Source organism: Melospiza melodia, unplaced genomic scaffold (assembly GCF_035770615.1).
Source record: "Melospiza melodia melodia isolate bMelMel2 unplaced genomic scaffold, bMelMel2.pri scaffold_47, whole genome shotgun sequence".
NCBI lineage: Eukaryota > Metazoa > Chordata > Aves > Passeriformes > Passerellidae > Melospiza > Melospiza melodia.
Genome location: NW_026948793.1, coordinates 1,169,749 through 1,313,055, shown reverse-complemented (window position 1 = coordinate 1,313,055; position 143,307 = coordinate 1,169,749).

Sequence of the window (143,307 nt, the reverse complement as noted above, 5' to 3'; positions counted from 1 at the left end):
GACGATTGGAAACAAGACCATTGTGACACTGCAAACCCCCTGTGCCCAAAGGTCCATTGTGACATTGCAGGGCTCATGGAATAGAGGAGTCACGTGACACTGTGGGGCCTGGGGAACCACGGAGACCATTGTGACGCTGCAAGGGCTGATGGAATCCTTGGCACCATTGTGACACTGCAAGGCCTCATGGAATCCTTGGGACCATTGTGACACTGCAAGGCCTCATGGAATCCTTGGCACCATTGTGACACTGCAAGGCCTAATGGAATCCTTGGCACCATTGTGACACTGCAAGGGCTCATGGAATGCAGTGCCCCTTGGTGCCAAGATCATCAAGAATTCAGTTGTCTCTTCTGCTAATAAAACACTGGGGCTCCGTGCTTTCCTTCCTATAGAAAAAGAACTCTTCCTTCTTCTCCAAGCATCCATGGCCAAAACTGGGATTTTACCTCCAAATTTCCTTATGTCCAGGTATTGTTCCAATAGGAATGTTGCCAGGACAAGTCTGGCTGGCAGTGGTTTCACAAGGGTCAGCTCTCATCTGTCCCCAAAACAGTGGGGAAGGCTCCGTACTCTCTTTCCTATGGGAAAAAAATGTCCTGATTCTCCAGGTGCCCATGGCTGAGATCGAGCTTCCACCTCCAAAATTCCCTAAATCCAAAGACTGCTCCCAGACAAAATCTGCCATTCCAGTCTGATTGGCCTTGGCCTAGTGAGGCTCTCACCTGCCTTCTAAACACTGGGGCTCTGTGCTTTCCTTCCTATGGAAAAGAACTGTCCTTCTCCGCCACGTGCCCATGGCTAGAATTGGGATTTCACTTCCAGCATTCCCTGTTGTGACAGACTGGAGGAGATTGTTGGCTGGAAACATTTTGTGTGTGGGGAGGAAGGGGCAGGTCCAGCCTTGTCCTGCCCTGGAACCCCAATCCCACCAGAGCCTCTATCCCAGCCCAGCAGTGTCTGCCAGTCCCTGGCACAGCACAGGCAATGCTCCACAGCCACCTCTGGAGCCCCCAGCCCAGCTCCTGAGGGACCAAATGAGCCCAAGGCCCACCTGGGGGAAGGGCCAGGAAGACCAAGGGTATTGAAGGCTGACCACAAGGCAGGCACACATCTTGACTCTACCTCTTCTTGGAATTTCCATCTGAACATAGCTGGACTCCAGGGACTGGCAGCTGTGTGTGTGCTTCTCTAATATTTTTTTGTTTCTTTCTCTCTTTCTGTGTCTTCTTCTAATTTCCTCTTCTTGCAAATTTTGATTAACTTAAAATTGAATAGGCTTAGAGTTCATGAAGTTGAATGGGCCAAGTCAATGTAATGAGAAGTGTTTCTTTTTCATTGAATGTCATATTAAAGATTTTGCCAAAGTTTCTGTGATTTTCTAAAGTTCCCAGTAAAGACTGTTTTGTTGTTTTGAGCTCCTGAGTATCTCTTGTTGGTATTTCTCCAGGAAGTCCAATTCAGAATACAGAAACAATTGTAATTCCTTTTAAATATCTCCTTGACAGAGTTTTCTACTGGATGGAAGTCAGGGCTTGTGTGTCCTGCTCGGCACAGCCCAGGCAGGGCTTTCCCAGCCCCATTCCACACTCCATTTCCCAGCTGGAGCCGCTGCTGCCTCTGAGTTGTGCTGCCCCAGCCCCAGGGACGCTCTCCTTGTCTGCCCATTCCCCCACGGTATCTGGGCAGGGATGGCCTCACTGGGGGCTGCTGACATCCTCAGCACCTTGGAGGCTGCGGTTGAATTTTCCTGCTCCAGAGGCTTGTTCAGCCTTCAGCTCTTCAGTGCAGGAATCCAGTGTCCCAGGGCTCATTGACATTCAGAACAGCTAAACAAGCCAAGCCTCTGGGAATATTTTGATTTAATTAATAATTTGTTCAAATCAAACGAGTGGTTAATTAGTCAGATTTCAGAAGCCAATTCAATGTGAATACCCTGAATTTAAAAAAACAGCAAGAAAATATATTTTTAGGTCCTGTAATTTTTTTTTACTAGTAATTCATTGAAATGTGCAATCTCCAATTGATATTGAATCCAAGTACCTCCTCGTGCAGTTTGAATGGATATGAAAATCAAAACCTTTCATGGCTGACAATCAATCAGACTCTGTCCCTACCCCCACCCCACCATTTTCCCCATCCAAGGCTGGCACTCAGAGCAGCCTTGTGCAAATCTGAGCTCCCTCCAGCCCACACGTGACCTAGCCAACAGACCACAGTTGAACAGGATATAACTCAGTAAAAATTACACCATTAAAATAACAATTACACAATTACAAACTCTTCTCTGAGCTATGTGCAATGTCCCAGCATGTCTGATGAGTCCACTGTTCACAACTGATTGGCATACTAAAATTAATTTTTGACTAATGTGGTTCTGTGATAGATATAAACACAATTGAGTTCTTTTATCAGGATTCTTGTCCTGGACTGAGGACAGAACAGCTCAAACAATTCCTGATTTGCAAATCTATCAGTGGTGGATGGAGAAGCGGGTCAGGCTGCTCTTGGTGTTGAGGAAATGCTGAAAGCAGCCTGACTCATTTCATCTGCTCATGCCCTGGCTGATCTCCCCTCTTTCCCCTTCCACCCATTGGCTTTTGTCTCCCCCCAGGCCTCCTGTGAAGAGCCTGGCTCTGTGTTCTCCATCCCCTCCTGGCTGGCACTGCCAGGCTGGCATGAGGAGCCCCTCAGCCTTCCCTGCTATGGGCTGGACAAGCCCAGCTCCCTCAGCCTCTGCTCACAGCCCAAGGGCTCCAGCCCCACCTTGGAGGCCCTTCCCAGACCCTGCTCCAGCTTCCAGACATCTTTCCTGCCCTGGGCAACCCAAACCAGGCCACAGTGACCTGGATAATCCCAGTCCTTGCTGTCCTGGTCACACAGCCCTGGCCCCTTGTCCCCATGTCAGGCTCTGGGGTGGATCCTGTGGAACATCCTTTGGTGGAGGCTGTGGCTCCAGGTGGGCCGGGGGGATCCCGGGGGACAGGGACCCTGCTGGGCATGGACAGCATTGGAGTTGTTGGGAGAAACTGTGAGGGGGAGCTGGGGCAGTGACCAACCCAGTGACCTGACACAGCCCTGCTGGGATGTCACACAGCCCCTCTGGGATGTCACAGCCTGCTCTGTGATGTCACAGCCCATTCTCCAATGTCACACAGCTGGTCTCTGTTGTCACAAAGGCAGACTATGATGCCATGGCTGCTCGATGACCTCACCTAACCCACTCTGTGATGTCATAGCCCACTCTGTGACCACATGGTACCAGATGATAAATTGTCTTCACCAGGTGAGCTCACACCTGGAGCTTGTTCTCCACAACCCCAGGCCTGTGGAAGCCACACAGTGCCCATTGTGTGAGAAGGGGAACTGGAAGTTCAGCAGCCTCAGTGTCCTGCCAGCTCAGCCAGGCCCACGGGAACATTGGGGTCCACGACCACCAGGGACCACCAGGGAGACCCCCAGGACAGGAGAATGCATGGGTAAAGGGGAGGGGAAATATGTTAATGATTTTGGGGAAATGATTATCATATGTATTTTTAGTCCAGGACAATCAATGAATATGTATGCAAAATACAGAATATAAACAGAAACTTTCCTGTACTCAGCATGCACATCTTTTGGAGGAGCTCTCCCCCATGCATCCAGCTGAATAAAGAATGCTGCTTCTTAATGCTACACTGGGGTTAAGGAATTTTCTGTTTTACTAAATTTTTCGTAGCACTCCTACTGCCAAGGAAAGCTCTGTCTGCTGCTGTTCACAAACAGAGAAGGGCTGGTGGCAGATGTGGGGCTCGGAGGCTGCCTGGGGCAAAGTGACCATGAAATAATGAAGTGTTCAATGTTCTGTGAAAGAGGGAGGGGCAGTAACAAAACTTCTGCACTGGAAATAGGAAGGGCAGACTTTGGCCTGTTTAGGCTGCAGATTTGGGGAATACCTAATCAGGTACTGATTGCTTTAAGGGAAACAGCCCTTAACAACAAAGGGATCCAGGAAGGACGGACACATTTCAAGAAAGTAATCATAAGGGGGAAGAAGCAGCCTGTCCCAGTGCGGCAGAAGATGAGCTAGTGAGGAAAATGACTGGCCTGGCTGCCCATGGAGCTTTTCTGGAGACTCAGGGTTGGAAAAAGGACCAGCAACTCAGGAAGTCTTTCAGGATGTTGCTGGGTCATACAGAAAGAAAAGCTGAGAGTTGAAAACTCTATTAAAACTTAACCTGGAGGGTTCTGCAAAAAGAATAAAAATGTTTTTATAAAAAAGTAATAGCAAAAAGGAGGAGTAGGAGAACCTCTACTCTTTATTGGTTGCAGAGGAGAATATAGTAACACAAGATAAGGAAAAGGCTGAGCTACTTTACCCCTAGTTTGTTTCAATTTTCAGTATTAGGGGAGGATATCCTCAGGAAAAGTGTTCTCCTGAGCTGGTAGATGGGCACAGGCAGCAGAACAGCTCCTGGAACCCAGGAGGAAGCAGTGGGTGACCTGCTGAGCCACTCAGATGCTCACAGGTGAATGGGATCAGACAGGATCCATCCAAGGGCAATGTGGGAGCTGTGGATGATCTCCCCAAGCTGCTCTCCATCATTTACCATCAGTGCTGGCTCAGCAGGGAGGTCCCAGAGGACTGGAGGTGCCAGTGTGAGCCCATCCTCAAGAAGGGCTGGAAGGAGGATCTGGGGACCTCCAGGCCTGTCAGCCTGACCTGGGTGCCCAGCAAGGTTATGGAACAGATCACCCTGAGTGCCATCACAGGGCACCCACAGGATGGCACTCGCAGGGCACTCCCAGCTGATGGGAACAAACTTTCAGGCTGCCTGCAGAGGCCAGGACAAACCTGGGTGGTTTCCCTGTCATCCCCCAGCCCTTGCTGGCCCCAGGGGCTGATGGCATTTGTGCTCCCTCAGGTCATGTCCCCACACCAACAGCATGGGGGTGCTCCCCCTGCTGTGTGCAATGCAAACAGGGGCTGCTGAGCCAGTGCTGCCACGTCTGTGCCTGCAAGGATGGGGCACCTGTGTGAGCTGGGGGAGAGGCCAGGGCTGCAGAGGGGGGATGTTGTTGGCAGCTCCATGAGGACGCTCTGGGACGCTGCCATGGGCTGTGCAGCGCACTGGGGATGGATCAGCCCCTGCTCTGCTGTTCCTTCCCATCTGCCCCAGGGCCCTTGCAGAGCCCCAGCCATGCTGTCCCCAGCTGCCATGGCAACCCTGGGACACAGCGCTTCCAGGGCTGTTCCAGGTACAATGGCAGTGACACTCCTTGGTGCCACCAGGTGCCATGGCAATGGCCACATGGACCTGTTCCTTGGTTTGGTGCCATGGCAACCAGTGCCCGGCCTCGTTGTGATGGTTGGTGGCCATGGAAAGCTGCCCTGGGCCCTTACTCAGGGCTGGTGTCAGTGCCCAGAGCCAGAGGGGATCCCTTGCTGGGGGCTGTGCCATGGCCGCCTGCCCTGTGCCGCGCTGGCCGCTCTGGCACCAGGAACCAGCAGCCACCGGCACTGCCAGGGCCAAAGGCCAGGTCAGCCAGACAGAAAGGGGCAGGGCTGGGCACTGTTTCCATGGCAACCGGCACTGGGGGGACACCTGGGTCACCTGGCCTGGCAGTTGCCATGGAAACCCCTGGCAGGGACTGAGGGCACAGCCCCTGGCACTGAGACACTGCTGGGCCGGGTGCTGAGCACAGGGCTGAGCACGCAGAGATGGTTTTGTTCTTGCTGAGCTGCAGCACAGCCAAGGCCTGTCCTGCCCCTCGTCCAGCCACGCTGGGGAGGGGCTGGGGCTGTGGGGGAGCTGGGCAGGGGACACAGCCGGGACAGGGGACACCAACTGACCCCGGGCATAGCCCAGACCAGAGCACATCATGCTCAGGGTGTGAAGGGGGGAACAGGGAGGAAGGGGGGAATTTTGGAGGGAGGGTTTTTTCCTTTCCGGGTAACACTTAGGCAAGAGGGGGCCCTGTTTCACCAGTGAGCAGGGTCACTACCAAAGACACAGACACCAGCTGAAGGAATTGTGTCATTTATATCATGCACAGCTGCAAAGAATTACAAAAGGATAAGCTCAGCAAAACACATCAACATTAACAAAGAATTACAAAAGAAACTCAGCAATCCATCATAACCCATCATTACATTTTGATGACCAATCCCTTGGTGAAACACTGGAGGTGTTTGTGGCAGACAAAGATTCTGGCTGACTATCAAGGTACACCTTACAAACATCAGGAGTACTTTAGTGACACCGTTCTTCATTCTTTTTTCTCAATCTCATTCCAATTAGGAACAAGAATTCTGTTGTCCACGGAGCCTGCACCTTTTTAATTCCAGAATAATGCCCCCAGGCCCTTTGCTGTTCAGCTTTCCCATGCTGCTGGTGGCTAACAAGGCTTGGGGGGGGCCCTTTCCCCTCTGGCTGGAAGGGGCCGGGTCCCAGTGCCTGAGAGACACCCAGGCTCCTGGATGGAATTCCTGTGCAAGTCCCTCAGTGTCACAGCAGCCTTCCCATGGAGCCCCGTGGATCAGAGCATTTCCCAAAGGGGCCCTTGGGGCAAACAGGGAGATCTTGTCTGGCAGGATGTGTAAAACCATATCCTGGCAGATCTACTTGTTCTCACACAGAATCCTTGGCTGCAGGGACACATTCCCATTTTTCCTGCCCAGGGTTCAGGACTCAGAGTTGTCTTTCCTAGGAGCTGCTCCTTCAGCTGCCTTGGGAGGGCCTTTTGGCCTCTGGACCCACACTCCGGCTCCATTATTAGGGCTGCTGCATCCAAACCCTTTATCTCCACAAACGGTGGTGACTGGAGCTGGATCTCCTGTTTTCACAATCGTTCTTAATATTGCAAGATCAATAATTGTGCTACTCTGTCACGGGGTTGAATAATCCAATCCTGGTCACTATTCTTTAACAGAATTATTGTAATTTCTCCTGGATATTCTGCATCACTTCCTCCTGCCATGACAGGAACACTTTGCAAGGCCAAGCTCCAAGGGAGCAGTTACCAAAGCAAAGTGTCCTGGAGGAATCTGAATTCCTGTTTCAGTATTGATAGCTCTCATTTGCTTTGAATTTCTCCACATTAATTCCAATGCATGAAGGCCCAGCCCTGCAGCCTCTGGGCTGGCCCTGCCAGGGGCCATCACAGCCAGAACAATTTCCCAGGCAGCCCAAGTCTCACTGCCCATGGTTGGATTTGCAAACTGGGGGCAGCCCTGCACAGCCAGGGGGTTTCCATTTCCCCAGTGGGCCATTGTGAAGGACATGGAGCACATCTGGGACATGGGCTCTCCATGGGCAAAGATTCCATCTCCTCATTTTTTACACTGCTCTTTTAACAACCCGTTCAACCAGTCCTGCAGCTTGTGCATAGTCTGGTACATGAAAAACCCTGCAGGCAAAATCACTGTATTTTTCACAGGAACAGACAAAGCACTCTGCATCACAGACTCAGCATACCCTGTAAAAATAGCCAATTTCCTCCCTTCCTCCTTTTTCCATTGTACACAATCTCACAAAGTTGGCCACTAACATTAAGGTCCTGGCCAATCCTGTTCTGTAGGGTATTTAGTGTTACATCCTTGAGCAGCCAAAGATACCAAATTAGTATTGTCAGCACTATTTCACATTATTCTTATTTTATATGTACATATTGCTATAGAAATATAGATATAGATATGTAGATATAGACACATATATATATAAATCTATAAATATTAACATGAAGGTCTTATTATCCTATAAATATGTATATACTTATTTATTATATTATTATTTCACTTGCACATGTGCATATGAGCTCAAGATTAAAACCTTCTGTTGCTCCATGTGGGAGCATTCCAACAATAATTGTTCCTTCTGAAGGTGCTGTTTCCTATGTACTCTTAACAAATTCATCTTTGTCTGCCTAAACCCACAAGGTCTTTTCCTTTTCCATTTGCAATTTTTGAATGCATTTGAAGCCATCCAGGGGTTCAGCCTCTTTTACTCAACTGCCCCACTGCTCCCACGGGACTCCGACCTCAGCTCACTCCAGAGCCAGGGAACTCCAGGGAAGGGCTTCCCAGCTGGGAATTTCTGATGGGACTGATTCCTCACATTTACACTGAACAAGTGACATTTTGTTGGGATCTGGCCAGACTGTGCCAGTTTAGTTTTACCAGTGGGCAGGGTCAGCACCAAAGACACAGACACCAGCTGAAGGAATCAGTGTCATTTCCTGCAGTTCAGGGAAGCAAAGAATCACAAAAGGAGCAGCTCAGCAATGCACCCAACCATCCCCACCACACATTGCCTGCAGTGATTAAGAAAGATCCAGCAGCATTTACCCTCAGCCTTTACCATCCCCCAGACCCACACAGCAGCTGGGGAAGCTGCCACAGCCAAGGGCTGCAGAGCCACTCCTGGGCACTGGGAATTCCTGCAGGCGCCTCCAGCCCCAGGTGAGGCTCCAACCCCGCTGGGAGAGGGCCCAGCTCTGACAGTGCTGAATGAACAAACTGACAGCACTGCTAGGGTGGCAACATCTGCTTTCATCCTCCTCTTGGGTCCCTCCCAAAACCTGGCAAGGGCTCAAGGGGGAACCAAGGGAGCTGACTTTGACCATTCAGCCCCAAACAAGGCCAGATGTCAGATTTCATGGCCTTGTCTGGCTTCTAAATACACAAAGGTCAATACATGTCTCACTAATGAGTGGCTACATCTATTACAGGGCCTAATGACCATGCATATTTCATTAGGGAGCAGATACAAAGACAACCTTTGGTTGGAAGGTTCATCCAGAGGCCACCTTTGGCTCAGGGCCTGCTGTCCAGGCCTCACTCAGGACTGGTGTCCAGGCCTTGGCACTTCAGGGACGCAGTTTAGTGCTGGGCTTGGCACTGCTGGGTGACTGGCTGCACTGGGTGAGCTCAGAGGGCTTTTCCAACAGAAAGGATTCTGTGATTCCATGATTATATCCACTGCATTCAGCTGGGGCTATTTTAGCAGCATTACTTTGCTCCAAAAGTTCCCTCTTGCCCAGCTCCTGTGGCCTGAGGCTTCAGCTCCTTCAGCTCCTGGTGCTGAGCTGCTCATGCTGAACGAGACGGCTCGGAGAGAAGAACACAGTCCATGCAATTCCTTCTGGGATACGGAGAGGGGAGGCTGTGCAAACAGGAGCATTGTTTGCTGTGGCCTCCTCTCTGCCCTTCACGCCTTTCAGCGCTTTGAACCAGCCAAGAGCTTTCTCCAAGAGCGCAATGGAGCAGCTGCTCCTGCTCCCAGGCCTGGCTCTCTCCAGTCTCTGCCCTTGCCTGGTTCTGTCCCTCTTGCTGTGCCCTCTGTTGCCCCAGGGCTCGCTGGCTGCTGCCCAGGACTGTGGCACTGGCACAGATCCAGTGCTCCAGAGCCTCCTTTCTGTGCCCTTGCAGCTGCCTGGGCACAGCAGCCTTTTCCATCTGGAAGCTCCCCATGGACAGGGAGTGCCCAGCTCCGTTCCTTGCACAGCCTCCAGGAGCCCAGGGCTGCCATCTCCAGTCCCTGCTGGCACTGGGGGCTCCCAGGTGCCTCAGGCTGCTGTGACACCGCTGCACACGGGAGGCAAGAGGGGCAGGGTCTGTGCTCAAAGTCAGCTCCATCTGCTGCTGCTGCTGCTGCTGTGGGGTCATTTGTGCAGCCCTGGCCCAGAGTCAGGGATCAGATCCTGCCAGTCTCTTCCAGCCCTGGCTGCTCAGAGTTTGGGCCTTGGAGCCTCAGGTGGCCAAAGGCAGCTGCTGCTGGTGCCTCTGTGTGCCCGTGTTCAGCAGTGCTGCTCCATCAGTCTGTGCCCAGCAACGGGGAAAAGCCTCAGCCCTGCAGGGCCAGGAGCTGCCGGGCTGTGCCTGAGCAGCTCAGCCAGCAGGAAGGGAGCTGCTCCACACGGGAACCAGGAGCAAAGGACATTCCTTTTATAGGACATGTTTTTTATTGAAAGGAAAAAAAAGGAAGAAGGAAAAAAATAGGTTAATTGTAAAAGATAAGAATAAAATCCAAGTTTTAGTGAAAAAATATAACATAATGTTAGTGAAAAAACCAAAACATAAGTGCAAAGTTACATTCTTTGCATTAAGAAGTAAATGATCTTTTGAAAAAGAGAACTCAGTTATTTCCATTGAAAATGTGCTGATGGCATGGATCCATCTTACTGACCTCAGCAACCTCTTAAAAGATTTTGGGCTTTGTTTCCAACATTGGTATTTGAAACTGTGGTCGAAGCAAGAGGAAATTGCTTTGTGCCCTTCCAGCTCCAAGCAGGACTGGGAATGGAAACTCTGTCAAAGCCCAAATCCCTTAGAATATGACCTTCCTTCTCAGCCTGGGAATGAGCTGCACATTCCTTTTGAAACTGTCAGGGATTTCAAAGAGAAACTAAGTCCCACTTACGGCTTTTTGCTCTGGTTTGGAAGTGCAGAAGGGCAATTCTCCATCCACCAGCTCCAGACTGCACTGCCTCAGGAGCACGGCCCACTCGCCAGCTTTGGCCCACTCGTGGCACTGCTAGAGGAGGAACAAAGTGCAGTTGCACAATTCCAGCCAATCAAGAAGGAAGAATGGGACAGACAAAACATCCTGGGGAGATCCAGGTGTTCAGCCGGGACTGTGGAGAGTTTGGGTCCTTGCCAATTGGATGTGTGTCCCCAGCTGCAATCTCTGGGCCTGCAGCAGAGTCTCACTCACCTGCCAAAGCACAAAGCTCAGGCGCTGTGCTCACAATGGGCTCATCTGATGCAGAGCTGTCAGAGCAATGTGAGGGCAGAGCCAGCCCAGCTGGGCCCAGGGCTGAGCCCAGCAGAGCCCTGGCAGAGCCCAGAGCAGCCTCAGCACCCGCAGAGCCCGGCTGCAAGGAGAGAAACCAGAAAGTGCCCGTCAGCTGAGGGCTCCTGTGCCCTTGTGCCAAGGCCTGCGGTGCCCAGGCCATGCTGATTGTGCCCAGAGCTGTGCCCAGAGCTGCCCATCCCTGCTGCCTTTGGCAGCAGAGCAGGAGAGCAGCACATGTGCCCAGCCTGCAGCCAGCCACGGCACATCCAGCCCTCAGCAGCTGCCCAGAGCAGGATGCTCCTGTGCTCGCTGCCAGCTCCCAAAAGCTCTGATCCCACCCTGTCAAGCACACAGGGACCCACCTCACACCAGCCACATCTGCAAGAAAAGTTGCTCCCAAACCATGGCCCCAGCCTTCTCCAAGGGCACGGCCCATCCACGCCACAGCTGCTCCCCAGCACTTCCCCATCCACACTGGACCACCTGGAACGCTTCCTCTGGAAAAACAAACAACACATTATTGAAAAGAGATTAGATGCAAAAAGGGAAAACAAGGAAAAATGGAAAAACTCTTATCTCTGTCAGGGCCTTGAGGAAGGCCCAACTCCTACATGGTAGGGAAAAACCCAGCCATGGCTGAGGAAAGCCCACATTTTCTCTCTTCCCCCCTGCACTGCCCCCCAAAATCACGGTGATCCCAAAGCAAACAAGGGCTGCTTGTGGCCTCTGACAGCCCATTGCTCAGGGCTTGACAGCGCCCCAGCCCCTCAGGGGCTGCCCCAGCCCGGCCAAGCTGCCCGGCAGCAGCGCCGCAGCCCCACAGCAGCTCCAGAGCAGCCCCATCCAGAGGCACCTGGGAGCCCTCAGCAAGGCAGCCAGCAGCACACGGGCAGGAGGATACAGAGGGTGGTTCCTGCCTGGCACAGGGCTTGTGGCCATCTCCGGGCACCGCTCTGGCAGGGATCCCCGCAGCCCCGGCCCCTGCCCACCCGCTCTGGCGGCAGCACAAAGGCTTCAGCAGAACCACCACAGGACAAGGGGCTTCTGGCCATTTTCCCTTGACCACTGCACGCCTGGGCAGCTGGCTGAGCGCAAGCACCCTTTCCCCTCTTCGGGGCCTCACCACCCCTCAGCCGGCTGTGCTGCTGAGCACAAGCTTCCTTTTCACCCTTTCCTGCCTCTTGCCCTGCAGACCCTGGGCAGCAAAGAAAAGCTCCTGGCAGTCTGTGTATCATAACACATTCTAGAATTGAGTTATTTACAATAATCTATAATATATACAAATGTATATATAATGACATATACTCTATATTATTTATTTACAATCTAGATAAAAAATGGAAAAGAAGAAAAGAAAAATCTTCAAGAAAAGGAAAATTACGCCTGGCTCAGGTTGCCCCAGCAAAGACAGCCTCCCAGATCAGCTCTCCTCCTCAGTTATCTGGCAGTGCAGCAGCCAAGCCCCGGCAGGCGAGGCCGACTCCGCCATGCCCTGCGCAGCTGATTGTGCAGCCTCCAGATGGTGGAATATCGCCCACGCTGTATTGCCCGGAGGACATGCAGTGTTTCAAGTGCCAGCTGTGACACGGCAATGCTCCTGTCCTCTGTCAGGGGTTCCAGGGCTGCAAGAGAGAGGAAGAGAGGCACGGTCAGAGCCGGATCTGCGGGGAGCCCAGGAGAGCCCCCTGCCAAGGCCATCCCAGCCGGGTCTTGCCATGGCCAGGAGGGAGCAGGGAGCAAGGGGATCAGCCCGAAGCTGCTGGCCACCAATGACCCACGTGCCCTGAAAGCTCCGTGTGCTCTGCCCATGGGAGCAGAGCCCTCCGCAGCCGGAGCAGGGCTTGCAGCTGCCCCGGCAGCCCCCGCTGTCAGCCCGCTGCCCTCACTCACCAGTGCAGATCAGCTGCAGCTCTTGCTGCTGCCCCCTCAGGCGCCGCCCAGCCATGCCTGTGAACACAGAGCCTGTCACGGCCCCAGCGGCACAGCTCCCTGCCAGCGGCGCTGTGGCCACACGGGCTGCTGGCCCAGCAGGGCTCAGCCCGGCCCTTGCCGCACGCTGCCGCCCCAGGGCACGGCTGCCAGAGGGCGGCAGCAGCAATGCCCAGGCCAGGTGGGGCTCCACGCCGCCCCAGGGCATGGCTGGCGCTGCCGGGGCAGCAGGCGGGGCTGGGGCCGAGCTGCGGCGGGCCGGGGAAGGGAAGGGCAGCCCGGGTTCGGGACTCACCCATGAACCTGATGGCCGCCTCTCGCAGGGGCTCCTGTGGGCTCTCCAGGTAGTGCAGGGCCCGGCGCAGGTGCTCGGCCGCTCGGCTCCTGTCCTCTGCCAGCTGCAGAGAGAGGCAGGAAGGAAGGGTTGGCGCGGGCTCAGCCCCTGGGCCGGGCGCTGCCTGCGCCCCGCCCCGGCCCCCTCTGCCCGCACAGCCCCTGAGGCGCAGCCAGCAGCCGCTGGCCAAGGGCTCCCGAGGGGAAGGGGCAGAGGGCCGGCTGCTGCCCGGGGAGCCACGGTGCCGCCCTGCAGCCCCGCCGGGCCAGGGCTCCGTGGGCACCTGGCTCGGGCCCACGGGAGCCTGGAGAAGAGCCCGCGCGGCCTCTGCGTGCAGCACCGGGCCGGGGCACAGCTGCCAGCCCCGCACACTGAGCACCGCGCTCGGGGGGCTTCTCCGGCTGAGGCTGGGGCTTGCAGGCCATCCTTACCAGGAGCTCAGCGAACTTGGAGTGTTTCTCTTTCTTCACAGTTTTTTCAAGATCTTTCCTTTTCAGGAACTTGACCGCACAAAGCAGCGTTTCCCGAGAAGTCTGGAGAACAGCAGAGATGCGGACATGGCCCCAGAGCCCAGGGCACAGGAGCCGCAGCCTGGAAGAGGCTGCGGTCCAACAGGCGCAGGGCAGGAGGCAGCCGAGCCCCCTGCCAGGGGGACAGCAGCAGCCCACGAGTCCTCACCTCTGCCACACGCTGATTCTCATTATGGCAATGGAAGAGCAGTGGCAGCAGGCTCTCACACACTTGTGTCATCAGGAGTGTTTTTCCTTCTTCTTCTACAGCAGACATCAAGTTTTGAAAGACGGTCATGGAGAGCTGCTGCACCTGGCTGTCACCCTGTAGAACAGGAAGGCAGCAAGAGCTCTGCAGCAGCTGATTCTGGACCACATTGGCACAGGCCTGCATCTGCACAGGGCACCAAGTGTCCGGGCAGCAGCCAGTGGCCGTGGCTGGGGGCACAGAGCCTTACGTTGTCAAAGAGTGGCAGGAACACCTTAGCCAGATGCAGGGCCATGGGGCTGGGTATTGGGGCACCGTTATCCAGGAACAGATAGTCCAGTAGCATGGTGGTCACCCTGACCTGCGGGAGCTCCACGAGCCCTTCAGTCAGGCCCCGCATTCTTTCGGCCTGCGTGGAAGGCAAGTTTGTGAAAGGCCACCCTGCTGCCGCAGGGCCCAGAGGCCAAAGGCCTGTCCTGAAGCACTGGGGCAGCTGAAGCGGGAGGCAGGAGAGCTGGGGGCAGCTGCCCCAGCGCACAAAGCCCAGGCAGGGCCAAGCGACTGCGTTGCCCAGCCCCACGCTGCCTGCACGGCTTCTGCCACTGCCCCCTTCTCACCAGTGGGGAATGGTCCCTGCGCGGGAGGAGGACCCTGAGCAGCTGGCTGCCAATGTCTGCACGCTCCCTCCGCAGCTCCCATGACAAGACATCCATGATGCTGTCCCTGCAGTCCCTCAAGTCCAGGCACTCGAGGACCTGCAAGGCACAGGGCAGTGACGGGGGAGCCGGCCGGCAGGAGCCCGGAGCCGCATGGGGCTGGGCCCAGGCAGCAGCGCAGGACATGGGCACCGTCCCAGGCATCTGAGAGGGCAGAGAGCTGGGAGGCAGCTCAGCCAGGTCATGCTGGCCTTCAGGCTCACCTCCGCAAGGAATGCCAGGGCAGGGAAATCCCAGTATGGCATCTCTTCACTGAGCATGTCAAGGAGGCAGCATAAGATGCTTTTACACAAGGGCCTGGATGCATGGCGCATCTCCCTGCAAGGCAGAAAATGGCATTAAGATCCTGAGCCAGGGGGCAGGGGGGGGAAGCCTCTCCCAGCACTGACTCACATGGTTCTTGTCTTTCCCCACCACCCACTGCCAGGGGACCTGGGCCCTTTGAGGTGTGGCCGCTCCTGGGCACCCCCTTTCCCAGCCTTTTCCAGTCTGCTTGGCTGTCGCTCGTCCCTTTGGCCCCAGCCACGGGGACTGTGTGGGACAGGCCGGGCACAGGGCACAAATGCCAGGAGCAATGGGGAGAAGGGGGGTCTCACCCGGCCAGCAGAGCCACGGCAGAGTGGTGGGTATCGACGCAGAGCAGCGTGTCCCAGCCACACTTGCCTTCCATTGAAACCACCACCTGCTCACACTGGAGAAGGCAGAGCAGGGACTGCAGGGTCTGCACTGCAAACCTGTGGGCAGAGAGCAAAGCCCAGGTCACACTGGCAGCACTGGCTCCTTTGCAGGCCACATGGCAGGGACAGGAGGAGTGGGATGGAGCACCTGTTGGGGCTGGTGGCAAGGCCGTGCTCTTCCTGGCATTTCTTCCAGAAGGTATCCACCTCCTCTGGCATCTCTTCTGTGCTGAAGAACACTTGGAAGAGCAGATGCACAAACAGGTGGGGGAAATACAGCGTCACTACACGTGGGACACGGGGCTCCTGGAGGATCTTCCACATCACCACGGTTGCCTGCAATGGACAAAGCCCCACGAGACAGCGCTCAGTGCCCAGGTGTCTGTGTGGCAGAGCCTGAGCAGGGCAGGGAGAGACCCGGAGAGACCTTGGCAGGGGGAGCACGGGGCCTGGTGGGCCTGAAGCTGCCACTGGGGCAGGTTTCAGGCCAGCGCCTGAGGCAGGGAGATGCAGTGGGGGAAGGAGGAAGGAGAGCTGCTGGAGAGGCAGCCTTGGGGCCAGCAAAGGCCAGTGTCAGAAACTCACAGCAAGGCCAAAGACACCCGTTTCGTCCCCATCGGAGGTGCACGTGCTGCGCTCTGGCCAGCTCCCCAGCACATCCAGGAGTATCAGCTGCACTGGCTCTGCAGTCCTGGGCGAGCACAGGATGGTCTTCCACATGGTGATGGCAGCTCTGCAGGGTTAGAGCTCTGTCTCAGGGCGGGTCTCAGACACAGCACCGTGGCCTGGGCATCCCCAGGGGCCCGGGCTGACCACCGGCTCTGCCTCTGCCCACTGGCCCTTGCCAGCAGCAGCCAGGCAGCCCAGCCCTGTGGGGACAGAGCCCTGAGGGGCGTGAAAGGCAGCATGGCAGCAGGCTTGGGGGCTGACATGCCAGGGCTGGGAAAGGCAGCAGCCAGAGGGCCCTGGAACTCTCTGTTGGTCACACACCTGGGCCAGGCGGTACAGGGTGATGGGCTGGGGAGGCCTGAGCCCTGTGGGCAGGTGGGCCCCATACCTGTCACAGGACGGGGCCACACGCAGGAGCGTCACCACTGCGTCATCCGGGTGTGCTCTGGTGAGATTCAGCAGGGCCTTGTCCAGCCTGTGCTCGGCAGAATCATTGGCCACAAGCCACTGGTGGATGTACCTCACCATGGCGGGCACCTGGAGAAGGCAGGGGAGACTTGGAAAGCTGCCAGAGGGAGTCATGTGCCCAGCTGCCCCAGAAAAGTACTTCCCTTGCCTCCACACTGCCATGGCCTCAAGGCTTACAGTAAGCAGCAGGCGTGGCTTGGGAGGCCAAGCAATTGTTGGGAGGATGGAAGTCAGGCCACAGGCTGCTTACTTGCTTTGCACTGGAAGGACCCTCCTCCACAAGCATATCCAGCAGGGCAGCACTGGTGTTGGTTTTGAAGATGGGAGGGTATGCTCTGAGCTCAGTGCCCATGACGCTGGTCTCTTCCTCCCGAATCCTCTTCATGAATTTGCCAACAATCTGTAGCAGAAGGGCAAGAAGCCGGGGATGTTGCATGGAGTGCTGCACACACGGTGCTGGGCTGAGCAGGGACAACAAGCCCAGCCCAGGTGGGGGTGGCTGCAGGTACCTGCGCTGTGCTGCGGAAGAGGCCACGGGTGCGTTCCTGCTCCCGTGTGCGCTCCAGGGCTGCATCTGGCAAAGAGCGAGCGCAGCCAGAACTGAGGGGCTGCAGGAGAGGCCAGAGAATACAGCCCAGCACTGTGCTACCCCGGCAGGGAGAGCTCCGGGATGCTCCAGGGCGATGGAGCACGGCCCCTGCAGGGTGTATGCCCGCCCCTCTTCTGTCCTGTCCGTGGGCATTTGCCCAGGGGATGGGATCGGATGGGATGGGATGGGATTGGATGGGGCCAAGTTGGCTGCAGGCTCCAGCCCTGCAGCCCAGCTCTGCCACTCACCCTCCTGCGGTGGAATGAACGGCACCACCTCTTCAATCTCCTGCGCTGGGGTAGCTCCAGGGCCTTCTTCCTCCTCCTCCACCCAGGCCAGCTTGGGCGCTCTCGGGGCTCTCTGCTCCATGGCTGTGCCTGGAGCGCGCCCCAGCAGCGAGCCCAGCCGGTGCCGCTCCTGCCGGGCCTCCTGCGCCTTCCCTGCGGGCGGGACGCGGCGGTCAGCGCTCGGCCCGGGGCCAGCAACGGCCCCCGAGCGGCCCTCACCCGCCCCGGGCCGGCCATGCCCCGGCGTTCCATCTTCGGAACGCGGCACGGGAGGCTCGGGGCCGGCGGCCGCGCTGCCGAGCGGCGGAGCTCGGGCCGGGGAAGCCGCAGCGGAGGCGGCGGGAGCGGCCGCGCCGCCTGTGTCCTCCGCGGGCCCCGGGAGGAGCCGGGGCCGGGACCGGGGCCGGGACTGGAGCCTGCCTCGGGGCCGGAGCCGGGCTCGGGCCAGGCGGAGCCGAAGGGCGGCGGTGCTGCCCCGGCCCCCGGCACCGATGCCCGCCCGGCAGCGCCACCGCCCGCACGGCCAGAGCCGGACGGAGGCGAGACCGCGGCGGGACGGCCGGGGCCGGGCACGGGGCAGCCCCGCCCGGGGCCGGGGGCGGGCCGGGGGCATGGCCCGGCCCGGCAGGGGAGAGGGAGGCGGGGAGAGGGGAGGGACGCCGGGCAAGGGAGCCCGAGGGAAGGGTGCCCGACAGAGGGAAAGGGAGAGAGAGAGAAAGAAAGAGAATAAGAGAAAGAAAGAGAGAAAACGAATCTGTTTTTGCTGCTTCTTCCGCTGCTGCTGCCGCCGCTGCTGCCACCGCTGCTGCTGCCGCTGCTGCAACTGAGGCACCGGGGCCGTTCGTCCCCGTGTCCGTTCCCCGCTCGCCCCACGAGCCCCACGTTCGAGCCCCGCGCGCCCCGGGGACAGCCCCTCCGTCTGCCCAAACACGGGAACTTTGCAGCCTTGAGCCCGGATGCAGAGCCCTGACTCCTGCACACTGGCACAGTGATCCCCTCGCTTGCTGCTGTGCATTGTCCTTGCTGAGGGGCAAACACTGTCGGGCCACCTTCCCTTGGGGTAGGATTCCTACCGGAGCCCAGCACTGCACTTACACCTCCAGTGTTGCTTTCCAGTAAAAACAGGGGAAGGAAAACTGTGTGTGGCTCATGGTATTTTAGAGCGTCTAAAAATCACTAAGTCACAGTTCTTAGAGGTGCTATGCATCTGGAATTACTGGGATGGAGAAGTAGTGCAACATGGAAAAGGGGAGCATAGAAATTAATAGAGGAAAACATCTTGGATTGTTTGTTTCATTTTCATTTCCCTTCTGGAAAGCTGTTTCAGTTTTCCAGGAATCTTCTCCTGTCTGCTCTTCCTAAGAATCTCTCATGGAGAGCAAGGTCGAGCTTCGGTCACAAGACTTTCCATCAGGAAATTATGCCACTGGTGAAATTTTCATTGTGACTGTTTGTGCTGGTTTAGGGCAAATTTTGGGAGGAAACCTCCAAAAGGGGTCCGTCTAGAAAGCAAGTTCAAGCGGCCTCTCCCCCTACTAGTTCAGGAAAAGACTTCCCTTGAGAAAAGTGAAAAAACCCCAGTTTATTTAACAAGTAAAGTATTCACAAGCATGAAAAATGAATAATATTAAATAAAACCTCTGACAGTGCTGAAGAGATGGCAAATTCAGAAAGTCCTTTTTGTGGGTTGTAGTTGGCTCACTCGGTCTCTCCTGAGTCCCTCTGGTGCTGGAATGCAGCGTCCCAGAGCTCGGTGGGCCACAGGTGTGAGCTGCTGCCGGTGTTTGTCTGGGTTTTCAGTCCAGAGCAGGTTTAAACAATTCCAAGAGAAAGGAAAGTCACAGTCCAAAGGAACTTCTCTGCCTAAGCTAGCTAAAACCAAATTGCTAGACCTGGGCTGTGAAGGCATCGGGAAATTTCCAAATCTGAGCACTGGTGGTCCCAGCAAACACCAGAGCTGGATGGTGCTGGAGCCAGAACCTGCAAATTTCAAAATTATGGCTTTCTGTGCCAGCAAATCACTGGACTTGGGCTGTGCTGGCACCAGGTATTTTCCAAATCTGGGTACTGGGGCAGCAAACACAAGATGTGGTCGGTGCCAGAGCCAGTAGCAGAAAGTTGGCGGGTTTTGGCTTTCTGTGCCAGCAAATTGCTGCACTTGGGCAATTTCCCAGCACTGGGAAATTTCCAGATCTGGGCACTTGCACAGAAAACACCAGATCTGGGTGGTGCTGGTGGCAGCACGGGGAAGCTGCTGGGTTCTGGCTTTCTTTGCCAGAAAATTGCTGCATTTGGGTTGTGCTGGCACTGAGAAATTGCCAAATATTAACTTACTGTTCCAGGAAATTGCTGGAATTATGTTGTGCAGCCATCTGAAAAATTCCGGATCTGGGCACTGACGGTGTCAGCAAACACAAGATCGGAGTAGTGTAGGCACCAGGTATTTGCCTGGTTTTGCTTTCTTTGCCAGCAAATTGCTGCACTTGGGCTGTGGCAGCACAGGGAAATATCCAGATCTGGGCATGGGCGGTGCCATCAAACACCAGGTCTGGGTGGTGACAGTCTTGGCACCAGGAAATTGCTGCCTTTTGTCTTCTTTTTCCAAAAAATTGCTGCACTTGGGCTGTGTTGGAATAAGAAATGTCCAGACTGGGGTACGGGCAGTGGCAGCAAACACCAGATCTTGGCATTGCCAGTGCCGGCAGCAGAAATTGCCAGATTTTGGCTTTCTTTACCAGAAAATTGCTGGACTTGGCTCTGCCAGAACAAGGGAATTTCCAGATCTGGGCACTGGTGGTGGCAGCAAACACCAGATCTGGGTGGTGCCAGGCCCAGTAATGTTGGAAATGAATTTGTAGAGAATTTTTAAGGTTTGATAGAAGGTTTCTATAGTATGTATACAAGTGTCACGATCCATCCTTACAAACGGTTTTTGTGGTAGTTTGTGGGTTGATCTCAGAGTGCAAAAACCACCGACACGGTACAGGAAGTTGCTGCTATAACCAAAACAAATGTACCTGTATTGAATAACCACAGCAAAATGCATTGAGGAGGAACTGGGGGAAAAGGGAAAAATAAGGAAAAAGAGGGAGGAAGAGAAAGGAAGGTATAGAGCTACCAACTGTTTTACTAGACCAGGACTAGACCCAGAGCTAAGCAAACTCATTCAGCCAGGTGACATTGTGCGACATCAGAAGCTGGCAACCCTGAGGACTTGGCTGCCAAAAGGTTACAGTTTGTACTGGGCCCAGAAGTGTTTTTCCCTAAGGCAAAGCAAATTGAAATGTGAAGTTTAAAAGCTTCAAATGACTATGAAAGGAAACTGCAGAATAATTTCTGGAAGGGCATCATTGTCAATGATCATGCAGCCCACCAAGAGCTGGAGCTGAATCCAGAATTGCTTCTTCCAGCTGTGCAGGAATTCATTCCACTGGCAAGCACTGGTCCATGGGAACAAATGATCCCCTATCTCTGGGCTGAATGGTGCCCAGGCTGCAGTGCAGATTGGAGGAACCCTTGTCACTTGTTATTGGCCTCCCAGTGCACTCATCCTTCTGCAAACAAGGTGCAAACAACGCAGCTGCACTGCTGTCCTGGATAAATATACATACAGGTGACTTTGCCAAAGCAGTGCATCATTTCCCAGTGAAATCCATGACCTCTTCTTACCTATGGAATTGTGATTGAAGACACCTGTGAGCCAGATCTGTGGGAGATTGCAAAGGAGCAAAGCTTTGGGATTTGGGCACACTGCTCTTGGTTTCTTTGCTCAGGCCTTTGGTGAGCACAGAACACACCTAGGTAGAAAACCTTTGACTAGATAGGATCTTTTGGATCCATTGTCCCTCAAACATGTCAATGTGTGGCCCTGTTACAATGACAAGTTGAAAACAGCAGCACAAATGACACAAAGAAACCATGGCCAAAGAGGAAGAGGAGAGGCCCAATGAGGAAAGGATGTGGTGAGACACTGGCACACGGAGTGAGCTGCACTCCCATAATCTCTAGGCTAGCAGGTCATGGTCTCACATTCTCCTCCTGGTTTATTTAAATGTTATTTATTTATTTTTGTTTTTCATCATCAAAATAAGATATATACCATTAAAAGTATGTCATCGAAACTTAAAGACAGAATCAAAAGACATTAATTCAAAACTACATCCAAAGATCAGAACATATGTATAGCTGTAACTATCAAGCCTAACACATCAATCCTATTCTTCAAACACTCTTCACACAGGCGGCAGCTTCTTCCTGAGCTTGGAGGAAAGAGAGCTCTTCTGGATGGGAGGCGAGGACTTTGTGGGTGAGGGAACATGGGAAGTGTCCGGAGAAAACTTCTCAGTAGGACTTTAACCAGCCAGATCTGCAAAATGGAGACACAAAGTTTAACAGAGAGGCAAAGTTTTACAGAGGCCACCATGAAACCCTAAAGCATCTGAAGCTCCATAATTCCTGGGACACATTTCCTGGAAATGTCCAAACAGCTGCACAGGGAAACATGCTCCTGCTGGCAGACACTGAGGCAGGCCAGGGCAAACCCTGAGCCACTTGCCCAGAGCTGGCACAGGCCCAGCCTGGCCTCTGGGCTGCCCTGGGACAGCAGGGAGCCCAGAGCCCTGTGCTCTCCAGGAATGGCTCAGCTGCACATGCACCCTCCTGCTCCTCTGCCTGCCCCACAGCTCAGCAGCCCCACAGCTCCAGGGGCACTGGCAGCAGCACAGCTCATTGCAGGGGCACATGCAGGGCACAGCTGTTCCCTGGCAATGTGCACAGCCTCTCTGGGCTGCCACCAGACCCTTCCTGCAAGCAGAGATTGGCCCAGCTCCCCCCTCACCTCTGTGTGAGGCTGAGCCATGACTGCCCTTCATCTTGTCCTCAACCTGGAGCTGCTTCAGGCCCCCCATGCCATGACTAGGAAACGTGATGGAGAGAGCGGGGGCAGATGCACATCCTTCCTTAGGATTCTGTCATTTTTGGCACAGCTCAAAAGGCAAATCCAGAGGTGTCCAACTCAGTGCTTCCTCAGCCTTCTGGAGAACATCTCGCCTTCACCAGCCCAGCATTCTGGAGAGGTTTTCCCGCACGTGTGGAGGCTTGCTGGCAGCACATTCCTTCAGCTGGGTGCCCATCCCCTTGCAGAGGGCAGAGGCGAGCTTGGTGGCCACGGTGCGGACGTTGGCGCTCCGCACAGGCAGCGCCTTGTTCCCCAGGCAGGGCCAGAGCACGGGCAGGGCGTCGCGCTGGGCGACTCCAGGGCTCCTGGCATGAACCCCCTGCACAAGCACTGCTGGGACAGAGACACAGCTCCTTACCCACCAGCCTCACTGCAAACAAGGATCTGCCTCTGCTTCTGCTTCTTGCCAGCCTCTCTGGCCAAGAGCAGCAAAATAGCACCCAGAGCCCCTTGGTCCAGAAACGGGCAAAGCAGCTGAGCATCCTGGAAACAGAACCACCCACCCCTCAGCACTAATTGCTCCAACCAGAGCCTTGTCCCTGCGGCAGACTTCCTACCTTTACTAAATTATTTCACAATCTCTGCATGAACAATGAATGAAATGTCCAGTTGCCTTTGATTTCCATTAAGAAGTTGTCTAAACCCACACTGAAGATTTGGAAATGTACCATAGAGAGGAAATGGAGAGATTTCTAATAAAAGGGATGATTCCATTTTTGTAACTTTGATGTCAAGTGCCAGATGCCTAATCTGGCTCTTCCCTTTGCTCAGTGGCACACAGCAAAGGGCAGGATTAGAACACACCTCAAAACTCCAGCCCACCAGAGATGGCTGCTGCCTGACAGCTGGATGAGAAACATCAGTGACCAGCTGGGGTCTTTGGCAGAATGCTTTTGGGGCTTCCAACAAAGAGCTGTTTCAAACCTCAGGGCATCTCTAGAGAATTACCCAGACCCCATTGCCTTGGCATTTGTGCATCTCCACATTTTAATGCCACTTGCCCTCCCAATGGTAATGGCACTTTTTCTTATATGTCCACTGAAATAGGGGCATGGAGAAAGAAAAATGCTACACAGGGGACTGAAATGTAACCAAAACACGAGTGTTTTCTCATATTGTCTCTGAAATCTCTCTGCCCATTTTCTGAACTGAACTGTATCAAACATGGACAAATGTTTACTAGCAACAGGCTCCTTGCAACAGGCAGATTTGGCTAAGAGATGAAAACCTGAAATGCTCTGGAGACCATTCTTATTTTCTGATCGGACAAAATGTTATTCAGCAGCAATTTAATATTCTGCGGCGGAAGAGACTTGATTTTCTCTATGCTGTTAATCCACCAGCAGACATCAACATTGAAAGAGCTCCTGCAAGTACCCAAAACCAATTCTGCTAAGCAAGAAAGGGTTATGGTACCCATTTTAAAATGGGAATTCATTTGAATTTAAATGCAATTAAAGACATCAGTGACTACTGAATGTGAGGAACAGCTGTCTTGTCCTGCTAAATCTCAGAGAGAACATCTGCTTTTTCTAAAGTAGTCCTAATTTATGGTTAATTCCTTTATTTGAAAAAGAGATCAAAAGAAGTGCTAAACTAAATGCCCTATTGCTGGATATCTATATTTTTCAAATGCTCTTTAAAGGGCCTTTGACATTCCCAATCGCTGAACATGCCCTTTTGAGATTCCTAATGAAGATACAAAGTGTATTAAACCTTGCATTTAAAGATGTTGGCATAATTAGCAGTGGATTTAGCCCCAGCTGAAGCATGGCTATCGGTCATCTTCTCTGCTATATATTGAGATTATCCTTTTTCCATTCCTTGGCTCTTGCTGACACAGCAAGCTCCTCTGAGGAATCAATTAGCAGCTGCATTTGTAGCATTTCAGACAGCGCTGACACGGGCAGACACTGTTTGCACACCCTGAAAGGCTCAGTCCAAGGCCCCTCTGACAGCACAGGCAGGGAGCCTCAGCACTCTGCTTCTGTCCCTGTGCCCCAGAGGTGCCTTGCACTAAACCCGTGCCTCTGGTACCTCTGTTGAGTTCTGACCTAAGCTGTGACCCCCAGGCTCTGCACGGTTCAGCCTCAAAACATTCCAAGAGAAAAACAAGAATTCTGTGAGGACAAAACAAACTGATGCCCTGAAACAGCATTTGCCACCATTTCCCCTTAAAGATCACAGATGTCCCTGAGCTCCCCAGAGAGGAGCCAGCTGGGGCATTTTTAGCCCTCCCTTTGCTGGAGGTGGTTCTGAGATGCCCCAGTGAGAGCTCAGCCCCAGGCCGAGCGCTGCCCCCATCTCAGGTGCTGCCCAGCTCTGCAGCAGCCAGGGAAAACGTGCCAAACCCACCTGCCTTGGCTATGGGGTAGCAGGGACAAGCTCAGCACCTCCTGGTTTGGAGGAGCTGCTCTGCTGTCTGCTCACAGGCATTCCCTGTAAATGCTCCCTGGGAAGAGCTCTGGGCTCAGAAGGGGAGGCCATGCCTGTGATACGCTCGGTGACATCCAGCAGGGCTTGGCCACTCAGGTGATTCCATTGGTAGCTGAACTCTTTCAGCAGGGACACTTTATCTACAAGGGAAACACACGTTTCTGCTCACTTTTCTCAGGTCATAGGAGAAAGGGCAGGGCCAACCCCATTTTATAAAATCAAGCACATTTCTGCAGATGTTTGAATCCTATTCTTCTTTCCTTCCAGCATACTTGGCAGGGTTTTAAATTCCAAAAGGAAAGCTCTCCTTTCACATTTGTAAATCCAAACTTGCCTGCTGTAGCAGGAGCTGTGTTAAAACATTTCACATCAGGGACCTCAAGAGTTCAGTCACATGGAAGCAGTGAAAAGGTTTTGCATCCCAGAGCAAAAAGGAAGAGCCCCATACTTGGGTCACAGAAAGGCACTGAGTCAGGCCGTTCCTGAGTTCACAGGGCAGCTGGGGAGGAGAAAGTGGAAACTCCTCTTGAAGACCTGCCTCTTCAACACACCTTTTTTCAGGCATATTCCCCCAGTATGGAATTTTCAGAGCTGACATAAATGTGTGTGGCAAAGGAATTTAGAGCAGCCCTTGCCTATGTAGTTAATTGCTGTGGCCATCTTGCCCCATGCAAAACAACAGGTGGAACAAGGCATCATTGACAGCTGGGTTTATACCTGTTTGATATAAAGAAATGAACTTGGTGAATCACAAGTTCCCCTTTGAAAATAGAAGACAAAGAAGAAAAGTGGAAAATAGGCAGCTAATGCCTCTAATGTAGAGCCTCCCAGGTGGCTGCCCTGCAGAAGCTCTGATGGGTCAGTGTCCCTTCATGCCAACAGCAAAGCTGTTCATTTGGGAAGTCAGACGGGGCCCAAGCAAACTCCAAACCCCCTTTGCCTCTGAACTGTAGCAGAGCTGTAGCCCAGGACTTGTTCTGCAGACAAGCAGCACAGAGCCAAGGGCTCCTGGGACTGTTGGGAAATGCTGATCCCATTCCAGCCTGTTGGGGATGGTGCATAAGGACTGCACCTGCACAGCCTCTGGTGGGTGTCAGCTGGAGTGTTCCACAGACAAGAGCAGCTGTCGAGGCACTCAGCGCTCTCTTGTGCAGGAGAGACAGAGACGAAGCTGAGGAGAGTCCCTGCCAGGGCTCAGCCTTACCCAAATGAGCAATGGATTCTCCCAGTGCTTCCACAGCTGCCCCACCAACCCTGGGATCCTTTGAGTTCAGGTTCTTTGTTATTCCCTCCACCAAACCAATGATCACCGGGTTCAAGGCATCTTTCAGGGCTCGTGTGATTTCAGCCAGCATGTCCAGCGCCCTCTGCTTCACTTTCTTGTGGCTGTCAGATATTCTCAGGACAAAATATTCAAAAATCTGTGAAGAGAACAAGCAACGTGAAGGCTGGATTCAAATGTCCTTGTTTGAAGAGTGGATGTAGCAGTCAGCAATGTCAAAGATGAAAGTGATTCTTTCTGCCAGGTCAGCACTCGCTTGCACAATGTCACTGTTTTCCTGGGGGCAACTCACTGGAATGGTGGCACAACCTCATGCTGGTTGAAAGATTTCTTCTGTTTTTAAGAGGTTTGGCTGGGGACAGAATAGTTCCTATGGTATTTCTCTCCATCTATAAATCATTAAATTAATTCCATTTATTAATGCTAAAGAGTACCTTTGCTTTGAATGGAAGCAGATGTTTACAATGCCCGGTTTTCTATACAGTTGCCTCAAGTACTGAGGGCAATTATGATTTTGCCAAAACTATGGCTGGAGGAGATCTAAGTTTTTTTTGTTTCTGAGCCAGGGTCTGGAGAAGTGCAGGGCTATGATCAACTCTTCCAGGATACGGAGCATTTCTCTAAGTAACAAGTAGACTTCTGAAATGTAATGTGCTGTACAGCTCTCATTAGAGCAGGTTCAGTCCCTTGACAGCCTCATTATCAGGCACCTTTTGCTGGAAAAAGGGAAAAAGCAGTTACTGGGAGGAGATAGCAGAGATGGGTCCTTAGCTGTTTTCCTCCTTTTCCAAAGAGAAAAATAGACCCCCAAGAAGGGTGAGCACTGTCTTTACCAAGAGGAATAGGAACAAGGAGGGAAATGAGTAGCCAGAGCTGTGCCTGTGTAAGACAAGATGGAGTATATAGAAGTGTTCTTAAAAAAAGCAGCTGGGTTTAAACCAACCCAGCCTGATACTTCTCTTCCCTATGCAAACCCATTTTTGGTCTAGAGAACAATTGCCATGCTTTCAGGGGCTGGATTCCCTTCACTTCACCCAGCTGGGAGTAGGAGAGAGCAGCAGTTACACCAGCAGAAAATTCTGCCATCATCTGATGAACAGCATCAATAGGCACCTGCCAGACAAATACAGCTGGACTGAAATAACTTGTCCTGAAGCCTGGACCTGAATTACATTTGTCTGGGTAAGAGGGACCAGAGTGTCCCAAACAGCCAGGACAGAGTGCCAAGACACACTGAATTAACTTTGCTGCTACAGGCTTAGGAAAGGAGCTAAAGGAAAGGAGCAGTGAAGATACCCTACATACTTGGGCACTGTTAGTGGAGATGAGCTGGGGGCTGTTTTTGCACAGGTCTAGGAGGAGTTCCACTCCTTCCATCCTTGTCTGAAACCCCTTGGCTTCCAGGAGATGGTAAAGCTTCTGGAGCAGCTCCGTTTCTTCCACAGCTGGAGGTGATGTGACCTGAGCTTTTGCACAGTGGAGGAGGTGTCCATCAGAGGGAGATTTCACCCTGGAAAATAAAACCAAATGAGGACCTGTTGGTTATAATTATCGTAGCACGGCATCCCCGTTGAGGAAATAATTAGCATTGACTCCATGATTCCAGAAGGCTGATCAATCGCTATGCCATGCTATGCTATGCTAAAATTCATTGCCCTTAGAGACAGTCTGATACAGACAGACCAGGTTGGTCAATTGAATCCAAAACACCATCACCAGTGGCCAATTAAGAAATTACCATTTGATAAACAAATCTCCATATCACATTCCACATGTTCACAACAACGGGTGCAGCAAGTGAAGATAAGAATTGTTTCTCATCCTTTTCTCTGATCTTCTAACATCCTTCCCCAGGACAATGCCTGGCAAAGTTGTGCCTGCTGCTCTCTATGGAGAGAGCTGCAGCCACAGACAATACCTTCAGTTGACTGTGAGCAAAACATCTTGAGCAGCTTTCCTAATCATGTCATTTCAAGCTGGAAAATCATGAGGCTCTGATGAACAACATGGACCTCAAGATAATCATTACAGCAGACAATCTGCAAGTGACATTCTCACCAGTGCTCACTCAGGAAAACCAAGGATGAGATGCATCTGATCTATCTTCAGATGGCTGCCAGGGCACACAGGTCACATTGCTTTGTGGAGAAAGAGAGACACTACTGCCAAGTTTAAATGCCTCCTCATATGGGACATGTGTGTCTTAGAATAAGGGAACTCATCACTCTGGAGAAGTGTCTCTACAACCAGGTATGACAATCTGGAAAAGCAGCTCAGATGCATCTGAACAGATAAACAGGGCCATATTTGAAGGATTCAGAAAATCAGTAACAGAGATAAAAACAAAAGCCACACATCCCAGAACTACACTCACATTTCAATTGCTTCCCTGGAGACTAGATGCACAGCTTCACAACCCCACTGGGAACAATTCTCCTGATCAACCTGTCTCTTCCATGAGCACAGGAAGATGGTAGCTATGCTACTGAGGCATGTGGTCACTTTCCTGCCACTGCTGAGCAGGACAGAGCTAAATAAATCCCCTCTGCTATCAGAGGAGAACAGGTACAAGTAGCTCTGCAACTGCCATGAAGAGACAGCAAGGAGCAAATTCCTGTCTTAAATGCTGATTGCAGCACAGGGGGAAATAAACCAAACATGCTGTCCATCAAGCAAATTACACGAAGGACAGGAATATCAAGGCAAAAAGTCCACATTCAGACACCCGTTAACTGAAGTTGCTCAGGAATTGCCTTGCTCCTTACTACTCAAAATTGGTACTGTTTGAGGGAAAGAACCATGATTCAGCCAGGCCAAACCTCACAGATGAGAACTGCATCTTTGTGGAATGGCATCTTGCTTCCAGACTGAGATTTCTCATCAAAACACCCATCTGAAAATGACTTCACTCAGATGAAAAAAAAGCGCTGTTTTATAGGGGCCTGAGTAAATACATGTATGGCAGTAAAAGATCTCTGTATTGTATAAGTGACCCTGCCCTGATTCTAGTTATTGTAAATGGGCTGCAGCTGTGATGCCCTTGATTGGGCAGCAGCTTTGGCCTGTGGAGGTAGCTGGGATAAAAGGGGGTGAGGCATTCAGGGAGGGCTGCAGAGGAGCCCTGGCTGAGAAGCAACAACAACACTGCTGTGAAGAGCTGCTCTGGGAAAACCACCCAGAAGGTATGAGACTCTGCAAATATGATATACAACAATATGATTACAACAGTGTTTGAATTTACTTGTCCCAAGTCAGGCAGCAGAAACTTGGCCCTCTCCCAGCCTCCACAACACTGCCCTTTCCACTGCACTGGATCGTCTGAGCTGCAGCCAATGGGTGTCTTTTTGTCTCTCCATTTTTGTGGAAACCCATCCAGGGAAGTTGTGTTCAGCACAATGCAGAAGTAGACATTTTTTATCCTAGAGCCTATCCTAGAGTAGGGAAAGGAAATAATCTGTGGCAATGGTCATCTCTACCAGAAAGTTTTTCCTGAGGAAGAGACACGTAAAGATTGTCATGTGCTTTGCCTCATCTAAGAAAAATTCTCAGTACCGTTTGCTAGCAGACAATGTGGCCTGGGGCTTCTTTGAGCCATCGTTCTTCTCCTTCACTGGCTCCCTGACAGATGGGCCTTGAGCCTTCTGGTTTTCCATCCCCTACAAAGACATAGAGAAACCTCATCAATCTTTAGAATATAAAACAGGAAATTCCCTGTTTAAAACACAAGTTAGAACCAGGATCACTGCTACCAAGGCTTAGGGAAACATTTCCTAACTTACAGATGGAAACAGACCAGAGATTCAGTGATGCCAACTCTTTGTTTTCAATAGCCCAAGGCAGGTTATGGGTGCTACCAGAGTGAGCAGCAATCTAAAATCTCAAATTCCTTAGTCTTGACCATAAATGGGAATAATGCAAACTGGTAGGCAACAAGTGTTTGTAAAGGAATCAACAGAAAAAATTGGACTCTTTTGGGGGTTGGCCCGTTGTGTTGGAAGTCAATTTGGTTCAACACTCACTCTCCCTGTGCCTGCACAAAGGCAGGCTCACTTCTGAAATGTCAATAACAAAATATAAAATCCTCCCCCAAACAAACAAAGGATTTTTCACTCGATGCTGCTTCTTCCAGCAAGCTTCTTCCAGCTCCACAGGGCTGGACAGCAGGGCAGTATTCCCAAAAGACAGACAGTCATTGTAGTAACTAGGATTGACTTGGATATCTTTTGTAAATATGGGAATTTTCTTGGCACTACTACTTCCAGTGTCCTTTGCAAAGACTCTGTTACCTTCAGAAGCACAATTCTCACTTAATTGCTTTACAGGGGGCAGGGTAGGGAGAGCATGGTGGGGGCTTACGCTTAAATGTAAATCCATTTTCTCCTCTTTCCCTTTCCTTTTTGTGACCGATATTGAAAATATTCAAAACCCCACTTTTTCCCTAATAATATCAGTTAGGTCTGCAGATGAACAGGCTGAGGATTAACAGCTCATTCCCAGGAGCAAAATGATTCAGCAGAAGAGGAATGAGCTAAAGACATTGGGTACGTTTGATCTCCTAGTAGCAGTGGCAATACTTGCACAAAGGAGACATTTCTCCTGCCAAGCACTTACTTTCTTCTTAATTCTTGTCAGAATATCTTCCAGGTCATGGGGGGAAAGAGATTGTTCCAAAAGCATTTTAAATTGTTGATGATTGAGCAACATCTTCACCATCTCCTGTCCATAATGCCTAAGGAAGGAAGGCAGGAAGGAAACAAACCAAAAGTGAACAAACACAGGAAGAGTGTTAACAGAAGGGGCTGATCCCTTAAACTCATCAGGTGCAATCCCTGCATGAGAAGGCATTACCTACTCAGCAAAGAGGGAGATTTACCTCACTGGACACTGCACAGTGCTGTCAGATGAACACAAGAGGCAAGAGGAGAATGTGGGGCCACAGAAAAATACCATTTCACTCTGAAACTGGGGTGTGCTTCTGTGGCTTCAAAGGATCCCAGGGAACAAGCAAAACACATCTACTTTGTTGTCAAAGCCTATTAGCAGTGTCTTGCTGCCATTGCACAGTAATTTGCCTTTCTTTAACAGGCAGGGAAGCCAGGACAAAACACCTCATGCATCCTATTGATTATTCTATATTATGTGTATGCACAGGGACAGCTATTTGCTCTGCTAGTTACTCTTGGCAGCTATTAATTTGGATTTCATCACCAAAGGAAGGGGATTTTTGTGGTTTGGGTTGCTTCTGCTACTAGGAAACCACAGTTTTCTTCAAGAAGAAATGTGGAACTCACTGAGCCACAGATAAGAGCATTTTAGAAATCTGCAGAACAGGTTTAGAAAGACTGAATATGTTGGCTAAAGACCCCTGAAATATTTTTAGGCAAGTCTGAAGTGAATGAGAAATGGATGTTTGGGATCCTTCAGTGATGAACATCAGCCAACACTTTGTCTTTTTCTTGTGCATCTAAGGCCAAACAAAAGTGTTGGACTGGCTGATCTGAGATCTTTTGATCTCAGTAAAGAATCCTTCAAGCCACAGCAAAAAGGTGGCAATGGTCCTTTTTGCTGGCCAACCCAAGGTTTCCCAGTACAGCCATTTGCCCAGGCAGCCCAGAGCAGTGGTCACTGTGCCAAGGCTGACAGAGCTCAAGAAGAGTTTGGACAATGCTCTCGAGCACATGGAGTGACTCTTGGGGTCACTGCACATGGCCAGGAGATGGACTCGATGACCCTGATGGGCCCCTTCCAACTCAGCATATTCCATGATTCTATGACCCTTATTCACACGATGAGGTAACTTCATATTCCCTTTAGTTTCCACTCTTGTGTGGTTTCACCTTTATAGCCAGACACAAAGCGGTTTTCCTGTTCTGGGAGGTGAAATGAAGATCATTACCTTGTGTCCTTGTGGCAGTCCTGAGCAAGCTTCCCTGCCACGTGTGGCAGCCTCTCAGCCCTGGGGGTGCCTGCGAGCTGGGTGACTCCAATTCTCTCCACCAGGGACAGGAGCAGTTGGGCCGCACACTCGCGCACCGGGGCGGGGCGGCTGCTGGGGAGGAGAGAGCAAACCCTGGGCACAGGGACAAGGAGCAGCGGCAGCGCCGGCCTTGGCCAGAGCCGCTCCCTGCCCTTGCTGGGGGAAGGAGCCTGGGCTCTCCCTGCACCTTCAGACACCTGCACAAGGCTCTGTCCTCAGCTAAACACAAAGGTAGCATTGCACACTAGGCCTGCCTGCATGGAAGAGGGAGGAATTCAGTCTCCCTGCACTGTCTGATACTCAATTTCTTTCACAGTATTTACTCTGAGAAAGATTAAAGAAATAGATGACATATGAATAATTTAGAAATTAGGAACAATTGATGCTGACCCATCAAAGGGCACCCACTACACAGAGCTGCAGCAGGATTGAGGCTCGTTCCACCCATTTATCCCGAAATCTGCAGAACTTTGGAAAATAACAAATGCAGGGAAAACACGTGGTGGGCCATGAAGCTGCAGAATATCCAGCAATGCAGCCTGTTTCTTCTGTGAGGCTTGGCAATGGATCCATCTGAATGTTTTACCCCATTCCAAAGCTGAGGAAAGGGTGGCAGGCAGTTTAGCCAGGCTGTCCTGTTCTAGAGAGTGTCTCTTGGGAACTATCAGGCTCAGCACCAACATTTAAGGCAGCATTTGCTCCAACTGTCCCATGGCAGTCAGCCTGTGAAGGTGCCTGTAAAGTGATTCATCATCTCAAGGCTAACATGAAACATCACTTTGAATAGAAAGTAGAGCTCTAAGGCCATGACAGTCATACCAGACTCCTTTGGCAGGAGCTGCACCTGCTGTGCAGGCTGTGCCACATCCAGCAGATTGTCCCCCTTGTGCTCCACGCCCCAGCAAGGACCCTCCTCATTTCTCAAGTTAATGGCATCATGAGGAGACATGGTTTTCCCAGGGCCTCTATGGTTAGAGCTGTGAAATACCAAACACTTCTCACAGCTGCAATTGCAATTGTCCCTCTTCCCACAAAAGCACAAGGCTCTATCCTTGGCCTTTGCAGGCACTTTCCCTTCCCCACTGATCACCACATCTAGGAAAATCTGACAGACTGGGAGAACTCCAGGAAGCAGCAGGAAGCTGAATCAGAGGAGCTTTAGTTTGGATATCAGGAAAAAGGGTTTTTCACCCAGAGGGTGATTGGGCACTGGAACAGGCTCCCCAGGGCAGTGGTCACAGCACCAAGCCTGACAGGGCTGAAGGAGCATTTGGACAGCAATCTCAGGCACTTGGTGTGACCCTTGGGCTGTTCTGGGCAAGGCCAGGAGCTGGACTCGATGGTCCTGATGGGCCCATCCAACTCCCCATATTCTACACTTCTGTGATTCTGAGAACTGATGGGCTGCAGGAGGGCAGAAATAGGTGACAAGAGGAAAGAAGTGAGGTTGGTTGGAGAATCAAGTCACTGAGTTCACAGAAGATGCAGGATACAGGACCCTTCCCTCCCAGCATTCCCATTCTCTCTCTCATCCCTTCTCCCTCCCACACACACGAAGGTGAAGAACATCACTAAAAGAAGAAGAACCTACTTGACTCCCATGTCCATGAGAGCAGTCATTGCTCATGCAGGAGTCACATTCTCCACCAGGATCCCCAGGGTCTGACTGCCTGCTTTCTGAACAAATTCTGGGCAGCTGGACACCATCTGGAGAAGGACCCGAGCAACCTCATCCACCTCAGAGTGCATGTCCTTCTTCAAGGTCACAGAGAGCTCTCCCAGAGCGACAATGGCAGAGCAGGACACCTTGGAACGGAGGTTGGTCACCTGGGGAAGTCAAGAGGGGAAACATAAGAATCACCTTGAAAAGAAAACCAGTTGCCTTCAACAGAAGTCCCAGGAAATGACAACACTTCCCACTGTGTCCACAGGAACATAAAATTACAAGAAGAGCAGAAGAGCACAAGCACAGAAAGGCACTTACTCTGGCACCAATTTCTGGCCTCAGACCTTCTCACTGCAGGCCTAAATAAAAATTTCATTAAGTGTTCTACTTAACCCTACTAAAATGTCCACAGCTTTGATTTTAGGCCCTTTTACTAGAAAATTAAAGCAAGGGCTGCTTTCAAATCATAAATGCACAAGTGATAAAGATAAAAGAGTCAGGTGCTCCTGTTCAAAAAAGCAACACGAGCAGTTGAAGCACTCAGCCAGGAAACAGAAAACACAGGCTCAGGTCTACAGAATAATTTGCAGTGTTGAATTACAGCTTGGGCAGAAACTGGGACTCTGGCAAATACCATGATCAGTGTCTCAGTTTCTGCATTTGCACATTGCATTATAAAGGCTCCACAGTCAAAGATGAGTGTCAGATACCCGACCTGCCAGTAAATACAGCTGCATGTGCCCACAGATCCTACAGATAGCTGACAGACATTGGAAATCTCAGGCAGAAATGAAGGCAGACCCTGAGCACACATGGGGATGAACAAGCACATACCTACTCTACACACTGTGTATGAAGTATGGGGGACAATTCAGAACAATGTTCTCACCTCGCTGGTAACTGCCAAGCAAACCTCACCAAGTCTACAAAGCAGGACCTCTGAATGGGACCCAGCCAGGTGTCTGATGGTGAAGAGTCCCTTCTCCTTCAGCTCCCTGAAAGGCAGAAGATTGATTTTTCTCTCCACCAAGGCAGCACCCTCTGGAATGACCAGGCTGGCAGCTCAGTTGAACAATGGGAGGAGCTTTTCAAGGAGTGCTTAATGAAATTGTGGAACGCATTGCTCCAGGATGCGGTGGCTGTCAAAAGCACACACAAACCCAAGAGGCAAAGAGAGGGGTTTCAGAGTGGCCATTTAAGAAGACAGCCTTTCTGAAATCTCTGGCACATGAGGCCCCTCTGTCACTGCTTCCTAGAAGCTGTGAGACCGGGCCATGCTGCTGTTTGTTGTCACCTCCCTGTACCTGTCCCTGAGACACAGTTGCACGGGGCTGTTATTGGGGCATTTTCCTTCTTTGCCAGCCCCAGCAGGCATTCAGCAGGGAGAGTCTGCACTGGCTCTCTGGAGCTGAGTTTCCACTCTGTGATCTTGGCCTCTCTGTCACCCCCTCCACTCCCCCTCACACATTCCCCAAAAAAGCAGCAGGATGTCTGCTGGGACCCCCTCAGCCTGCAGGAAGGCCAAGTGGGTCCTTGCCTCTCCTGACCCACAGCACAGCTTTCTTTCATCCCAGCATGGAAATATAAAAACTGTATTATCACATCACACAGAGGGCCAGGAGCTTTTTATTTTGGCTGCAAGTGTCCAGAGGGCATTGGGGAAGAGGAGAAAAAGAGTGTTTTGCAGTAAGCAACCCGGCTACTCACGCAGAGTGGTAGGAAAAGTGTCTGGAAGCTGCTTTTTAGGACTTTGGTTGTTCTGCTGAAGCTTCTGACAGAGCTTATGGGCAGATCCCAGAGCTGTGGAGAGTTCCTGGGAAATTTGTCCTTGGATATGTCTAAGAATGCTCTCCCAGCCATGAACTGCCATCTGTGTCCTGTCCATATGTTACTGCCTTGACTGTTGAGTGTCTGAGTTGCCTCTTGGTGCTGCTATGGACCTCCTTCACCAAGGAATGGATTGTGATACAACATCCCTTCCTGCTCATGTTTGGGCACTGACAGAGCCTGGACCAAGCTCTGGCCAAGCAAGACTGCGAATGAGAGCAGCTTATGGTCCTCAGCTCTTCCCTCCTGCTGGGACAGACAGACATGGCCATGGGGACAGAATGGAGCTGCCCCATCTGCCAGGTCACTAAGAAGGATGTGAATTTTTCTCTGCCCTGTCACCACCAGTTCTGCCTGGGTTGCATCCTGCAGTGGGCAAAGAGAAATCCAGCGTGCCCACTCTGCATTAGAATGATAGAAGCTGTCAGGTTTTCTGAGTAGGATGAACAGGACTACATAAAATTTGCCATCAGCTCCCCCAAACAATTGCTGGAGTCCAGCAGGGAGAGAGCCTGGCCACCTTGCTGAAAGCAGCCCCCCAGACCCTGTGATGGCTGCTCTATCTTCCCCACAGGGAGCACTGTCCCCAGCTGAGCAGGGGCTGCAGGACCAGAGCCTGTGGATGGCCTCCTGCCCAAGGAGTGGGCCGAATTTTTCAAATAACAATGTCATCTACTGGACCAAAGGTGGCCCTGGCTGCACCAGAAGCTGGAGGGAATATGTCAGCACCAGAGATGGCTGGTTAAGGAATTCATAGAGCAGCATCCTGCACGTCCTCTGTGCCTATGGTCAGGTTGCCCAAATCTTGGTGCCAGTACTGCAGCTTCTCCTCTGGAGCAGTCTGAATTGCTGCTAGCACAGTCCAGGGTAAAGAAGCAAAAAGGACCTTTGCATGATCTCCACAGATGTTTCATTCAGCTGTGCAGGGAAATGTTCAGGTCCCAGCACCCACACACAGAGGGTCTCACTTTGTCTCCACGGGGGCCTGGGGGCTGACCCTCATCTCGGGGCAGTACAAAGATAAGGGGGCCGATCAGGGAATAGGGAAGGTGTGGCCCAGGAACACAGGAACAGACATAGGAACAGGGGAAGGAGCCAATGGGGTCTAACAGCTTTTTGGGGGAAGCTTCTTGTGTCTCCCTAGACCAGGGAATGCCCCCCCAGGGTCTCCACAATTCCCTATGTTTTATATTATTAGGAAAGCTTCTCTGAAGGGTCAACTGAATCAACACAAAATGACAAAAACAATCAAAAGCACTCATAAGACAATTGTTCAAAATGCAAACAATTCTGAGTTCCCAAAGTGCCAGCAGATTTCTTGGAGTGTCTTAGATCTGGCAGGAGGGATGCAGGGTTTTCTTAGCACAGTTTATCAGGAAACTGAATCACACATAGTGAACCTCTGGTCCATGGCCTCCTCACTGCCATCGTGCAGCAAGGAGGCCCAGAGGCTGCTGTGCTCTGGGCCTGTCAGGGATGAACACAGCGGCTCTGTGGCCAGCTCCAGCTCCAGCTCCAGCAGCTCACAAGAGGAGACTCCTTCCAGAAGCTCTGCTGGCTCCAGTGTGGCAGACCAGCAGAGCCCACTGGAAGCCCCCCTCCATTGCAGCCACCCCCAGCTGCGCCCATCATCGCTGCAGAGCAGGAGCTGCCCCAGAGGAGCCGCGGCAGGAGCTCATGGCAGTGGCAGGTCCCTGTGCCCGGGCAGAGCCACAGAACCTCTGCTCAGGCTGGGACAGGGGCTGCTCACCCTGGTGTCCCACCGAGAGGAGGGATCCTGGGCCCCAAACTCTGCCCAGCCCTGCAAAAGACCACCCCGCCAGCAGTGCCAGCAAGGTTCCTGCAGCCATTCAGTCAAATCAGAGGAAACAAATGTCTCTGTAGCTGACACAGCCTCTGCACACAGCTTTCTCCCCCTTCTCCTGGTGCCTTTCCCTGGCTCCAGCAAGAGCTGCAGGAAATGCTGTGTGAGCCATGATGATGGAAGAGTTACTGATAAAAACACTGGGGTGATGCTTTCAGAGGAGTCATGAATGGAAGATTGACCAACCTTCCAGCCAATGGTATGCCAAAAGTTTCCATTCTTTAAATAATTGACTGCAAAAAATTAGTAAAAAGAAAGATATGGAAAAAAAAATCTCCCACAGCTGCTGGCTTTCCTCAGGCTCCATGGTCTATGTATTGCTAGACTTACTTCATCTAGGCAGAATATGAACTGTCCTGACTTGCTGGAGACTGACCACAAGGTCTCATCTGTGGTGGGCAGTCACTAAAATTAGCTCAGCAGAGGCATCTTCAGCTGTCCTAGTGTAGCAGAAATACATATTCTCTGCTTCATGGCTGTGTGGCAGCAGCTGCTGGTGTGGGTTTGTCAGCGTTGCTTCATGGATTACTCCTGGGAAGGAATTGTGTGCACAGGCACAGTATGATGGCTTCGATCTCCTCTAATTACTCCAATCGGATGATGGCCAGAACTTGTAGGCAAAATGCATCATGACAGAATAATTTACAATATTCTCCAAACTACTCCTGTGGTTTTGATTTTCTTACTGATTAGGTTCAGTGTCTGGCCTCAAGAAATCAGTCCAGAAAGAACAGGCAAACCTCAGCTTGCAAGTTGGAGTGCAAGTCTTTAATCTGCCGTTTTTGCAGCATGTACAAACATCTTTTCAACATATTTGCAAAAAACTCTCTTAGTTCTTGCTATACCTATCCAGAACCTGACTCTCTCCTCATTTTATTTTGATTTGAGATCCAAGCATGATTTATTTCTGGACAGGGAAGTAAGAACGAGCTGAAAATACAGACTACAAGTGTGAATCTATACTGCAGGAACTGAGCTGTAGCTTGAAATTAAAGGCAAGAAGTGATGCCACGGTAAATGTGAACGTTTAGTGCTGGCATAGGAGCCTTCTGCAATGCTCCACCAACCCATGATTCACATTGCTACAAACTCTCATTCTGATGTTACAAAGAGTGTTGAAGAGCTGACTGTAAGTAAAAAAAATAGCCAGAATGATAATTTTTCTTCATATGGCAGACAATGGCTATCTAATAATTCAGAGCTCATAGAAGTGAGTATTCAGATTTCCACTTAGTATGTGCTGGCAGTTTTAATTTGAAATCAACAAGTTTATCCAAATCAAGTTATCCACAGGAATTAATTGGCTCTATGATCTGACTGAAAATGCCTCATTGTCTGATAAGTTTAGTAGAAATTTGCAAAGTCAATAGTCCACAGGTTTTCATTTCTTGTTTAGTGGCTATTCTGCCGGAAAGCTTTTACAGACTAATCAGTTTGGGTGTAATTAAAATGCCAGTACATTTCATCCAGCCATTTTGGTATTAGAACAAAACCATATGACTGCACAGCCTTTTAAAAATATTTTAAAATAAACTTTCAAAACAGTCTGAGTAGGACTCAGAATAAAAACTCTACTAAACTTCAACTCCATTGGAAGATTCCCTTGTCACCCTGTGAATCAACTCTACATTCAGAAGATTAACACTCCCAATGATGGTGGTTTTGGTATGGTTAGGAATTAGGGAAGGATCTTCCTTCTCAGCTCCATGCTGCAGTGCCTTTGGGATGTGGCCTGCTGGCCGTTGTTTGTGCACCCTGGTATTTCTCCATGAGGCAGAAAATGCAATTGCATTTCCAGCCCAGAGCCCGTGAGGAGTGGGGCGTGCAGAGCTGTTCCAGACCCAGGCCAGCAGCTGTGCCGCCAGAGGGTTTTGGTTCCTGCCCAGTGCAGCTGGTGCATCTCTGCCGTGAGTGCCTCCCCTTCCAGGTGCCCATGGACAGCAAGTGCAGGGTTCTGCAAGGGGCATGGAGCAGGGTGGGGATGTCTGCTGGCAACAGAATGCAGCGGAGAGCAAACAGTCCAGGATGGTCCTGCAGTGTGTGACAGAGAACTCCTGACACAGCTGGTGACTGAGCCAGTGAGGGAAGGCACTGCTGGGCCTGCTGTTTGTGAGGAGAGAAGGGCTGCTGGGTGACAGGAGGGTTGGAGGCGGCCTTGGGCTCAGGGATCACAAAATGCATGTGTTTGATTCCCAGAGAAGGAACGAGATATGTTGGGGAAGTGTTGACCTGCAACAAATTGTGAATTTGTTAAGCTTTAACAGGCAATGCTTAGTCGTACCTTCCCTCACAGCAGTGGTTAATGTGTGCAAGTGGATGTCTTAGCCTTGAGAATAAAGACAGTGGGCCTGCTGAGGAGGTAGCTGCAATGCATTCAAGCAGAAGAAGGCTCTTAACCATGGAAGGAGAATTTGAGGAACGGGATGTTCACCACATGACCACCAGAGACCCGCAAGAGACCCCTACTCTAAATGTCAGTAATTTTGGGGAAGTGATTTAAACATGTCAAACACTTTGTGAGAATATTTAGCCTGTGAGTTTGAGCAAAGTAATGAATAAAAGCAATGAAAGTAATGTCTTAGTTCCATGGATACTAACACGTGGGTGTGCATGTTTCAGGGAAGTGATTCCTCACGCACCCAGCACTGAAATAAAGTAATGCCTCTTTTCTCACACTGAGCTGGCAGTGTGGATTGGGCCCTGCTCGGTAACCTTCATTTTGGTCATTTCTATTGAAGCATAAGGAATGGTTGAAATGAAATCTTTTCCAGCTGTTTCCCTTTGGTTTACCTGTTTGAGGAATAAAATTGTGTGCTGCAGGTGTGCTGGGTGTGTGCAGAGCAGTGCAGCCCCAGAAACCCCTTGGCTTGCCCACAGGTTGTCATGCCTTGTTGCCAGGTGTGCCCAGCTGTGGCAGGAGAAGGAGCCCGCAGCGCAGTGGGCACCGTGCCCTGCCCAGCCGGGGCTCTCTGGCACAGAGCAGCAGCAGCGCCAGCACCGTTCAACCCGCTCCTGCCTTGGCTTCCCCTGGCACACAGAAGCCTCTGGAAATCAGCACCGCCAGCGGCGTTCCCAGCTTGGAGCAGCTGCTGCTGGCGGGCAAATGCTGCCATTTCAACTGCTGCCAAAGGGGAAGAAAGGCAGAGATGTACATGCACCAGAGCCCTGGCTTGTGACCAGCAGGCAGGGTGTAACAACACCTGACCTCCAGTCAGGATGCAGGAATGTAATCTCCACCAATGGACAGCAGAGAAAGAGTTGACTGACAAAACTTTTGGAGGAGCTGAGAGTATGAAAGGCAGAGCGTCCTTTTTGTAAATGACCAGGTGGCTGCTAGTCACAGAGTCTCCCATTGCCATAATTTTTCTTATTCAGTCCTTTGTTAAGGTTTACTAAACCTTTAAAATGTTAAAAGTGAGAGTCATTTCTCACATGTGCAATGCTGTGGCCCATTGTCTTGGTCTGGTTTCCTTTGCTTGTGTCCCATCTGAGTGCTCAGCTGGGGTACAGGCTGTAGGTGCTTGAGACACTCTTGGAGTTCCTCTTGGATCCCCTGAACAATAGGGTTTGGCTCATGAGGGGAATTTGTGCTGCTTTGTGACAGAGAAGAACTTCCCAGGCTATTTTGTGTTTGCTGTAGGGAAGGTTAGTTATTGCTGTGCATAAACTCACAGACCAACAAAGAGCTGTCCCTTTGTGATGTCAGGCCATGGTTGCCACGTTGTCATAGTGGCATCAGAAGGTTGCCTTGGTGCACGGAAGGCCTGAGTGTCAGAGCAGCCCAAGGCCTGCTGAGAGCAGGAGTCCCCTCCTGGTCTGGGTGTTTGTCAGTGGGAAGCTGCCCACTGACAAGAGGCTTGTTCTTTTAGTGTTGGGGCAAACTTGCACAACACTAATAGCATGATTCACCACCTTGCCAAAGCAGCTTTTGCTGCTTATGGCGTTTCCTTTTCTATTTATTATATAACGCACTTTGCACGTAAGTAGAGGTTTCCCTTCTGCTTGGTTAGGGTGTAAACTAACCTGGCTTTTGTATGTCTTCCTGCTCTTTCTTAGTGACTGAGTTTCTGATTTTGAAACAGAAAGAGCATCAGGATGCCACTGCTTTGGTAAAGCTCCTGTCAAGAGGTTCAGCTAAGAAGGGGGTGTCTGTAGCCACAGGGGCAGCATTTGCAGGGGAACCTGCAGGGCTTCCGTTCCCTGCACGGGAGAGTCTGTTGAAGCACAGTCTGTCATTTCCTCAGTTTGCTGGGACAAGCAAGACACCTTTGAAAATGCAGACTGGCAGACCTTCTTGGAATGCCTTTTAAAATCTCTGCAGTTGTTCCCAGAATTCAGGGAAAGCTTATTTCTGTTTAAATTTTGTCATGAAAGGATTTAACTGTCTAACTTGACCCTTTACCAAGTGCTTAACTAGTGATTCTCTTTGCAAGGAAATGCAAACTCTAAAGCAGTGAGTGTCTGCCACAGCTCAGGGGGATTTTGGGGAAGCATTTCTGGGCAAGCATTTCCAGCAAATAAAAGAGAATTAGTGCATGCAGTTGATTTAAAAAAACCAAAAACACAAAAACAACAAAAAAAAAGACCTGAAGGAGTGGATTTAAAAAGCTGTTTTATGTGTTTTCTAGAACAGGAGCATTGAGTGTTAAAGAACAATTTGGATTTTCTTGGTCATGTTTGTATTCATTTACTGGCTAAACAGGTTGAAGTATAGGCAAAAGCAAGAATACTGTCCTGATTCCTTGCTGGCTGTGTGAATGAAATATACCTCCTGGAGGGATGTTACAAAATGGGAAATCTTCTCTGTTTGGGTTGACTTTTCTGTTGGATTCAGCAGCCCAAGCAGTTTTCACACACCATCTGGTTCATTTTCCCTGCCCACTACAGGTCACCTGAAGCGTGTATTCAGCAGTGCTGAAGATCCTGAGGTGAGTGAGAAAGGAACATTTCATGCTCCTGGTGTTTAAGAATTGTGGAGCAAGCTGAGAGCTTGGCCAGTAGCAACAGAGTGTAGAGAGCCAGCTAGGAAGGCTGAAAGAAAATCCATTTTCATGCCTGCAACAAAAATAACAAAGGCATAAGTGGATATTTTAAAATTTCCATCTCAGAGCTTTGAAGAACTACAAATCCAGTTTTGCAGAGAGAACCTTGCTTGCTGACGGCAGATAGAGTGGAATATTTACTTAAGAGCAATTTCCTGTACAGTTGAGTTAGACCATTTTGATTTAGTCAGAGTGCCTTACAATTCTATTCTTATCAAACTTTATGATATCTACTTAGAAGATGTGGTTATAGAACAGGAAGGCCATCTTGCAATGGTGCCTGCAGTATCTGAAGTGCAGTGGGCACCTTTGTGGCTGGGGAGCTGCGTGGGCCCAAAGGACGCAGGGCTGGCGGCCGTGAGCAGCTGAAGATGAGGCAGCGTGGGGCCAGGGGGCCCAGAAGGCCAAGGGCACAGTGGCTGTGCCAGCAGCAGTGGGGCAGCAGGAGCAGGGCAGGGAGCGTGGCCTGTGCTGGGCAGCGCTGCGGCCACAGCTGGAGTGCTGTGTGCAGCTGTGGGCCCTGGGAAGCAGAAAGTCATGGAGGGGCTGCAGCGTGGGCACAGAGGGACAGGGGAGCTGGGCAAGGGGTGCAGCACAAGGCCAGGGAGGAGGGGCTGAGGGAGCTTTAGCCTGGAAAATGGGGGCTCTTGAGGGACCTTCAGGCAGACTTCCATAGATCCCTGCCTTAGATCCATAGAGCCAATGCTCAGCACAAGGGCTGTTTCCCTGCCAAACATCCCTTCACTGCATCCAAGTGCTTTAGACACTGGAGTAGGTAACACTTTCATATTTTGTTTATTTGTTTGTTTGCTAGAAGGACAAGCCTTGGGTAATTTCTCCTTCTCCAGGGAGCAAGGGAGCTTTTTCTCAATCTTTCCTGCCCTTTTCCAGCACTGACAGAAACACATCACTTTCAGGTTAATGACTCCTGTGTCTTTTGGCAGCCCAGGGAATCAGTGTGTGTTGTGTTTGGGAATTGAGCAGGAAATCAATGCCCTGGCATTCCAGCTGGTGCTCAGAGATTAGAGGAGCTGGGAGGGGCTGGGCTGCATTTTTGATTCCAGCCACTTTAGCACCATCAGTGTGGCCGAGTCCAAGAGAAGAACTTGCCCAAGCACAGATGCACAAAGAGTGCAGTTCCCAGTGCAATGCTCTGGGTCTGGTTGCATTCCATAAGGATCCACATGCTCCAGATTCCCCAAGAGTGTGGGTTACTGAAGCAACATGAGAGCAAGTTCAGGATGGCTGCTGATCGGGGCACTGCTACCGAGTGCTGATGTGTGTAGCGACAGAAAGGACAGAATTGATTCAGGGTGACCCTCACGTGGGGAATAATGTGCTTTGACTCTATGATTTAGAAGGTTAAAGAAATGCTTTCTTAAGCTATGTTATATTACACTAGTACTATATTAAAACTATACTAAAGAGATACTATACTAAAAAGCTGCTAAAGAAAAACTCGTGACTGTCTCCAGAAAGTCATGACACAGCTTTTATCTAATTAGCTAATCAAGCTAAACAACTATCACTAAAATCCAATTAACAAATCACTTTCAGTAAACAATCACTGTGACACATTCTACATGTACTAAACAAAAAGAACAGCCAGTAGAGATAATAATTGTTTTCGCTTCTTCTCTAAGTTTCTCACTACCTTCCCTTAAAAAAAACCTAGGAGAGGGAATTATATCTCTCTGTGTTCAAAGAATGTAAATACCACAGCACAGTAAAGAGAGATTATAAAAGTGAGATCTGTCTGTCTATCTATTTGAATCTTTCTGGCTCTGCTCCAAAGCAGTGGAAGATGCAAAGCTCACCTAAAGCCATCCCTTCAGGAGAGGAGTAGTGACATGTTCCACTGACTGATCCTGAGCAGGCAGAGATGTTTCCCCCTCCAGAGATGGTTGTTTTTTCCCCTAAAGCTTTCCTGCTCCAGCCTTTTCTGACCTGAAGCCTTCATTTGTCCTTTAAATTTTTGCATGTCCTAAGGGAACTATCCCATGCTGTAGCTGGGGTCTGGTGACTTTGCTCATACACGCATTACATGACACATGGTTTCCTTCACTGGCATCCCCAGGGCTGTGTGAGTGCATTCATTAATGGGGCCTTATGAGAAACTCTGTTAGTGCTGGTCAGAATTCTCAGTTGACAAAAGAGGGAGAAGAAACACCTTGGTCCTCCTCCATATACTGAGATGGCCATAGAGGTTCTCTGACTTCCATCAGAGATCTTTGCATGCATCCTCATCTCCTGGATGACCCGGTTTTCTAACAAGAGTGTGGATGTCAGGAAGGAGGAATGCTGGCGCAGGCCTGAAGAGAAGGTGAACTCCAGAAGTGTCTCTCACAAGGAGTGAGCTCACCCAGGAAGCCCCTGCAGAGCCAGGATGGAGCTGTGGGACAGGGCGGGGTGTCAGTCACTACTGAGAGACAAACAGGACATGGCAGAAGCAGAGGGAGGCCCTCACCAGACCCTTGAGAAATGCCACCCCTTCCCTGTCAGCTGCCTGAGAGGCTGCTGGAGCTTCAGTCCTAGATGGCCCCTGATTGTAGGGCCAGGGTCACTGTGGAATCTGTGCCTCCCCTTGGGCAGAGAACGACCCAGGAGAGCAGCAGCACAGTGCTTTGGGAACGTGTGAGCCCAGCAGTCTGTGAGTCTTGGCCCACAAAGGGCGTATGGGAAGCTGAAACCCATCTTCTCTTGCTTTCTGTGCAGGTGCTTCTAGAGAAAGAGCAGGAGCACACTGCCTTATCTGAGATGCCATGCCAGACTCAGGGAGAGCTGTTCCCTGCCCGAGAGCAGGAAGAGCAGCTCAGGCAGCAGGTGGAAGAGCCACAGGAGAATGGCCAGGTGAGCCTGACTGGCCAGGGCACAGAGGGAAGGGCAGGAAGAGGGGCATAAACCAGAGCTCCTGGGACTGAGGAGGCCAGGAGTCCCACAGACACTGGAAGCACAGAGCCTTGGAATCTGCAGAGATCAGCACCAGGACAGGATGGTTACAGTGGAAACAGAGCTGGGTAGGGAAGCAGAAAGAAGGGGCTGAATAAATGTGATTTTGAGGCTAAAAGAGGGAAAAGCTGAGCCTGATGGCAGCTCTCAGTCACTTGCTCTGCATTTGTGTGCACAGAACATCAAGGCAGAGCCACAAACAGAGCTGCCTGAAGCTCAGAGTGCCATCATGGCAGCGAAGAGGAGGAATGAAGACATCCAAGAGGAGAAGAATCTCCCTATGCAGAGGGGCAATCAACAAAAACAGGTGAATGAAGGAATGGCAGCCACTCCACTCATCAAAGAGAGTCCTTTCCGTTGTTGTTTACAGAAAATTGCTGAACAGCTGGAGGCCCAGCTGCAGGAAACTGAGGCTAGGATCAAGGTAAGGAAGACGAGGCTAGACGAAAAAATTAAAATCATCAAAGAGAAAATGAATCACCTCCTTCAGGAGCAAAAGGCTCTAGAAAAGCGAGTGAAATAACAATAGGCACTGCAGTCACCCAAGGGGTGGTTTCTGCCTGCCCTGCCTTTCCAGTGCAGAGCAGCAGGGGTGGGTGATGCCTCTGAGTGCCATCCTGATGAGGCCTCTATCAGAGCTGCTCTCAGGGACACTTCCTGCTCTGCTGGATCTCAGCTGATGCTCTAGGCAGTGGCATTACTCCTCTGGCCATTTAGCCAGCAGTCATCTGAATGAACTCCTTCTGGCTTCTTCCAGGTGACCTTGTTTCTTGAGGTGTTTTTGCAGATGAACATGGTCACTCACATAGATTTGGAATACGAGCTACAAGCTGTCTGTATCCCTTGTGAATGCTCCTGTCCTTTTCTTTACTTTCTTCCCAGTCGATGACTCCTGGCTGACGGGGACAAGCTGTAGTCTCTGACTGCTTTGTTCTGTTTGACTTGAGGTGGAAGTGTCGCCATCCTACCCGGCAGCCTGCAGAGAGTTCCAGCAAATGACGGGCAACCAAGAGCCCCGAGGCTGGCATGAGGCCCAGGAACTGAACCATCCAGAGATGCTGCAGGATAAGCTCGTCCCGAGGAAGGTGCAGAAAAAGAGAATTTCATGGCAGGAGGTAGAACATTAGAATGAGGAGCTGCAAATGTATCTGCAGACCTAGGAGGGGGAAAGGAGTCTTTGGGAGGAAGTGGAGCAGTCATTGCTGCAGTCATCCTTCAGTACAAGAAACTGGCTATGAACTCGAGTAAAAGCAGCCTTTGCTTTTGACCATTTGGTTTCACAAGTGGACATCCAAAGCAATCCAGTTGAGGAGCTCTGCATGTGGCTGACAGCAGCTTCCTAAGGGCTTGCATTTCAAATGGCAATCTCTCTTGCATTTCAGGGCAATCTCTGCCACACCTTTCTGACATCAACTCATTTCTTGTCTCAGATCTACATCGACTCTGACACTGAAGCTGCTGCAGAAGCAGCAGTGCCATCCAAAGGAGCCTTTGCTCTCCAGCTGAAGAAGTGGAGCCTGAGCCCTTGGTTCACCTGCCGTGCTGACCCAGCTGCTGCTCAGCAACAGGAGACGGCGGGTGACTCCCTGGAGCAGCAGAGTACGTCTGGTATCTTTCTCATCTGAGGGACAGTGTGTTGTGTGCATGTGTCAGCATAGCTGTACCAAGGGTTCTGCTCAGTTTAGTGTCACAGAAGTGCTGGCATTGCTCCGAGGCAGCAAGAGAGAGCTCTGGGTGTTCCTGCTGCCTCTGAGGGCAGCTTAGACTGGCTGGAGTTTGCCTGGGCTTCCCTCTCTGCCGAAGGCAGAAGCAGGGATTGTTCCTGGATCAGCAGAAGGCTGTGACTGCTTGAGTCCTAGCCACTGGCAGAAGCCCTGCTGAGATCAGTCTCTAGGAGAACACATCAAGCCCTTTGTGATTCTGCAGCACAACCCAATGAATCTGCTTCTTGCCCTGAACAGCTGCCAGTGCTGTGCTCTCAGATAAGTTCTGGTAGGGTTGAGAAGGGAGCCCAGTGGATTCTGTGTCTACCATCACCAGTTGGGACAAAAAGGCACTGATCTGCGCCTCGGCGTAGCTGATCTCAAAGCCCATCCTGTTGTGTCCTGAATGGGGGCAACAGCTTGTCCGGGGCTAAGGCTCACTCTGGCTTCTTCCCATCAGTGCCTGTCAGTGCTAATGCTTGGGCTTTGCCAGCCTTGTTGTGGTCGCTGCCCTGCCCCTGAGGGCTGTGGGAATGCAGAGGCTGGAGCCTTCCTTAGCTGGGAGGGTCCCGCTGCTGCCCGGCTGCTGCAGTGCGGAGCTGCCTGAGGCTGCAGCCCCTTCTCTGGGCGGGCTTCTGCCTCGCACGGCCTGGACTCACAAGAGGTTAAGCATCTCCTCTGGGCAGCTCTCTGTGTCACAGGGACGCCTGAGGAGCACTGCTGTCCTCTGTGCCCGTGCCCGCCGTGCCGGGTTGGGAAGATGGGGACGTTTGCGGTGCCGAGAGGGCGAGTGCAATGGGAGCGACTGATCCGCGCTGTCAGGGTGAAGAGAAGCGGCGCGGTTCTTCACGCAGGGCACGGGCAAGGGCGTCTTTGGGCTCAGCCTGCTCATAAAGGGTGAGGGTCCTGATGCTGAAAGCCCCGTGGGGATTGGTTCTAGCATGAGCTGCTCTGGTTTACAAACGCAGAGGCATTCTTCTGGCAAACTGCTGCAAGGTGGAAAAGATGGGAACACTTGGCAATATTCTGAACTTGGCATCTGTTCAGAGGAATTGATTCTAGATGTCCAGGTGCATTTAATCTTAGCAAGTAGGAAACCTTTTCTAAATCTCACAGTGTTTATTCCCAAGAAAACAAAGGCACTGTTAGTTCCAGCTCTCCTTAATATTTCTAGGTGACAAACTTACTTGCCTTGGTAGGTATTCTCTTCTGGTCTCAGTGTCCTCTGAATGTATCTCCCTGTGCTTCCCTGTGTGCCTGCTTTCAAGAGGTCTCTCAATTCAAAGGATGCTGGAAATCAGTCTCTGTGTCAGCTACTTGTGCTGTGGGCCTGCTGTTCTTTTCTTGTTGTTCCAGTTGCTGTTCCTGTTGTTGTTAGCCAGCTGTCCACAAAGGGAGGGCTCAGAGCCCCAGACAGTGGGGCTGCCTTTTGTATCTCCTAGAAGGTGTGTTCTCTGCTTTAAAGCGAACATCTTGCATTTTGTTTCCCTCAGGGAGAATGGTGAAGATGGAAAATCCCATTCTAAAATACATTGAACTGGAAAATATTGGCAGTGGGTGAGTCCAAGCAATGTTAATTGTACAAAACTATGCATCAGGTGTTTTGCTGGTGGAATAGGTATCCAGTGTGAAGTCAGACAAGCTGCAAATGTGTTCAGGCACTGAGCTTAGATTGTCAATGCTGATCAGAATTTCTAAGTGTGCTTAGAAGTCATTGTCAAAGACATCTCCATGCTTCCAGTATCCTGCAGGTCTTAGGCATTGGCAGCACAGATCTCCTGTGTGGGCTGGCTTTCACTGCAAGATCTAAATGGCTTCTCCTTTCTCTGCTTCTGTTTTGGTCCTAGGACTTTTGGAGATGTTTGTAAAGCACTCGACACTGCCACAGGAGGAGAGGTAAATGTGAACAGCCCCTGCAGACTCTGCTGCACTTGAGGGCTTTCCCCTCTGGTGTGAGCTGTGGCTGGAGCTCTGGGCAGAGCTGTGCTGAAAAGGCACAAGAAGCACAGACTGGTGCCAGCCCACAAAACACATTTGGGACTTTGTCCTCCTCAGCTGCCGGAAGGAAGGCACGGAGGGCAGCGGTTCCTTTCAGAGAAGGACGCGCTCACTCGCTCTCCATTGCTAAAACAAAGGTGGTGCCTTCGAGCACCTCACTGCTCTTTGGGGCTACAGCTTCAGAGTCCTGAATTCTCATTTCTGGCTGCCAGCAAATCCATCTGAAAGTTACTGGCAGATCCTTAGCCACCTGCAGTGCTGCACTTGGGAACTGCACATAGGGAGAGATCTCCAAGGCGTCCCTGAAAGCCCTAAGCCCTGCCCATAGCCCAGGATGTATCCACAGAGTATTAAGGCATGGATTACTTCTTCTGAGTCCCAAACAAAGCAGCAGAGAGTGTGGTCAGAGGTTTGTGGGTGATAACTGAGACACTGCTGTTACCAAGTGGTCAAGGCAAAATGTCAGTGGCCCCACATGTCCTGTAACTGGCTCTCAAGGGAGCAGAGAAATGGGCTGTTGGAATGTCAGTTCCTAATTACTGCAGTGGCTGATCACAAGGCAGTTTGGCACAGCTCAGCTGTGTCATTGCAAAATCACTCGCTCCACGTGCCTTGTGGTCTCGTGCCACCAACCTCTCAAGTTACTGATTTTCAATGTCATTTTAGGTGGCCATCAAGAAAATACGTCTTCAAGGACTGAGGAAGAAGGAACTAAAAGTCAATGAACTCATGGTCTTGAAGGTGAACAGAAATTCCAACCTGGTCAACTGTTTAGACAGGTGAGTTGTGCTTTTGTCCAATGAATGTTTGTTCACATATTGCAAACATGCAAGGTAAAATCCCACTTTGGTCACTGGCAGAAAATAGAGCTGTAATTATTGGCTAATTATTATTGCTCTTTTCATCTCAAGTGGGTGGTAAGAGATTGCATTTTGTCTGCATGAGTCTTTGCTGGCAAATGGCATTTGAAAATTGTTCAAAAAATTGTTGTGAATATAGAGATCATTGATTTAGTAAGACACGATGAGTCGTGTCTTACTAAATCAATGATGTCTATATTCACAGCCACCACTTTGTTTTGGAGCTTGATTTTATTCAAGTGTCTTCTTACATCCAGGTAAACTAACAAGGATTTCCCTTGGATTGTTGCCACTGTTTTCCATTGCTATGCCTGCCAGGAAGACTAGGTGCTTTTTTCCAGATACACCATGCGTGACAGGATTTTTATCTGGGCTGTTACTAAACTGCACATTTTGCTTGCTGCCCATCTAAGACATCTCCTTTTTTGCAGCTGCACCTTTCTCTTTGAGACTGCACAGATGGCAAACAATGCACAGCCAAGAGGGGATGTATATTCCTTTATTTTGTCTTTGTCTCAAAGGGATCTGAAAAAAGAGTCAACCTGTCTTTTCCAAACAGCAACCCAGCAATGTACATTCATCTCCACGCCCTTGTTTCCTTCTTTCAGCTACTTTGTGGGTGAGGAATTGTCCCTGGTTATGGAGTACATGGATGGAGGCACTCTGAGCAATGTCATCAGCCAGACCTACCTGTCGGAAGATGAGATGGCAGCCATCAGTAGGGAGGTCTGCAATCCCATCTGTGTTTCCAAGGGCTTGGGCAGCATTGTCTGGGAAACAGGGCCTCAGAGCTGGAGTGATTTCCTGTGCCAAGCTTTGTTTCTGTGTTGCTGCTATTCTATGGGCAAGTAAAAGCATCTCAAGGGAAAGGCCTGCCAGTGCCTCTGCACTCCCTGTACTCACTGCCAGTATTCTTATCTCCTGCTGTTGTATTCTCGCTCTGTCTCATGTATTTGTATTTGCTGTTCTCCACCTTGCCTCTCTAAATGTTTGCCTGGAGTCTGTCTTCACTGCATTCCTTGCCTGTGAAAGCAAAGGTGCTGGTGGAAGGGTTTGAAATGATCAGCAAAGAAAAAAGACTCATTTCTCACAGTCCTCAGCTGAAAAAGATAGTAGTGCAGCCAAAATGCTCTTTGCTTCTGGAAAGTGACTGGTGTGATACATCCAAGCCTGTGCTGAGGCCAGCAAGAAAATCTTTGTCATGCAGCCTCCCACCCAAAAGTGATCCACTAAACACCAAAGGGAGAGACTTTTCCTTTCAAAACCCCTCCTTTGTCCTCTGCATGGGAAAAGCACGTCCACTGCAGCAGGAGTCACCCTGGCTGGTTTGCAGGGGACAGCCTACAACAGCAGGTGCTGTTGCTCTTTCAAAAGCTGACGTGCCTTTCCTCAGAAAGGTCCTGCTCTGCAAGTGTTGGAGCAGCAAGCTCTTCCTCTCAGTGGCCATTACTGTTCTGCCATTGCTCCCCATTCCCCTGGAGAGGGAATCTTTTAGATTCTTTGTTTCCTTTCTTTTGTGATGAAATCACATCACTCATTTTTGCCCTCCTCTTTCTGTTTTCTCTCTCAGTGCCTGCAAGGACTGGATTTTCTTCATTCAAACCACATCATCCACCAAGATGTGAAAAGCAGCAACATCCTTCTCAGAACTGACGGTTCTGTCAAGCTGGGTCAGTATATTCTTGGTCAGGTGCAGCGTTCCAGGGATGTGGGTGTGGGGCTGCTTGGAGTGACTGCCAGCTCCCCAAAAATGGTGCTGGTGGCAGTGCAGGGACCCCTGCTGCGAGCTGAGGGCACAGTTGCAACGTGCACAGAGGTATAAGGAACTACAAGCAGTCAAGAGTGGCCTTGCTCTGTGTGTGTCCCTTCTAGACAGAGGGAGCTACAATCTAAAGCTTCAGGGGAATGAAGTCCACTGCTGTGAGGAGCGTTAAGAAACGTGGGTTTTTTTGGAAAGCCCCAAGGAAATCGAGCATGGACAGTTCTCCAGGAGATCCAACAGCACATTCTTAGCCTGAGAGTGGGGAATTCAGTTGCTTGGTTTCCAAATTGGAGCTGGTTTCATGGTTTGTTGTTTTCTCCACAGCTGACTTTGGCCTCTTTGCTCAGCTCAGCCCTGAGCAGGACAGACGGAGCTCCGTGGCCGGCGCTGCTGGGTGGCTGGCACCTGAAGTGGTGACAGGTCAACCATGTGGCCCCAAAGTGGACATATGGTCTTTGGAAATCGTGGGCATTGAAATGGTGGAACGAGAAGTTCCTTCCTGGAATGCAACTCCTGTCTTGGTAAGGTGCAAATACTCACTGATCCCACTGTCTTTCTCACCTGTCCCATGTTCTGTGTGCCATAGGACAAAATCCCATTGCCATCTGCTGGCACCACTTCCACCAAGGTCCCCTTCTAAAAATGCCCCTGCAGCACAGCAGCATCTGCTGTAGCTTTGGTTGTATCAGAAAGGGAAGTGGCAGTTCAGAAACCTAACCAGTTCAGAAACCTGTCATTTTGGCCTCCAGCCATGCCTGACATTTCCCACTTGTTTTTTGAACAATGTTGGAACTCTGTTTCTGAAGGACAAGAATTTTTCAGTGGACAAGGTAGACATGCGATAAATATCCCGAGAAATAGAGGTTAGACCTTTCCAGTTTAAATTTCATAGAAAACATAGGAAAAAAGGAAAAAGAAAACTAAACAAAAAAGGAAAAGAGAAAAAAACCTACTACCAAAGCAATGCCCAAGCAGTTCTGCTTGCTTTTTCATTTTTTAAACACAGCTCTTCTCTTCCATTCTGTAGCATCTTTTCCAAATCCTGTGGTCGTTGAAACTTTCAGGCTTTCAAGTCATCTGTACATTGTTCAGTCACGTGTGTGGGTGGCCTGGATAAGTGTAGGATGTGTTTTTCTCCGACTGTAGTTAGAATTGTTTGCCAAACCCTTGGCTGTTTCTTGGTACTTTAACAAGTTGATGAGCTCGCAGGCAGGTGCCTGGGCAGGGATTCAGCGTGGGCAGTTGACACCGGTGCTGTGTTTCTTTACCACAGGAGCAGGGCCATCCCTGGCCTGCACAGTTCTAATGACAGGGAGGGCTCCAGCTCCCCACCATGGCCAGTGGCTGAGCTCAGCTGAGAGTCAGGATAAAACCCTCTTTGTCACCTCTGGTGATGTGGGAAAAGGACAGATAGCCGCATCAATTATTTGTACACAAGGGGAGTGCATTGCCATTTCTGGCTTTGAAATTCTCCTTTGGCTTAAAGAGGATAATAGCAAAGTCACTTTGGTCACCATCTATTTCAGCGCCACGAGCACAGAGTTATCATTACAGTGGTGGTCATTTTTATGGAGACTCCAAGGCCTCTTGCCATTGTTATTTTTGTCTATTTGAGATGGATTCTGCAAGTTGAGGTTTGAATAGTTCCAAGTCGGTGTCTTATGTTTCTAAATACCATCTTGCAAAAGCAGAATGAGCTCTCTCCTTCTGACTTGTCAGCGTGTTAGAGCTTGGTTCCACATGAACCACACTGGATAATGATCAGTCGATGTCTTGCCAATCTACACTGTAATTCCTTGGCCTGAGGAGTATCAGAAAGACCTGCTGAGCTCCATGGACACTGTCAGCTGCATGGAAGTGAGCATCCTTGGCCTTGCTGAAGAAACTGGAGCTCAGTTTACGTTAGATGCTCTTGAGCAGGAGAAAGGCTGGAATCATCAGGTGTTTCCAGAGGCCTGCGTGCCCAGAGGGACTGAGTTCTGGGGAGCAGCTGGATGTTTCTGCACATCATGGAAGGGGACTGACAGACAGCTCAAGCCTCACCACAGGCAAACACTCCCCAGCTCTTCTCAGGCAACATTTGCTTTGGGTTTCAAGTTGTTCCCACTTATCTGGCTGCGAAGATGCCCCTAAAACCACAAGGCAAGCCTCTCAGAAGTGGTGTTACATTTCCAGAAATGAAGAAAAGAAGCCCAAACACAAGAAAGTTGATAAGGCACTGGTTTTTAGGGAGGAACTTAACCCCCTGTGCAGTTTCTTCTCACTGGGAAACGTGCCTGAAACCTGGGCATGAGGGTGTAAAGGCCACAGAGTCTCTTCTGCTTCTTGTGCAGTGCTGCTGAAACACTCAGTGACCGTGTTTCTCTCCTAGCCCAAGCCACATTCTGCCCGTCACCAAGCCAGAGCCTGGTGATGTGGAGAGCCTGTCAGAACCCCCCATTTGTTTCCTGGCACTTTCTGGGATGGGCCTAGCATTCATGCATTCACTTGAGTAGCCAATTGAGCAGAGGGTGACTGTAGGGATGGAACCTCTCCTTCTGATTTGACCATGAAAGGTTTTTCTTTTCCATGTAAGGAAAGCAGAAGTTTTCAGACTGCTGAGAGTTAGAGTTGCAGGTGGCTCCTGTATGTCCAAGCAGGTGTTTTCATGCCAGTACATTTGTGTATGCATCTTAATGTGTCTGTGTTGAAGATGAGATTCCCAATGTTTGTTTCCTTACCTGAGGAATACCTGGTGCATTTCCTTTCTTTCCTTCCAATTCCCATTGTTTTCAAGAACAAAGCAAAAAGCTTGATTCATTTTGTTTTATGGCAGCTGTGCTTAAGGGACCAAGAAGCACTGCAGAAATACTTTTCGTATACTAACCCTTGGATAGAGTAGAGTTAGTATAGCAAAGTCCTTCTTCCAAAAAGCCTCTCAAGTTGATATGAATCCTCAGGGAAGGAAATGTGATTGTGGTGATGTAGTTCCCACTAACTAGGTCAGTCAACGAAATCAGCTGCCAAGGCAAGATCTGTGGGATGTTGGAGAGGCTGTGGTGCATCGGGGTTTGGGGTTTTGGTTGGTAAAGAAAAGTCATCTCTGGGTCTCTGCCAGGGCAGAAACTGCCACTGCAGAGTGGAGCTTAATCAATGGGATCTGGGAAAGCAGTGACAGATGGGAAAGAAGCAGGTGGAGCCTGGTGTCTCCTTTTCCCCCACCCCAACTCCTGATAGCCACAGGAGGAAGACAAAAGCTGCAGCAGCCCAACCTATTTTCATCCTGCCTGCGTGACTTCCTCAGCTGCTGCCTGCAGAGAGACGAGGCGCGGCGCTGGTCTGCCAAGGAGCTCCTGCAGGTAAAATGTGAAGGGGCTGCAGGTGAAACAGGCTCTGAGGGATGGGCTCCTCCTCCACTCAAGCCCAAGGCATCAGATGAGCCCCCTTCCTCCTCACCTCCACTCTTGCTGCTCTTCAAATGAAAATGGTGAGGAATCCTAGACTGGGCTGGGCTGGCAGGGTCCTGTAAAGGTCCTCTGGTGCAAGTGTCCTGCAATGAGCAGGGACATCTTTAAATAGAGATCAGGTTGCTCAGAGCCCTTTGCCACCGGAGCTGGAATGGTTGCAGGGATGGGGCTCCTACAAGCTCTTGGGGCAAGCTGTGCCAGGGTCACACCATGCTCCGAGTAAACAAGTTCTGATTAGATCCTATTTGTGTTTAAAAATATTCACCCCCATCCTATTGTGTCTGGCCCTGTTAAAAAAGGTGTCGCCCACTTTCTTCAAAGCCACTCTGAAGTCTTGGAAAGTGGCAATAAAGTCTCCCTGGGGCCCATTCTTCACAAAACTGAATAACTCCAGCTCCCTCTGCATTTCCTGAGTCAGAGAGGTCCTCTGGCTGTTTCTGTCACCTTCTTTTGTAATTTTGTGGGGTGTTCAGTTTTATCTAATGGCAAAAGAATTGAAGTAGAGCAATGCAGGGTTCAGAGACATGAAATGGTGGTGAAGGAACCCAAGGAAGCCAGTCCCAGCCTAGGGGTCAGAGATTTGGCTGTGGGCAGGAGGGGCTGTGGGGGGCTCACTGTGAGCCTCTGAGGGGCCCTGGTTGGTGCCCCCCAGCCCACCCTCAGAGGTTTCTGCCACGCAAACAGGGACAGCTGGGAGGGACTTGGCCCAGCCCCATCTGCTGCCTGGCACGCTCAAGCAGACGGGAACTGTGCCAGGGTTACTGCCAGGTTGTGTGGCAGAGAGGGAACTGCAGGGCCCAGTGCCACTGGGCTGGCCCTGCTGGGAAGGAAGGTGCCATCCAGCACACGAGGGGCAGGGCATGGAATGGTAGACACTGCTCTGTCTCCCTGTGGAAATCAGCACAGTGCCTGTCTTTCAAAGAGAGGGACCAGTGTGAGGCTTTGGAGTTTCCTGAAAAGTAGAAACTCCAAGGACAAAGAAAGCACCATTTCTAGAGCACTGGCAAGGCAAAAATCTCAGCAAGATGAAGACACCTGGATAAATGGATGAGTGGGATTCTGGACCAGGTTTGCCTGTGATGGCAAATTCCTGCACATAAAGTTGGAGGTGTAGATGGTCCCATTGGTCCTCCTCCTGTATCCTTCTAGGAGCCAGAGGAATCCTGTGAAGCACTGATCTTGGAAAGTCATGGTCCATTGTTTTTTGTTGATTTGTTTTTTTTCCCTTTGGGCAGCATCCATTTGTAACATTTGCTGAGCCTGCGTCCAGCCTGGTGCCGCTGATTGTTTCAGTGAAGAAGAGGAGGGAGACAAGAACGTGACAATGCCATCAGGACCATTTATTCCTCAACCAGTTTAGAGTAGGATTGTAGGTTAGGATTAGGATTAGGATTAGGATTAGGATTAGGATTAGGATTAGGATTAGGATTAGGATTAGGATTTGGGATAGGTTTAGGGTTAGGGTTAGAGTAGGATTGTCTAATAGGACTGCAGAGTAGGATTGGAAATGAATAAAGTTTCTGAAACCACACCTCACCTTGAAGATTCCCTTCCTTCTCACTCTGCGAATAAACTCAAAAATTCCTTCTGAATTGTCTGTTGTTTCTTAAAGGTGGAAAGTGACACAGTGTCTTTGGCATGGTGTGAAAGTGGGGAAGGATGTTCTTCATTCATCCTCTCCAGACCACACTGCCTTTGGAATATGGACCACTGGTCTGTTTTTGGCCAGCTTTGGTACTTCTATTTGAGGCAGAAAGGGCAATGGCATTTGAAAGCAAAACCAAAAGAAGAATGAGGCATCCCAAACACCCTGTGCAGATGCAGGCCTTCAGCTGTGACTGGAGAGCATTTGGGCTCCTGCCACTTGGATTTGGATCCCTAAATGCAATAATCTCTTTGGCTGGAGGAGAGCCTTGCTCAAGTGAGAAAGCAGAAAGATCAGAGAGGGTGCTCGGGAAGGTCTCCTGTGGTGCAGAGCTGTCAGCGCCTGTGAGGTGAGAGCGGGCCCAGCCTTGCCCGGGCTGGAGCCCCAGCAGAGCCCCGGCAGAGGCTGGAGCAGCCTGAGCCCCGGCAGAGGCAGGCTGGAAGGAGGCCCTTGGAGCTGCAAGAGGCAGCAGCCGGGCCCTGGGTGCCTCTTGCTGGGAGCGGGTGAATCCTCCGCTCTCAGAGCCCAGGTGGCAGCTGGCTGCTGCCGAGGGGAAGCGCAGCCGTGCTGGGCACAGCCCGGCCTGGAGGCCATGGCCGTCTGGAGTGTGCCCAGGAGCAGAGAAAGGCCAAGGGCAGCCGCGGGCCGCTGGGCTGGCTGAGGATTCCTCCTCTTCTGCCGGCTGCCCTGCAACTCCTGGCAAAGGCCAGCAGTGTGTGCAGCACTCTGGGCACCGGGGCAGGGAGCCGGGCTGCTCGGCAGGCTGGAGCACAGGGCAGCTCCTTCAGGCCCAGCACTTGTGCCAGGGAAGCGAGGCCAGCGTGAGGCAGGGACAGCTTGGCAGGGCCCATCTGCAGGAGCCAGCGCCTCACGCAGCTCTGGGAGGAATCACTTGCAATCCTGCAGTTCTGCACTGAGACAGAGCAAAGGTGTGAGATGCAGAGTGTTTGGCAGAAATATTCAGGCCCACCAGGCCAGCCTGCTTTGTGCTCTGTGGTGCACAGCAAGCGCTGTGCAATGCAGCTCTGAGCTGCTGGGAGAGAGGCAGTCGGGGATGGGCCTGAGGTGAGTCAAGGGGTTAGCTGAAAGTGTAATGAGGACAATTGAAAAGTGCAGATGGGTCGAGGGCCCAGCTGGGAATAGAATTGGGATAGTAGAAGATTGCATATTTTAGTTAAGATTTTAAAATGAGGTAAGAAGCTAAGTTAGTAATACAGCTAGCAGAAATCATGTGCCTTAGTTAAAGAGTACCAAATATATTAGGAACATAAAGCTAGGCGTGACAGGGATAGAGGAAGCAATTGTGAAGAAGCAGAGACCATAGAAAGACCTTGCCTTAAGAATAATTGAACAGTTAGGAGAGGCTTGGACCATGAGCAGCAGGTCAAAAGGCCTTGCCAACTGGCCATGGGAGGAGAGTTCACCATGAGGAAGACTTCTTTCTTCCTCCCATACAACCACTCCCTCATTTCAAAATCCCACCAATCCAGTTAAGGGAATACAATTGCGCAGCTGTAATATATATTCAGCTGATAAAAATGTGAAGCAGGCAGGTAATAATTATGTATTATGGGTCCTTAGAAACCTAATGTAAAACCTTTTCTGTAGAAATAGAGAGCAGGAGTCTGCAACTCCTTGCACATGTCTTTGGAAACTAGTTCACATGTGACCAGGGCTGCAATAAATACCCTTCTTTTCTACTATAATTTGTTGAAGAGTTGTCTGTCCATGCTTCAAGGGTTATGCTGGAGTAGTGAACTGATTTGGATGGGAGAAAAAGAGTTTCAGCAGGCAATTTTTGGAAGAGATGGAAGGCTCTTGTGACTGAAGGGAAAGCCATTTGGAATGGAGAAATGATCCCAAAGTCCATCCAATTGTATCTTTGTGTCTGAATTTAAATCAGAATGATTATAGATAGCTTCATGCAATTTGTCTAAAAATTTATCAAAGTCTTCATTCTTCTTTGGTGAATTTGTGTAAAAGACATGGGGTGTAACTTATCTGGAAGTGCAAGGATAGCATTATATGCTAGTTGTTGGCTCATCTGTAAGACTTGATCAATGCTCCTAGCCTGGGCAGGGGCAGTAGCCCAGGGTCACTTGACAAGTAACTGTTGTGCTGTTAAACCATACAGAGGATCACCCTGCACTCTAGGTCTTGCTGCTTCTTGAGCACACTTTTCCTCCCAGCTTTTATGAAACATCACCTGCTGATGGGGTGGCATTCTAAGTCTTATTAGGGTATGCACATCAGCTGGAATTAATGTGATAGTTGTAAAAATATACTGCAGAAGTGACTGTGCACATTGGGATTTTCAAGCAAATTGTGAAATTGCAGCTCTCAATTTTTCTAAAATCTTCCAGTTGAAAGGTTCTCAAACTCTACTTGCAGCATTAGTTACTACAGGAAAAGCCTCTACATCATTGGAGAGAAAAGTCCCTTCTACAATAGCTTCTGTAATAACTCCCTTTCACTTTTGTTTATGAGCTGCTTCAATTTCAGGGTCACATTCCAACTCTAATTCCACATTCTTTACAGCATGACAAGGAGGATTTCGTTTAACCGGTAAGAACGCTGGCTCAGAGACAAACTGAGAGGGTGGTAACCACTTTCCTGGTTGTCTGTCTGAACCCACTGTCATTGACAAGTCCATTTTCTCAAAAGAATAGTCTCTTTTGGAGACAACTGAATCCTTTTGTTGAATTACCATTTTTTGCAAATTGTCCACTAAAGATTTTAAATCCTCTTCAATAGAAGCACTATTCATAATAACATCTCCTTCCTTATCCTTTTCCCTTACAGCATGTTTCGTTTCTGTGGTCAACAGCTGTTAAACTCTAAATACAACTGTCCTTTGGTCTGCAGGCTAACCCCCCCAAAGAGGCAGCAGCTTCCTTATTCCTGCTCTGAGCTGGAGGCGCAGTCGGTGTAATGCTCGATGCTGAGCTGAGGGGTTGTGGGCTGTGTAAGGGAGTATCTAAGGTGGTAGAAAACAGTTGCTGAACTGAAGTTATGGAAATGTCTGAGGCTGTTCTGGCTCGGAGGCAAGGGCTCCGCAAGCCACAGCAGCAGCTTTCCTCTCTGCCTTTAAGGCTTGCAACACCTCTATGATAATTTTCCCCAAAATAGCATATTTAGACCCCTCTTTTGCCTCACTCCTGCCAGATGCAATGCTATCCCACAACATCCGCCCCACAGCTTCCCATGTCGAAATCTCAAAAGAAACTTGTGCTCCTGCTATGAGATTATGGTCCCAATCCCAGTGCAGTAGTCCCTTCAAATTGGAAGCATCATACTTTTGTTCTCTCTTAGAGAGGATATGTTGGAGGAGTTTCTGAACACCTTCCCTTTCATGTTCAGACCCCATCTCCTCCCCGGCCGCTCACCTTGATCAGAGTGAGATTCAAGTCATCTACGACCGGAGCTCCAGTAACCTTTCCCTCTCCCTGGGACAGTGAGGATACTTTCGACCAGCTTCTCCACTCCTCGAGCGTTGGCTCCGATCCTCTGCACATCAGCAAAATTGCCGACCTTGAGTCCCTTTAGTGCTGTGACATTGGGCCTGCCTGCATTCTCACTAGAAATGTGCGGTGTGGAGGTTCAGGGACATCACACCATAACCAATATGATCCAGTGAAGCCAAATTTATTATCCCTAAAAAGACTATATTTATAATAAATCTCTACTGTCCATGCGTCTCTAGCTAATACATGATTGGTTAATCCTAGCTGCTCACGCATCTAAATTAGAATGCTGTTTGGATCACCTAATTTTTCATGTGTCTTGCTGTGGTCATCTGGCCCAACCATGGCTCACTTTCTTCTTTCTTTCCCAAGCTCACTGACAAACCTTCTGAGTCTTAACAACTCTTCTTCTTGTATCTTCTTCAAGGATGTACCGGCCCCATTTCTGAATATGTCCATTATTCATTGTTTGTGGATGTGTCCATTGTCCATTAGTACAAGCCGGCTGGATTGTGCATCGGCTGAATATGGCCATTGTCTAGCAAGAACTCCTCAATCTGCAAAAAACTCTCAACAGTCCCCCATACTCAGTCTGATGCTGCACATGGAGCCACTGCCCACAAGTGCCCGGCTGCGTCCATCTGGCCAATGGCTCGTGCCCACTCTGCCAAGGCAGGGCTCTGAGGGTGCAGGTCAGGCTGTCAAGTAGGACCATGACACAGTGGGTGCACAGTGGGACTGTGGGAAGGGCCTGGGCACAGCAAGGGCTGCAAGTGCCCAAGGCCAGGGGCTTCTCCATGCAGCTTCCAGTGGGCTCAGCCGCTGAAGGGTTGCTGGGTGTGGCCCTTTGTCACACAGGGCCCTTGATGATGTAGGACATGGTAGTGCCCAGAGACCATTGTGACATCAGAGAGCCCCACCGTGACTGAGGGTGTATATAAGGGGCGCAGAGCCCTGGGGTGCCCAGTCCCGTGACAGCTGCTCTCTTGGAAGGAAGCAGCTCCCGGGATCTGTCCGTGCTACAGGAGCTCCAAGATGGAAGAGAGCAAGACAAAGCTCAACTCCTTCCAGTCACCCAGCCCCCTGCCCAGCTGGGGGCAAGACCAGGCCCTCAGCGGGCACTTGGTGGGGGCAGTGGGTGCCTCAGCGTGGCCACGGTCAGACACTGAGGAGGAGGAGGAAGAGAAGAAACCTGAGAGAGATAACAAGTGGGGAGATGTTGGGGCCCGAGAGCTTGGCCTGAGGGAAGAGGCCACAAGCTATGAATTCTCCCAGTCGGTGCCAGCAATGGCAGCCAAGAAAGCGTCCCCATGCAGAGCAATGAGTGCCCATGAGTTGCAGCAGTGGAAGGTGGCTGTGAGGGTGCTGTGGGGAGATCGGGCACAGCAACAGCCCCGCCAGTGGCAACAAAGGGCAACAGTCCAGGAGCTGCCCCCAATGGAAAAGGAGGTGACTGAGCCAAAGCTGAGCCAGTGAGGGGAAGGAAGTGTGAACAGCCAGGAGAACCAGGCACATTCTCCTGCCCCCAGGGAGGAGGTGCCATCAGCAGGGACACAGAGCCCAGTTGCTCCTCCAGACAGCCCCTGCTGCCCTCCAGCCCCTCACCCAGTCCACTGGGAGTCCAAACCCCCAGGGAGCAGCTGGAAGAGGCAGAGCAGAGCTCAGTGCTGGCAGAGAAGGAGAGTGAGGAGGGCACCTCAGCTGGCAATGATGAAGACTGGGAATCCCACAGCCAGACTGAGCTGTCCCAAGACTGCCAAGGTGAGGCAGAGCCAGAGCTGTCCCAAGGAGAGTTCAGCAGCTCCCAAGACCTCTCCAGCTGGGAAGACTGCAGTGAACCAGAGCTCAGAGAACTCCGAGATGATTCCACGGAGGAAGAAAGCAGCAGCACAGACCTGCCACAGGACTGCTGTGAAGGTAACAGCATCTTCAGCTTCGGGCCCACTCCCTTGCTGTAGGAGGAGGAGGACAGTGACTGGGATGAAGTCAGCATCCACGAACTGTCCAAAGGAGAAGGCAGGGCCCAAAGGCTGGCAGATCTTGTGGCAGATGGGCTACCACTACCCATCCCTCAGGAGGTCTGGGTTGAGGAGCAGGCAGCGGAGTCCCTGTGTGCCTCACTTCCCTCCCTGTGCAGCGAAGGCTCCGTGGGCCAGCAGGGGCCCAAGGCAGGGCCACAGAGCCAGGGACCTGCCCCGCAGAGCCCTGGCGGCGCCTCAGCTGGCCAGCTGGGAGCGCAGGCCCACAGGCAGCAGCGCTGCCCCGAGCAAACGGCCCGGCCGCCTCAGGCGGGCACTGTGGGCGCTGCTCTGCTGGGCCTGCCTGGCGCGGCAGCTGCAGGAGCAGTGCCCATGGCCCTGCCCAGCCTGGGCCAGCCGATGGCAGCTACTCCCTGCGCGGGGCCCCAGGGAGCCACACGGGCAGCCTCGGCCTGGACATGGCCCCACAGCCTCAGCTGCCCCGGCCCGCCTGGAGCATCTCCCCAGCACCCACAGTCACTGCTGGGGCTGGCCCTAAACAGCACGCGTGGGACACGATTGGTGACAGGGCGCTCAGCAGGGAATCCCAGAGTCATCGAGGTGGGAAGAGACCCTGATGCTCACCTAGTGCCACGGCACCCTGGCAGCACCATCATCACCGCAAAACCACGTCCCCAAGGGCCACCTGGAAGCAAGGGACCGTTGGGACACTGTGGGGCCCCATGGAACCCAGGGAACATGGAACAGGTCTGGCTGGCTTGGCCTCCCAGGGGCCACGTGATGACAGCTCTGGCTGATCTTGGGAAGTCAAGGGCTGCCTCTCATCAGCTCCTGGAGCACTGGGGCTCGTGCTTTCCTTGCTATGGAAAAGAACTATCTCACTTTTCAGATGCCCATTGCCAAAATTGGTACTCTCCCTAAAAAATTTCCTCTATGCAAGGGTATCTTGCAAAACAAAACCTGCCAGCCCTGGCTGGCCTTGGCCTCTGGTGGTCACTTCTCATCTGCCCCTGAAACAGAGGGTCTCTGTTCCTTCATTCCTCTGGAAAAGAACCAGCCTTCTTGTCCAGGGACCATGGCCAAAATTAGAATTTGGCCTCCCAAATTCCATATATCCAAGGATTGCTCCCAGACAAAAGTAGCCAGGACAGACAGGTCAGGCTGGCCCTGTCCTCTGGTGATTTTTTTAGACTATGAACTGAATGTCTTCATTTGGAAACACCTTGGAGAGGGCCCAGAGGTGTCCCAAGGAGGGGTTTGGAGGCCTTGGGCACATGAGCACTGTATAGGGACAATGGAGCTCTGTGCTCAGTGGGTTGGAGACAGAGGACAGTGGAGCAGAGCCATGAGAGTGTTTAAAGAGCAACTTCAGGGATGGTGGATCCTTTTGATATAATGGAAAACACCCAGAGAGACGAAGAATTAATGCTAAGGGCAGCTGGGAAGGCCCAGACTGGCACCAGGAAAAAGGAATTTCCCTGACAGGGCAGGGCTGTGGTGCAGCACGTCCCCAGCAGGAGCCTGGAGCAGCCCAAGGCTCTGTGTGGGCAGGCAGAGGCAGGCAGGAGGCAGAGCTGTCAGCAAAGGAAGGGCCCAGCCAGGTGGGGCAGCCGGGGGATGCCGACAGCCTGCAGGGACAGAGGCGCAGGGCAGGGACACCGTGGGACAGCCTGGGCTGCACAGGGCACAGGGATGGGCAGCAGCTGCAAGACAGCCCTGCCAGAGCCAACTTGGGCAGCACTTTGGCCATGGCTGCTGGGCCTGGGCCTGAGGCCACGAGGGGACAAGTGACCCTTGCAGGCCTGGGGCCTCATTGCCTCCTTGTCCCTGCTCAGCAGCCTGGCAGGGGCCGCCCCATGCTCCTGCCTTTGCCATTTCACATCCCCACATGCCAGTGCCCATCCCGGGAAGAGCCCTGAGCAAGGAGGGAGGGACAGGATCTGCCTGGCCAGGGGCTGGGGCTCAGGCCTGGGCCCTTTGCATTCCTGAAAAACATCCAGGTGTGCTCAGAACAGAGACACGTTTCCCTTGCTTGTCCCCAGCTGTCATCACTGCCTCCAGTGTTCTGCTCGCCCTGGAACCTGGGAACACTTTCTCAGTCCTGTCCCTCAAAGGGATCTCTTTAAAGTACAAGAAACTTCAGTGCTTCAGTCTCACTTTGAGCTCTTGAGAAGTTCTTTGAGCACACTCTGAGGGACTGTGTCTGATGCAAAGAGCACCAAAGCCCCAGAGGGTCATTAAAGTTCCTGTGCTGTGTCTGTGCTGCTGAGCTGGGCCGGGCTCCTGGCCCAGAGGCAGCTCCTGGCAAGGGCAGCCCTGCAGAGAGACAGCTCTGGCCAGGAGCAGCTCCTGTGCACAGCCCAGCAGGGCTGGGGCACTGCCAGGGCCCCTCAGGGACAGCAGCAGGGCACAGACAGAGCTCACAGGGGCTCAGCACTGGCAGGGGCTGTGGCATGTCCCGAGGGGGCTGTCTCACAGCAGCACCTCTGGGACTATGTCATGGGGCAACAGAGCAGCTGGGATGTCAGCAAGGGGCTGTATGACAGCACTGAGGGAGGTGTGACATCACAGAGCTAGCTGTGACATCATAGAAGGCGGCTCTGTGACATCACAGTGTGGGTTGTGACATGGAGTATGATATCACAGAGCAGCTGTGTGATGTTACAGAGAAGGCTGTGACATCACAGGGTGACTGACATCACAAAGCTGCTCTCTGACATCACACAGCAGCTGAATGCCATCATATGGAGACTGTGTGTGACATAACAGAGTGGTTGTGTGACATCACAGGTAGCAGTGTGACATCACAGGAGGCTGTGTGATATCACAGGGGCTGTGTGAGGTCACTGGGGAGGTCGCTCTGCCCCAGCCCCTCTCACAGGTCCCCCCAGAGCAGTCCAACCCTGCTTGTGCACAGCGGGGTCCCCTGTCCCCACGGGTTCCCCCGGCCCCACAGCCTCCCCCAGAGGATGTTCCACAAGACCGACCCCAGAGCCTGACACGGGGACGGGGGGCCGGGGCCCTGGGAGTGGCACAGGGGGACAGGGACCCCCCAGCAGCATCCCCGTGTCCCCCAGGGCCAGAGCCTGGGCCAGGGCTCCTTCACCCTGTTACCAACGAGGGGCTGAGAGTGCTGAAAATATCCCCAGCAAGGGATCATCAAAAAGCAGATTTAATATTAAGGGACAGCACCACAGAGTTCCTTGGCAAGAGTCACTCTGCTCCTGACTGGACACTTCAGGCACACCAAGGAAACAAAGCAACTACAAAACCAAACAAAATTCAGGCAACCAAACCAGAAATGAACCATGAAATGTCCATGTGTGTGTGCATGCATGTGTGTGTGGCTAAAGGACAGTGTGGGCAAGGAAAAAAGGAATGCAGCCAAAAAGCTAAACAGAGCCCAAACTTAACAGATCTTGACTGATACCTTAGACTTCAGCATTTAGCAAAAGAACAGCACTTGACAGTATTTAACCTTACTTATAACCTAGGACTTAATGATTTCACAGTTGAATAACACTTAACAATATTCAGTTTAGCTTATAACTTATACTAAACTTCATTACTTAGTAAAAGAACAACCCTTAGGAGCATTTAACATACCTTACAGCTTGTGACTCACCCTTACAGGCCTGAGTGGCTCAGCTATCAAAGGCACTCAAACCCCTCAGGGAGCAGCATTTCTGCCACATTTCCCCAGCACAGGCACTCCTGTGTGCACACAGACACAAAGAGTCAGTGCAAGGCACCTGTGAGCAATTCCCCTGAGGGCAGAGAATGCTCACTGGGGATCCTTTGGCATCTCTCCAGTGGGTCAAGGATTGAGCCTGGAGGAGTGGGGGGATCGGCCCAGGCTCCGTCGTTGTTCAGGACCCCTGAGTGCAGCAAACGGGAGAGTTCCCAGCTGGGAGAGGCCCCACTCAGAGGGAGTGGCTGGCCCAGGAGAGCTCCAAGGGCTCCTTTTGGAGCGCTGTTTGCAGGGCCCCAAGAGAGGGGCTTCAGTCCCAGCAATGGTTCATCCTGGCCACACTTGACATCAACAGCTTTCTTTGGCAGTGTGAGAACAGGGATGTTGTGCCACTGAGGGAACACAAACACTTCCCAGGGCTGCTGCTAAGGAACCAGGAGCTGGTTGGGCAGCGGCAGTGCCTGGAGCAGACAGTGTTTGTGATGAGCTGCAGAGGAGCTGAGCCCAGGGGCTGTTGGCCAAGGCCCAGACCCAAGGAGCGTTTCTCAGCTGGCAGGGTGGCCTGAGAAGGGGAAGGGGGAATGCAGCAGCACAGGGCAAATAGAACCAAGGGACCATTGTGACACTGTGGGGCCTGTGAGACCAAGGGACCACTGTGACACTGTGGGGCCTCATGGAATCATGGAGAGCACCGTGACATTGCTGGTCCTCATGGATCCAAGGGGATCGTGCTGACTCTGTGTGGCTCCATGGAATGTAGGGATCATTGTGATACAGCAAGACCCCATGGAGCCAAAGGTTCATTGAGACATTGCAAGTCCTTATGTAATCATGGAGAGGCCATTGTGACACTTCACAGCCTCATGGAACCCAGGGGCCATTGTGACACTGTGGGGCACCATGGAGCCAAGAAGATCATTGTTACACTGAGGGGACTCATGGAATCATGGAGATCATTGTGACACTATGAGGATCCATAAGCAAAGCATTGTGACACTGTGAGGCCTCATGGAACCAGTGAGACCATTGTGACCCTGGGGGTCACCACAAAACCAAGAGGACTATTTTGATACTATGGGGCCTGGTGAAACCAAGAGGCCTTTGTGACACTGCACGGCTGCATGGAGCCAAAGGTCTATTGTGACATTGCAGGACCTCCTGTCATCAATGGACCATTGTGAGACTGTGGAACCAAAATGAGACCATTGTGACACTGCAAAACTCCAGGGTCTAAAGCTCCATTGTGACATTGCAGGGCTCATGGAACAGAGGAGTCCTGAGACATTGTGGGGCCTGGGGAACCATGGAGACCATTGTGACACTGCAAGGCCTCATGGAATCATTGGGACAATTTTGAAACCTGGGAGCCACTGTGACACTGTGGGATCCCATCAAACAAGGGGTCCATTGTGACATTTCAGATCTTCTTGTAATCAAGGAGCCATTGTGGCAGTGTGGAGCCCAACAGAACCAAGGCACCATTGTGGCACTTCAGGGCCCCATAAAAACAAAGGAATACAGTGCAGGTCTGGCTGGTTTGACCGCCCAAGAGGTCAGGCTGACCTTGGCATGTTGAGGGTCTCATCCACTATTGAAACAGTGGTGCTCCGTGCTTTCCTTCCTATGGAAAAGATCTGACATGCTGCTCCAGGCACGTATGCCAGAATTGCAGTTTCACCTCCAAATTTCCTTATATCCAGGGATTGTTCCCATAGGAATATTGCCAGGAAAAGTCTGGCTGGCAGTGGTTTCATGAGGGTCACCTCTCATCTTGCAAAACACTTGGCAAGATTCTGTGCTTTCCTTCCTATGGAAAAGAGCTGTCCTTCTCGGCCAGGTGCCCATGACCAGAATAGGGATTTCACGTCCAACATTGCCTTACTGTGGCAGACTGGAGAAGATTTTTTGGCTTGAAACTTTTAGTGTGTGGGGGAGGAAGGGGCAGGTCCAGCCTTGCCCTGCCCTGGAACCCCAGCACTGCCCTGCCCTGTGACCCCAATCCCCCCAGAGCCTCTATCCCAGCCCAGCAGTGTCTGCCAGTCCCTGGCACAGCAGAGGCAATGCTCCACAGCCACCTCTGCAGCCCCAGCCCAGCTCCTGAGGGACCAAATGACCCCAAGACCCACCTGGGGGAAGGGCCCAGCAAGATCAAGGGGTATTTTAGGCTGATGACAAGGCAAGCACACATCTTGATCCCACCTCCTTTTGGAATTTCCATTTGAACAGTGCTGGAATCCAGGAGGTGGTAGCTGTCTGTGTGCTTCTCAGTATCTTTTTGGTCTTTCTCATTCTATGTCTTCTTCTTCTGTTTCTGTGCTCATGCAAATTTTGATTAACATTAAGTTAATCAGGCTTAGAGTGTGAAGTTGAATGGGCCAAGTCAATGCTTTTGAGAAGTGTTTTTTGTTGATCAAATATCTGCCATAGTTTGACATAGAAGAGTTTTAAAAAGTAATAAAAGTAAATTGATAAATAATTAACTGAAACTAAAACCCAGAACGCTCATCAATAAATTAATTAAAAAATCTCAAGGTTAGAAAAATCTTAAATTAACAAACTAAAAACCACTACACTGTCATAATAAATCTTTTGGCAAAGCTTGTCTGATTTTCTAAAGTTGTCAGTAAAGGCTGATTTGTTGTTTTAAGCTCCTGAGAATATCTTGTTGGTATTTCTCACGAGAGTCCATCTCAGAGTACACAAACAATTGTAATTTCTTTTAAATATCTCCTTGAGAGAGTTGTTTTTTAGTGGATGGGAGCAGGGCTTGTCTGTCCTGCTTGGCACAGCCCAGGCAGGGCTTCCCCAGCCACATTCCACACTCCATTTTCCAGCTGGAGCCGCTGGTGCCTCTGAGTTGTGCTGCCCCAGCCCCAGGGACGCTCTCCTTGTCTGCCCATTCCCCCACGGTCTCTGGGCAGGGATGGCCTCAGTGGGGGCTGCTGACATCCTCAGCAACTTGGAGGCTGCGGTTGAATTTTCCTGATGCAGATGCTTGTTCAGCCTTCAGCTCTTCAGTGCAGGAATTCAGTGTCCCAAAGATCATTAACATTCAGAACACCTTAAGAACCCAAGCCTCTGGAGTTTGATTTAAGTGTTGATTTGATTTAAGTGTTCAAATGTTTGTGGTTAATTTGATAGATTTCAGTAGTGTGTTCTAAGTGAATGCCTTATATTTAAAAAGACAGTGAGAAAAGATTTTTAAGGTCCTGTTTGGGACATTTCCTGTTCACAAATCAGTCTGTGCAGTCTCTTATTGACAGTGAATCCAAGTAGTTCCTCATTCAGTTTGAATAGATATGAAAATCAAGACCCTTCATGGCTGACAATCAATCAGACTCTGTCCATACCCCCACCCCACCATTTCCCCCATCCAAGCCCTGGCACTCAGAGCAGCCTTGTGCAAATCTGAGCTCCCTCCAGCCCAGACTGCACCTGCAGCTTTCAGCTCCTTGGCTCCAACTCCCACCTGCTTTCCTTGGAGAAGGAGCTGCCTGAGACACAGAGGGATGTTCATTTATTGTCAGCCAACAAAGCCAAGGCAAGCCACAGCTCCATCAAATGCAAAAGTCATTCCTCTGCTGGGTATTAAATCCACATTCTACAGCAGACAGTCTCAGAGCAATGGAAAACACCTTCTGTGCCCAGCACAGATCCCAAGGTCCCCCCAAACCCTCCCTGCCCCAATTCTGCCCAGATTTGCTCTTTGCACACACGAGTCACAGGCTGAAGTCAGGAGCTCCCTCCATGCCCAGGGGGAGGAAATGAGGGAAAGGAGATGAAGAGCTCTCCTGTGCAGAGCCAAGGTCCAAGTGCCCCTGCAGTGGGAGCCACAACTCAGCAGGTTTGTGTCCTTTGGTGTCAGGGACTGGTGACACTCAGAGGAACAGAAAGGTTTCTTGCAAACAAACACAAATTAAGTATTTGAACAGTTTAATAACCATCACAGCTCTTTCCTCAGCTCTCTGTGATGTCCCAGCGGTATCTGACATGTCCACCATCCCCAAGAGATTTCTGTACAGGAACAGTTTTAGACAAAGACATAAGGTAATTCTGTGATAGATAAAAACACAATTAAGATGATATTTATTATATATTTATTTGAACTTCAGAAATATTGAGCAATTTCATCCAGCTCAAAGCATGAAGCCAGTCATTGAGAGGCACTTGAATGACCAGACAGCATCTAGAGGAGGAAAACAGAGAGCAGTAGAAGTACATAGATCCACCTGCTGTAAAGGAAGAGATGTGCTTAGACATGGCCATTTCAACAGAAGAGCTGAAAACACCTGAAGAAAAATGGAGAGGAAGTAATAGACAAAATATTGGTCACACCAGTAGAAGGCAAGATCAGTATTTTTCCTCCTGCCATCTGTACACCTCCAGGAAATTCCTGTTCCAGATGGGAAAACTGTGCCATTTCTTAACAGTACTTAAATGACCCAGATAATAAAGATTTGCTTGTATATTATGAAACTAACAGGTAATAAAAGCTGTGCCCCTATCCAGGCTGACATCAGTTATGTGCCCATGAACAGCCAGTGCCACTTGTGCCCTGAGATGCCCAGCTGGGATTGGATCTCTCAGAGAGCACTTGAGGGAGAACAGAGCACCTTGTAAGTTGCAGGTCCCTGATGGCCCTGCAGGGCTCTTGACCCATCATCATCTGCTCTGCTCCAGTCTGAAACAGAGCCCAGCATGGTGTCGGGATCATCAGAGAGCTGAGGTGTGTGCTGGAATTCAATGCCCTCCCCATCCTGCAGCAGCCCTGCATTTCCCTCCTGCAGCCTTGGTCTCCAGCACAGCCATGGAGGCTCTTTGGGCTCAGGACTGTTCCTGCAGCACCCAAGGGCAGCTGAGCTCTGCCTTTGGCACAGTCAGGCCTGGCCAGCGCAGGCCATGCTGTAGAAGTCCATCCGAAAATCCTTCATTTTTTGCCTCACAATTGTCATGAGAAAAGACTACCGAAGAGTTAAAAGTGCTGAGCCGGTTGGGAAAGAAAGTCTCCTGCTTATCTAGTGTGTTCACAAGTGATGTTTGCAGAACACGCCGTGCTGTACTCGAAGGGGGCATGCTGCCCTTTTCTGGACAATTGAACTGGACTTTCTTCCAAACTCCTGACCTGGCTGGACTGAGCTCTGGGGTGGTTCCCCTCCGCTCCATAAGAAGACCCCTCTTGTCTGTCTTAAACCACCTTGACAGACCAACAGAGATGCGAATCCCCTCATCAAGGAACCAAGAACCCCTCTGGCACCCTATTGACACCCCCATGGCACCCCCCTGGCAACCTCCTCCCAGAGACTGGGAAGCATTTGGCCATGAAAACAATGGAATTTCAGTTACCTTCCCCCAACCAAGAACAGTATATATATTGGGGTTCGGCCCGACTGTCCTTTGAGATCTCCCCAAGACGTGTACCAGCGAGTTTCGGCGGCGGGACCCCGAAGACATCACGTCTTGGTAGCTATACCCCATTCCCTGACCTTCTTTCCTCCCTTTTTTTTTCCTTGTCTTACCCTTCTCTTCCCCGGATCCCTTAACCAAATGCATATTTAACTGTGGTTATAATCAATAAATTGCACCTTGTTGATTTGTTACTGCAAAACCCCTGTGCCTCTTGTTGGTTATTTTTGCACCCAAAAATCATTCGTCACCCGTTTATTTCGGGCGGACCTTCACATAATTGGCGTCACGGACAAGGATTCCAGCAGCCAGTGAGATTTTGCAGGTTTTGTGTAGTTTGTAACCTCTCACAAACTACACACGCCAAAGCCAAATCTCATGCTCGATTGAGCACACAGGCTCCGGAATTGACACAAAAGATTTTTCGGTGCAAAAGCAGGGGAAATTGTTACTGTCATTTCTGTTACTGATTTTACCGGCACGGACACTGACACTGATACTTCTCCTGATCCTGATATTGATGCTCTTACTGATATTGATACTGATACTGATACCGTTGTTGTTGTTGTTGTATTTGAATTGAATCTGAACCTGTTACTGTTGTTTTTGAGGTGAATTTGAACCTGTTAACTGTTTTTTACTGCTGTATTTTGTGTACCTGGACTGTCTAAAAGGGAAGGGGCAGACTTGAAGTAATTAAGCAGTGCCTTTTAGACAGATATTGTCACTTCACCTACACAGGGAGCGAGGGGTGGCCCAGCGAAGGCTGAGTGGCTTTTTCCCTGTTCTAGGTTCTGGTCCCCTCACAAAGAAAACATTTGTGTGTGCCTGTGTTCATGTGAGTGCGTATCTGTACTGTCTGGGAAGGAAGAGACAAATTTGAAGCAACCTCACAGGGCCTCCCAGACTGATTCTATCTCTTCAACTACCCAGGGAAGCCAGGGGACAGTGGAAAGGCTGTGTGATTTGTGTAACTTAAGTTAACTCCCTGGTGTAGCTTTGTTCCCCTCACAAAATGACTAAAAACTTCAGTGCAAAAGGTAAAGCTGAATTTTATGCTCTGCTTGCTAAATACAATGCCACACCTTCTCCGAGGGGAGAAGAATGGGCAAACTGCAATTGGCTTAACTTAGAAAATGTTATTGATAGAATATCTTCTTTGCAACATGAAACAAAATTTAAACTGGGCAAAAATAAAACCGTCCTCTGCTCAGTCTTGGGTGCCTGTCTCACAGCAGCCATAGAAACTCGCTTTAAGCAAAAAAGTGAGGAAAATGCTATCATAGACTCCCTCCAAAACCTAGTTGAAGTTTTGCAAAAACAATTGGATGAAGAAAGAAATGTAAATAACTTGTTACGGACTGCCCTGAGAGAGGAACATGTTAAAAATTCACAGAACTCTGATTCCTCAAAAGAAACAGAGGAGAAAGAAACTCCTCACACTAGTCAAAATTGTTCTCAAACAGAATTAACCCTGATGAAAAATTGCGGGAAACACTGCTGTAACAACACAAAACCTCTAATTAAAACAGAATACAACTATATCAATAATGAAGATTTTAGCCCGCACAAAACCACTAAAGAAATCCCGTACACTGCTACTGAATTAACAAAACTTGCAAAGCAGTATGGGCTTCGCCCCCAAAAATCTGAAACAGAACACATTTGTCAAGTGTCTCTCACTGGGAGAGATCAGATTCTTTTGTCAGAACAAGAAGCTGGAGGGTGCTGGAGACATGGGGTGTTCCTAACAACAGCAGACAGACGCATCCCATGGTCCCCAAATCAGCACACAGCTCATTGGGCTGAGGGGCTTAACCCCTTGGAAAGGAGAGACCCTTTGGTTGGTATCCTTGACCAACTCCTGGAAAACATTCACAAATCTGGCTGCCTGCAATTGATTCATGAAAAGAAATTAATTCCTGGTTTTGAATCTCCAATCCAATCACCTGTAAAGCCTGAAATTATGACCTCTTTAACTCAAAGGCTTCCGGGAACACTTAAACCTACAGCAATTCTCCTTCAGAAAACCATAGTAGCTCTGTCTCCTATAGAAAGACCAGATAAACTTCTTAGTAACCAGAATGACCCTTTTGTTCCCCTTTATGACTTGCTGAGAAAAAGAATAAAATGGGATTGGACTTCTTCTCAGAAGGAAACATTGCAATTGCTGATTCTTGAAGTGACAGCTCACCAAGCACTGGACCCTATCTATCCTACAGACCCCTTTCAGGTGGAGTGGGGATTTGCCTCCTCACAACTTTCAGTAAACATTTGGCAGCAGGGTCCTGAGGGTCTGACAAAGCCTGTTGGGTTTTATTCCTATGGTTTCAAAGATGCTGAGAAAAGGTACACTACCTGGGAAGGGGTGTTTGTGGTTGGCTTGGCTCCCAGGGAGGTGGAGGAGAACTGGGCAATCCAAGAAACTGGGAGCTTGGGTAGCAGCCAAAATAAACCTGCCTCTGTGACTAAAGCAACCCCTCCTCTCTCCCCCACTTCTGCTAACAGAGAGGAACAGGACAATGCCCAGGTTGGGGAACTGTTAACTGTTTGGAGTATTTTCCAAAGTGAGGGACAGAATTACTTTCTTGTCTGTATTAACACCAAGTCCTATGCTATGTTTATATTTGGGTTGCTCCAGGCTGATGCTTTTAAAAGAGCTACAGGAGATAATACTGTAAAAGCAATGCAGGGATGGTTTGGGATTTTCCTAAACCCACAGGAAATTCAATCTGGTAATGTTTCTCACTTTACTGTCAAAAGTGTGCAGGATAGGGCAGAAGGTGAAAAGATTAAATGGACTTCTCACACCTCTTACTATAGATGGGGGGTAAATCAGTGTTCCAAAATCACTGCTTTTTGCCAGACAGCTCCAAGCACAATTCCTTCACTACAGGGAGCAGATGATTTCAAGAACCCAGGGCATTACCCTGGACAACCTGTTTTTGGTGGACCCCCTGCTGCTGTAGGGGAAGTACCACTGCTGTTCAAAACCTCTCTGGCAATTCCATTGTTCTAACCTTTTCTGCCTCTTCGTGGCAGAGTCTGTTGTGTTTACTTTTTCAGAAGAATTCCAAGGGACATGAAGACCTGACAAACCATGATAACACTAGTGATGAATAACAGAAATAATGTTTTTCCTTCCCCTTATGGTAACACCAGGTGATGATATTATACATAACATGTAAATTAATTGAACTTGAATAAATTGGCTGTCACAATTAGAGATTTGACCAAATTACAGCAACTACTGCAGTCATTCTTATTGGCTTTTGCGAACACACCAGTGGCTGCTATCAAGCATATTACCAAATTGGGAAAGAGTGAATGTGGATGATCACAAATTGGTAATTGATGCACTTAGTGCTACACAGAACAATGTTTCCTTAGCCCTCAGCTGTATCCAGGCACAATTGTAGATGCAATCTGTCTCTGCTGCAATTCGAAGAGAGGGCGAGGAAGGCACCTTCCCCACAGAAATTCGGAAAATAATCTGGGACAGTGCCACTGAATTTGAAAGAGAATTCCAATCCTGGTGGAACCTGGTGAACTTTACCTATGATCCCATTTCAAACATAGCCACTGCTTTTGTCCTAACCATACGCAATGCCTCTGTACATTTGGTCTTCCCTGTTATTGCATTAGGATTAAACCATGACGGAGCTGTTCTCTATCCTACTGAACATAGGGGATGGGCCCGTCAGGTTGATGACAAATGGCAAACTGTTAACCTGGAAACTTGTGTTGTCCGAGAACAACAAGAGTTCATCTGTGAAAGCAATGCAATCATAGATCAAATATTTGTTTAGACGTAGAGCAAAATATCTGTCATTTCAAGATTCGTCCACATGAGGATACCCAGACAGCTCTTATATACATAGGCAATGGCTGTGCATGCTTTAGAACGACATGTGATTCTGTCTTTGTAGAAGATGTTGTGGTAGATGCAAAGAATCATTCAAATTTTTGTGCTTGTAACTTTACTAAGATAGTAGAACGCGATTTCTCTTATGAAGCTCCAGTTACTTCTCACCACCTACTGCAATCCAACTACACGCTGATCCAGAAGCTGATGCCCACTCCTATCGGAATGAACCTCACCCTCGTGAGACAACTATTGCTCCATCAGGACCTGATGGACATCCTCGAGAAAATCAAGGAGAGCGGACAGAAGACTCTGGTGACTGTTCATCACAATGTGAAACAAATACACCGGGTTATGGAGAGGGCAAAGCAGGATGTTGAGCATAGGTGGAGGGATACTCTTTTTGGGTGGTCACCTACTGCCACAGGTGTTCTGAACAGTGTGTGCCATCCAATTGTTGTTCTTTTGATCCTAGTTACGCTTGGCTTTATCTTGTCAGCAGCCCTATTCATTTTGAATTGGAGAATGATGAAAAAGCTTAAGAGACTGTCAGCTGTAGTCAATGCACACCGCTTAGCTGATGTACTCGATACAATAGATGTCCCCAAAACACTTGATACGAAACAGCTATGAATCAAGCATATGTGCCCTAGAACAACTTCTTAAATATCAAGTGTGACTTACAGAAAGTTACTTTACTTCTTAGAAAATAATTTTAAAAGACGATGATAATATTATGATTTGTTTGTTGTGATTTGTTTTAATCATTTTGAAATTGTTAAATGATATTGCTTTAACTGATAAATATTTTTTGAAATTGTTAAAATTATCATAATTTTTGAAATTGTTATAACAAATAACCACGTGTGAAGTTGTTATGATGATCAATATTAATTATGTTTATGTTTATTGGTTCCCCTTTTCCCTCTTTCTTTTCCTTCTCTTCCCCTTTTATCCCCTCTCTCCTGTCATCCCTACTTTTCCGGGGTTATGCTACCGACATGCAACGAGTTTCAAAGACACTCTAGAGCTCTGCTGATGAAGATTCCTCAAGACAATCGTGAGTCACGGGGTCGTGTAGAAGTCCATCCGAAAATCCTTCATTTTTTGCCTCACAATTGTCATGAGAAAAGACTACCGAAGGGTTAAAGCTGCTAAGCCGGTTGGGAAAGAAAGTCTCCTGCTTATCTAGTGTGTTCACAAGTGATGCTTGCAGAACACGCCATGCTGTACTCGAAGGGGGCATGCTGCCCTTTTCTGGACAATTGAACTGGACTTTCTTCCAAACTCCTGAGCTGGCTGGACTGAGCTCTGGGGTGGCTCCTCCCCCGCTCCATGAGAAGACCCCTCTTGCCTGTCTTCAACCACCGTGACAGACCAACAGAGATGCGAATCCCCTCATCAAGGAACCAAGAACCCCTCTGGCACCCTATTGACACCCCCATGGCACCCCCATGGCACCCCCATGGCACCCCCCTGGCAACCTCCTTCCAGAGACTGGGACTGTACTCCCTCCACACTCAGGGAGGGGGAAAACTTAACGTACATGTGAGCATTCGGCCATGAAAACAATGGACTTCTCCCCTCCATGGAAACCTAATTTCAGCTACCTTCCCCCAACCAAGAACAGTATATATATTGGGGTTCGGCCCAACTGTCCTTTGAGATCTCCCCAAGACGTGTACCAGTGAGTTTCGGCGGTGGGACCCCGAAGACATCACGTTTTGGTAGCTATACCCCATTCCCGGACCTCCTTTCCTCCCTTTTTCCTTGTCTTACCCTTCTCTTCCCTGGATCCCTTAACCAAACGCATATTTAGCTGTGGTTATAATCAATAAATTGTACATTGTTGATTTGTTACTGCAAAACCCCTGTGCCTCTTGTTGGTTATTTTTGCACCCAAAAATCATTCGTCACCCGTTCATTTTGGGCGGACCTTCACACCAGTCTATGCCCAGGTGGCTACTAATCTGTTGCACTATCTTGGAAATGAAATGTGATCCTCTATCTGAGGATATTGTGGCTGGAACTCCGAAGTGCGGTATTATTTCTTGTACTAATACTCTGGTCACTTCTCGAGCTTTGACAGTTCTGGTGGGGAACGCTTCCGGCCACCCTGAAAATGTATCTGTCAATACCAGCAAATACCGATACCCCCCTTTCCTTGTGAGTTCTGAAAAGTCAATTTGCCACTGCTGTCCAGGCCCATGGCCTCTCCCACTCTGACCGAGTTTCGGTCTGGGGGTATTTTTGGGATTAGTCTGGAGGCAAAGATCACACTGTCGGGTCACCTGAGTAATAGTGGCATATAAATTCCTAGCAACAATTCTTTCAATCAGGTATGTGTATAGGGCATTTATTCCCCAGTGCGTTTTCTGGTGTTCTTCCCTTACTAGTGACCACAATAAATGGGAAGGGATTACCAGTTTCTTTTCAATGGTAGCCCACCCTTCTTGGTTATACGTCCCTTTTTGATCTTCAATTAATTTCCTATCTCTCTTGTTGTATTCTGGCTTACCTTCAAGGGAGATTTGTCCATCTGGAATAAGGACTCCTTCAGTAGCTACCTCACCTTTTGCTGCTTCTTTTGCCTCTCTATCCACCAGCTCATTTCCTTCTTCCAATTCTGAGCTCACTTTTTGGTGTGCCTTAATGTGCATAATTGCTACCTTTTCAGGCAGCTGAACTGCTTCCAGCAGCTGGATTATCTCTTGTGCATGTTTGATGTTCTTTCCCTGTGAGGTAAGCAGTCCCCTCTCCTTCCAGATGGCCCCATGTGCATGTACAACTCCAAATGCATACCTCGAGTCTGTGTAGATGTTTATTCTCCTCCCTTTTGCCCTTTTCAAGGCACAGGTCAGGGCAATTATCTCAGCCTTCTGCGCGGAGGAACCTGTTGGTAAGGGTCCAGACTCCATTACCTCTCTGCAGATGGTCACTGCATACCCAGCATGTCGCTTCCCATTGGCAACATAGCTGCTCCTGTCAGTGAACCAGGTCTCTGCATCATCCAGAGGGGTATCCTTTAAGTCTGGGTGGCTCGAGTAGGTAGCTTCAATGGTCTCCAGGCAATCATGGTGTACTGCTTCTCCTTGGTTTCCACTGAGAAAGGAAGCTGGGTTGACAATATTAGTCACCACGATCTCTACATCATCTTGCTCTACCATGATGCTCTACCATCATGCTCTACCATGATGGCCTGGTATTTCAGAAACCTCTGTGGTGAAAGCCAGTGGCCACCCTTTACTTCCAGTACTGCGGACACTGTGTGGGACACTAGCACAGTCAATTTTTGTCCCAGAGTAAACTTGCGTGCCTCTTGAATGTTCAGCACAACTGCTGCTACAGCTCTGAGGCAACCTGGCCATCCTTTGGCTGTTGCATCTAGCTGCTTAGAGAGGTAAGCAACTGCCCTCCGGTATGGACCCAAGTCCTGAGCCAGTATTCCCAGGGCAATTCCCTGTTTCTCATGGGAAAATAGGAAGAATGGTTTACTCACATCTGGAAGTCCCAGAGCTGGAGCTGACATGAGAGCATTCTTCAGCTGGTGAAGGGCCCGTGTTGCTTCTTTTGTCCACTGGAGATCTCTGCTTCCATTGGCAATCAGAGCATAGAGGGGTCTGATGAGCAGTCCATAGTTATAAACCCACAGCCGGCACCATCCTGCCATGCCTAAGAAGGTTCGGAGCTCTTTTATTGTCTGGGGTTTTGGGGTTGGGCATATGGCTTCCTTGCGAGCCTGCCCTAAAGTCCGTTGCCCAGCACTCACCTCGTACCCCAGGTAGATAACTTTCTGTTTCACTACCTGTGCCTTTTTCTTGGATACTCTGTATCCTTGGAGTCCTAGGAAATTCAAAAGGCTTACCATCCAGGCCACACATGCTTCCCTCGTCCGAGTGGCCACTAGAAGGTCATCCACATACTGCAAAAGCCTTCCTTCTTCCTGTGGAGCTTCCCAGGACTCCAGATCCTTTGCAAGTTGCTCCCCGAACAAAGTAGGGGAATTTTTCCAGCCTTGGGGTAGTCTGGTCCATGTGAGCTGGGTTTTGTGCCCACTTTTAGGGCTTTCCCATTTGAATGCAAAGATTTTTTGGCTGGCTTCATGGATGGGGAGGCAAAAGAAGGCATCCTTTAAATCTAAAACAGTAAACCAGGTTAGTTCAGGTGTTAGGCAAGTTAATAAAGTGTATGGATTGGCTACCACCGGATACAGATCTTCTGTTATTTTATTGACAGCCCTCAAATCCTGTACTATCCGGTATGACCCATCAGATTTCCAAACAGGTAAAATTGGAGTATTGAAATCAGATTGGCATTCTTTCAGTAATCCTAACTGCAGAAAATTTTTGATTATTGGGCTGATTCCTTTCCTATCCTCTTTCTTTAGGAGGTACTGCTTGATTCTCACTGGTTGCGCCCCCTCCTTGAGTTTGATTACTATGGGGAAGGCATTTTTCACCCTCCCTGGCACATCAGAGGCCCATACCCCAGGAAATACCTGACCTAGTATTTCTTCATCACTTTCTTCCTTAATGCCAATAGCTGTCAGAGTTAAACTTAATACCTCCATGTACTTTTGATCATTCACCTCCAGAGTAATTTCCCCATTTTTGAATGTAATGGTTGCTTGTAATTGTTCCAATAAATCTCTCCCTAAAAGTGCTTAATTCACCAAATTAGACATGTACAAGAATTTATGAATACTCTATTGTTTTCTCAATTTATACTTCAAAGGTTTACAAAAATATGCCCTTTCAGACTGGCTAGTTGCTCTTTGCACTACAACATAATCATTTTCTACAGGTACTAAAGCTTTATTTAAGACTGAATATGTAGCTCTTGTGTCAACTAAAAATCCTACTCTTTTCTTCTCTTAGCTTCATTGTTATGGATCTGCTGGCGTAGAATCCCCCGGTCCTCTTCAGTTGTTTTGTACGTGTGCAGCTATCTGTTGGTCACTCCTTCTTCGTTCTGGGCATTGGCTTTTCTAGTGACTAATTCTTTTGCAGATTGCACACTGGTTCTTGCTCAGCTGTGGTGGTCTTTGTCTTGGCGGTCTCTGGTTGTATTTCTTCTGCTTTTCTTCTTGTACTACTGCCACTAACTTTTTCATTCTTTGTTTATATCTTTCTTCTTGGTTACTAAATACTCTCTAGGCTTCTTCTAACAAGGCTTCAAGATTCTTCTCATCTGGTCTCTGAATTTTCTGAAGTTTACGCCTGATATCTCTAGCAGACTGCTTTAAAAATGAATTAACTAGTTGATTTGTCCCTATCTCAGACTCCAGATCTAATGATGTATGACGACGCATAGTATTCCTTAAACGCTCTAGAAATTCAGATGGAGTCTCAGAATGCTTCTGCTTAAGGGAATATAAGGCAGACCAGTTTATGGTTTTTGGAATAGCTCTTTCTACTCCTGTTGCTATCTACTCTTGATACTCTGCTAATTTCTTTACCTCTGCCGACACATTAGGATCTCATTCTGGGTCTTGGAGGGGGAAATGTTCTTTCACATCTAGCTGTGTGGCTTTACAGTAATCTTCTGCCAAATTCTCTGCTGTCTTTAGGATCAGCTGTTTCTCTGTTTCAGTGAAAGCATCTAGTAGTAGCTGGATGTCAGCCCAGTCTGGATTGTGTTGTTTGATAACATATCATAGGCATTTGGCAGTGAGTATCAGGTCAACACAATAATTCTTCGCAATCTTTTCTCATGCTTCTAAATCAAGGGTGGTAAATGGCACTTTAATCATTAATTTGGCTCCTTCTGGTCCCACTGCCTGTCGCAGAGGGGCCTGTAGCACTACTTGCTTCTTAGTTCTAGATGCAACTGGACTCCCACGGGTGGGGTGGGTTCTAGTAGATGTGCTTTCTCTACTTGAGTCCTCCTCCTTTTTGGGGAAGTACTCTTCCTCTTCATCTTCAGTTTCAGCTTCAACTTCTCTAACCTCCCCCCCTCGGGGAGGAGGTGGAGGAGCTTTCACTCACTCAAATGTGTCTCGTTCTTGCTCCTCAGAACGATAGACCTTATCTGATCTCATACACCGTTGTCCTATACTGCATGCTGAACAACAGCGTTTGATTTGCATTCTCTTTGCCTTGTTATCTTTTTCAAGGGCTAAGACCAGTAAGTCTGAGGGTGATTTAATCTCACAGTCTTTTTGCTACTCTTGGTGATTTCTTAAAAGAAAAACTTATCAGCATACGAGACCTCATGTCATTTACTTTCTCGTCTTAAAAACAACATTAACTGCAGTAAAGTATTATAGTCTAGGGTTCCAGTGGGTGGCCACTTTGCTCTGTCTTCTAACTTGTATAAGGGTTATTAGTGTGTGCAATACTGGATTAGAATTTTTTTATTCTCAGAGCTCCCCCGGCTAGTGACTTCTTTCTAGTGGGCTAAGATGCACCCTAAGGGGTTGGCCTGTGGAACTTTTTTGCTCTGGTTAGTTCTCATTATTTCCTTCTTGCCCTATCTCGCTCCCACCCAAACCTCTTTTCAGAGGACTTCACAGTAGCTTCTCAATCTTCCTCCCACACACTCCAAGTGGCAGGTATCAGATGCGATTTCCCACACACAAGTTTTAAGATCTTAGCCTCTGAATCAGCTTGATCAGTAACTTCTAATCTACACTTGGGGCACGTGCTCTGTCGCTTGTTAGAACAGCAATACCAGTGTTTCTCACAAACTATACACTGTAATAATACTTACGCAGCGTGCCAGCCCCTTGATGTACCAAAGGCTACCCGAAATTTTTCGCAAAGGCAAGCTATTCTATTTATTACAGGGAGCTCTAAATCTTTTATGGCAAGTTGTTCTCAGTCTAGACTTACAAGAGTGTTAGCTGAAGTCTGGTAGAGTTTTTTTAAATGAATTTGTTCATCTCCCCTATCTATCCAATAATCTACCGGATTCACAAACTCTCAGGGGTCGAGTCTAAACCACTGAGGCAGAGGAACCCCTCGGGTTCGTCTAGCGACGGTGAAAGTATGCACAACTTACACTACAATTTACTACTTTTACTCAAGAAACGTCTTCACCTACGCTTTTCTACAGTTTACTCTGTCTTCTCTGTCAGGCGCTCCCCGCCCCCACAGCTTGCCTCGGCCTGTGTTTACTCAGCTTCTTCAGCGGCAGGTAGGACTTCCTCCCCCCGTGCAGTAGAGCACTATGGATCTACTCTCTTTTATACAACATACACTTTATACACTTGCACAATTACAAATACAGCGCGCCGATCACTCAATGCAACATACAGCAACACAGTGTCTGGACACCACTCACACACACACAAAGAAAACATACGCGGGTTCAGCTCTACCCTATCAGAACAATGAACCTTAATACACGCATACACGGGTTCACCCAGCTCACCCCCAGAGCTGCTGGCGGTTCCGCTCTATCCGAACGATGAACCCCGTCTCTAATACAGCTGCTCTATCAGCTGAACCCAGACATCTCTGGGTGGTTTACTCCTTTGCTCTCCTTCCTCTCCCCCAGGGGCCCCTCAGTACATACTGTATCTTCCTCCGCAGGCCAGCAGGTCCTTGTCTGTCCCAGCAGGAGGCAAGTCGAGAGGAGCGGAGCCTCCTCCAGGAAAATCTTGGGGCGGGCCTAGGAGTCCGTCGGTCCCCCCCTGTCCCTGTGGGGGCAGAGATGGAGACGGAAAGTATCTCTTTCTCCTGCCTGGCTCACCAAGAATGTTTTGCAGAGAAAAGAAGAAACCTCACAACTTTGTAAAAGTTGTAAAGCCCGGTATGCTTTAATTACGATGCACGCTGGACGCAAGTCCCCATAAAGGCAAGCGTACCTCTGAAGACCTCGGGTCTTCTTTTATCTCCCTTCTAAATGCATATGCATGCAGTTTCAAAATAAGTTCATACATATTCATTCTGCGTGACATTTAGCACCAGTTCTTCTTTATCAAAAAAATTTCTAAGTCTAAAACAGATTAACTTTGTAGTCATTTCTGTTTTTCTTTCTCTATCTCTTTATTGTCTCTAAAATTCAGCTTTTCTTTCAACTTTAGCCCCACAGACCCCTCACCTCTTCCAAACACTTCACCTAATTCAAAATAAATTCCTACTCTGTCTCAATCTCACACCTTTGCTCTGGCTCAGTGCAGAACTGCAGGATTGCAGGCGCTTCCTCCCAGAGCTGCGTGAGGCACTGGCTCCTGCAGATGTGCCCTGCCAAGCTGTCCCTGCCTCACGCTGGCCTCGCTTCCCTGGCACAATTGCTGGGCCTGAAGGAGCTGCCCTGTGCTCCAGCCTGCCGAGCAGCCCGGCTCCCTGCCCCGGTGCCCAGAGTGCTGCACACACTGCTGGCCTTTGCCAGGAGTTGCAGGGCAGCCGGCAGAAGAGGAGGAATCCTCAGGCAGCCCAGCGGCCTGCGGCTGCCCTTGGCCTTTCTCTGCTCCTGGGTGTAGAAGTCCATCCGAAAATCCTTCATTTTTTGCCTCACAATTGTCATGAGAAAAGACTACCGAAGGGTTAAAGCTGCTGAGCCGGTTGGGAAAGAAAGTCTCCTGCTTATCTAGTGTGTTCACAAGTGATGTTTGCAGAACACGCCATGCTGTACTTGAAGGGGGCATGCTGCCCTTTTCTGGACAATTGAACTGGACTTTCTTCCAAACTCCTGACCTGGCTGGACTGAGCTCTGGGGTGGTTCCCCTCCGCTCCATAAGAAGACCCCTCTTGTCTGTCTTCAACCACCGTGACAGACCAACAGAGATGCGAATCCCCTCATCAAGGAACCAAGAACCCCTCTGGCACCCTATTGACACCCCCATGGCACCCCCATGGCAACCCCATGGCACCCCCATGGCAACCTCCTTCCAGAGACTGGGACTGTTCTCCCTCCACACTCAGGGAGGGGGAAAAACCTAACGTACCTGTGAGCATTCGGCCATGAAAACAATGGACTTCTCCCCTCCATGGAAACCTAATTTCAGCTACCTTCCCCCAACCAAGAACAGTATATATATTGGGGTTCGGCCCGACTGTCCTTTGAGATCTCCCCAAGATGTGTACCAGCGAGTTTCGGCGGCGGGACCCCGAAGACATCACGTTTTGGTAGCTATACCCCATTCCCGGACCTTCTTTCCTCCCTTTTTTCCTTGTCTTACCCTTCTCTTCCCCTGATCCCTCAACCAAACTCATATTTAGCTGTGGTTATAATCAATAAAATTGCACCTTGTTGATTTGTTACTGCAAAACCCCTGTGCCTTGTGTTGGTAATTTTTGCACCCAAAAATCATTCGTCACCCGTTCTTTTCGGTCGGACCTTCACACTGGGCACACTCCAGACGGCCATGGCCTCCAGGCTGGGCTGTGCCCAGCACGGCTGCGCTTCCCCTTGGCAGCAGCCAGCTGCCACCTGGGCTCTGAGGGCGGAGGATTTGCCAGCTCCCAGGAAGAGGCACCCAGGGCCCGGCTGCTGCCTCTTGCAGCTCCAAGGGCCTCCTTCCAGCCTGCCTCTGCCGGGGCTCAGGCTGCTCCGGCCTCTGCCGGGGCTCTGCTGGGGCTCCAGCCCGGGCAAGGCCGGGCCCGCTCTCACCTCACAGGTGCTGACAGCTCTGCACCACAGGAGACCTTTCCGAGCACCCTCTCTGATCTTTCTGCTTTCTCACTTGGGCAAGGCTTTCCTCCAGCCAAAGAGATTATTGCATTTAGGGATCCAAATACAACTGGCAGGAACCCCAATGCTCTCCAGTCACAGCTGAAGGCCTGCATCTGCACAGGGTGTTTGGGCTGCCTCATTCTTCTTTTGGTTTTGCCTTCAAATGCCATTGCCCTTTCTGCCTCAAATAGAAGTACCAAAGCTGGCCAAAAATAGACCAGTGGGCCATATTCCAAAGGCAGTGTGGTCTGGAGAGGATGAATGAAGAACATCCTTCCCCTCTTTGACACGATGCCAAAGACACTGTGTCACTATCCACCTTTAAGAAACAACAGACAATTCAGAAGGAATTTTTGAGCTTATTCACAGAGTGAGAAGGAAGGGAATCTTCAAGGTTAGGTGTGGTTTCAGAAACTTTATTCATTTCCAATCCTACTCTGCAGTCCTATTAGACAATCCTACTCTAACCCTAACCCTAACCCTATCCTGAATCCTAATCCTAATCCTAATCCTAATCCTAATCCTAATCCTAATCCTAATCCTAATCCTAATCCTAATCCTAGTCCTAACCTACAATTCTACTCTAAACTGGTTGAGGAATAAATGGTCCTGATGTGATTGTCACGTTCTTGTCTCCCTCCTCTTCTTCACTGAAACAATCAGTGGCACCAGGCTGGACGCAGGCTCAGCAAATGTTACAAATGGATGCTGCCCAAAGGGAAAATAAACAAATCAACAAAAAACAATGGACCATGACTTTCCAAGCTCAGTGCTTCACAGGATTCCTCTGGCTCCTAGAAGGATACAGGAAGAGGACCATCTACACCTCCAACTTTATGTGCAGGAATTTGCCATCACAGGCAAACCTGGCCCAGAATCCCACTCATCCATTTATCCAGTTGTCTTCATCTTGCTGAGATTTTTGTCCTGCCAGTGCTCTAGAAATGGTGCTTTCTTTGTCCTTGGAGTTTCTACTTTTCAGGAAACTCCAAAGCCTCACACTGGTCCCTGTCTTTGAAAGACAGGCACTGTGCTGATTTCCACAGGGACAGAAAGCAGTGTCTACCATTCCATGCCCTGCCCCTCATGTGCTGGATGGCACCTTCCTTCCCAGCAGGGCCAGCCCAGTGGCACTGGGCCCTGCAGTTCCCTCTCTGCCACACAACCTGGCAGTAACCCTGGCACAGTTCCCATCTGCTTGAACGTGCCAGGCAGCAGATGGGGCTGGGACAAGTCCCTCCCAGCTGTCCCTGTTTGCATGGCAGAAACCTCTGAGGGTGGGCTGGGGGGCACCAACCAGGGCCCCTCAGAGTGAGCCCCCCACAGCCCCTCCTGCCCACAGCCAAATCTCTGACCCCTAGGCCGGGACTGGCTTCCTTGGGTTCCTCCACCACCATTTAATGTCTCTGAACCCTGCATTGCTCTACTTCAATTCTTTTGCCATTACATAAAATTGAACACCCCACCAAATTACAAAAGAAGGTGACAGAAACAGCCAGAGGACCTCTCTGACTCAGGAAATGCAGAGAGAGGTGAGGTTATTCAGTTTTGTGAAGAACAGGCCCCAGGGAGACTTTATTGCCAATTTCCAAGACTTCAGAGTGGCTTTGAGGAAAGTGGAGGATATCTTTTTTAACAGGGCCAGTTACAATAGGATGGGGGTGAATATTTTTATAACACAAATAGGATCTTGTTTACTCGGAGCATGGTGTGACCCTGGCACAGCTTGCCCCAAGAGCTTGTAGGAGCCCCATCCCTGCAACCATTCCAGGTCAGGTGGCAAAGGGCTCTGAGAAACTTAATGTCTTTAAATAGGTCCCTGCTCATTGCAGGACACTTGCACCAGAGGATCTTTACAGGACCCTGCCAGCCCAGCCCAGTCTAGGATTCCTCACTGTTTTCATTTGAAGAGCACCAAGAGTGGAGGTGAGGAGGAAGGGGGCTCATCTGATGCCTTGGGCTTGAGTGGAGGAGGAGCCCATCCCTCAGAGCCTGTTTCACCTGCAGCCCCTTCACATTTTACCTGCAGGAGCTCCTTGGCAGACCAGCGCCGCGCCTCGTCTCTCTGCAGGCAGCAGCTGAGGAAGTCACACAGGCAGGATGAAAATAGGTTGGGCTGCTTCAGCTTTTGTCTTCCTCCTGTGGCTATCAGGAGTTGGGGCTGGGGAAAAAGGAGACACCAGGCTCCACCTGCTTCTTTCCCACCTGTAACCGCTCTCCCAGATCCCATTGATTAAGCTCCACTCTGCAGTGGCAGTTTCTGCCCTGGCAGAGACCCAGAGATTACTTTCCTTTACCAACCAAAAACCCAAACCCTGATGCACAGCCTCTCCAACATCCCACAGATCTTGCCTTGGCAGCTGATTTCATTGACTGACCTAGTTAGTGGGAACTACATCAGCACAAGCACATTTCCTTCCTTGAGGATTCACACCAGCTTGAGAGGCTTTTTGGAAGAAGGACTTTGCTATACTAACTCTACTCTATCCAAGGGTTAATACATGAAAAGTATTTCTGCAGTGCTTCTTGTCCCTTAAGCACAGCTGCCATAAAACAAAACGAAACAATCTTTTTGCTTTGTTCTTGAAAAGAATGGGAATTGGAAAAAAAGAAAGGAAATCCACCAGGTATTCCTCAGGTAAGGAAACAAATCTTTGGAATCTCAGCTTCAATACAGATACATTAAGATCCATGCACAAATGTACTGGGATGAAAATGCCTGCTTGGACACACAGGAGCCACCTGCAGCTCTGTCTCTCAGCAGTCTGAAAATTTCTGCTTTCCTTACATGGAAAAGTAAAACCTTTCATGGTCAAATCAGAAGGAGAGGTTCCATCCCTATGGTCACCCTCTACTCCTTTGGCCACTCAAGTGAATGCATGAATGGTAGGTCCATCCCAGAAAGTGCCAGGAAACAAACGGGAGGTTTTGGCAGGCTCTCCACATCACCAGGCTCTGGCTTGGTGACGTGCAGGGTGTGGCTTGGGCTAGGAGAGAAACGTGGTCACTGAGTGTTTCAGCAGCACTGCACAAGAAGCAGAAGAGACTCTGTGGCCTTTACACCCTCATGCCCAGGTTTCAGGAACGTTTCTTAGTGAGAAGAAACTGCACAGGGGGTTAAGTTCCTCTCTAAAAACCAGTGCCTTATCAACTTTCTTGTGTTTGGGCTTCTTTTCTTCATTTCTGGAAATGTAACACCACTTCTGAGAGGCTTGCCTTGTGTTTGAGGGGCATCTTCACAGACAGACAAGTGGGAACAACTTGAAACCCAAAGCAAATGTTGCCTGAGAAGAGCTGGGGAGTGTTTGCCTGTGGTGAGGCTTGAGCTGTCTGGCAATCCCCTTCCATGATGTGCAGAAACATCCAGCTGCTCCCCAGAACTCAGTCCCTCTGGGCACGCAGGCCTCTGGAAACACCTGACGATTCCAGCCTTTCTCCTGCTCAAGAGCATCTAACCTAAGCTGAGCTCCAGTTAGCAAGGCCAAGGATGCTCACTTCCATGCAGCTGAAAGTGTCCGTGGAGCTCAGCAGGTCTTTCTGATACTCCACAGGCCAAGGAATTACAGTATATATTGGCAAGACATCGACTGATCATTATCCAGTGTGGTTCATGTGGAACCAAGCTCTAACACGCTGACAAGTCAGAGGGAGAGAGCTCATTCTGCTTTTGCAAGATGGTATTTAGAAACATAAGACACTGACTTGGAACTATTCAAACCTCAACTTGCAGAATCCATCTCAAATAGACAAAAATAACAGTGGCAAGAGGTCTTGGAGTCTCCATAAAAATGCCCACCACTGTAATGATAACTCTGTGCTCATGGCACTGAAATAGATGGTGACCAAAGTGACTTTGCTATTATCCTCTTTAAGCCAAAGGAGAATTTCAAAGCCAGAAATGGCAATGCACTCCCCTTGTGTACAAATAATTGATGCGGCTTTCTGTCCTTTTCCCACATCACCAGAGGTGACAAAGAGGGTTTTATCCTGACTCTCAGCTGAGCTCAGCCACTGGCCATGGTGGGGAGCTGGAGCCCTCCCTGTCATTAGAACTGTGCAGGCCAGGGATGGCCCTGCTCCTGAGGTAAAGAAACACAGCACCGGTGTCAACTGCCCATGTTGGATTCCAGCCCAGGCACCTGCCTGCAAGCGCATCAACTTGTTAAAGTACCCAGAAACAGCCAAGGGTTTGGCAAACAATTCTAACTGCAGTCGGAGAAAAACACATCCTAAACTTATCCAGGCCACTCACACACGTGACTGAAGAATGTACAGATGACTTGAAAGCCTGAAAGTTTCAACGACCACGGGATTTGGAAAAGATGCTACAGAATGGAAGAGAAGAGATGCATTTAAAAAATGAAAAAGCAAGCAGAACTGCTTGGGCATTGCTTTGGTAGTAGGTTTTTTTTCTCTTTTCCTTTTTTGTTTAGTTTTCTTTTTCCTTTTTTCCTATGTTTTCTATAAAATTGAAACTGGGAAGGTCTAACCTCCATTTCTCAGGATGTTTATCACATGTCTACCCTGTCCACTGAAAAATTCTTGTCCTTCAGAAACAGAGTTCCAACATTGTTCAAAAAACAAGTGGGAAATGTCAGGCATGGCTGGAGGCCAAAATGGCAGGTTTCTGAACTGGTTAGGTTTCTGAACTGCCACTTCCCTTTCTGATACAACCACAGCTACAGCAGATGCTGCTGTGCTGCAGGGGCATTTTTAGAAGGGGACCTTGGTGGAAGTGGTGCCAGCAGATGGCAATGGGATTTTGTCCAATGGCACACAGAACACGGGACAGGTGAGAAAGACAGTGGGATCAGTGAGTATTTGCACCTTACCAAGACAGGAGTTGCATTCCAGGAAGGAACTTCTCGTTCCACCATTTCGATGCCCACAATTCCCAAAGACCATATGTCCACTTTGGGGCCACATGGTTGACCTGTCACCACTTCAGGCGCCAGCCACCCAGCAGCGCCGGCCACGGAGCTCCGTCTGCCCTGCTCAGGGCTGAGCTGAGCAAAGAGGCCAAAGTCAGCTGTGGAGAAAACAACAAACCATGAAAGCCAGCTCCAGTTAGGAAACCAAGCAACTGAATTCCCCACTCTCAGGCTAAGAATGTGCTGTTGGATCTCCTGGAGAACTGTCCATGCTCGATTTCCTTGGGGCTTTAGCCAAGGGAGTATGGAATTGGCCACTTCCAAAAAATCCCACGTTTCTTAACGCTCCTCACAGCAGTGGACTTCATTCCCCTGAAGCTTTAGATTGTAGCTCCCTCTGTCTAGAAGGGACACACACAGAGCAAGGCCACTCTTGACTGCTTGTGGTTCCTTATACCTCTGTGCACGTTGCAACTGTGCCCTCAGCTCGCAGCAGGGGTCCCTGCACTGCCACCAGCACCATTTCTGGGGAGCTGGCAGTCACTCCAAGCAGCCCCACACCCACATCCCTGGAACGCTGCACCTGACCAAGAATATACTGACCCAACTTGACAGAGCCGTCAGTTCTGAGAAGGATGTTGCTGCTCTTCACATCTTGGTGGATGACATGGTTTGAATGAAGAAAATCCAGTCCTTGCAGGCACTGAGAGAGAAAACAGAAAGAGGAGGGCAAAAATGAGTGATGTGATTTCATCACACAAGAAAGGAAACAAAGAATCTAAAAGATTCCCTCTCCAGGGGAATGGGGAGCAATGGCAGAACAGTAATGGCCACTGAGAGGAAGAGCTTGCTGCTCCAACACTTTCAGAGCAGGACCTTTCTGAGGAAAGGCACGTCAGCTTTTGAAAGAGCAACAGCACCTGTTGTTGTAGGCTGTCCCCTGCAAACCAGCCAGGGTGACTCCTGCTGCAGTGGACGTGCTTTTTCCATGCAGAGGACAAAGGAGGGGTTTGGAAAGGAAAAGTCTCTCCCTTCGGTCTTTAGTGGATCACTTTTGGGTGGGAGGCTGCATGGAAAAGATTTTCTTGCTGGCCTCAGCACAGGCTTGGAAGTATCACACCAGTCACTTTGTGGAAGCAAAGAGCATTTTTGGCTGCACTTTTATTCTTTTCAGCTGAGGACTATGAGAAATGAGTCTTTTTTCTTTGCTGGTCATTTCAAATACTGCCACCAGCACCTTTGCTTTCACAGGCAAGGAATGCAGTGAAGACAGACTCCAGGCAAATGTTTAGAGAGGCAAGGTGGAGAACAGCAAATAAAAATACAAGAGACAGAGCGAGAATATTACAGCAGGAGATAAGAGTACTGGCACTGAGTACAGGGAGTGCAGGGGCACTGGCAGGCCTTTCACTTGAGATGCTTTTACTTGCCCATAGAATAGCAGCAACACAGAAACAAAGCTTGGCACAGGAAATCACTCCAGCTCTGAGCCCCCGTTTCCCAGACAATCCTGCCCAAGCCCTGGAAACACAGATGGGATTGCTGACCTCCCGACTGATGGCTGCCATCTCATCTTCCGACAGGTAGACCTGGCTGATGACATTGCTCAGAGTGCCTCCATCCATGTACTCCATAACCAGGGACAGTTCCTCACCCACAAGGTAGCTGAAAGAGGGAAAACAAGGGCGTGGAGATGAATGTACATGGCTAGGTTGCTGTTTGGAAAACATGGGTTGATTCTTCTTTTCAGGTCCCTTTGAGACAAAGACAAAAAAGAGGAATAGACATTCCCTCTTCGCTGTGCATTGTTTGCCATCTGTGCAGTCTCAAGGAGAAAGGCACAGCTGCAAAAAAGGAGATGTCTTAGATGGGCAGTAAGCAAAATGTGCAGTTTAGTAACAGCCCAGATAAAAAACGTGTCAGGCATGGTGTTTCTGGAAAAAAGCACCTAATCTTCCTGGCATGCATGGCAATGAAAACCAGTGGCAACAATCCAAGGGAAATCCTTGTTAGTTTACCTGGACATAAGAAGACACTTGAAAAAAAATCAAGCTCTAAAACAAAGTGGTGGCTGTGAATATAGAGATCATTGATTTAGTAAGACACGACTCATCCGGGTTTTTGAACAATTTTCAAATACCATGTGCCAGCGAAGACCCATGCAGACAAAATGCAATCTCTTCCCACCCACTGGAGATGAAAAGAGCAATAATAATTAGCCAATAATTACAGCTCTATTTTCTGCCAGTGACCAAAGTGGGATTTTAACTTGCATGTTTGCAATATGTGAACAAACATTCATGGGAAAAAAGCACAACTCACCTGTCTAAACAGTTGACCAGGTTGGGATTTCTATTCACCTTCATGACCATGAGTTCATTTACTTTTAGTTCCTCCTCTCTCAGTCCTTGAAGCTGTATTTTTTTTATGGCCACCTAAAATGACATTGAAAATCAGTAACTTGAGAAGTTGGTGGCACAAGACCACAAGGCACATGGAGCGAGTGATTTTGCAATGACACAGCTGAGCTATGCCAAACTGCCTTGTGATTAGGCACTGCAGTAATCAGGAACTGACATTCCAGCAGCCCATTTCTCTGCTCCCTTGAGAGCCAGTTACAGGACACGTGGGGTCACAGACATTTTGCCTTGACCACTTGGTAACAGCAGTGTCTCAGTTATCACCCACAAACCTCTGACCACACTCTCTGCTGCTTGGCTTGGGATTCAGAAGAAGTAATCCATGCCTTAATACTCTGTGGATACATCCTGGGCTATGGGCAGGGCTTAGGGCTTTCAGGGACGCCTTGCAGATCTCTCCCTATGTGCAGTTCCCAAGTGCAGCACTGCAGGTGGCTAAGGATCTGCCAGTAACTTTCAGATGGATTTGCTGGCAGCCAGAAATGAGAATTCAGGACTCTGAAGCTGTAGCCCCAAAGAGCAGTGAGGTGCTCGAAGGCACCACCTTTGTTTTAGCAATGGAGAGCGAGTGAGCGCGTCCTTCTCTGAAAGGAACCGCTGCCCTCCGTGCCTTCCTTCCGGCAGCTGAGGAGGACAAAGTCCCAAATGTGTTTTGTGGGCTGGCACCAGTCTGTGCTTCTTGTGCCTTTTCAGCACAGCTCTGGCCAAAGCTCCAGCCACAGCTCACACCAGAGGGGAAAGCCCTCAAGTGCAGCAGAGTCTGCAGGGGCTGTTGACATTTACCTCTCCTCCTGTGGCAGTGTCGAGCGCTCTATAAACGTCTCCAAAACTCCTAGAAACAAAACAGAAGCAGAGAAAGGAGAAGCCATTTAGATCTTGCAGTGAAAGCCAGCCCACACAGGAGATCTCTGCTGTAAATGCCTGCAGGACACTGGAAGCATGAAGATGTCTTTGACAATGCCTTCTGAGCACACCTAGAAATTCTGATCAGCACTGACAATCTAAGCCCAGTGCCTGAACACATTTGCAGTTTGTCTGACTTCACACTTGATACCTATTCCACCAGCAAAACACCTGATGCATAGTTTTGTACCATTAACATTGCTTGGACTCACCCACTGCCAATATTTTCCAGTTCAATGTATTTTAGAATAGGACCTTCCATCTTCACCATTCTCCCTGAGGGAAACAAAAGGCAAGATGTTCACTTTAAAGCAGAGATCCCAGCTTCCAGGAGATACAAAAGGCAGCCCCACTGTCTGGAGCTCTGAGCCTCCCTTGGTGGACAGCTGGCTAACAACAACAGGAACAGCAACTGGAACACCAAGAAAAGAACAGCAGGCCCACAGCACAAGTGGCTGTCACAGAGACTGATTTCCAGCATCCTTTGAAGGGAGAGACCTCTTGACAGCAGACACACAGGGAAGCACAGGGAGATACATTCAGAGGAGACTGAGACCAGAAGAGAATACCTACCTAGGCAAGTAAGTTTGTCATCTAGAAACATTAAGGAGAGCTGGAACTAACAGTGCCTTTGTTTTCTTGGGAATAAACACTGTGAGATTTAGAAAAGGTTTCCTACTTGCTAAGATTAAATGCACCTGGACATCTAGAATCAATTCCTCTGAACAGATGCCAAGTTCAGAATATTGCCAAGTGTTCCCATCTTTTCCACCTTGCAGCAGTTTGCCAGAAGAATGCCTCTGCGTTTGTAAACCAGAGCAGCTCATGCTAGAAACAATCCCCACGGGGCTTTCAGCATCAGGACCCTCACCCTTTATGAGCAGGCTGAGCTCACAGACGCCCTTGCCCGTGCCCCGCGTGAAGAACCGCGCCGCTTCTCTTCACCCTGACAGCGCGGCTCAGTCGCTCCCATTGCACTTGCCCTCTCGGCACCGCACACGTCCCCATCTTCCCAACCCGGCACGGCGGGCACGGGCACAGAGGACAGCAGTGCTCCTCAGGTGCCCCTGTGACACAGAGAGCTGCCCAGAGGAGATGCTGACCCTCTTGTGAGTCCAGGCCGTGCGAGGCAGAAGCCGGCCCAGAGAAGGGGCTGCGGCCTCAGGCAGCTCCGCGCTGCAGCAGCCGGGCAGCAGCGGGACCCTCCCAGCTAAGGAAGGCTCCAGCCTCTGCATTCCCACAGCCCTCAGGGGCAGGGCAGCGACCACAACAAGGCTGGCAAAGCCCAAGCATGAGCACTGACAGGCACTGATGGGAAGAAGCCAGAGTGAGTCTGAGCCCCGGACAAGCTGTTGCCCCCATTCAGGATACAACAGGATGGGCTCTGAGATCAGCCACGCCGAGGCGCAGATCAGTGCCCTTTTTGTCCCAACAGGTGATGGTAGACACAGAATCCACTGGGCTGTGTTCTCAACCCTACCAGATCTTATCTGAGAGCACAGCACTGGCAGCTGTTAAGGGCAAGAAGCAGATTCATTGGGTTGTGCTGCAGAATCACAAAGGGCTTGATGTGTTCTCCTAGAGACTGATCTCAGCAGGGCTTCTGCCAATGGCTAGGACTCAAGCAGTCACAGCCTTCTGCTGATCCAGGAACAATCCCTGCTTCTGCCTTCGGGAGAGAGAAGGGAAACCCAGGCAAACTCCAGCCAGTCTAAGCTGCCCTCAGAGGCAGCAGGAACACCCAGAGCTCTCTCTTGCTGCCTCGGAGCACTGCCAGCACTTCTGTGACACTAAACTGAGCAGAACCCTTTGGTACAGCTGTGCTGACACGTGCACACAACACACTGTCCCTCAGATAAGAAAGATACCAGACGTACTCTGCTGCTCCAGGGAGTCACCCGCCATCTCCTGTTGCTGAGCAGCAGCTGGGTCAGCACGGGAGATAAACCAAGGGCTCAGGCTCCACTTCTTCAGCTGGAGAGCAAAAGCTCCTTGGGATGGCACTGCTGCTTCTGCAGCAGCTTCAGTGTCAAAGTCGGTGTAGATCTGAGACAAGAAATGAGTTGATGTCAGGAAGGTGTGGCAGAGATTGCCCTGAAATGCAAGAGAGATTGCTATTTGAAATGCAAGCCCTAAGGAAGCTGCTGTCAGCCACATGCAGAGCTCTTCAACTGGATTGCTTTGGATGTCCACTTGTGAAACCAAATGGTCAAAACCAAAGGCTGGTTTGACTCGAGTTCATAGCCAGTTTCGTGTTCTGAAGGATGACTGCAGCAACGACCGCTCCACTTCTCCCAAAGACTCCTTTCCCCCTCATAGGTCTGCAGATACATTTGCAGCTCCTCATTCCAATATTCTACCTCCTGCCATGAACTTCTCTTTTTCTGCACCTTCCTCGGGATGTGCTTATCCTGCAGCATCTCTGGATGGGTCATATCCTGAGCCTCATGCCAGCCTCGGGGCTCTTGGTTGCCCTTCATTTGCTGGAACTCTCTGCAGGCTGCCAGGTAGGATGGCGACACTTCCACCTCAAGTCAAACAGAACAAAGCAGTCAGAGACTACAGCTTGTGCCCGTCAGCCAGGAGTCATCGACTGGGAAGAAAGTAAAGGACAGGAGCAGATTAGCAAGGAATACAGACAGCTTGTAGCTCGTATTCCAAATCTATGTGAGTGACCATGTTCACCTGCAAAAACACCTCAAGAAACAAGGTCACCTGGAAGAAGCCAGGAGGAGTTCATTCGGGTGACTGCTGGCTAAATGGCCAGAGGAGTAATGCCACTGCCTAGAGCATCAGCTGAGATCCAGCAGAGCAGGAAGTGTCCTTGAGAGCAGCTCTGACAGAGGCCTCATCAGGATGGCACTCAGAGGCATCACCCACCCCTGCTGCTCTGCACTGGAAAGGCAGGGCAGGCAGAAACCACCCCTTGGGTGACTGCAGTGCCTAGTGCTATTTCACTCGCTTTTCTAGAGCCTTTTGCTCCTGAAGGAGGTGATTCATTTTCTCTTTGATGATTTTAATTTTTTCATCTAGCCTCTTCTTCCTTGTCTTTATCCTAGTCTCAGTTTCTTGCAGCTGTGCCTCCATCTGTTCGTCAATTTTCTGTAAACAACAACGGAAAGGACTCTCTTTGATGAGTGGAGTGGCTGCCATTCCTTCATTCACCTGTTTTTGTTGATTGCCCCTCTGCATAGGGAGATTCTTCTCCTCTTGGATGTCTTCATTCCTCCTCTTCACTGCCATGATGGCACTCTGAACTTCAGGCAGCTCTGCTTGTGGCTCTGCTTTGATATTCTGTGCACACAAAAGCAGAGCCAGTGACTGAGAGCTGCCATCAGGCTCAGCTTTTCCCTCTTTTAGCCTCAAAATCACATTTATTCAGCCCCTTCTTTCTGCTTTTCCACTCAGCTCTGCTTCCATTGTAACCTTCCTGTCCTGGTGCTGATCTCTGCAGATTCCAAGGCTCTGTGCTTCCAGTGCCCGTGGGACTCCTGGCCTCCTCAGTCCCAAGAGCTCTGGTTTATGCCCCTCTTCCTGCCCTTCCCTCTGTGCCCTGGCCAGTCAGGCTCACCTGGCCATTCTCCTGTGGCTCTTCCACCTGCTGCCTGAGCTGCTCTTCCTGCTCTCGGGCAGGGAACAGCTCTCCCTGAGTCTGGCATGGCATCTCAGATAAGGCAGTGTGCTCCTGCACTTTCTCTAGAAGCACCTGCACAGAAAGCAAGAGAAGATGGGTTTCAACTTCCCATACGCCCTTTGTGGGCCAAGACTCAAAGGCTGCTGGGCTCACACGTTCCCAGAGCACTGTGCTGCTGCTCTCCTGGGTCGTTCTCTGCCCAAGGGGAGGCACAGATTCCACAGTGACCCTGGCCCTACAATCAGGGGCCATCTGGGACTGAAGCTCCAGCAGCCTCTCAGGCAGCTGACAGGGAAGGGGTGGCATTTCTCAAGGGTCTGGTGAGGGCCTCCCTCTGCTTCTGCCATGTCCTGTTTGTCTCTCAGTAGTGACTGACACCCCGCCCTGTCCCACAGCTCCATCCTGGCTCGGCAGGGGCTTCCTGGGTGAGCTCACTCCTTGTGAGAGACACTTCTGGAGTTCACCTTCTCTTCAGGCCTGCACCAGCATTCCTCCCTCCTGACATCCACACTCTTGTTAGAAAACCGGGTCATCCAGGAGATGAGGATGCATGCAAAGATCTCTGATGGAAGTCAGAGAACCACTATGGCCATCTCAGTATATGGAGGAGGACCAAGGTGTTTCTTCTCCCTCTTTTGTCAACTGAGAATTCTGACCAGCACTAACAGAGTTTCTCATAGGGCCCCATTAATGAATGCACTCACACAGCCCTGGGGATGCCAGCGAAGGAAACCATGTGTCATGTAATGCGTGTATGAGCAAAGTCACCAGACCCCAGCTACAGCAGGGGATAGTTCCCTTAGGACATGCAAAAATTTAAAGGACAAATGAAGGCTTCAGGTCAGAAAAGGCTGGAGCAGGAAAGCTTTAGGGGAAAAAACAACCATCTCTGGAGGGGGAAACATCTCTGCCTGCTCAGGATCAGTCAGTGGAACATGTCACTACTCCTCTCCTGAAGGGATGGCTTTAGGTGAGCTTTGCATCTTCCACTGCTTTGGAGCAGAGCCAGAAAGATTCAAATAGATAGACAGACAGATCTCACTTTTATAATCTCTCTTTACTGTGCTGTGGTATTTACATTCTTTGAACACAGAGAGATATAATTCCCTCTCCTAGGTTTTTTTTAAGGGAAGGTAGTGAGAAACTTAGAGAAGAAGCGAAAACAATTATTATCTCTACTGGCTGTTCTTTTTGTTTAGTACATGTAGAATGTGTCACAGTGATTGTTTACTGAAAGTGATTTGTTAATTGGATTTTAGTGATAGTTGTTTAGCTTGATTAGCTAATTAGATAAAAGCTGTGTCATGACTTTCTGGAGACAGTCACGAGTTTTTCTTTAGTAGCTTTTTAGTATAGTATCTCTTTAGTATAGTTTTAATATAGTACTAGTGTAATATAACATAGCTTAAGAAAGCATTTCTTTAACCTTCTAAATCATAGAGTCAAAGCACATTATTCCCCACGTGAGGGTCACCCTGAATCAATTCTGTCCTTTCTGTCGCTACACACATCAGCACTCGGTAGCAGTGCCCCATTCAGCAGCCATCCTGAACTTGCTCTCATGTTGCTTCAGTAACCCACACTCTTGGGGAATCTGGAGCATGTGGATCCTTATGGAATGCAACCAGACCCAGAGCATTGCACTGGGAACTGCACTCTTTGTGCATCTGTGCTTGGGCAAGTTCTTCTCTTGGACTCGGCCACACTGATGGTGCTAAAGTGGCTGGAATCAAAAATGCAGCCCAGCCCCTCCCAGCTCCTCTAATCTCTGAGCACCAGCTGGAATGCCAGGGCATTGATTTCCTGCTCAATTCCCAAACACAACACACACTGATTCCCTGGGCTGCCAAAAGACACAGGAGTCATTAACCTGAAAGTGATGTGTTTCTGTCAGTGCTGGAAAAGGGCAGGAAAGATTGAGAAAAAGCTCCCTTGCTCCCTGGAGAAGGAGAAATTACCCAAGGCTTGTCCTTCTAGCAAACAAACAAATAAACAAAATATGAAAGTGTTACCTACTCCAGTGTCTAAAGCACTTGGATGCAGTGAAGGGATGTTTGGCAGGGAAACAGCCCTCGTGCTGAGCACTGGCTCTATGGATCCAAGGCAGGGATCTATGGAAGTCTGCCTGAAGGTCCCTCAAGAGCCCCCATTTTCCAGGCTAAAGCTCCCTCAGCCCCTCCTCCCTGGCCTTGTGCTGCACCCCTTGCCCAGCTCCCCTGTCCCTCTGTGCCCACGCTGCAGCCCCTCCATGACTTTCTGCTTCCCAGGGCCCACAGCTGCACACAGCACTCCAGCTGTGGCCGCAGCGCTGCCCAGCACAGGCCACGCTCCCTGCCCTGCTCCTGCTGCCCCACTGCTGCTGGCACAGCCACCGTGCCCTTGGCCTTCTGGGCCCCCTGGCCCCACGCTGCCTCATCTTCAGCTGCTCACGGCCGGCCGCCAGCCCTGCGTCCTTTGGGCCCACGCAGCTCCCCAGCCACAAAGGTGCCCACTGCACTTCAGATACTGCAGGCACCATTGCAAGATGGCCTTCCTGTTCTATAACCACATCTTCTAAGTAGATATCATAAAGTTTGATAAGAATAGAATTGTAAGGCACTCTGACTAAATCAAAATGGTCTAACTCAACTGTACAGGAAATTGCTCTTAAGTAAATATTCCACTCTATCTGCCGTCAGCAAGCAAGGTTCTCTCTGCAAAACTGGATTTGTAGTTCTTCAAAGCTCTGAGATGGAAATTTTAAAATATCCACTTATGCCTTTGTTATTTTTGTTGCAGGCATGAAAATGGATTTTCTTTCAGCCTTCCTAGCTGGCTCTCTACACTCTGTTGCTACTGGCCAAGCTCTCAGCTTGCTCCACAATTCTTAAACACCAGGAGCATGAAATGTTCCTTTCTCACTCACCTCAGGATCTTCAGCACTGCTGAATACACGCTTCAGGTGACCTGTAGTGGGCAGGGAAAATGAACCAGATGGTGTGTGAAAACTGCTTGGGCTGCTGAATCCAACAGAAAAGTCAACCCAAACAGAGAAGATTTCCCATTTTGTAACATCCCTCCAGGAGGTATATTTCATTCACACAGCCAGCAAGGAATCAGGACAGTATTCTTGCTTTTGCCTATACTTCAACCTGTTTAGCCAGTAAATGAATACAAACATGACCAAGAAAATCCAAATTGTTCTTTAACACTCAATGCTCCTGTTCTAGAAAACACATAAAACAGCTTTTTAAATCCACTCCTTCAGGTCTTTTTTTTTGTTGTTTTTGTGTTTTTGGTTTTTTTAAATCAACTGCATGCACTAATTCTCTTTTATTTGCTGGAAATGCTTGCCCAGAAATGCTTCCCCAAAATCCCCCTGAGCTGTGGCAGACACTCACTGCTTTAGAGTTTGCATTTCCTTGCAAAGAGAATCACTAGTTAAGCACTTGGTAAAGGGTCAAGTTAGACAGTTAAATCCTTTCATGACAAAATTTAAACAGAAATAAGCTTTCCCTGAATTCTGGGAACAACTGCAGAGATTTTAAAAGGCATTCCAAGAAGGTCTGCCAGTCTGCATTTTCAAAGGTGTCTTGCTTGTCCCAGCAAACTGAGGAAATGACAGACTGTGCTGCCACAGACTCTCCCGTGCAGGGAACGGAAGCCCTGCAGGTTCCCCTGCAAATGCTGCCCCTGTGGCTACAGACACCCCCTTTTTAGCTGAACCTCTTGACAGGAGCTTTACCAAACCACTGGCATCCTAATGCTCTTTCTGTTTCAAAATCAGAAACTCAGTCACTAAGAAAGAGCAGGAAGACATACAAAAGCCAGGTTAGTTTACACCCTAACCAAGCAGAAGGGAAACCTCTACTTACGTGCAAAGTGCGTTATATAATAAATAGAAAAGGAAACGCCATAAGCAGCAAAAGCTGCTTTGGCAAGGTGGTGAATCATGCTATTAGTGTTGTGCAAGTTTGCCCCAACACTAAAAGAACAAGCCTCTTGTCAGTGGGCAGCTTCCCACTGACAAACACCCAGACCAGGAGGGGACTCCTGCTCTCAGCAGGCCTTGGGCTGCTCTGACACTCAGGCCTTCCGTGCACCAAGGCAACCTTCTGATGCCACTATGACAACGTGGCAACCATGGCCTGACATCACAAAGGGACAGCTCTTTGTTGGTCTGTGAGTTTATGCACAGCAATAACTAACCTTCCCTACAGCAAACACAAAATAGCCTGGGAAGTTCTTCTCTGTCACAAAGCAGCACAAATTCCCCTCATGAGCCAAACCCTATTGTTCAGGGGATCCAAGAGGAACTCCAAGAGTGTCTCAAGCACCTACAGCCTGTACCCCAGCTGAGCACTCAGATGGGACACAAGCAAAGGAAACCAGACCAAGACAATGGGCCACAGCATTGCACATGTGAGAAATGACTCTCACTTTTAACATTTTAAAGGTTTAGTAAACCTTAACAAAGGACTGAATAAGAAAAATTATGGCAATGGGAGACTCTGTGACTAGCAGCCACCTGGTCATTTACAAAAAGGACGCTCTGCCTTTCATACTCTCAGCTCCTCCAAAAGTTTTGTCAGTCAACTCTTTCTCCGCTGTCCATTGGTGGAGATTACATTCCTGCATCCTGACTGGAGGTCAGGTGTTGTTACACCCTGCCTGCTGGTCACAAGCCAGGGCTCTGGTGCATGTACATCTCTGCCTTTCTTCCCCTTTGGCAGCAGTCGAACTGGCAGCATTTGCCCGTCAGCAGCAGCTGCTCCCAGCTGGGAATGCCGCTGGCTGTGCTGATTTCCAGAGGCTTCTGTGTGCCAGGGGAAGCCAAGGCAGGAGCGGGTTGAACGGTGCTGGCGCTGCTGCTGCTCTGTGCCAGAGAGCCCCGGCTGGGCAGGGCACGGTGCCCACTGCGCTGCGGGCTCCTTCTCCTGCCACAGCTGGGCACACCTGGCAACAAGGCATGACAACCTGTGGGCAAGCCAAGGGGTTTCTGGGGCTGCACTGTTCTGCACACACCCAGCACACCTGCAGCACAGAATTTTAACCCTCAAACAGGTAAACCAAAGGGAAACAGCTGGAAAAGATTTCATTTCAACCATTCCTTATGCTTCAATAGAAATGACCAAAATGAAGGTTACCGAGCAGGGCCCAATCCACACTGCCAGCTCAGTGTGAGAAAAGAGGCATTACTTTATTTCAGTGCTGGGTGCATTAGGAATCACTTCCCTGAAACATGCACACCCACGTGTTAGTATCCATGGAACTAAGACATTACTTTCATTGCTTTTATTCATTACTTTGCTCAAACTCACAGGCTAAATATTCTCACAAAGTGTTTGACATGTTTAAATCACTTCCCCAAAATTACTGACATTTAGAGTAGGGGTCTCTTGCGGGTCTCTGGTGGTCATGTGGTGAACATCCCGTTCCTCAAATTCTCCTTCCATGGTTAAGAGCCTTCTTCTGCTTGAATGCATTGCAGCTACCTCCTCAGTAGGCCCACTGTCTTTATTCTCAAGGCTAAGACATCCACTTGCACACATTAACCACTGCTGTGAGGGAAGGTACGACTAAGCATTGCCTGTTAAAGCTTAACAAATTCACAATTTGTTGCAGGTCAACACTTCCCCAACATATCTCGTTCCTTCTCTGGGAATCAAACACATGCATTTTGTGATCCCTGAGCCCAAGGCCGCCTCCAACCCTCCTGTCACCCAGCAGCCCTTCTCTCCTCACAAACAGCAGGCCCAGCAGTGCCTTCCCTCACTGGCTCAGTCACCAGCTGTGTCAGGAGTTCTCTGTCACACACTGCAGGACCATCCTGGACTGTTTGCTCTCCGCTGCACTCTGTTGCCAGCAGACATCCCCACCCTGCTCCATGCCCCTTGCAGAACCCTGCACCTGCTGTCCATGGGCACCTGGAAGGGGAGGCACTCACGGCAGAGATGCACCAGCTGCACTGGGCAGGAACCAAAACCCTCTGGCGGCACAGCTGCTGGTCTGTGTCTGGCACAGCCCTGCATGCCCCACTCCTCACGGGCTCTGGGCTGGAAATGCAATTGCATTTTCTGCCTCATGGAGAAACACCAGGGCTGCACAAACAACGGCCAGCAGGCCACATCCCAAAGGCACTGCAGCATGGAGCTGAGAAGGAAGATCCTTCCCTAATTCCTAACCATACCAAAACCACCATCATTGGGAGTGTTAATCTTCTGAATGTAGAGTTGATTCACAGGGTGACAAGGGAATCTTCCAATGGAGTTGAAGTTTGGTAGAGTTTTTATTCTGAGTCCTACTCAGACTGTTTTGAAAGTTTATTTTAAAATATTTTTAAAAGGCTGTGCAGTCATATGGTTTTGTTCTAATACCAAAATGGCTGGATGAAATGTACTGGCATTTTAATTACATCCAAACTGATTAGTCTGTAAAAGCTTTCCGGCAGAATAGCCACTAAACAAGAAATGAAAACCTGTGGACTATTGACTTTGCAAATTTCTACTAAACTTATCAGACAATGAGGCATTTTCAGTCAGATCATAGAGCCAATTAATTCCTGTGGATAACTTGATTTGGATAAACTTGTTGATTTCAAATTAAAACTGCCAGCACATACTAAGTGGAAATCTGAATACTCACTTCTATGAGCTCTGATGTATTAGATAGCCATTGTCTGCCATATGAAGAAAAATTATCATTCTGGCTATTTTTTTTACTTACAGTCAGCTCTTCAACACTCTTTGTAACATCAGAATGACAGTTTGTAGCAATGTGAATCATGGGTTGGTGGAGCATTGCAGAAGGCTCCTATGCCAGCACTAAACGTTCACATTTACCATGGCATCCCTTCTTGCCTTTAATTCCAAGCTACAGCTCAGTTCCTGCAGTATAGATTCACACTTGTAGTCTGTATTTTCAGCTCGTTCTTACTTCCCTGTCCAGAAATAAATCATGCTTGGATCTCAAATCAAAATAAAATGAGGAGAGAGTCAGGTTCTGGATAGGTATAGCAAGAACTAAGAGAGTTTTTTGCAAATATGTTGAAAAGATGTTTGTACATGCTGCAAAAACGGCAGATTAAAGACTTGCACTCCAACTTGCAAGCTGAGGTTTGCCTGTTCTTTCTGGACTGATTTCTTGAGGCCAGACACTGAACCTAATCAGTAAGAAAATCAAAACCACAGGAGTAGTTTGGAGAATATTGTAAATTATTCTGTCATGATGTTTTTTGCCTACAAGTTCTGGCCATCATCCGATTGGAGTAATTAGAGGAGATCGAAGCCATCATACTGTGCCTGTGCACACAATTCCTTCCCAGGAGTAATCCATGAAGCAACGCTGACAAACCCACACCAGCAGCTGCTGCCACACAGCCATGAAGCAGAGAATATGTATTTCTGCTACACTAGGACAGCTGAAGATGCCTCTGCTGAGCTAATTTTAGTGACTGCCCACCACAGATGAGACCTTGTGGTCAGTCTCCAGCAAGTCAGGACAGTTCATATTCTGCCTAGATGAAGTAAGTCTAGCAATACATAGACCATGGAGCCTGAGGAAAGCCAGCAGCTGTGGGAGATTTTTTTTTCCATATCTTTCTTTTTACTAATTTTTTGCAGTCAATTATTTAAAGAATGGAAACTTTTGGCATACCATTGGCTGGAAGGTTGGTCAATCTTCCATTCATGACTCCTCTGAAAGCATCACCCCAGTGTTTTTATCAGTAACTCTTCCATCATCATGGCTCACACAGCATTTCCTGCAGCTCTTGCTGGAGCCAGGGAAAGGCACCAGGAGAAGGGGGAGAAAGCTGTGTGCAGAGGCTGTGTCAGCTACAGAGACATTTGTTTCCTCTGATTTGACTGAATGGCTGCAGGAACCTTGCTAGCACTGCTGGCGGGGTGGTCTTTTGCAGGGCTGGGCAGAGTTTGGGGCCCAGGATCCCTCCTCTCGGTGGGACACCAGGGTGAGCAGCCCCTGTCCCAGCCTGAGCAGAGGTTCTGTGGCTCTGCCCGGGCACAGGGACCTGCCACTGCCATGAGCTCCTGCCGCGGCTCCTCTGGGGCAGCTCCTGCTCTGCAGTGATGATGGGCGCAGCTGGGGGTGGCTGCAATGGAGGGGGGCTTCCAGTGGGCTCTGCTGGTCTGCCACACTGGAGCCAGCCGAGCTTCTGGAAGGAGTCTCCTCTTGTGAGCTGCTGGAGCTGGCACTGGCCACAGAGCCGCTGTGTTCATCCCTGACAGGCCCAGAGCACAGCAGCCTCTGGGTCTCCTTGCTGCATGATGGCAGCGAGGAGGCCATGGACCAGAGGTTCACTATGTGTGACTCAGTTTCCTGATAAACTGTGCTAAGAAAACCCTGCATCCCTCCTGCCAGATCTAAGACACTCCAAGAAATCTGTTGGCACTTTGGGAACTCAGAATTGTTTGCATTTTGAACAATTGTCTTATGAGTGCTTTTGATTGTTTTTGTCATTTTGTGTTGATTCAGTTGACCCTTCAGAGAAGCTTTCCTAACAATATAAAACACAGGGAATTGTGGAGACCCTGGGGGGGCATTCCCTGGTCTAGGGAGACACCAGAAGCTTCCCTCAAAAAGCTGTTAGACCCCATTGGCTCCTTCCCCTGTTCCTGTGTCTGTTCCTGTGTTCCTGAGCCACACCTTCCCTATTCCCTGATCGGCCTCCTTATCTTTGTACTGCCCTGAGATCAGGGTCAGCCCCCGGGCCCCTGTGGAGACAAAGTGAGACCCTCTGTGTGTGGCTGCTGGGAGCTGAACATCTCCCTGCACAGCTGAATGAAACATCTGTGGAGATCATGCAAAGGTCCTTTTTGCTTCTTTACCCTGGACTGTGCTAGCAGCAATTCAGACTGCTCCAGAGGAGAAGCTGCAGTACTGGCACCAAGATTTGGGCAACTTGACCATAGGCACAGAGGGCGTGCAGGATGCTGCTCTATGAATTCCTTAACCAGCCATCTCTGGTGCTGACATATTCCCTCCAGCTTCTGGTGCAGCCAGGGCCACCTTTGGTCCAGTAGATGACATTGTTATTTGAAAAATTGGGCCCACTCCTTGGGCAGGAGGCCACCCACAGGCTCTGGTCCTGCAGCCCCCTGCTCAGCTGGGGACAGTGTTCCCTGTGGGGAAGATGGAGCAGCCATCACAGGGTCTGGGGGGCTGCTTTCAGCAAGGTGGCCAGGCTCTCTCCCTGCTGGACTCTAGCAATTGTTTGGGGGAGCTTATGGCAAATTTTATGTAGTCCTGTTCATCCTACTCAGAAAACCTGACAGCTTCTATCATTCTTCTGCAGAGTGGGCACGCTGGATTTCTCTTTGCCCACTGCAGGATGCAGCCCAGGCAGAACTGGTGGTGACAGGGCAGAGAAAAATTCACATCCTTCTTAGTGACCTGGCAGATGGGGCAGCTCCATTCTGTCCCCATGGCCATGTCTGTCTGTCCCAGCAGCAGGGAAGAGCTGAGGACCATAAGCTGCTCTCATTCGCAGTCTTGCTTGGCCAGAGCTTGGTCCAGGCTCTGTCAGTGCCCAAACATGAGCAGGAAGGGATGTTGTATCACAATCCATTCCTTGGTGAAGGAGGTCCATAGCAGCACCAAGAGGCACCTCAGACACTCAACAGTCAAGGCAGTAACATATGGACAGGACACAGATGGCAGTTCATGGCTGGGAGAGCATTTGTAGACATATCCAAGGACAAATTTCCCAGGAACTCTCCACAGCTCTGGGATCTGCCCATAAGCTCTGTCAGAAGCTTCAGCAGAACAACCAAAGTCCTAAAAAGCAGCTTCCAGACACTTTTCCTACCACCCTGCGTGAGTAGCCGGGTTGCTTACTGCAAAACACTCTTTTTCTCCTCTTCCCCAATGCCCTCTGGACACTTGCAGCCAAAATAAAAAGCTCCTGGCCCTCTGTGTGATGTGATAATACAGTTTTTATATTTCCATGCTGGGATGAAAGAAAGCTGTGCTGTGGGTCAGGAGAGGCAAGGACCCACTTGGCCTTCCTGCAGGCTGAGGGGGTCCCAGCAGACATCCTGCTGCTTTTTTGGGGAATGTGTGAGGGGGAGTGGAGGGGGTGACAGAGAGGCCGAGATCATAGAGTGGAAACTCAGCCCCAGAGAGCCAGTGCAGACTCTCCCTGCTGAATGCCTGCTGGGGCTGACAAAGAAGGAAAATGCCCCAATAACAGCCCCATGCAACTGTGTCTCAGGGACAGGTACGGGGAGGTGACAACAAACAGCAGCATGGCCCGGTCTCACAGTTTCTAGGAAGCAGTGACAGAGGGGCCTCATGTGCCAGAGATTTCAGAAAGGCTGTCTTCTTAAATGGCCACTCTGAAACCCCTCTCTTTGCCTCTTGGGTTTGTGTGTGCTTTTGACAGCCACCGCATCCTGGAGCAATGCGTTCCACAATTTCATTAAGCACTCCTTGAAAAGCTCCTCCCATTGTTCAACTGAGCTGCCAGCCTGGTCATTTCAGAGGGTGCTGCCTTGGTGGAGAGAAAAATCAATCTTCTGCCTTTCAGGGAGCTGAAGGAGAAGGGACTCTTCACCATCAAACACCTGGCTGGGTCCCATTCAGAGGTCCTGCTTTGTAGACTTGGTGAGGTTTGCTTGGCAGTTACCAGCAAGGTGAGAACATTGTTCTGAATTGTCCCCCATACTTCATACACAGTGTGTAGAGTAGGTATGTGCTTGTTCATCCCCATGTGTGCTCAGGGTCTGCCTTCATTTCTGCCTGAGATTTCCAATGTCTGTCAGCTATCTGTAGGATCTGTGGGCACATGCAGCTGTATTTACTGGCAGGTCGGGTATCTGACACTCATCTTTGACTGTGGAGCCTTTATAATGCAATGTGCAAATGCAGAAACTGAGACACTGATCATGGTATTTGCCAGAGTCCCAGTTTCTGCCCAAGCTGTAATTCAACACTGCAAATTATTCTGTAGACCTGAGCCTGTGTTTTCTGTTTCCTGGCTGGGTGCTTCAACTGCTCGTGTTGCTTTTTTGAACAGGAGCACCTGACTCTTTTATCTTTATCACTTGTGCATTTATGATTTGAAAGCAGCCCTTGCTTTAATTTTCTAGTAAAAGGGCCTAAAATCAAAGCTGTGGACATTTTAGTAGGGTTAAGTAGAACACTTAATGAAATTTTTATTTAGGCCTGCAGTGAGAAGGTCTGAGGCCAGAAATTGGTGCCAGAGTAAGTGCCTTTCTGTGCTTGTGCTCTTCTGCTCTTCTTGTAATTTTATGTTCCTGTGGACACAGTGGGAAGTGTTGTCATTTCCTGGGACTTCTGTTGAAGGCAACTGGTTTTCTTTTCAAGGTGATTCTTATGTTTCCCCTCTTGACTTCCCCAGGTGACCAACCTCCGTTCCAAGGTGTCCTGCTCTGCCATTGTCACTCTGGGAGAGCTCTCTGTGACCTTGAAGAAGGACATGGACTCTGAGGTGGATGAGGTTGCTCGGCTCCTTCTCCAGATGGTGTCCAGCTGCCCAGAATTTGTTCAGAAAGCAGGCAGTCAGAGCCTGGGGATCATGGTGGAGAATGTGACTCCTGCATGAGCAATGACTGCTCTCATGGACATGGGAGTCAAGTAGGTTCTTCTTCTTTTAGTGATATTCTTCACCTTCGTGTGTGTGGGAGGGAGAAGGGATGAGAGAGAGAATGGGAATGGTTGGAGGGAAGGGTCCTGTATCCTGCATCTTCTGTGAACTCAGTGACTTGATTCTCCAACCAACCTCACTTCTTTCCTCTTGTCACCTATTTCTGCCTTCCTGCAGCCCATTAGTTCTCAGAATCACAGAACTGTAGAATATGGGGAGTTGGATGGGCCCATCAGGACCATGGAGTCCAGCTCCTGGCCTTGCCCAGAGCAGCCCAAGGGTCGCACCAAGTGCCTGAGATTGTTGTCCAAATGCTCCTTCAGCCCTGTCAGGCTTGGTGCTGTGACCACTGCCCTGGGGAGCCTGTTCCAGTGCCCAATCACCCCCTGGGTGAAAAACCCTTTTTCCTGATATCCAAACTAAAGCTCCTCTGATTCAGCTTCCTGCTGCTTCCTGGAGTTCTCCCAGTCTGTCAGATTTTCCTAGATGTGGTGACTGATGGGGAAGGGAAAGTGCCTGCAAAGGCCAAGGATAGAGCCTTGTGCTTTTGTGGGCAGAGGGACAATTGCAATTGCAGCTGTGAGAAGTGTTTGGTATTTCACAGTGCTAACCACAGAGGCCCTGGGAAAACCACGTCTCCTCATGATGCCATTAACTTGAGAAATGAGGAGGGTCCTTGCTGGGGCGTGGAGCACAAGGGGGACAATCTGCTGGATGTGGCACAGCCTGCACAGCAGGTGCAGCTCCTGCCAAAGGAGTCTGGTATGACTGTCATGGCCTTAGAGCTCTACTTTCTATTCAAAGTGATGTTTCATGTTAGCCTTGAGATGATGAATCACTTTACAGGCACCTTCACAGGCTGACTGCCATGGGACAGTTGGAGCAAATGCTGCCTTAAATGTTGGTGCTGAGCCTGATAGTTCCCAAGAGACACTCTCTAGAACAGGACAGCCTGGCTAAACTGCCTGCCACCCTTTCCTCAGCTTTGGAATGGGGTAAAACATTCAGATGGATCCATTGCCAAGCCTCACAGAAGAAACAGGCTGCATTGCTGGATATTCTGCAACTTCACGGCCCACCACGTGTTTTCCCTGCATTTGTTATTTTCCAAAGTTCTGCAGATTTTGGGATAAATGGGTGGAACGAGCCTCAATCCTGCTGCAGCTCTGTGTACTGGGTGCCCTCTGATGGGTCAGCATCAATTGTTCCTAATTTCTAAATTATTCATATGTCATCTATTTCTTTAATCTTTCTCAGAGTAAATACTGTGAAAGAAATTGAGTATCAGACAGTGCAGGGAGACTGAATTCCTCCCTCTTCCATGCAGGCAGGCCTAGTGTGCAATGCTGCCTTTGTGTTTAGCTGAGGCCAGAGCCTTGTGCAGGTGTCTGAAGGTGCAGGGAGAGCCCAGGCTCCTTCCCCCAGCAAGGGCAGGGAGCGGCTCTGGCCAAGGCCGGCGCTGCCGCTGCTCCTTGTCCCTGTGCCCAGGGTTTGCTCTCTCCTCCCCAGCAGCCGCCCCGCCCCGGTGCGCGAGTGTGCGGCCCAACTCCTCCTGTCCCTGGTGGAGAGAATTGGAGTCACCCAGCTCGCAGGCACCCCCAGGGCTGAGAGGCTGCCACACGTGGCAGGGAAGCTTGCTCAGGACTGCCACAAGGACACAAGGTAATGATCTTCATTTCACCTTCCAGAACAGGAAAACCGCTTTGTGTCTGGCTATAAAGGTGAAACCACACAAGAGTGGAAACTAAAGGGAATATGAAGTTACCTCATCGTGTGAATAAGGGTCATAGAATCATGGAATATGCTGAGTTGGAAGGGGCCCATCAGGGTCATCGAGTCCATCTCCTGGCCATGTGCAGTGACCCCAAGAGTCACTCCATGTGCTCGAGAGCATTGTCCAAACTCTTCTTGAGCTCTGTCAGCCTTGGCACTGTGATCACTGCTCTGGGCTGCCTGGGCAAATGGCTGTACTGGGAAACCTTGGGTTGGCCAGCAAAAAGGACCATTGCCACCTTTTTGCTGTGGCTTGAAGGATTCTTTACTGAGATCAAAAGATCTCAGATCAGCCAGTCCAACACTTTTGTTTGGCCTTAGATGCACAAGAAAAAGACAAAGTGTTGGCTGATGTTCATCACTGAAGGATCCCAAACATCCATTTCTCATTCACTTCAGACTTGCCTAAAAATATTTCAGGGGTCTTTAGCCAACATATTCAGTCTTTCTAAACCTGTTCTGCAGATTTCTAAAATGCTCTTATCTGTGGCTCAGTGAGTTCCACATTTCTTCTTGAAGAAAACTGTGGTTTCCTAGTAGCAGAAGCAACCCAAACCACAAAAATCCCCTTCCTTTGGTGATGAAATTCAAATTAATAGCTGCCAAGAGTAACTAGCAGAGCAAATAGCTGTCCCTGTGCATACACATAGTATAGAATAATCAATAGGATGCATGAGGTGTTTTGTCCTGGCTTCCCTGCCTGTTAAAGAAAGGCAAATTACTGTGCAATGGCAGCAAGACACTGCTAATAGGCTTTGACAACAAAGTAGATGTGTTTTGCTTGTTCCCTGGGATCCTTTGAAGCCACAGAAGCACACCCCAGTTTCAGAGTGAAATGGTATTTTTCTGTGGCCCCACATTCTCCTCTTGCCTCTTGTGTTCATCTGACAGCACTGTGCAGTGTCCAGTGAGGTAAATCTCCCTCTTTGCTGAGTAGGTAATGCCTTCTCGTGCAGGGATTGCACCTGATGAGTTTAAGGGATCAGCCCCTTCTGTTAACACTCTTCCTGTGTTTGTTCACTTTTGGTTTGTTTCCTTCCTGCCTTCCTTCCTTAGGCATTATGGACAGGAGATGGTGAAGATGTTGCTCAATCATCAACAATTTAAAATGCTTTTGGAACAATCTCTTTCCCCCCATGACCTGGAAGATATTCTGACAAGAATTAAGAAGAAAGTAAGTGCTTGGCAGGAGAAATGTCTCCTTTGTGCAAGTATTGCCACTGCTACTAGGAGATCAAACGTACCCAATGTCTTTAGCTCATTCCTCTTCTGCTGAATCATTTTGCTCCTGGGAATGAGCTGTTAATCCTCAGCCTGTTCATCTGCAGACCTAACTGATATTATTAGGGAAAAAGTGGGGTTTTGAATATTTTCAATATCGGTCACAAAAAGGAAAGGGAAAGAGGAGAAAATGGATTTACATTTAAGCGTAAGCCCCCACCATGCTCTCCCTACCCTGCCCCCTGTAAAGCAATTAAGTGAGAATTGTGCTTCTGAAGGTAACAGAGTCTTTGCAAAGGACACTGGAAGTAGTAGTGCCAAGAAAATTCCCATATTTACAAAAGATATCCAAGTCAATCCTAGTTACTACAATGTCTTTTGGGAATACTGCCCTGCTGTCCAGCCCTGTGGAGCTGGAAGAAGCTTGCTGGAAGAAGCAGCATCGAGTGAAAAATCCTTTGTTTGTTTGGGGGAGGATTTTATATTTTGTTATTGACATTTCAGAAGTGAGCCTGCCTTTGTGCAGGCACAGGGAGAGTGAGTGTTGAACCAAATTGACTTCCAACACAACGGGCCAACCCCCAAAAGAGTCCAATTTATTCTGTTGATTCCTTTACAAACACTTGTTGCCTACCAGTTTGCATTATTCCCATTTATGGTCAAGACTAAGGAATTTGAGATTTTAGATTGCTGCTCAGTCTGGTAGCACCCATAACCTGCCTTGGGCTATTGAAAACAAAGAGTTGGCATCACTGAATCTCTGGTCTGTTTCCATCTGTAAGTTAGGAAATGTTTCCCTAAGCCTTGGTAGCAGTGATCCTGGTTCTAACTTGTGTTTTAAACAGGGAATTTCCTGTTTTATATTCTAAAGATTGATGAGGTTTCTCTATGTCTTTGTACGGGATGGAAAACCAGAAGGCTGAAGGCCCATCTGTCAGGGAGCCAGTGAAGGAGAGGAACGATGGCTCAAAGAAGCCCCAGGCCACATTGTCTGCTAGCAAACGGTACTGAGAATTTTTCTTAGATGAGGCAAAGCACATGACAATCTTTACGTGTCTCTTCCTCAGGAAAAACTTTCTGGTAGAGATGACCATTGCCACAGATTATTTCCTTTCCCTACTCTAGGATAGGCTCTAGGATAAAAAATGTCTACTTCTGCATTGTGCTGAACACAACTTCCCTGGATGGGTTTCCACAAAAATGGAGAGACAAAAAGACATCCATTGGTTGCAGCTCAGACGATCCAGTGCAGCGGCAAGGGCAGTGTTGTGGAGGCTGGGAGAGGGCCAAGTTTCTGCTGCCTGACTTGGGACAAGTAAATTCAAACACTGTTGTAATCATATTGTTGTATATCATATTTCCAGAGTCTCATACCTTCTGGGTGGTTTTCCCAGAGCAGCTCTTCACAGCAGTGTTGTTGTTGCTTCTCAGCCAGGGCTCCTCTGCAGCCCTCCCTGAATGCCTCACCCCCTTTTATCCCAGCTACCTCCACGGGCCAAAGCTGCTGCCCAATCAAGGACATTGCAACTGCAGCCCATTTACAATAACTAGAATCAGGGCAGGGTCACTTATACAATACAGAGATCTTTTACTGCCATACATGTATTTACTCAGGCCCCTATAAAACAGGGCTTTTTTTTCATCTGAGTGAAGTCATTTTCAGATAGGTGTTTTGATGAGAAATCTCAGTCTGGAAGCAAGATGCCATTCCACAAAGATGCAGTTCTCATCTGTGAGGTTTGGCCTGGCTGAATCATGGTTCTTTCCCTCAAACAGTACCAATTTTGAGTAGTAAGGAGCAAGGCAATTCCTGAGCAACTTCAGTTAACGGGTGTCTGAATGTGGACTTTTTGCCTTGATATTCCTGTCCTTCGTGTAATTTGCTTGATGGACAGCATGTTTGGTTTATTTCCCCCTGTGCTGCAATCAGCATTTAAGACAGGAATTTGCTCCTTGCTGTCTCTTCATGGCAGTTGCAGAGCTACTTGTACCTGTTCTCCTCTGATAGCAGAGGGGATTTATTTAGCTCTGTCCTGCTCAGCAGTGGCAGGAAAGTGACCACATGCCTCAGTAGCATAGCTACCATCTTCCTGTGCTCATGGAAGAGACAGGTTGATCAGGAGAATTGTTCCCAGTGGGGTTGTGAAGCTGTGCATCTAGTCTCCAGGGAAGCAATTGAAATGTGAGTGTAGTTCTGGGATGTGTGGCTTTTGTTTTTATCTCTGTTACTGATTTTCTGAATCCTTCAAATATGGCCCTGTTTATCTGTTCAGATGCATCTGAGCTGCTTTTCCAGATTGTCATACCTGGTTGTAGAGACACTTCTCCAGAGTGATGAGTTCCCTTATTCTAAGACACACATGTCCCATATGAGGAGGCATTTAAACTTGGCAGTAGTGTCTCTCTTTCTCCACAAAGCAATGTGACCTGTGTGCCCTGGCAGCCATCTGAAGATAGATCAGATGCATCTCATCCTTGGTTTTCCTGAGTGAGCACTGGTGAGAATGTCACTTGCAGATTGTCTGCTGTAATGATTATCTTGAGGTCCACGTTGTTCATCAGAGCCTCATGATTTTCCAGCTTGAAATGACATGATTAGGAAAGCTGCTCAAGATGTTTTGCTCACAGTCAACTGAAGGTATTGTCTGTGGCTGCAGCTCTCTCCATAGAGAGCAGCAGGCACAACTTTGCCAGGCATTGTCCTGGGGAAGGATGTTAGAAGATCAGAGAAAAGGATGAGAAACAATTCTTATCTTCACTTGCTGCACCCGTTGTTGTGAACATGTGGAATGTGATATGGAGATTTGTTTATCAAATGGTAATTTCTTAATTGGCCACTGGTGATGGTGTTTTGGATTCAATTGACCAACCTGGTCTGTCTGTATCAGACTGTCTCTAAGGGCAATGAATTTTAGCATAGCATAGCATAGCATAGCGATTGATCAGCCTTCTGGAATCATGGAGTCAATGCTAATTATTTCCTCAACGGGGATGCCGTGCTACGATAATTATAACCAACAGGTCCTCATTTGGTTTTATTTTCCAGGGTGAAATCTCCCTCTGATGGACACCTCCTCCACTGTGCAAAAGCTCAGGTCACATCACCTCCAGCTGTGGAAGAAACGGAGCTGCTCCAGAAGCTTTACCATCTCCTGGAAGCCAAGGGGTTTCAGACAAGGATGGAAGGAGTGGAACTCCTCCTAGACCTGTGCAAAAACAGCCCCCAGCTCATCTCCACTAACAGTGCCCAAGTATGTAGGGTATCTTCACTGCTCCTTTCCTTTAGCTCCTTTCCTAAGCCTGTAGCAGCAAAGTTAATTCAGTGTGTCTTGGCACTCTGTCCTGGCTGTTTGGGACACTCTGGTCCCTCTTACCCAGACAAATGTAATTCAGGTCCAGGCTTCAGGACAAGTTATTTCAGTCCAGCTGTATTTGTCTGGCAGGTGCCTATTGCTGCTGTTCATCAGATGATGTCAGAATTTTCTGCTGGTGTAACTGCTGCTCTCTCCTACTCCCAGCTGGGTGAAGTGAAGGGAATCCAGCCCCTGAAAGCATGGCAATTGTTCTCTAGACCAAAAATGGGTTTGCATAGGGAAGAGAAGTATCAGGCTGGGTTGGTTTAAACCCAGCTGCTTTTTTTAAGAACACTTCTATATACTCCATCTTGTCTTACACAGGCACAGCTCTGGCTACTCATTTCCATCCTTGTTCCTATTCCTCTTGGTAAAGACAGTGCTCACCCTTCTTGGGGGTCTGTTTTTCTCTTTGGAAAAGGAGGAAAACAGCTAAGGACCCATCTCTGCTATCTCCTCCCAGTAACTGCTTTTTCCCTTTTTCCAGCAAAAGGTGCCTGATAAAGAGGCTGTCAAGGGACTGAACCTGCTCTAATGAGAGCTGTACAGCACATGACATTTCAGAAGTCTACTTGTTACTTAGAGAAATGCTCCGTATCCTGGAAGAGTTGATCATAGCCCTGCACTTCTCCAGACCCTGGCTCAGAAACAAAAAAAACTTAGATCTCCTCCAGCCATAGTTTTGGCAAAATCATAATTGCCCTCAGTACTTGAGGCAACTGTATAGAAAACCGGGCATTGTAAACATCTGCTTCCATTCAAAGCAAAGGTACTCTTTAGCATTAATAAATGGAATTAATTTAATGATTTATAGATGGAGAGAAATACCATAGGAACTATTCTGTCCCCAGCCAAACCTCTTAAAAACAGAAGAAATCTTTCAACCAGCATGAGGTTGTGCCACCATTCCAGTGAGTGGCCCACAGGAAAACAGTGACATTGTGCAAGCGAGTGCTGACCTGGCAGAAAGAATCACTTTCATCTTTGACATTGCTGACTGCTACATCCACTCTTCAAACAAGGACATTTGAATCCAGCCTTCACGTTGCTTGTTCTCTTCACAGATTTTTGAATATTTTGTCCTGAGAATATCTGACAGCCACAAGAAAGTGAAGCAGAGGGCGCTGGACATGCTGGCTGAAATCACACGAGTCCTGAAAGATGCCTTGAACCCGGTGATCATTGGTTTGGTGGAGGGAATAACAAAGAACCTGAACTCAAAGGATCCCAGAGTTTTTGGGGCAGCTGTGAAAGCACTGGGAGAATCCATTGCTTATTTGGGTAAGGCTGAGCCCTGGCAGGGACTCTCCTCAGCTTCGTCTCTGTCTCTCCTGCACAAGAGAGCGCTGAGTGCCTCGACAGCTGCTCTTGTCTGTGGAACACTCCAGCTGACACCCACCAGAGGCTGTGCAGGTGCAGTCCTTATGCACCATCCCCAACAGGCTGGAATGGGATCAGCATTTCCCAACAGTCCCAGGAGCCCTTGGCTCTGTGCTGCTTGTCTGCAGAACAAGTCCTGGGCTACAGCTCTGCTACAGTTCAGAGGCAAAGGGGGTTTGGAGTTTGCTTGGGCCCCGTCTGACTTCCCAAATGAACAGCTTTGCTGTTGGCATGAAGGGACACTGACCCATCAGAGCTTCTGCAGAGCAGCCACCTGGGAGGCTCTACATTAGAGGCATTAGCTGCCTATTTTCCACTTTTCTTCTTTGTCTTCTATTTTCAAAGGGGAACTTGTGATTCACCAAGTTCATTTCTTTATATCAAACAGGTATAAACCCAGCTGTCAATGATGCCTTGTTCCACCTGTTGTTTTGCATGGGGCAAGATGGCCACAGCAATTAACTACATAGGCAAGGGCTGCTCTAAATTCCTTTGCCACACACATTTATGTCAGCTCTGAAAATTCCATACTGGGGGAATATGCCTGAAAAAAGGTGTGTTGAAGAGGCAGGTCTTCAAGAGGAGTTTCCACTTTCTCCTCCCCAGCTGCTTTGTGATCTCAGGAACTGTCTGACTCAGTGCCTTTCTGTGTCCCAAGTATGGGGCTCTTCCTTTTTGCTCTGGGATGCAAAACCTTTTCACTGCTTCCATGTGACTGAACTCTCAAGGTCCCTGATGTGAAATGTTTTAACACAGCTCCTGCTACAGCAGGCAAGTTTGGATTTACAAATGTGAAAGGAGAGCTTTCCTTTTGGAATTTAAAACCCTGCCAAGTATGCTGGAAGGAAAGAAGAATAGGATTCAAACATCTGCAGAAATGTGCTTGATTTTATAAAATGGGGTTGGCCCTGCCCTTTCTCCTATGACCTGAGAAAAGTGAGCAGAAACATGTGTTTCCCTTGTAGATAAAGTGTCACTGCTGAAGGGTTCAGCTACCAATGGAATCACCTGAGTGGCCAAGCCCTGCTGGATGTCACCGAGTGTATCACAGGTTTGGCCTCCCCTTCTGAGCCCAGAGCTCTTCCCAGGGAACATTTACAGGGAATGCCTGTGAGCAGACAGCAGAGCAGCTCCTCCAAACCAGGAGGTGCTGAGCTTGTCCCTGCTGCCCCATGGCCAAGGCAGGTGGGTTTGGCAGGTTTTCCCTGGCTGCTGCAGAGCTGGGCAGCACCTGAGATGGGGGCAGCGCTCGGCCTGGGGCTGAGCTCTCACTGGGGCATCTCAGAACCACCTCCAGCAAAGGGAGGGCTAAAAATGCCCCAGCTGGCTCCTCTCTGGGGAGCTCAGGGACATCTGTGATCTTTAAGGGGAAATGGTGGCAAATGCTGTTTCAGGGCATCAGTTTGTTTTGTCCTCACAGAATTCTTGTTTTTCTCTTGGAATGTTTTGAGGCTGAACCGTGCAGAGCCTGGGGGTCACAGCTTAGGTCAGAACTCAACAGAGGTACCAGAGGCACAGGTTTAGTGCAAGGCAGCCTCTGGGGCACAGGGACAGAAGCAGAGTGCTGAGGCTCCCTGCCTGTGCTGTCAGAGGGGCCTTGGACTGAGCCTTTCAGGGTGTGCAAACAGTGTCTGCCCGTGTCAGCGCTGTCTGAAATGCTACAAATGCAGCTGCTAATTGATTCCTCAGAGGAGCTTGCTGTGTCAGCAAGAGCCAAGGAATGGAAAAAGGATAATCTCAATATATAGCAGAGAAGATGACTGATAGCCATGCTTCAGCTGGGGCTAAATCCACTGCTAATTATGCCAACATCTTTAAATGCAAGGTTTAATACACTTTGTATCTTCATTAGGAATCTCAAAAGGGCATGTTCAGCAATTGGGAATGTCAAAGGCCCTTTAAAGAGCATTTGAAAAATATAGATATCCAGCAATAGGGCATTTAGTTTAGCACTTCTTTTGATCTCTTTTTCAAATAAAGGAATTAACCATAAATTAGGACTACTTTAGAAAAAGCAGATGTTCTCTCTGAGATTTAGCAGGACCGGACAGCTGTTCCTCACATTCAGTAGTCACTGATGCCTTTAATTGCATTTAAATTCAAATGAATTCCCATTTTAAAATGGGTACCATAACCATTTCTTGCTTAGCAGAATTGGTTTTGGGTACTTGCAGGAGCTCTTTCAATGTTGATGTCTGCTGGTGGATTAACAGCATAGAGAAAATCAAGTCTCTTCCGCCGCAGAATATTAAATTGCTGCTGAATAACATTTTGTCCGATCAGAAAATAAGAATGGTCTCCAGAGCATTTCAGGTTTTCATCTCTTAGCCAAATCTGCCTGTTGCAAGGAGACTGTTGCTAGTAAACATTTGTCCATGTTTGATACAGTTCAGTTCAGAAAATGGGCAGAGAGATTTCAGAGACAATATGAGAAAACACTCGTGTTTTGGTTACATTTCAGTCCCCTGTGTAGCATTTTTCTTTCTCCATGCCCCTATTTCAGTGGACATATAAGAAAAAGTGCCATTACCATTGGGAGGGCAAGTGGCATTAAAATGTGGAGATGCACAAATGCCAAGGCAATGGGGTCTGGGTAATTCTCTAGAGATGCCCTGAGGTTTGAAACAGCTCTTTGTTGGAAGCCCCAAAAGCATTCTGCCAAAGACCCCAGCTGGTCACTGATGTTTCTCATCCAGCTGTCAGGCAGCAGCCATCTCTGGTGGGCTGGAGTTTTGAGGTGTGTTCTAATCCTGCCCTTTGCTGTGTGCCGCTGAGAACAGGGAAGAGCCAGATTAGGCATCTGGCACTTGACATCAAAGTTACAAAAATGGAATCATCCCTTTTATTAGAAATCTCTCCATTTCCTCTCTATGGTACATTTCCAAATCTTCAGTGTGGGTTTAGACAACTTCTTAATGGAAATCAAAGGCAATTGGACATTTCATTCATTGTTCATGCAGAGATTGTGAAATAATTTAGTAAAGGTAGGAAGTCTGCCACAGGGACAAGGGCTCTGGTTGGAGCAATTAGTGCTGAGGGGTTGGTGGTTCTGTTTCCAGGATGATCAGCTGCTTTGCCCGTTTCTGGATCAAGGGGCTCTGGGTGCTATTTTGCTGCTCTTGGCCAGAGAGGCTGGCAAGAAGCAGAAGCAGAGGCAGATCCTTGTTTGCAGTGAGGCTGGTGGGTAAGGAGCTGTGTCTCTGTCCCAGCAGTGCTTGTGCAGGGGGTTCATGCCAGGAGCCCTGAAGTCGCCCAGCGCGACGCCCTGCCCGTGCTCTGGCCCTGCCTGGGGAACAAGGCGCTGCCTGTGCGGAGCGCCAACGTCCGCACCGTGGCCACCAAGCTGGCCTCTGCCCTCTGCAAGGTGATGGGCACCCAGCTGAAGAAATGTGCTGCCAGCAAGCCTCCACACGTGCGGGAAAACCTCTCCAGAATGCTGGGCTGGTGAAGGCAAGATGTTCTCCAGAAGGCTGAGGAAGCACTGAGTTGGACACCTCTGGATTTGCCTTTTGAGCTGTGCCAAAAATGACAAAATCCTAAGGAAGGGTGTGCATCTGCCCCCACTCTCTCCATCACATTTCCTAGTCATGGCATGGGGGGCCTGAAGCAGCTCCAGGTTGAGGACAAGATGAAGGGCAGTCATGGCTCAACCTCACACAGAGGTGAGGGGGGAGCTGGGCCAATCTCTGCTGGGAGGAAGGGTCTTGTGGCAGCCCAGAGAGGCTGTGCACATTGCCAGGGAACAGCTGTGCCCTGCACGTGCCCCTGCAATGAGCTGTGCTGCTGCCAGTGCCCCTGGAGCTGTGGGGCTGCTGAGCTGTGGGGCAGGCAGAGGAGCAGGAGGGTGCGTGTGCAGCTGAGCCATTCCTGGGGAGCACAGGGCTCTGGGCTCCCTGCTGTCCCAGGGCAGCCCAGAGGCCAGGCTGGGCCTGTGCCAGCTCTGGGCAAGTGGCTCAGGGTTTGCCCTGGCCTGCCTCAGTGTCTGCCAGCAGGAGCATGTTTCCCTGTGCAGCTGTTTGGACATTTCCAGGAAATGTGTCCCAGGAATTATGGAGCTTCAGATGCTTTAGGGTTACATGGTGGCCTCTGTAAAACTTTGCCTCTCTGTTAAACTTTGTGTCTCCATTTTGCAGATCTGGCTGGTTAAAGTCCTACTGAGAAGTTTTCTCCGGACACTTCCCATGTTCCCTCACCCACAAAGTCCTCGCCTCCCATCCAGAAGAGCTCTCTTTCCTCCAAGCTCAGGAAGAAGCTGCCGCCTGTGTGAAGAGTGTTTGAAGAATAGGATTGATGTGTTAGGCTTGATAGTTACAGCTATACATATGTTCTGATCTTTGGATGTAGTTTTGAATTAATGTCTTTTGATTCTGTCTTTAAGTTTCGATGACATACTTTTAATGGTATATATCTTATTTTGATGATGAAAAACAAAAATAAATAAATAACATTTAAATAAACCAGGAGGAGAATGTGAGACCATGACCTGCTAGCCTAGAGATTATGGGAGTGCAGCTCACTCCGTGTGCCAGTGTCTCACCACATCCTTTCCTCATTGGGCCTCTCCTCTTCCTCTTTGGCCATGGTTTCTTTGTGTCATTTGTGCTGCTGTTTTCAACTTGTCATTGTAACAGGGCCACACATTGACATGTTTGGGGGACAATGGATCCAAAAGATCCTATCTAGTCAAAGGTTTTCTACCTAGGTGTGTTCTGTGCTCACCAAAGGCCTGAGCAAAGAAACCAAGAGCAGTGTGCCCAAATCCCAAAGCTTTGCTCCTTTGCAATCTCCCACAGATCTGGCTCACAGGTGTCTTCAATCACAATTCCATAGGTAAGAAGAGGTCATGGATTTCACTGGGAAATGATGCACTGCTTTGGCAAAGTCACCTGTATGTATATTTATCCAGGACAGCAGTGCAGCTGCGTTGTTTGCACCTTGTTTGCAGAAGGATGAGTGCACTGGGAGGCCAATAACAAGTGACAAGGGTTCCTCCAATCTGCACTGCAGCCTGGGCACCATTCAGCCCAGAGCTAGGGGATCATTTGTTCCCATGGACCAGTGCTTGCCAGTGGAATGAATTCCTGCACAGCTGGAAGAAGCAATTCTGGATTCAGCTCCAGCTGTTGGTGGGCTGCATGATCATTGACAATGCTGCCCTTCCAGAAATTATTCTGCAGTTTCCTTTCATAGTCATTTGAAGCTTTTAAACTTCACATTTCAATTTGCTTTGCCTTAGGGAAAAACACTTCTGGGCCCAGTACAAACTGTAACCTTTTGGCAGCCAAGTCCTCATGGTTGCCAGCTTCTGATGTCGCACAATGTCACCTGGCTGAATGAGTTTGCTTAGCTCTGGGTCTAGTCCTGGCCTAGTAAAACAGTTGGTAGCTCTATACCTTCCTTTCTCTTCCTCCCTCTTTTTCCTTATTTTTCCCTTTTCCCCCAGTTCCTCCTCAATGCATTTTGCTGTGGTTATTCAATACAGGTACATTTGTTTTGGTTATAGCAGCAACTCCCTGCACCGTGTCGGTGGTTTTTGCACTCTGAGATCAACCCACAAACTACCACAAAAACCGTTTGTAAGGACGGATCGTGACACTTGTATACATACTATAGAAACCTTCTATCAAACCTTAAAAATTCTCTACAAATTCATTTCCAACATTACTGGGCCTGGCACCGCCCAGCTCTGGTGTTTGCTGCCACCAACAGTGCCCAGATCTGGAAATTCCCTTGTTCTGGCAGAGCCAAGTCCAGCAATTTTCTGGTAAAGAAAGCCAAAATCTGGCAATTTCTGCTGCCGGCACTGGCAATGCCATGATCTGGTGTTTGCTGCCACTGCCCGTACCCCAGTCTGGACATTTCTTATTCCAACACAGCCCAAGTGCAGCAATTTTTTGGAAAAAGAAGACAAAAGGCAGCAATTTCCTGGTGCCAAGACTGTCACCACCCAGACCTGGTGTTTGATGGCACCGCCCATGCCCAGATCTGGATATTTCCCTGTGCTGCCACAGCCCAAGTGCAGCAATTTGCTGGCAAAGAAAGCAAAACCAGGCAAATACCTGGTGCCTACACTATTCCAATCTTGTGTTTGCTGACACCGTCAGTGCCCAGATCCGGAATTTTTCAGATGGCTGCACAACATAATTCCAGCAATTTCCTGGAACAGTAAGTTAATATTTGGCAATTTCTCAGTGCCAGCACAACCCAAATGCAGCAATTTTCTGGCAAAGAAAGCCAGAACCCAGCAGCTTCCCCGTGCTGCTACCAGCACCACCCAGATCTGGTGTTTTCTGTGCAAGTGCCCAGATCTGGAAATTTCCCAGTGCTGGGAAATTGCCCAAGTGCAGCAATTTGCTGGCACAGAAAGCCAAAACCCGCCAACTTTCTGCTACTGGCTCTGGCACCGACCACATCTTGTGTTTGCTGCCCCAGTACCCAGATTTGGAAAATACCTGGTGCCAGCACAGCCCAAGTCCAGTGATTTGCTGGCACAGAAAGCCATAATTTTGAAATTTGCAGGTTCTGGCTCCAGCACCATCCAGCTCTGGTGTTTGCTGGGACCACCAGTGCTCAGATTTGGAAATTTCCCGATGCCTTCACAGCCCAGGTCTAGCAATTTGGTTTTAGCTAGCTTAGGCAGAGAAGTTCCTTTGGACTGTGACTTTCCTTTCTCTTGGAATTGTTTAAACCTGCTCTGGACTGAAAACCCAGACAAACACCGGCAGCAGCTCACACCTGTGGCCCACCGAGCTCTGGGACGCTGCATTCCAGCACCAGAGGGACTCAGGAGAGACCGAGTGAGCCAACTACAACCCACAAAAAGGACTTTCTGAATTTGCCATCTCTTCAGCACTGTCAGAGGTTTTATTTAATATTATTCATTTTTCATGCTTGTGAATACTTTACTTGTTAAATAAACTGGGGTTTTTTCACTTTTCTCAAGGGAAGTCTTTTCCTGAACTACTAGGGGGAGAGGCCGCTTGAACTTGCTTTCTAGACGGACCCCTTTTGGAGGTTTCCTCCCAAAATTTGCCCTAAACCAGCACAAACAGTCACAATGAAAATTTCACCAGTGGCATAATTTCCTGATGGAAAGTCTTGTGACCGAAGCTCGACCTTGCTCTCCATGAGAGATTCTTAGGAAGAGCAGACAGGAGAAGATTCCTGGAAAACTGAAACAGCTTTCCAGAAGGGAAATGAAAATGAAACAAACAATCCAAGATGTTTTCCTCTATTAATTTCTATGCTCCCCTTTTCCATGTTGCACTACTTCTCCATCCCAGTAATTCCAGATGCATAGCACCTCTAAGAACTGTGACTTAGTGATTTTTAGACGCTCTAAAATACCATGAGCCACACACAGTTTTCCTTCCCCTGTTTTTACTGGAAAGCAACACTGGAGGTGTAAGTGCAGTGCTGGGCTCCGGTAGGAATCCTACCCCAAGGGAAGGTGGCCCGACAGTGTTTGCCCCTCAGCAAGGACAATGCACAGCAGCAAGCGAGGGGATCACTGTGCCAGTGCGCAGGAGTCAGGGCTCTGCATCCGGGCTCAGCGCTGCAAAGTTCCCGTGGTTGGGCAGACGGAGGGGCTGTCCCCGGGGCGCGCGGGGCTCGAACGTGGGGCTCGTGGGGCGAGCGGGGAACGGACACGGGGACGAACGGCCCCGGTGCTTCAGTTGCAGCAGCGGCAGCAGCAGCGGTGGCAGCAGCGGCGGCAGCAGCAGCGGAAGAAGCAGCAAAAACAGATTCGTTTTCTCTCTTTCTTTCTCTTATTCTCTTTCTTTCTCTCTCTCTCCCTTTCCCTCTGTTGGGCACCCTTCCCTCGGGGTCCCTTGCCCGACGTCCCTCCCCTCTCCCCGCCTCCCTCTCCCCTGCCGGGCCGGGCCATGCCCCCGGCCCGCCCCCGGCCCCGGGCGGGGCTGCCCCGTGCCCGGCCCCGGCCGTCCCGCCGCGGTCTCGCCTCCGTCCGGCTCTGGCCGTGCGGGCGGTGGCGGTGCTGGGCGAGCATCGGTGCCGGGGGCCGGGGCAGCACCGCCGCCCTTCGGCTCCGCCTGGCCCGAGCCCGGCTCCGGCCTCGAGGCAGGCTCCAGTCCCGGCCCCGGTCCCGGCCCCGGCTCCTCCCGGGGCCCGCGGAGGACACAGGCGGCGCGGCCGCTCCCGCCGCCTCCGCTGCGGCTTCCCCGGCCCGAGCTCCGCCGCTCGGCAGCGCGGCCGCCGGCCCCGAGCCTCCCGTGCCGCGTTCCGAAGATGGAACGCCGGGGCATGGCCGGCCCGGGGCGGGTGAGGGGCGCTCGGGGGTCGTTGCTGGCCCCGGGCCGAGCGCTGACCGCCGCGTCCCGCCCGCAGGTGAGGCGCAGGAGGCCCTGCAGGAGCGGCACCGGCTGGGCTCGCTGCTGGGGCGCGCTCCAGGCACAGCCATGGAGCAGAGAGCCCCGAGAGCGCCCAAGCTGGCCTGGGTGGAGGAGGAGGAGGAAGAAGGCCCTGGAGCTGCCCCAGTAGAGGAGATTGAAGAGGTGGTGCCGTTCATTCCACCGCAGGAGGGTGAGTGGCAGAGCTGGGCTGCAGGGCTGGAGCCTGCAGCCAACTTGGCCCCATCCAATCCCATCCCATCCCACCCCATCCCATCCGATCCCATCCCCTGGGCAAATGCCCACGGACAGGACAGAAGAGGGGCCGGGCATACACCCTGCAGGGGCCGTGCTCCATCGCCCTGGAGCATCCCGGAGCTCTCCCTGCCGGGGTAGCACAGTGCTGGGCTGTATTCTCTGGCCTCTCCTGCAGCCCCTCAGTTCTGGCTGCGCTCGCTCTTTGCCAGATGCAGCCCTGGAGCGCACACGGGAGCAGGAACGCACCCGTGGCCTCTTCCGCAGCACAGCGCAGGTACCTGCAGCCACCCCCACCTGGGCTGGGCTTGTTGTCCCTGCTCAGCCCAGCACCGTGTGTGGAGCACTCCATGCAACATCCCCGGCTTCTTGCCCTTCTGCTACAGATTGTTGGCAAATTCATGAAGAGGATTCGGGAGGAAGAGACCAGCGTCATGGGCACTGAGCTCAGAGCATACCCTCCCATCTTCAAAACCAACACCAGTGCTGCCCTGCTGGATATGCTTGTGGAGGAGGGTCCTTCCAGTGCAAAGCAAGTAAGCAGCCTGTGGCCTGACTTCCATCCTCCCAACAATTGCTTGGCCTCCCAAGCCACGCCTGCTGGTTACTGTAAGCCTTGAGGCCATGGCAGTGTGGAGGCAAGGGAAGCACTTCTCTGGGGCAGCTGGGGACATTCCTCCCTCTGGCAGCTTTCCAAGTGTCCCCTGCCTTCTCCAGGTGCCCGCCATGGTGAGGTACATCCACCAGTGGCTTGTGGCCAATGATTCTGCCGAGCAGAGGCTGGACAAGGCCCTGCTGAATCTCACCAGAGCACACCCGGATGACGCAGTGGTGACGCTCCTGCGTGTGGCCCCGTCCTGTGACAGGTATGGGGCCCACCTGCCCACAGGGCTCAGGCCTCCCCAGCCCATCACCCTGTACCGCCTGGCCCAGGTGTGTGACCAACAGAGAGTTCCAGGGCCCTCTGGCTGCTGCCTTTCCCAGCCCTGGCATGTCAGCCCCCAAGCCTGCTGCCATGCTCCCTTGCCGCCTCTCAGGGCTCTGTCCCCACAGGGCTGGGCTGCCTGGCTGCTGCTGGCAAGGGCCAGTGGGCAGAGGCAGAGCCGGTGGTCAGCCCAGGCCCCTGGGGATGCCCAGGCCACGGTGCTGTGTCTGAGACCCGCCCTGAGACAGAGCTCTAACCCTGCAGAGCTGCCATCACCATGTGGAAGACCATTCTGTGCTCGCCCAGGACTGCAGAGCCAGTGCAGCTGATACTCCTGGATGTGCTGGGGAGCTGGCCAGAGCGCAGCACGTGCACCTCCGATGGGGACGAAACGGGTGTCTTTGGCCTTGCTGTGAGTTTCTGACACTGGCCTTTGCTGGCCCCAAGGCTGCCTCTCCAGCAGCTCTCCTTCCTCCTTCCCCCACTGCATCTCCCTGCCTCAGGCGCTGGCCTGAAACCTGCCCCAGTGGCAGCTTCAGGCCCACCAGGCCCCGTGCTCCCCCTGCCAAGGTCTCTCCGGGTCTCTCCCTGCCCTGCTCAGGCTCTGCCACACAGACACCTGGGCACTGAGCGCTGTCTCGTGGGGCTTTGTCCATTGCAGGCAACCGTGGTGATGTGGAAGATCCTCCAGGAGCCCCGTGTCCCACGTGTAGTGACGCTGTATTTCCCCCACCTGTTTGTGCATCTGCTCTTCCAAGTGTTCTTCAGCACAGAAGAGATGCCAGAGGAGGTGGATACCTTCTGGAAGAAATGCCAGGAAGAGCACGGCCTTGCCACCAGCCCCAACAGGTGCTCCATGCCACTCCTCCTGTCCCTGCCATGTGGCCTGTGAAGGAGCCAGTGCTGCCAGTGTGACCTGGGCTTTGCTCTCTGCCCACAGGTTTGCAGTGCAGACCCTGCAGTCCCTGCTCTGCCTTCTCCAGTGTGAGCAGGTGGTGGTGTCAATGGAAGGCAAGCATGGCTGGGACACGCTGCTCTGCGTCGATACCCACCACTCTGCCGTGGCTCTGCTGGCCGGGTGAGACCCCCCTTCTCCCCATTGCTCCTGGCATTTGTGCCCTGTGCCCGGCCTGTCCCACACAGTCCCCGTGGCTGGGGCCAAAGGGACGAGCGACAGCCAAGCAGACTGGAAAAGGCTGGGAAAGGGGGTGCCCAGGAGCGGCCACACCTCAAAGGGCCCAGGTCCCCTGGCAGTGGGTGGTGGGGAAAGACAAGAACCATGTGAGTCAGTGCTGGGAGAGGCTTCCCCCCCCGCCCCCTGGCTCAGGATCTTAATGCCATTTTATGCCTTGCAGGGAGATGCGCCATGCATCCAGGCCCTTGTGTAAAAGCATCTTATGCTGCCTCCTTGACATGCTCAGTGAAGAGATGCCATACTGGGATTTCCCTGCCCTGGCATTCCTTGCGGAGGTGAGCCTGAAGGCCAGCATGAACTGGCTGAGCTGCCTCCCAGCTCTCTGCCCTCTCAGATGCCTGGGACGGTGCCCGTGCCCTGCGCTGCTGCCTGGGCCCAGCCCTGTGCGGCTCCGGGCTCCTGCCGGCCGGCTCCCCTGTCACTGCCCTGTGCCTTGCAGGTCCTCGAGTGCCTGGACTTGAGGGACTGCAGGGACAGCATCATGGATGTCTTGTCATGGCAGCTGCGGAGGGAGCGTGCAGACATTGGCAGCCAGCTGCTCAGGGTCCTCCTCCCGCGCAGGGACCATTCCCCACTGGTGAGAAGGGGGCAATGGCAGAAGCAGTGCAGGCAGCGTGGGGCTGGGCAACGCAGTCACTTGGCCCTGCCTGGGCTTTGTGCGCTGGGGCAGCTGCCCCCAGCTCTCCTGCCTCCCGCTTCAGCTGCCCCAGTGATTCAGGACAGGCCTTTGGCCTCTGGGCCCTGCGGCAGCCGGGTGGCCTTTCACAAACTTGCCTTCCACGCAGGCCGAAAGAATGCGGGGCCTGACTGAAGGGCTCGTGGAGCTCCCACAGGTCAGGGTGACCACCATGCTACTGGACTATCTGTTCCTGGATAACGGTGCCCCAATACCCAGCCCCATGGCCCTGCAGCTGGCTAAGGTGTTCCTGCCACTCTTTGACAACGTAAGGCTCTGTACCCCCAGCCACGGCCACTGGCTGCTGCCCGGACACTTGGTGCCCTGAGCAGATGCAGGCCTGTGCCAATGTGGTCCAGAATCAGCTGCTGCAGAGCTCTTGCTGCCTTCCTGTTCTACAGGGTGACAGCCAGGTGCAGCAGCTCTCCATGACCGTCTTTCAAAACTTGATGTCTGCTGTAGAAGAAGAAGGAAAAACACTCCTGATGACACAAGTGTGTGAGAGCCTGCTGCCACTGCTCTTCCATTGCCATAATGAGAATCTGCGTGTGGCACAGGTGAGGACTCGTGGGCTGCTGCTGTCCCCCTGGCAGGGGGCTCGGCTGCCTTCTGCCCTGCGCCTGTTGGACCGCAGCCTCCTCCAGGCTGCAGCTCCTGTGCCCTGGGCTCTGGGGCCATCTCCGCATCTCTGCTGTTCTCCAGACTTCTCGGGAAACGCTGCTTTGTGCGGTCAAGTTCCTGAAAAGGAAAGATCTTGAAAAAACTGTGAAGAAAGAGAAACTCTCCAAGTTCGCTGAGCTCCTGGTAAGGATGGCCTGCAAGCCCCAGCCTCAGCCGGAGAAGCCCCCCGAGCGCGGTGCTCAGTGTGCGGGGCTGGCAGCTGTGCCCCGGCCCGGTGCTGCACCCAGAGGCCGCGCGGGCTCTTCTCCAGGCTCCCGTGGGCCCGAGCCAGGTGCCCACGGAGCCCTGGCCCGGCGGGGCTGCAGGGCGGCACCGTGGCTCCCCGGGCAGCAGCCGGCCCTCTGCCCCTTCCCCTCGGGAGCCCTTGGCCAGCGGCTGCTGGCCGCGCCTCAGGGCTGTGCAGGCAGGGGGGGCCGGGGCTGGGTGCAGGCAGCGCCCGGCCCAGGGGCTGAGCCCGCGCCAACCCTTCCTTCCTGCCTCTCTCTGCAGCTGGCAGAGGACAGGAGCCGAGCGGCCGAGCACCTGCGCCAGGCCATGCGCTACCTCGAGAGCCCACAGGAGCCCCTGCGAGAGGCGGCCATCAGGTTCATGGGTGAGCCACGTGCCCGGGCTGCCCCTCCCCTCCCCGGCCCACCGCAGCTCGGCCCCAGCCCCGCCTGCTGCCCCGGCAGCGCCAGCCGTGCCCTGGGGCGCCGTGGAGCCCCGCCTGGCCTGGGCATTGCTGCTGCCGCCCTCTGGCAGCCGTGCCCTGGGGCGGCAGCGTGCGGCAAGGGCCGGGCTGAGCCCTGCTGGGCCAGCAGCCCGTGTGGCCACAGCGCCGGCAGCGCCGCTGGCAGGGAGCTGTGCCGCTGGGGCCGTGACAGGCTCTGTGTTAACAGGCATGGCCGGGCGGCGCCTGAGGGGGCAGCAGCAAGAGCTGCAGCTGATCTGCACTGGTGAGTGAGGGCAGCGGGCAGACAGCGGGGGCTGCCGGGGCAGCTGCAAGCCCTGCCCCGGCTGCGGAGGGCTCTGCTCCCATGGGCAGAGCACGCGGAGCTTTCAGGGCACGTGGGCCATTGGTGGCCAGCAGCTTCGGGCTGATCCCCTTCCTCCCTGCTCCCTCCTGGCCATGGCAAGAGCCGGCTGGGATGGCCCTTGCAGGGTGCTCTCCTGGGCTCCCCGCAGATCCGGCTCTGACCGTGCCTCTCTTCCTCTCTCTTGCAGCCCTGGAACCCCTGACAGAGGACAGGAGCAGTGCCGTGTCGCAGCTGGCACTTGAAACACTGCATGTCCTCCGGGCAATACAGCGTGGGCGATATTCCACCATCTGGAGGCTGCACAATCAGCTGCGCAGGGCATGGCGGAGTCGGCCTCGCCTGCCGGGGCTTGGCTGCTGCACTGCCAGATGACTGAGGAGGAGAGCTGATCTGGGAGTCTGGATTTGCTGGGGCAACCTGAGCCAGGGGTAATTTTCCTTTTCTTGAAGATTTTTCTTTTCTTCTTTTCCATTTTTTATCTAGATTGTAAATAAATAATATAGAGTATATGTCATTATATATATATTTGTATATATTATAGATTATTGTAAATAACTCAATTCTAGAATGTGTTATGATACACAGACTGCCAGGAGCTTTTCTTTGCTGCCCAGGGTCTGCAGGGCAAGAGGCAGGAAAGGGTGAAAAGGAAGCTTGTGCTCAGCAGCACAGCCGGCTGAGGGGTGGTGAGGCCCCGAAGAGGGGAAAGGGTGCTTGCGCTCAGCCAGCTGCCCAGGCGTGCAGTGGTCAAGGGAAAATGGCCAGAAGCCCCTTGTCCTGTGGTGATTCTGCTGAAGCCTTTGTGCTGCCGCCAGAGCGGGTGGGCAGGGGCCGGGGCTGCAGGGATCCCTGCCAGAGCGGTGCCCGGAGATGGCCACAAGCCCTGTGCCAGGCAGGAAGCACCATCCGTGTCCTCCTGCCCGTGTGGTGCTGGCTGCCTTGCTGAGGGCTCCCAGGTGCCTCTGGATGGGGCTGCTCTGGAGCTGCTGTGGGGCTGCGGCGCTGCTGCCGGGCAGCTTGGCCGGGCTGGGGCAGCCCCTGAGGGGCTGGGGCGCTGGCAAGCCCTGAGCAATGGGCTGTCAGAGGCCACAAGCAGCCCTTGTTTGCTTTGGGATCACCGTGATTTTGGGGGGCAGTGCAGGGGGTAAGAGAGAAAATGTGGGCTTTCCTCAGCCATGGCTGGGTTTTTCCCTACCATGTAGGAGTTGGGCCTTCCTCAAGGCCCTGACAGAGATAAGAGTTTTTCCATTTTTCCTTGTTTTCCCTTTTTGCATCTAATCTCTTTTCAATAATGTGTTGTTTGTTTTTCCAGAGGAAGCGTTCCAGGTGGTCCAGTGTGGATGGGGAAGTGCTGGGGAACAGCTGTGGCGTGGATGGGCCGTGCCCTTGGAGAAGGCTGGGGCCATGGTTTGGGAGCAACTTTTCTTGCAGATGTGGCTGGTGTGAGGTGGGTCCCTGTGTGCTTGGCAGGGTGGGATCAGAGCTTTTGGGAGCTGGCAGCGAGCACAGGAGCATCCTGCTCTGGGCAGCTGCTGAGGGCTGGATGTGCCGTGGCTGGCTGCAGGCTGGGCACATGTGCTGCCCTCCTGCTCTGTGCCAAAGGCAGCAGGGATGGGCAGCTCTGGGCACAGCCAGCATGGCCTGGGCACTGCAGGCCTTGGCACAAGGGCACAGGAGCCCTCAGCTGACGGGCACTTTCTGCTTTCTCTCCTTGCAGCCGGGCTCTGCGGGTGCTGAGGCTGCTCTGGGCTCTGCCAGGGCTCTGCCGGGCTCAGCCCTGGGCCCAGCTGGGCTGGCTCTGCCCTCACATTGCTCTGACAGCTCTGCATCAGACGAGCCCATTGCGAGCACAGCGCCTGAGCTTTGTGCTTTGGCAGGTGAGTGAGACTCTGCTGCAGGCCCAGAGATTGCAGCTGGGGACACACATCCAATTGGCAAGGACCCAAACTCTCCACAGTCCCGGCTGAACACCTGGATCTCCCCAGGATGTTTTGTCTGTCCCATTCTTCCTTCTTGACTGGCTGGAATTGTGCAACTGCACTTTGTTCCTCCTCTAGCAGTGCCACGAGTGGGCCAAAGCTGGCGAGTGGGCCGTGCTCCTGAGGCAGTGCAGTCTGGAGCTGGTGGATGGAGAATTGCCCTTCTGCACTGCCAAACCAGAGCAAAAAGCCGTAAGTGGGACTTAGTTTCTCTTTGAAATCCCTGACAGTTTCAAAAGGAATGTGCAGCTCATTCCCAGGCTGAGAAGGAAGGTCATATTCTAAGGGATTTGGGCTTTGACAGAGTTTCCATTCCCAGTCCTGCTTGGAGCTGGAAGGGCACAAAGCAATTTCCTCTTGCTTCGACCACAGTTTCAAATACCAATGTTGGAAACAAAGCCCAAAATCTTTTAAGAGGTTGCTGAGGTCAGTAAGATGGATCCATGCCATCAGCACATTTTCAATGGAAATAACTGAGTTCTCTTTTTCAAAAGATCATTTACTTCTTAATGCAAAGAATGTAACTTTGCACTTATGTTTTGGTTTTTTCACTAACATTATGTTATATTTTTTCACTAAAACTTGGATTTTATTCTTATCTTTTACAATTAACCTATTTTTTTCCTTCTTCCTTTTTTTTCCTTTCAATAGAAAACATGTCCTATAAAAGGAATGTCCTTTGCTCCTGGTTCCCGTGTGGAGCAGCTCCCTTCCTGCTGGCTGAGCTGCTCAGGCAGAGCCCGGCAGCTCCTGGCCCTGCAGGGCTGAGGCTTTTCCCCGTTGCTGGGCACAGACTGATGGAGCAGCACTGCTGAACACAGGCACACAGAGGCACCAGCATCAGCTGCCTTTGGCCACTTGAGGCTCCAAGGCCCAAACTCTGAGCAGCCAGGGCTGGAAGAGACTGGCAGGATCTGATCCCTGACTCTGGGCCAGGGCTGCACAAATGACCCCACAGCAGCAGCAGCAGCAGCAGATGGAGCTGACTTTGAGCACAGCCCCTGCCCCTCTTGCCTCCCGTGTGCAGCGGTGTCACAGCAGCCTGAGGCACCTGGGAGCCCCCAGTGCCAGCAGGGACTGGAGATGGCAGCCCTGGGCTCCTGGAAGCTGTGCAAGGAACGGAGCTGGGCACTCCCTGTCCATGGGGAGCTTCCAGATGGAAAAGGCTGCTGTGCCCAGGCAGCTGCAAGGGCACAGAAAGGAGGCTCTGGAGCACTGGATCTGTGCCAGTGCCACAGTCCTGGGCAGCAGCCAGCGAGCCCTGGGGCAACAGAGGGCACAGCACGAGGGACAGAACCAGGCAAGGGCAGAGACTGGAGAGAGCCAGGCCTGGGAGCAGGAGCAGCTGCTCCATTGCGCTCTTGGAGAAAGCTCTTGGCTGGTTCAAAGCGCTGAAAGGCATGAAGGGCAGAGAGGAGGCCACAGCAAACAATGCTCCTGTTTGCACAGCCTCCCCTCTCCGTATCCCAGAAGGAATTGCATGGACTGTGTTCTTCTCTCCAAGCCATCTCGTTCAGCATGAGCAGCTCAGCACCAGGAGCTGAAGGAGCTGAAGCCTCAGGCTAGAGGAGCTGGGCAGGAGGGAACTTTTGGAGCAAAGGAATGCTGCTAAAATAGCCCCAGCTGAATGCAGTGGATATAATCATGGAATCACAGAATCCTTTCTGTTGGAAAAGCCCTCTGAGCTCACCCAGTGCAGCCAGTCACCCAGCAGTGCCAAGCCCAGCACTAAACCGCGTCCCTGAAGTGCCAAGGCCTGGACACCAGCCCTGAGTGAGGCCTGGACAGCAGGCCCTGAGCCAAAGGTGGCCTCTGGATGAACCTTCCAACCAAAGGTTGTCTTTGTATCTGCTCCCTAATGAAATATGCATGGTCATTAGGCCCTGTAATAGATGTAGCCACTCATTAGTGAGACATGTATTGACCTTTGTGTATTTAGAAGCCAGACAAGGCCATGAAATCTGACATCTGGCCTTGTTTGGGGCTGAATGGTCAAAGTCAGCTCCCTTGGTTCCCCCTTGAGCCCTGGCCAGGCTTTGGGAGGGACCCAAGAGGAGGATGAAAGCAGATGTTGCCACCCTAGCAGTGCTGTCAGTTTGTTCATTCAGCACTGTCAGAGCTGGGCCCTCTCCCAGCGGGGTTGGAGCCTCACCTGGGGCTGGAGGCGCCTGCAGGAATTCCCAGTGCCCAGGAGTGGCTCTGCAGCCCTTGGCTGTGACAGCTTCCCCAGCTGCTGTGTGGGTCTGGGGGATGGTAAAGGCTGAGGGTAAATGCTGCTGGATCTTTCTTAATCACTGCAGGCAATGTGTGGTGGGGATGGTTGGGTGCATTGCTGAGCTGCTCCTTTTGTGATTCTTTGCTTCCCTGAACTGCAGGAAATGACACTGATTCCTTCAGCTGGTGTCTGTGTCTTTGGTGCTGACCCTGCCCACTGGTAAAACTAAACTGGCACAGTCTGGCCAGATCCCAACAAAATGTCACTTGTTCAGTGTAAATGTGAGGAATCAGTCCCATCAGAAATTCCCAGCTGGGAAGCCCTTCCCTGGAGTTCCCTGGCTCTGGAGTGGGCTGAGGTTGGATCCCTGTGTGAGCAGTGGGGCAGTCGGGTAAAAGAAGCTGAACCCCTGGATGGCTTCAAATGCATTCAAAAATTGCAAATGGAAAAGGAAAAGACCTTGTGGGTTTAGGCATACAAAGATGAATTTGTTAAGAGTACATAGGAAACAGCACCTTCAGAAGGAACAATTATTGTTGGAATGCTCCCACATGGAGCAACAGAAGAAGGTTTTAATCTTGAGCTCATATGCACATGTGCAAGTGAAATAATAATATAATAAATAAGTATATACATATTTATAGGATAATAAGACCTTCATGTTAATATTTATAGATTTATATATATATGTGTCTATATCTACATATCTATATCTATATTTCTATAGCAATATGTACATATAAAATAAGAATAATGTGAAATAGTGCTGACAATACTAATTTGGTATCTTTGGCTGCTCAAGGATGTAACACTAAATACCCTACAGAACAGGATTGGCCAGGACCTTAATGTTAGTGGCCAACTTTGTGAGATTGTGTACAATGGAAAAAGGAGGAAGGGAGGAAATTGGCTATTTTTACAGGGTATGCTGAGTCTGTGATGCAGAGTGCTTTGTCTGTTCCTGTGAAAAATACAGTGATTAAGCCTGCAGGGTTTTTCAGGTACCAGACTATGCACAAGCTGCAGGACTGGTTGAACGGGTTGTTAAAAGAGCAGTGTAAAAAATGAGGAGATGGAATCTTTGCCCATGGAGAGCCCATGTCCCAGATGTGCTCCATGTCCTTCACAATGGCCCACTGGGGAAATGGAAACCCCCTGGCTGTGCAGGGCTGCCCCCAGTTTGCAAATCCAACCATGGGCAGTGAGACTTGGGCTGCCTGGGAAATTGTTCTGGCTGTGATGGCCCCTGGCAGGGCCAGCCCAGAGGCTGCAGGGCTGGGCCTTCATGCATTGGAATTAATGTGGAGAAATTCAAAGCAAATGAGAGCTATCAATACTGAAACAGGAATTCAGATTCCTCCAGGACACTTTGCTTTGGTAACTGCTCCCTTGGAGCTTGGCCTTGCAAAGTGTTCCTGTCATGGCAGGAGGAAGTGATGCAGAATATCCAGGAGAAATTACAATAATTCTGTTAAAGAATAGTGACCAGGATTGGATTATTCAACCCCGTGACAGAGTAGCACAATTATTGATCTTGCAATTTTAAGAACGATTGTGAAAACAGGAGATCCAGCTCCAGTCACCACTCTTTGGGGAGATAAAGGGTTTGGATGCAGCAGCCCTAATAATGGAGCCAGAGTGTGGGTCCGGAGGACAAAAGGCCCTTCCGAGGCAGCTGAAGGAGCAGCTCCTGGGAAAGACAACTCTGAGTCCTGAACCCTGGGCAGGAACAATGGGAATGTGTCCCTGCAGCCAGGGATTCTGTGTGAGAACAAGTAGATCTGACAGGATATTGTTTTACATCCTGCCAGACCAGATCTCCCTGTTTGCCCCAAGGGCCCCTTTGGAACATGCTCTGATCCACGGGGCTCCGTGTGAACGCTGCTGTGACACTGAGGGAACTTGCACAGGAATTCCATCCAGGAGCCTGGGTGCCCCTCAGGGACTGGGACCCGGCCCCTTCCAGCCAGAGGGGAAAGGGCCCCCCAAGCCTTGTTAGCCACAGGCAGCATGGTAAAGCTGAACAGCAAAGGGCCTTGGGGCATTATTCTGGAATTAAAAAGGTGCCAGCTCCAGGCACAACAGAATTCTTGTTCCTAACTCAAATGAGATTGAGAAAAAAGAATGAGGAACTATGTCACTAAAGTACTCCTGATGTCTGTAAGGTGTACCTTGAAAGTCAGCCAGAATCGTTGTCTGCCACAAACACCTCCAGTGTTTCACCAAGGGATTGGTCATCAAAATGTAATGATGGCTTATGATGGATTGCTGAGCTTCTTTTGTAATTCTTTGCTAATGATGATGTGCTTTGCTGAGCTTATCCTTTTGTAAATCTTTGCAGCTGTGCATGATATAAATGACACAATTCCTTAAGTTGGTGTCTGTGTTTTTGGTAGTGACCCCGGGCCCTGGTGAAACAGGGCCCCCTCTTGCCTAAGTGTTACCTGGCAAGGCAAAAGCCCTCACTCCAAAATTCCCCCCTTCCTCCCTGTTCCCCCCTTCACACCCTGAGCATGATGTGCTCTGGTCTGGGCTATGCCCGGGCTCAGTTGGGGTCCCCTGTCCTGGCTGTGTCCCCTGCCCAGCTCCCCCGCAGCCCCAGCCCCTCCCCAGCGTGGCTGGACGAGGGGCAGGACAGGCCTTGGCTGTGCTGCAGCTCAGCAAGAACAAAACCATCTCTGCGTGCCCAGCCCTGTGCTCATCACCCGGCCCAGCAGTGTCTCAGTGCCAGGGGCTGTGCCCTCAGTCCCTGCCAGGGGTTTCCATGGCAACTGCCAGGCCAGGTGACCCAGGTGTCCCCCCAGTGCCGGTTGCCATGGAAACAGTGCCCAGCCCTGCCCCTTTCTGTCTGGCTGACCTGGCCTTTGGCCCTGGCAGTGCCGGTGGCTGCTGGTTCCTGGTGCCTGAGTGGCCAGCGCGGCACAGGGCAGGTGGCCATGGCACAGCCCCCAGCAAGGGATCCCCTCTGGCTCTGGGCACTGACACCAGCCCTGAGCAAGGGCCAGGGCAGCTTCCCATGGCCACCAACCATCACAACAGCGCCGGGCATTGGTTGCCATGGCACCAAACCAAGGAAGGGGTCCCCATGGCCATTGCCATGGCACCTGGTGGCACCAATGAGTGTCACTGCAATTGTACCTGGAACAGCCCTGGCACCGCTTTGTCCCAGGGTTGCCATGGCAGCCGATGACAGCAACAGCTTTGCAGGCAAATGGCCATGGAACCTGGCTTCAGAAATGGCTCCTTGGGCTGGTTTCCAAGGAAACCTGAACTGATGGGGGTTGCCATGGCACCCAAACCCAGCAGTGGGGTCATTGCAGTGTCCATGGCAACAGTCCCTTGCAATGGCACCACTGCATGTTGGGATGATGATCCACCCTCAGAGCTGGCCCAGGGCAGGTCTGGAGTGTTCCTGGTGGCAGCTTGGGCTTGGCACACACTTAAGGAGGATGTCTGTTTGCAGTGGGGAAACTCAGGAGTTTTATATTGCTTCAAAAATCAAAGAAGGCAAATCCCTCTTTGGCTGTGTGCAGCCACTTCTCCAAGCAAAGCAGGTTCCAGGTGAGTGAGGAGAGACATGATGGGCTTTTGGAATGTGGAGCGAGGTTGTCTACACTGGCTCAGAGCTCAAGGCACCGCTTCTCTGAGCAGGCCAGGGCTCCTTAGGAGAGTCCCTGGATCAATATCAGTCACTGAATGCTGCAATCACCTCTTGTGTAATAGGACCAGCAATAAAAGACACCCTTTAAAATAGGACTACATATTTCCTGGAAGCTCTTTGAACTATTTCTCCATAACTGTCAAAGGAAAACCTCCTAATGAACTACACTGGTGCAGAGGGAAATCAAGGCAGAGCCAGGGTTTGTCAGGACTTGCTTGATCCTCATGAGCCTCACTGTGCATGTGGAGCTGAGCCCTTGAACATCAGGGCCTGGGAGGAGATTGCACAAACCTTGCCAGGAGTCAAAGGCAGAGGAAACACCCCAAGTGTCTCCAGGCATTCATGGCTCCCTTGAGGTCCCTCTCCAAAACAGGCTCCTCATGGACTCCTTGGAGGAGAGAATTGGTGGCCAGTATGGCACAAATACCTCTCAGACAGTGTGGAAAGGAAAATCCAAAGCACCTTCAACACCTTGAGTCTCAAAGCATTAATGAGCCCCATTGTGTGTCAGTACAAAGCTCTCCAGGGACTAATTAACGCAGATAATTGGGGCCATGATTGCACAAACCTCTCCCAGAGTCTGTATCCAAAGGGAAACACCAAGTACCTTAAAAGAACTGAAGTACCTTGAAGCATTAATGAGCCCCACTGAGTGGTGTTACTGAGAAGGCCTCTGCAGGGACTAATTACAACACATAATTGGAGGCCATGACTGCACAAAGCTCTCAGAGTTTCCAAGGCAAAAGCAAAACCCAAAGTCCTTTGAAAAACCTGCAGGCCCTGGGAGCATTCAGGAGCCCCCAGGGCCATTGCTGAGCAAGGCTCCCCAGGGACTCCTTCCAGCAGATCCTTGAGGCCACTGGGATTTGGGCTAGGGGGAGATGCTGATGGCAGGACAAGGGGCTGACAGTGCCCAGCCTGGCTGGGGCTGTGCCAGGAGGCCTCAGTGCCTCAGGACAAGGTGTCTCCTCCCAGCCGTTGGTGGCACAGACCCTGCTGCTGTTCTCCAGGGCACCAAGAACTGGCTTCTCATTGTCCCCAGCTGCCATCAGGGCCTGCAGCTCTCTGCTCTTTCTGGGGCCTGGGGAAACTTTCTCTGTCGTGTCCCTAACAGGGATCTCTTCAAAGTACAAGAAACTTCAGTGTTTAAATAGAACTGAGTTCTTGAGGGTTTTGTGACATCACAGAGCTGGCTGTGACAGCACAGAGCAGGGTGTAAGGCCATAGAGCAGTGTCTGCCATCATAGAGGGTGGCTCTGAGGCATCAGAGAGTGGGTTGTGACACCACTTGATGGCTGTGTAACATCATAGAGGAAGCTGTGACATCACAGAACAGATTGTGACATCACAGGGTGACTTTGTGACATCAGTCTTCTGCGATGTCACAGCCCTGCTGTATGAAATCACAGGGTGACATAGAGTTGGCTCTGTGACATCACAGGGTCAGTGTGATATCACAGGGTCAGTGTGACATCACAGAGTCTGTGTGACATCATGGGGGCAGTGTGACATCAGAGGGGCTGTGTGACATCACATGGGCAGAATGACATCACAAATGGCTGTGTGACATCACAGGGGCTGTGTGAGGTCCCTGGGGAGGTCACTCTGCCCCAGCCCCCCTCACAGTTACCCCCAGAGCAGTCCAACGCTGCTCGTGCACAGCGGGGTCCCCTGTCCCCCCGGGTCCCCCTGCCCCCGGCCCCGCAGCCTCCCCCAGAGGATGTTCCACGAGATTGACCCCAGAGCCTGACACGGGGACGGGGGGACGGGGCCCTGGGGGTGGCACAGGGGGACAGGGACCCCCTGGCAGTGTCCCTGTGTCCCCCAGGGCCCAAGCCTGGGCCAGGGCTCCTTCACCCTGTTACAAACGAGGGCTTGAGAGCGCTGAAAAAATCCCCAGCAAGGGATCAGCAAAAACCACATTTAATATTAAGGAACAGCAGCACAAAGTTCCTTGGCAAGAGTCACTCTGCTCCTGACTGGGCACTTCAGGCACTCCAAGGACACAAAGCATCAAAAAAACCAAACAGAATCCAGGCAATAAAACCAGAAATTAACCTAGAACTGTCCCTGTGTGTGTGTGTGTGTGTATGTGTGTGTGTGTGTGACACAAGGACAACAAGGGCAAGGATAAAAAGAACATGGCCTGAAAGCTTAACAGAGCTCAAACTTAACAGGACTTTACTTATACATTAACCTTAACTGATACTTTCAACCTCACAATTTAGCAAAAGAGCAGAGTATAACAGCATGTAACCTAACTTAAACCTATGACTTCACAATTTTACAGAGGAATAACACTTAACAATATTGAACTTAACATATAACTTATATTAAAGGTAACAGCTTAGCAAAAGAAAACCTCTCAGCAGCATTTAACTTCACTTAGGCCTTGTGATTTAACCTTCCCTACAGGCCTGACTGACTCAGCTATCCAAGGCACTCAAACCCTCAGAGAGCAGCATTTCTGCCACATTTCCCCAGCACAGGCACTCCTGTGTGCACACAGACACAAAGAACCAGTGCAAGGCACCTGTGAGCAATTCCCCTGAGGGCAGGGAATGCTCACTGTGGATCCTTTGGCATCTCCCCAGCGGGTGAAGGGTTGAGCCTGGAGGAGTGGGGGGATCGGCCCAGGCTCCGTCATTGTTCAGGATCCCCGAGTGCAGCAAACGGGAGAGTTCCCGGCTGGGAGAGGCCCCACTCAGAGGGAGTCGCTGGCCCAGGAGAGCTCCAAGGGCTCCTTTTGGAGCGCTGTTTGCAGGGCCCCAAGAGAGGGGCTTCAGTCCCAACAATGGTTCATCCTGGCCGCACTTGGCATCAGCAGCTTTCTTTGGCAGTGTGAGAACAGGGATGTTGTGCCACTGAGGGAACAGAAACAGTTCCCAGGACTGTTGCTAAAGGAACCAGGAGCTGGTTGGGCAGCAGCAGTGGCTGGAGCAGACAGTGTTTGTGATGAGCTGCAGAGGAGCTGAGCCCAGGGGCTGCTGGCCAAGGCCGAGCCCCAGGGAGCATTTCTCAGCTGGCAGGGCGGCCTGAGAAGGGGAGGGGGGAATGCAGCAGCACAGGGCCATGGAACCAAGGGACCATTGTGACACTGTGGGGCCCTGTGAGACCAAGGGACCATTGTGACACTGTGGGGCCTCATGGAATCATGGAGAGCACTGTGACATTGCTGGGCCTCATGGAACCAAGGGGACTGTACTGACACTGTGTGGCTCCATGGAATGTAGGGATCATTGTGACACTGTGAAGCCCCATCGAACCAAGGGTCCATTATGACACCACGGGGCCTCATGAAACCATGGAGACCATTATGACACTGTGGTGTCATGGAACCAAGCGACCATTGTGACACTGTGGGACTCCATGGAACCAAAGGTTCATTGTGACACTGTAAGGCCTCGTGGAACCATGGAAAGACAATTGAGACACTTTACAGCCTCATGGAACCAAAGGGCTATTGTGACACTGAGGGGCCCATGGAATCACAGAGACCACTGTGGCACTCAGGGGACTCATGGAGACCATTGTGACTATTGTGACACTATGAGGCCCCATGGAATAAGGAAAGCATTGTGAGACTGTGAAGCCTCATGGAACCAGTGAGACCATTGTGACCCTGGGAGGACCACTGTGATATTGTGGGGCCTCATGAAACCAAGAGGCCTTTTTGACACTCCAGGGCTGCATGGAACCAAAGCTCCAGCGTGACACAGAGTGGCCTCCTGTAATCAATGGTCCATTGTGACAATGTGGAGTCAAAGGAGAGCATTGTGACACAGCAAACCCCCAGGGTCCAAAGGTCCATTGAGACATTGCAGTGTTCATGGAACAGAGGAGTCACGTGACATTTTGGGGCCTGGGGAACCACGGAGACCATAGTGACACTGCAAGGGCTCATGGAATCCTTGGGACCATTGTGACACTGCAGGGCCCTATGACACCTGGGGGCCACTGTGACATTATGGGACTCCATTGAACCTGGGGGCCAGCGACACTGCAGGTCTTCTTGTAATCAAGTGGCCATTGTGACACTGCTGGAACCCATGGAATCAAATCACCATGATGACACTGCGGGGCTCCATGGATCCAAAGCACCATTGTGACACTATGGAGCCCCATAAAACCAGGGGAAAACAGAACAGGTCTGGCTGGTTTGGCTTCCCATAGACTGCCTGACTGGTCCAATTGACCTTTGCATGTTGAGGGTCACTTCTCATCTGCTGCTGAAACACTGGGGCTCTGTGCTTTCCTTCCGAATGGAAAAGAACTGTCCTTCTGCTCCAGACACCCATGGCCACAATTGGGATTTCACCTCCAAAGTTCCTTATATCCAGAGATTGTTCCCATAGGAATATTGCCAGGACAAGTCTGGCTGGCAGTAGTTTCACAAGGGTCACCTCTCATCTGTCCCCAAAACACTGGGGGAGGCTCCATGCCCTCCTTCCCATGGGAAAGAACGGTCCTGCTTCTCCAGGTGCCCATGGCTGAGATTGGGTTTCCACCTCCAAAATTCCCTAAATTCAAAATCTGCTATTACTGACATGTGATTTAACCTTCCCTACAGGCCTGACTGACTCAGCTATCCAAGGCTGGCCTTGGCCTACTGAGGCTCTCACCTGCCTTCCAAACCTTGAGGCTCTGTGCTTTCCTTCCTATGGAAAAGAACTGTCCTTCTCAGCCAGGTGCCCCTGGCCAGAATTGGGATTTCACCTCCAGCATTGCCTGTTGTGACAGACCAGAGGAGATTGTTGGCTCTAAACATTTTGTGTGTGGGGGAGGAAGAGGCAGGTCCAGCCTTGCCCTGCCCTGTGACCCCAGTCCCCCCAGGGGCTTCCAGTGGGTTTACGGTTTCTACCTGAACCGCAGCACACTGAACCCCCAGCACCACCATTCCACCCTGGGCACTGGGGCCCTCTTGGCTCTACTCAGTGCTGCTGCTGTACTCGGGGCACCCTAAACCCCGCTAGGGACCCGTGTGCCCCCACTGCAGGGATTGTGCGTGACTCACACCACCCCGATCCTCCACGCACACGGAGCTCTGTTCGGGGTTTGCGTGCCAACTCACCAATTCATCTGCCACCTTTACTCGAGTTTGGTGCACAGGAAAAACACCAGCCAGATATATGCAAGAGGTCAGGAATTACACAAAATTTTACAGGCAAAGTACAAGAAACCAAGAAACTTTGGAAGAAGATTTCATGCAACATCCAATTACAAAGAAAATACTTATCATAGCAGTAACTTCATTAACTAGTTCATTTGACGTAGAAATCATTGAACACGTAAGCTGTTGAGGTACCCAAAAATGTTCCATATAAAGAGCATTAGAAGGAGAAGAAAGAGAGAGAGACAGAAAAACAGAAGCTCTATAGAAAGACACACATATGACTAACAGCTCCTAGGATTCCAGTGTGTGTGAGACACAAACCCCAGGAGAGGGCAGAGTCCATACCAGGGGCTGACCTTGCGCTCCGTGTTTTTAAGCCTCCGGGCCTTTGTGGGCCTCCCCCCAGGTGGGATTTCTGATCGCTCAGGCAATCAGGGATGGGTTAGCACTGTCCCCACTGTGTTACTGATTGACAGCTCATCCCACAGTGTCTCAGGACATTGATCTCATCTATCCTCTGATAGTGACTATGGTGACACTGGGGAACGTCATGGAACCATGGGTCAGTTGTGACCAGGTGGGTACAAGGACACCACGGTGACATCAGGGTACCTCGTGGGAACAAGTGGCCATTTTGATGCTGTGGATCCCCATGGAACCAAAGGAACATGGAACAGGCTGATGCCTTCAGTTTTAGCTGTCATATTTCCAGATTCTCTACTGCATTAGTCTGTAACTCTGGACTTCATACACAGTGTTAGCAAGTTCTCTTCACATCGCAGTCAGACAAAACAATCCTTTTCCAGCCCCAGAACCGGACACTGTTGCAGCTTCAGGCACATAAAGTGCAAACAACAGCGAATTGAGGAGAGCAAACCGGGAGGATGGGACTGCATAACCTGAGGCTGTAATTGGACAACTAACCCCAATATTTAAACGGACCAAACCTTATGAAAGGGTGAAAACTCCTGACCAGCCATCCATTTTGAGTGTAGCCTCGGCTGGGCTCTTGACCTGCTCAAGGTGAATCCTTTGAAGGCCTTTTAATAAATCCCAGCAAGAGGCAGAAGCCATGAGAAAGCTGACAACTCTTTGTGAGAACAGAGTTGTGGAGCAGTGAAAAACAACTTGTTTTTACTGAGACAGAGCTCTAGGACTGTGGAAAACAACCTACTTTCTCTGAAAAAGAGCTGTAAGACTGTGATAAACACCAGCCACCTGTATAAACTGCATTTTCCCTCTTAGATAGAAAAATGACGACTATCTCACAAACAAATTTTGCTGCACATACACACCAGGGGTTTGAGTAACCAATCAATACAGGATAACAACTTGTTGCTGACCAACTGGGGATAGACAGGGGATGTTTTAAAAAACCCGACAAAAAGGCCTATAAAAAGACCGTATAAAAATAGCACAGGATTGGTCCTTTCTTTTTGCACCATAAAACATGTCCTGCATCCCTCTTTATCGGGTGCTGTTGCA